At 45.2% G+C, this 121,810-nt stretch overlaps 1 protein-coding gene and 1 long non-coding RNA gene across 11 annotated transcripts; one reads left to right on the top strand and one right to left on the bottom strand.

Annotated features, from left to right (window-relative positions):
- Window positions 1–26,175: 26,175 nt before the first annotated feature.
- CERS4 (ceramide synthase 4) lies at window positions 26,176–92,280 on the bottom strand. 8 transcript variants are annotated; one of them, XM_077121529.1, is made up of 13 exons: window positions 92,149–92,280; window positions 80,216–80,302; window positions 73,508–73,719; window positions 36,354–36,527; window positions 34,078–34,195; window positions 32,310–32,428; window positions 32,129–32,186; window positions 31,839–31,889; window positions 31,423–31,515; window positions 31,147–31,275; window positions 30,859–30,962; window positions 28,937–29,093; window positions 26,176–28,833 (listed from the first exon to the last, which is right to left on the bottom strand). In XM_077121529.1, the coding sequence occupies exons 4-13, from the start codon at window positions 36,524–36,526 to the stop codon at window positions 28,657–28,659; spliced, it is 1,179 nt and encodes a 392-aa protein (XP_076977644.1). In that variant the 5' UTR covers window position 36,527; window positions 73,508–73,719; window positions 80,216–80,302; window positions 92,149–92,280; the 3' UTR covers window positions 26,176–28,656. The 8 variants fall into 8 exon arrangements, with proteins under 8 accessions (XP_076977644.1, XP_076977646.1, XP_076977643.1 ...); XM_077121531.1 differs by lacking the exon at window positions 80,216–80,302; XM_077121528.1 differs by lacking the exons at window positions 73,508–73,719; window positions 80,216–80,302; window positions 92,149–92,280 and adding exons at window positions 36,705–36,917; window positions 69,673–69,802.
- On the top strand, window positions 70,249–76,016 carry LOC143650583 (uncharacterized). Of its 3 annotated transcripts, none has more exons than XR_013159608.1 (5): window positions 70,249–70,846; window positions 71,797–71,961; window positions 73,685–73,741; window positions 73,833–73,975; window positions 75,742–76,016. It is a non-coding gene; the product is annotated as an uncharacterized LOC143650583 (long non-coding RNA). The 3 variants fall into 3 exon arrangements; XR_013159607.1 differs by having other exon boundaries at window positions 70,251–70,893; XR_013159606.1 differs by lacking the exon at window positions 70,249–70,846 and having other exon boundaries at window positions 70,907–71,961.
- Window positions 92,281–121,810: the final 29,530 nt, after the last annotated feature.

Genomic DNA, 121,810 nt, shown 5'->3' with positions numbered 1-121,810 from the left:
GATGCTGAAATTATCAGTTCTCCCTTTAAGGCCTTCAACTGATTGGAAGAGACATCTCTCATTGCTGAAGGTACTCTCCTTTGTTGATTATAGATGCAGTTAGCCATAGATGCAATAATCTGATTAATAATTGAAATCCCCAAAGTACCCTCACAGTAACTATCTGGTCAGTGCTTGCTTGACCAAACAACTGGACACCATAACCTTTGCCAAGCTGCCACTTGAAATTAACCATCATATTAGTGAAAAACCGTTGAACATGGCATGCAACTAGGTGAATGAACCTTGAGGGCAGTATGTTGAGTGAAATGTCAGAAACAAAAGGACGAATATTATAATGCCTCCCTCATATGGATTAACTATAATGTACAAACTTGGAGAATTGACGTCGAGAACTTGGGTTATCAGGTTGGGGCCTACTGTAAAGGGTCCTAGATTATAAGCTCCTACAGCAGTCACATCTATTCTGGAGTTGTAACTTATTTCTGAATTCTGCGATACTGAGCTATTTATGTGCAACCTGGTCATTCCCTGAAACTTCAAGTATTTATGTGACACCTGAGATTCAACGTTAGAGCTCTGAAGCTATGAAAGTCAGCATTACCCCATACAGGAACTGTTTAAAAAGTTGAAAAAGTGATCAGACTTTTACTAGAGATATGAATGAAGCTGATCTGGATAGGACTAAGGTAAATCAGAATGTGGGGTAAAGGATGATATGGTCCATATTTTGAAACTTCAACTTCTGTGTGAGACCAAAGGAAGAGATGTTTATTTGGTACAAAATTTATATTTGGAACTATCCAAATGATGCAGTTGATAGCATCCATGGCAGGTTACATCTGCAATCGGTGAAGGGGAGAGTCTCCCACAACTAGTGATGTTTAATCTAATCAGCTAAAGGCTTTAAAAGAGAAGTCAGAAGAGAGAATGTCTCTCTCTCTGCTTCAGCCAGCCAGCCTCTCCTGGGGGATTCATTGAAGACCTTCATCAGAGCTGTCAGCCTGTGGCCTACTCCACAGAATTTCAACTCATGCATCCCCACAACTGTGTGAGACACTGTGCTGTTTTGAAAGGATGTATGGCCCCTAGAAAAGCCATGTTTTAATCAAAATCCCATTTCATAATGGCAGAATAATTCTTATTCAATACTGTATGTTTGAAACTGTCATTAGATCATCTCCCTGGAGATGTGATTCAATCAAGAGTGGTTGTTAAGCTGGATTAAGTGATGACATGTCCCCACCCATTTGGGTGGGTCTTGATTAGTTTCTGGAGTCCTATAAAGGAGGAAACATTTTGGAGAATGGGAGATTCAGAGAGAGTAGAGCAGAACAACATAGCCACGTGAAGCAGAGTCCACCAGCCAGCGACCTTTGGAGATGAAGAAAGAAAATGCCTCCTGGGGAGCTTCATGAAACAGGAAACCAGGAGAAGAAGTTAGCAGATGATGCCGTGTTCGCCACATGCCCTTCCAGATGAGAGAGGAACCCTGACTGTGTTCACCATGTGCATTTCCAGATGAGAGAGAAACTCTGACTGTCCTCGCCATGTGCCCTTCCACTTGAGAGAGAAACCCTGAACTTCATGGGCCTTCTTGAACCAAGAACCATTTCCTGGATGCCTTAGATTAGACATTTCTATAGACTTGTTTTAATTGGGAGATTTTCTTGGCCTTGGAGCTGTAAACTAGCATGTGATTAAATTCCCCTTTTTAAAAGCCATTCCATTTCTTGTATATTGCATTCCAGCAGCTATCAAACTAGAACAGACACTTTTATAAAATCTCATATTTACAGATATTCCTATTGGTTCTGTTTCCCTAGAGAACCTTGACTACTATAGCAGTGATAGTAGCAAAACATTGTCCATGCAATTTGCATCCGTGAATTATATATTTTTTTAGGTAAAAAAATAAAGCACACTTACAATATTATCTTATTTAATCCATACAATAAAGCTTTAATGTTAAGAAATTTATATTTGGGTGGCACATTATCTAATTTAACTTGTATAGTCAATTTACTTGAACATCATAGTTATATGAAATCTTGAATAAGGAGTAAGATCTTGTTGGTTTGTACAGGTTAGTGTGATGCCTTGATATATCCCAGCGTAATTTGGGCAGAGAGTAAAAAAGTATTTGCAAAGTCCCCTTGGGGAACTGGGGAGAAAGGAGCAGATATTAAACTTTTCCATCTGGGCAAATACTTGATATCCTTGCAAGCAGTAGGGACAACCAATTCAGTAGGCTGAGCCCTTGATCTGGTTTCTGGTTTGCTTAGCATCTCATGGGAAATTTATATTTGGGTGGTGCATTATATAATTTAACTTGTATAGTTAATTTACTTGAACATCATCTTGGGGTTTACCCCTATTAAACTTATTCTGGAGAAGAAGAAGCTAAACCTACTTATAACCATGCCTAAGAGTCACCCCCAGAGAACCTCTTTAGTTGCTCAGATGTGGCCTCTCTCTCTCTAAGCCAACTCGGCAGATGAGCTCACTGCTCACCCCCCCCCCACGTGGGACATGACACCCAGGGGTGTAAATCTCCCTGACAAGGTGGGACAGAAATCCTGGGATTAGCTGGGACTCAGCATGAAGGGATTGAGAAGGACTGCTAGACCAAAGGGCGAAGAGAGAAATGAGACAAAGTTTCAATGGCTGAGAGTTTCAAACAGAATTGAGAAGTTATCCTGGAGGTTACTCTTATGCATTATATAGATATCCCTTTTTAGGTTATGGTGTATTGAAGTGGCTGAAGGGAAGCACCTGAAACTGTTGAGCTGTGTTCTAGTAGCCTTGATATCTTTTAAAAAAAATTTTTATTAATAAAACTAATCAACATGCAATATGAACATTTTTTTCATCACATAGTTGTATATTCATCGTCATGATAATTCCTTAGAACATTTGCATCAATTGAGAAAAAGAAATAAAAAGGAAACAGAAAAAAATTCATACATACCAAACCCCTTACCACTCCCTTTCATTGATCACTAGTATTTCAATCTACTAAATTTATTTTAACATTTGTTTCCCCTATTATTTATTTATTTTTTACCCATATGTTTTTACTCATCTATCCATAAGATAGATAAAAGGAGCATCAGACACAAGGTTTTCACAATCACAGAGTCACATTGTGAAAGCTATATCATTGTTCAATCATCATCAAGAAACCTGGCTACTGGAACACAGCACTACATTTTCAGGCAGTTCCCTCCAGCCTCTTTGTTATGCCTTAACTAAAAAAGGTGATATCTACTTAATGCGTAAGAATAACCTCCAGGATAACCTCTCGACTCTGTTTGGAATCTCTCAGCCATTGACACTTTATTTTGTCTCATTTCTCTCTTCCCTATTTCCCCAAACAGAAACCCTATACCCATTTCGCATGAACTCCACCTCCTTGGAACTCAGCCTCCTAACACATGGCTAAGGTTCTGCCCAGTGGAATATAAGAAGAATTATGTAAGACTTTGTGCTGGTTTGAAAAGTGCTACTGTATATTAGGTACTGTTCTAAGTACTCAAGATACAGCAATAAACAAAAAATGGTGGGGGATGGTGACATCATCAACATGGTGATATTAAGACAGCTCCTAAAAAACCTCCCCAGATATTTAGCAAATAAAAGGACCACCTGCTTAGAATGCCAGAGCACAGTAGAGACTGGAGAAGGACTCTGCAAATGCCAAATCAAAAAAAAAAAAAAAAAAATATATATATATATATATATATATATATATCTGGTAGGATATATATCTGCAGGTTGAAAAGAAAGAGATGCTTGGAGTAGCATGAAAAAATAATGATGAGCAGTGAGGATAGCTAAAAGGGTAAAGGCAAAACCCAATAGAACTGAGCCCTCAATATACAACTCTACTTAAAAAATTCCTATAATAGAATACAATTGAAGAAGAAAAATGCGTATTTCCTGATAATGGGTATGCAAAAGTGATAAGGTGTGACAAAAGCTATATAAAGAGGGGAAATAGAGGGATACGGGAGCAGTGAAGTTATATGCTATCGAAGCTATATTGACACATTTTCAGATCAGCAGGTGTATTAGGGTCTCTGAAGAAACAGAATCAACAGGAGATACCTGTAAATATGGAACTTAAAAAGGTGTCTCACGTAACGATGGGGATATAAGAGTCTAAAATCCGTAGGGCAGGCCACGAGCTGGCAGCTCCAGTGAAGGTCCTCAACAAACTTCCCAGGAGAGGCTGGCTGGCTGAAGTAGAAAGAGATTCTCTCTTCTGATTTGTCCTTAAAACCCTCCAGGTGATTAGATTAAGCATTACTCATTGCAGAAGAAATGCCCCTTAAATGATGGCAGATGTCATCAGTGATGTATGCAACCAACATGCTCATGATTTAAGTCCATGAGGTGTCCTCACTGCAACAGATAAGCCAGTGCTTTCTTGACCAGACAACTGGGCATCACCACCTGGCCAAGCTGTCTTTGCAGGACAACTGCAAAGAAAGGATTTTTTAACATAGAAACAGAGAGACTCCGGGAAGATGGCAGAGTGGAGAGGAGTGAGTTGACTCCTGTTCCATGGGACAAGTTAGTGGAAGGGGAGAGAATGACTGGAGCTGCAGTCCTAGGCTGTGAGTAATCAGAGGGGGTCTCCAGGGATTTGTGGGGGAGAAGACAGGCGGGGGATTGGGAAGGGGAGAGCAACTGTGTGATGATATTGTGAATTACTGATTATATATGTAGAACGGAATGAGGGAGCTCCCCAGCAGGGCGGGAGCTCCCCAGCAGGGCGGGCTGTGGCATGAAAGGAGGTGTGGATTAGAGCAAATTGACTGTCCCTTCACTCCAGCCTGCCCCAGCTGCTGTTTGGGGAGACTTTCTGGAGCAGCTCCATAGCCGACCACGCCCATGGGGAGCCTGGAGGCGGGCCTCACTGACCAATGCAAGGACCACGTGGGAGCAGTCGCCCAGGTGCCTGGTGAGCATGGTGTGGGTGACCCACTGAGTGCCAGGCGCTGCCGGTTGTCTGCTCCCCCGGCACTGGTTGTCTCTTCTCTCCTGTGTGCAGGGATCAGCTGTCCTGTGTGCGTGGGCTGGGAGCAGCCCCCCACACACACACTCCCCACCTCCCCCTCCGCCCTGCCCCGCACACCATCTTCCAGCCACAACTGCAGTCCGGGAGGTGCAGGCCTGCGGGAAGAGGTGCCTCAGGCGTGCCACCTGCTGGTGAGAGGGGTAAATACAGGCAAGCTAAGTCCCTCTCTGCCTAGGTTTTTGTGTTTTTCCTTTTTTAGTATTTTTATTGTAAAAACTTAACATACCAATATATAAACATTCTTGACATACAAACATTCCATACATGGTATACAATCAAAGGCTCACATTCACATATTGTGTATTCATCACCATGATCATTTGTTTGAACATTTGCATCACTCCTTGGTTTCATTCTTATCTCTGAATACCTGGTTTTACATATAAAACAGCCTTTCAAAATCCAGAAATAGCAATCACCACTCCGGACTAAATGTGACTACTATAAGAGCTTCCAATCTAGGCCCAGTTTTCTTATAAGTATTTTATAGATGAGATCATACAATATTTGCTCTTTTGTTTCTGGCAACTCTAAATTAACATTTTTTTCTTTTTAAAAAAATTTTTAGCTTTATTTTTTTAAATACCAAACAACACCAAACAAATGCAAACATTCCTATTTTGATCATTCCGTTCTACATATATAATCAGTAATTCACAATATCATCACACAGTTGCATATTCATTATCATGATCATTTCTTGGGACATTTGTATCTATTCAGAAAAAAGAAATAAAAAGAAAACAGAAAGAAAAATTATATGTACCATACCCCTTACCCCTCCCTTTCATTGATCACTAGTGTTTCAAACTAAATTTATTTTAACATTTGTTCCCCCTATTATTTATTTTTATTCCATATGTTCTACTCGTCTGTTGACAAGGTAGATAAAAGGAGCATCAAACACAAGGTTTTCACAATCACACAGTCACATTGTGAAAGCTAGATCATTATACAATCATCTTCAAGAAATATGGCTGCTGGAACACAGCTCTACATTTTCAGGCATTTCCCTCCAGCCTCTCCATTACATCTTGACTAACAAGGTGATATCTACTTAATGCGTAAGAATAACCTCCAGGAAAACCTCTGGACTCTGTTTGGAATCTCTCAGCCATTGACACTTTGTCTCATTTCACTCTTCCCCCTTTTTGTCCAGAAGGTTTTCTCAATCCCTCGATGCTGAGTCTCAGCTCATTCTAGGATTTCTGTCCCATGTTGCTAGGAAGGTCCACACCCCTGGGAGTCATGTTCCACGTAGACAGGGGAAGGGTGGTGAGTTTGCTTGTTGTGTTGGCTGGAGTGAGAGAGGCCACATAAAAATAATATTTTTATTGATAACTTTGACATACAAACATCCCATACGTGGTGCACAATCAATGGCTCACAGTATCATCACATTTTTGTGTATTCATCACCATGATCATTTTTTAGAACATTTGCATCACTCCAGAAAAAGAAAGAAAAAAGAAAAATGCACATATACCATACACCTTACCCTTCCCTCTCATTGACCACTAGTATTTCCATCTACCCAATTTATTTTAACCTTTGTTATTCTTTTTCCTTTTCTTCCAATATACTTTTTTCTGGCATCCGAGCTGAGGCAGGAGTTTTCAAGTCTGAGACTTTGGGTGGGGCCAACTCCAGATTCTCAGAGCAGTGCACAGCCAGCAGCGGCTGGTACATGGCTGTGTCGAGCTTGGCACTCACCTGGGGACACCCACCACCAGCACTGAAGACTTCAGAGCCCCAGCCAGCTCCGTAGGTGAAAAGCTGGAGATCCAGGTCCCGGGCAGGGCTGAGTGAACACCCACAGCTGGCACCCTTGGAGAGCCTGATGACCTGGTTCAGCAGACCTATCACCAAAGGGTCCAGACCCACAGGGAGTTCTTTGCATTGTGTGTCCAGGATGGACAAGATCCCCACAATCAGCACCCCGGGGCTGGAACCTGTATAGTTCTGAGGGTATCATAGCAGAAGACACAGGGGGTATCTTAGTTTAAAAGCTGCCAGAATGCAATATACCAGAACTGGAATGGCTTTTATAAAGGGGAATTTAATAAGTTACAAGTTTACAGTTCTAAACCTATAAAAATGTCCAAACTAAGGCATCCAGGTAAAGATACCTTCATTCATAGAAGGCTGATGGGTCAGGAAAACCTCTATCAGCTAGAAAGACATGTAGCTGGCTTCTACTGGTCCCTAGCTCCTGGGCTCCGTTGCTTTTAGCCTCTGTTCCTGTGGGAGTTTCTCACTTTGCTTCTCCGGGACTGGCTTTCATCTCTTGGCTTCCCTTGGCTCTCTGCAGGTTCTGACTTGCTTAATAGTTCATGGTGACATCTGGTGGGCTCCAAGCATCTCCAAATGTCCATGTCTCTGTTCTCCACGTGTTGGCATCTGTGTCAGCTCTGCTCTGCAGTTTTGTCACTCTGTCATTTCCGTAGGTGCTCTCTCTGACAGCTTGGAGGCGTCTGTCCTTTCTGTTATTTCTGGTTCTCTCCAAAATGTTCCCCTTTTTAAGGGATTCTGGTAAACTAATTAAGACCCATGTGGAATGGATGGAGTCACATTTCCATTTAATCAAAAGGTCATATCCACATTGGGCACGCCACATCTTCATGGAGATACCCTAATCAAAAGTTTCTTCCCTACAGTATCGAATTAGAATGAAAAGAAACAGCTGCCTCCACAAGATTGAATCAGGATTAAAACATGGCCTTTTGGGGGTACATACTGTTTTCTAACTGGCACAGGTGGCTTATGAGGCACAGAAAGCAGACAGCAGTTGCACCAAGGTGTCCATGGGGAGTTTGACCCAGGGGAGATGTCCCAGGAGACACATGGCCAAGGAGAAAGATTGGATTCATGTGGGCCCCTGAGACATTGCGCACGTGTGCAGTTGCCCTCATGGCCAGAAAGCCAGCCAGAAACACGGTGAAGAAGTTGCCTTTGATGTCTCCATTGATGACAGCTTGGGGTACAGCCCCCTGAGCAAGGTACAGGAGCACAGATATACCCCATAACACTGCCAGGCAGTGTCAGGCCAAGAGGATGCAAATCTGGAGCTGGTCCCTGACTGCTTGGACCATGGTGGACATCCTGTCCCTTTTTCTGTCTCCCATTCCTTCTATCTGCACAGGCATTATCAGCACAGCTACTATAGTTTTAAGGCTGGGAAAGTATCTGGATCAAGGCATAATTAAGGCAACACTTTCTTCCTGAAGATCAATTACCAGCAATCCTTAGATCTCCTGCTACATGGCAGGGTCTGCTGGGCTCTCCTTCTCTCCCAGGTTCCTTTGCTTTCAGCTTCTTACATCCAAGTCTTTGTTGGCAAGGCTGCCAAGTCCACTTAATTGGGACAAAATCGTCTCGTCAACAAATTGTGCTGGGAGCACTGGATCTCCATATGCAAAAGAATGAAAGAAGACCCCTATCTCATACCATATAAAAAACTCAAAATGGATAAAAAACCTAAATAGAAGAACCAGGACTATAAAATCCATAGAAGAAAATATAGGGAAGAATCTTCAGGATCTCATAATAGACAATAGTTTCTTAGACTTTACACCCAAAACACAAACAAAAAGAAAAAATAGACAAATGGGGCCTCCTCAAAATTAAAAACTTTTATGCATCAAAGGACTCTGTCAGGAAAGTGAAAGGACAATCTACTCAATGGGAGAAAATATTTGGAAATCACACATCTGACAAGGGTTTAATATCCACAATTAAAAAGGAAATCCTATGGCTCAAAAAAAAAAAAGACAAGCAACCCAATTTAAAAATGGGCAAAACACATTTCTTCAAAGAGGATATACAAATTACTAAAATGCACATGAAAAGATGCTCAACATCACTAGTTGTGCTGGTTTGAAACTGTTGTGAACCTCAGAAAAGTCAAGTTCTTTAATCCCCATTCAATATTGTTGGGTTGGAATCTTTCTGATTCTGTTTCCATGGAGATGCTACCCATCCAATTGTGGGTGGGACCTTTTGATTAGGTGGTTTCCATGGAGCTGTTTCCACCCATTCAAGGGGGTTGTTGCTTACCAGAGTCCTTCTAGAGGAAACCATTTTCGGGAAAAAGCTTCAGTGCCAACAGAGCTGACAAAGCCAACATGAGACCCAGACATTTGGAAATTCAGAAAGAAAACACCCCCAGGGAAGCTGTTTGCAACAAGAAGCCAGAGGACCAGCTGATGCCAGCCACGTGCCTTCCCAGCTGACAGACGTGTTCCAGATCCATCAGCCTTTCTTGAGTCAAGGTATCTTTTCCCAGATGCCTTAGTTTGGACATTTTTATGGCCTTCGAACTACAAACCTGCAACTTCATAAATTCCCTTTTTACAAACCATTCCATTTCTGGACAATTTCTTCTCATGGACCCACAGAGGAGGCACCCACAGCTCAGGGAGTACTTGGGTCACATCTACGACTGATGACTGTTGTCATGGCCAGGTTCATGTGTCAACTTGGCCAGGTGGTGGTACCTGTTTGTCTGGTTGGGCAAGTACTGGCCTATCTGTTGCAATGAGGACATTTCATAGAATTAAATCATGATCATGTCAGCTGCATCCACAGCTGATTCCATTTGTAATCATCCAAAGGGGAGTGTCTCCTGCAATGAATGATGCTCAATCTAATCACTGGAAGCCTTTTAAGGAGGATTCAGAAGAGACAGGCTCTCTCTCTTTTTTTTTATTTTTTCATCATCATGATCATTTCCCAGAACATTTGCATCAATTCAGAAAAAGAAATAAAAAGACAACAGAAAAATAAAACAAAAACAGAAAAAAAAATTTTACATACCATACCCCTTACCCCTCCTTTTCATTGGTCACTAGCATTTCAAACTAAGTTTATTTTAACATTTGTTCCCCCTAGTATTTATTTTTATTCCATATGTTCTACTCATTTGTTGACAAGGTAAATAAAAGGAGCATCAGACACAAGGTTTTCACAATCAAGTCACATTGTGAAAGCTATATCATTATACAATCATATTCAAGAAACATGGCTACTGGAACACAGCTCTACATTTTCAGGCAGTTCCGTCCAGCCTCCCCACTACATCTTGGATAACAAGGTGATAGCTACTTAATGCATAAGAATAACCTCCAGAATAATCTCAGGACTCTGTTTGGACTCTCTCAGCCATTGACACTTTGTCTCATTTCACTCTTCCCCCTTTTGGTCCAGAAGGTTTTCTCAATCCCTTGATGCTGAATCTCAGCTCATTCTGGGATTTCTGTCCCACACTGCCAGGAAGATCCACACCCCGGGGAGTCATGTCCCATGTAGACAGGGGGAGGGTGGTGAGTCTGCTTGCTGTGTTGGCTGGAGAGAGAGGCCCCTTCTGAGCAACAAAAGAGGTTCTCTTGGTGGTGACTCTTAGGCCTAATTTTAAGTAGGCTTGACCTATCCCCTGTGGGCTTAAGTTTCATATGAACAAACCCCAAGACTGGGGGCTCAGCCTATACCTTTGTTTTCCCACACTGCTTGTGAGAATATCAAGAATTCAACTTGGGGAAGTTGAGATTTCCCCCATTCTCACCATTCCCTGAAGGGGACTTTGCAAATACTTTTCTACTCACTGATCAAATCACTCTGGGATTCATCAGGGCATCACCTGGACAAACCAACAAAATCTCATGTCCTATACAAAGTTCCATGTACTTAAGGTGTTCAACCAACTATCTACATAAGTTATATTAGGAGATGCACTAGTCAAAGTATAAATTTGTACCAAATAAATATTTTTTGCTTTAGTCTCACACATAAGTTGAAATTTTAAAATATTGATTACCATCTATTTTCAGCACCCTGCAGTAATGACATTCCTTTGTTCTTCCTCATGCAAAAACATTTTTAAAATTTGTACATTTAGTCACTATCATTATACACTCTAGGCATTCCTAGATTACACCATCTCAATCTTTATCGTCTATCTTTGTGATTTCATTTATGCCCCAGCCCTCCTCCCTCCTCCCTGCATATCATTCTCATATGTAGCTTCATTCAGTGTTTTAACATAATTGTATTACAGTTAGGTAATATTGTGCTGTCCATTTCTGAGTTTTTATATTCAGTCCTGTTACACAATCTGTATCCCTTCAGCTCCAATTACCCAATATCTTACCCTATTTCTATCTCCTGATGGTCTCTGTTACCAAGGAAATCTTCCAAGTTTATTCACTAATGTCAGATCATATCAGTGAGACCATACAGTATTTGTCCTTTTGTTTCTGGCTAATCACACTCAGCATAATGTCCTTAAGGTTCATTCATGTTGTTACCTACTTCATAACTTTATTCTGTCTTACAGCTGCATAATATCCCATCTTATGTAAATGCCACAGTTTGTTTAGCCAACTGTCTATTGATGGACATTTTGGCTGCTTCCATCTCTTGGTAATTGTAAATAATGCTGCTATAAACATTGGTGTGTAAATGTCCATTTGTTTTTTAATCCATTGTGCCAAACTATGTCTTTTGATTGGAGAGTTTAATTCATTAACATTCATTGTTATTGCTGCATGGGTAGTGCTTTCTTCTATTATTTTGCCTTCTGGATTTTATATGTCACATTTAATTTTCCTTCTTTCTACCTTTACTCATAGTCTTCCTTTCTACACTCTTCTCCACACCTCTCTCTTCTGTCTTCATATCTGTCTCTAGTGCTCTCTTTAGTATTTCTTGCAGAGCTGGTCTCTTGGTCACAAATTCGCTCAGTGACTTTTTTTGTCTGAAAATGTTTTAATTTCTCCCTCATTTTTGAAGGACAATTTTGCTGGATATAGAATTCTTGGTTGGCAGTTTTTCTCTTTTAATGATTTAAATAGATCATCCCACTGTCTTCTTGCCTCCATGGTTTCTGCTGAGAGATCTGCGCATAGTCTCATTGGGCTTCCCTTGTATGTGATGGATTGTTTTTCTCTTGCTGCTTTCAAGATCCTCTCTTTCTCTTTGACCTCTGACATTCTGATTATTAAATGTCTTGGAGTATGTCTATTTGGATCTATTCTCTTTGGGGTACGCTGTACTTCTTGGATATGTAATTTTAAGTCTTTCATAAGAGTTGGGAAATTTTCAGTGATAATTTCCTCCATTAGTTTTTCTCCTCCTTTTCCCTTCTCTTCTCCTTCTGGGACACCCACAACACGTATATTCATGTGCTTCATATTGTCCTTCAATTCCCTGAGTCCCTGCTCATATTTTTCCATTTTTTCCCTATATTTTCTTTTTCTTGGCAGATTTCAGATGTTCCATCCTCCAGTTCACTAATCCTATGTTCTGTCTCTCGAAATCTACCATTGTAGGTTTCCATTGTTTTTTTTCATCTCTTTCTACTTTGCCTTTCATTCCCATAAGTTCTGTGGTTTGTTTTTTCAGACTTTCAATTTCTCCTTTTTGTTCATCCCTTGTCTTCTTTATATCCTCTCTCAATTCATTGAATTGGTTTTTGATGAGGTTTTCCATGTCTGTTTGTATATTCTGAATTAATTGTTTCAGCTCCTGTATGTCATTTGAATTGTTGGTTTGTTCCTTTGACTGGGCCATATCTTCAATTTTCCTTGTGTGATTTGTTATTTTTTGCTGGTGTCTAGGCATTTAATTACCTTAATTAGTTTATTCTGGAGATTGCTTGCACTTCTTTTACCTAGGGTTTTCTTGCTGGATGAATTTGTTGTTTATCTGTTCTTTGACATTCAGTTTAGCTTTATCTGGACCTTTAGTTTAGGTTTTGTTTAACAGAGGAGAATTTTTCAGTTCTTGTTTTCTTGTTTCTTACCCTGCTTGTATAATGCCTTTTCCTCCCCACCCTTAGGAGGGTCTACTTTGATATTATAGACCCCAGCTGGATTTTCCCAGACCAACTGGCCTCTTATCAGGAGGAAAGAGTCACCTGTGTCGGTTTTCCCTGAGGGTGAGACCCAGCAGGTTGAAAGACTTTCCTGTGAAGTCTCTGGACTGTTTTTCTTATCCTGCCCTGTGTGTGGCGCTTGTCTGACTGCAGGTCCCACCAGCGTAAGATGATGCAGCACCTTTGACTTTGGCGGACTCTCCCTGCTGGGGGTGTGGTGGAGACAGAGGAGAGGTTGTAGGCTGGTTTTAATGGCTTCAAATTACCAAGCCCTGGTGTCTGAATTCCTTGATGGAGGGATTCCACCTGGGTGGGGCTTCTCCCCTCCCCTGGGGAAGGCACAGACTCCAGACAAGCCCCCAAACAAGCTTGTTTCTGCCTATGCCTGGGGCAGTTGCAGTCTGAGAAGTCCTGCCACTGTATCCAAAGGCAGTCAAGCCTTTGTAGAAACACAGCCACAAAAACCTCTGTTTCTTTCTTTTTCCCCCCCTTTTTCTGTCAGCCCTGCCCCCTTGGCACCGGGGCAAAAATGAGCAACCTCCGCTTTGATCAGGTTCACCTAAGCTGGGGGCCTATTTTTAGTAGTCAGAATTTGTTAATTAATTCCACGATTGGTGTTTGGTTGTGCCCGGTCCCTGCTGCTGGTAAAGTCCTTTCCTTTCCCCTCTGGGAAGTGGCCTGTTGGGGAGGGGCCCAGCCGCCATGGCTTGGGGAACTCACGGTTCGGGGGGGGTGCTCACAGCCGGTCCAGCTGGTCCAGACTGGGGTACACTGTGTGTCCGGTCACTGACATGGCCCCAGGAGCTGTTCTGTACTGTTTCTGGTTATTTAGTAGTTGTTCTGGAAGACGAACTAAAACGTGCACGTTGTTAAGCTGCCATCTTGGCCCGGAAGTCTGTAGGTGTCCAGACAGGCCCTCCTCCTGCTTCGGCTGGTGAGCCTCTGCTGTAGAGTTCATCCAGACCCTCCATCGGAATCGTCGGCTTCACAGCGTGCTCTGCGGATTTTGGACTCTGCGTTCCCGTGGTCATGCGAGACACTTTTATAAGTTTTATATTTGCGAGTGTTCCCTATTGATTCTATTTCTCTAGAGAACCCTAACTAACACATCTGTCAACTCCATAAAAGGACAGTCCTCCATGAAAATAGTACTTTTTCTAGAGTGATAAAGAACCTCTGAGCACTGGAATTTGGTGAAAGCATCATTACTATCAACATGGTTAAGCTGAAGATTAAATAAATGTAAATAAACACAACATTGTTTATGTGGATTCATGTACAAATGGTGCTTATCTTGTTGTCAGTGTAACCCCAGAGAAAGACAGTTGTCAGCTGAGCTGCTGACAATCCAGCCACTGGAGTTTGTGCACTTATACGATGGAGCTATAGGGCGGGCCACGGTGGCTCAGCAGGCAGAATTCTTGCCTGCCATGCTGGGTTCGATTCCCAGTGTCTGCCCATGCAAAAAAAAAAAAAAAGAGAGAGACACAGTTATAGAATTTACCCAGGAAGAGTGAGTCATACTGGATACATCCCAGAGAAAGCTGCTCAGTTTGGAGAATATCAGTCATCTGCTCTCAGTGGGATATCAGGCAGGGAAAATAGTCTTAAAAACAAGAAATGCTATCCATGCATCATACATGCTAGAAAGACATATCTACCAGCATGTCATTGAAGTAGAATTCCCATACTCAAAAGAATGGCATTATATGTGGTGAAGTGCCAGAAATTGTCCTGAAAGTCCTAGAGTGACTGAACATGTATTAACTCACAAGGGAAGGAAACCCCACTTCAGCAATCTATTTGGAAGAGCCCTCAATGACCAATCATCTTTTAATCAACAAAAGCATTTTCACACTAGAAGGAGCTGTGACGCCACCCATTTCAAGTGGGTCTTGACTTGTTTACTGGAATCCTTTAAAAGATGAAATGTTTTGAGGAGGGCCCCGTTTTGGAGCCAGGAAGCAGAGAGCCCATGCCACCAGAGACCTTTGAAGCTGAAGAAGGAATATGTCCCTAGGGGAGCTTCATGAAACAAGAAGCCAAGAGGGAAAGCTAGCAGATGCCACCATGTTTGCCATGTGCCTTTCCAGTTGAGAGAGAGAAACGCTGAATGTTGTCAGCCTTCTTGAACCCAGGTATCTTACCCAGGTGCCTTAATTTGTACATTTTATAGATTAGCTTTAATTTGGACATTTCCATGGCCTTAGAACTGTAAATTTGCAACTTATTAAATTTCCCTTTTTAAAAGTAAAAACAAACAAAAACAAACCCACAAAACCATTCCATTTTTGGTATATTGCATTCTGGCAGCTTGAGCAAACCAGTAAACTAGCTATTAGGGAAATCAAAATCCAAATCACAAAGAGATGCCACTTCATGTCCACTAGAATGGCTACTATTAAACAGAGAAGTGTAAGTGTTGGAGAGAATGTGGAGAAAGCAGGAACACTCATTCATTGCTGGTGGCAATGTAAAATGGTACAACCACTGAGAAGACAGTTTGGCTGTTCCCCAGTAAGCTAAGTATAGACTTACTATATGACGTGGCAATTGTGCTTCTAAGTATATGCCCAGAAGAATTGAGAGCAGGGACTCAAACAGATATTTACCCACTGTTGTTCACAATTTCCAAGACATGGAAGCACCCACGTGTCCATCATCCAGTGAGTGGATAAACAAAATGTGGTATATACATATGATGGAATATTATTCAGCTGTAAAAAAGGAATACAGTCCTGAAACAGGCAGAAACATGCATGAACCTTGAGGCCATTATGCTGAGTGAAATAAACCAGACACAAAGGGACAAATATTGTATGATCTCACTGATATGAACTAATTTTTTTAACTTTTTAATTAATTAAAATTTTTTTTTTAAATATGATGAAAGAAACATAAACATTCTTAATATATGATCATTCCGGTCTACATATATAATCAGTAATCCACAGTGCCGTCACATAGTTGCATATTCATCACCATGATCATTTCTTAGAACATTTGCATCAATTCAGAAAAAGAAATAAAAATACAACAGAAAAAGAAATAAAAACAGAAAAAAATTATACATACCATACTCCTTACCCCTCCCTTTCATTGATCACTAGCATTTCAAACTAACTTTATTTTAACATTTGTTCCCCCTATTATTCATCTTTATTCTATATGTTCTACTCGTCTGTTGGCAAGGTAGGTAAAAGGAGCATCAGACACAAGATTTTCACAATCACAGAATCACATTGTGGAAGCTGTATCATTATACAATCATCTTCAAGAAACATGGCTACTGGAACACAGCTCTACATTTTCAGGCAGTTCCCTCCAGCCTCTTTGTTATGCCTTAACTAAAAAGGTAATATCTGGTTTTTTTGTTTTATTTATTTATTTAAATTTTATTAATTAAAAAAATTACAGGAAACTAAAACATTCCCGACACATACACTCAGCAATTCACAATATCATCACATAGTTGTATATTCATCATCATGATCATTTCCCAGAGCATTTGCATCAATTCAGAAAAAGAAATAAAAAGACAACAGAAAAATATAACAAACAGAAAAAAAAAATTTACAGGCCATACCCCTTACTGATCCCTTTCATTGATCACTAGCATTTCAAACTAAATCTATTTTAACATTTGTTCCCCTTATTATTTATTCTTATTCCATATGTTCCTCTCATCTGTTGACTAGGTAGATAAAAAGAGCATCAGACACAAGGTTTTCACAATCCCACAGTCACCTTGTGAAAGCTATATCATTATTCAATCATCCTCAAGAAACATGGCTACTGGAACACAGCTCTACATTTTCAGGCAGTTCCCTCCAGCCTCTCCATTACATCTTGGATAAAAAGGTGATATCTACTTAATGCATGAGAATAACCTCCAGGATAACCTCTCGACTCTGTTTGGAATCGCTCAGCCATTGAGACTTTGTCTCATTTCACTCTTCCCCCTTTTGGTCCAGAAGGTTTTCTCAATCCCTTGATTCTGGGTCTCAGCTCATTCTAGAGTTTTTCTCAATCCCTCGATGCTGAATCTCAGCTCATTCTGGGATTTCTGTCCTACACTGCCAGGAAGATCCACACCCCTGGTAGTCATGTCCCACGTATACAAGGGGAGAGTGGTGAGTCTGCTTGCTGTGTTGGCTGGAGAGAGAGGCCACATCTGAGCAACCAAAGAGGTTCTCTTGGTGGTGACTCTTAGGCCTAATTTTAAGTAGGCTTGACCTATCCCCTGTGGGCTTAAGTTTCATATGAACAAAGCCCAAGGCTGAGGGCTCCTGTAGCTTTGATTATCCACACTGCTTGTGAGAATATCAAGAATTCAACTTGGGGAGGTTGAATTTTCCCCCGTGATATGAACTAATTTTAATAAACAAACTTGTAGAGTTAAAATCTGGAATGTAGATTTCCAGGGCAGAGGTTAGAGTAGAGAATGGAGAGCTGATGCTTAATTTGTACAGAATTTCTATTTAGGTGGATTGTAAAGGTTTGGGAAAAGATGGTAATGACAGTAGCATACTATTGTGAGTGTAATTAACAGTGCTGAATTATATAGGTGAATACGGTTGGTTAAAAGGGGGGGAAATTTAGGTTGTATATGTTAATAGAATAAAAAGTAAAAGATAAAACAGAACCGTATAACACAGTGAACCCTATTGTAGATGACAGACTATAGTTAATACTCTAAGGATGTTCTTTCGTAAGTTAAAACCAATGCATGACACTAATACGAGGTGTAAATAATAGGGTGGGATACGGGGAAAAATACACCTAATGTAAACTATGGACGATAGTGAATAGTACTCTTTCAATAATCTCTTGTCAATTGCAACAAAGGTAACTTACTGTTAAAAAAAAGCACAAATATAAAAAAGTGCTATCATCGATACTAAGGAATGCTTCACGCCAATACGAGGTGTTGGTTGCAGGGTGGTGTATGGGAATCGTGTATTTTATGCATGGCTAGTCTGTAAATCATAACTTCTCTAATCGTAACTTTAAAAATGGTGTGGGATCTTTCTTATTAGGATTGAGAGAGTGGAGGGTGAGAGCTGGGAGACCTGGGGGTAGAGGGGGAGGAGTCACTGCACTGGACCTGGAAGGGCGTTGGTGGGCTGCACCTAGTGGCGCAGAGCTGCCAGGGAGAAGGTGCGGAATCTGTTTGAAGGGAAACCTCAGCCAGCCGCAGGACTGGCTGGCACTCCTGTGGAGGGGCGTGGCTGGGATGTAGTACAGCTAGGCGTGGGGGCGTGGCTTCGGTGGGCAGTGGCTAGGCTGGAGAGGCGTGGCCTCGGTGGGTGGTGGCCCGGTGTGGACGGGGCGTGGCTTCACAGGGTGGTGGTTAGGCATGGAGGGGCGTGGCTTCGGTGGCTGGGCGTGGCTTCAGTAGGTGGTGGCTACTGAAGCCAGTTGAGGGGAGGAGAAAGGGGAAAGCAGGTAAAAACAGAGTGAATAAAAAATCCGTACCCCCCTGTGTCACAGCTGTGATGGGAAGACAAGGCCTGGGGCTTAACCGTGGGCTTTAATGACGTGGGGGCCACTGGTGTCAGCAAGAACGGTTTTGGCGATGGGTGTGGCCAAAGGCCACCAGGAAAGGATAGAAGAACACGTGGGAGGGAGAAGGTGAGTATAGATGACGCTTTCTATGCGTTTTGCTCAAAGGGGGTGGGGGAGGGAGAGAAATAGGCGGTGGACAGAGGGGGGTGGGCGCTCAGAAATATCCTTTTTTCCCTTTAAGATGGAAAGTGCCCAGTAGCGTGGCTATAAAAAGATGGTACTTAAAAAAAACCCAACAACAACTAGAAATAAGTATCAGAAAGAATATGGAGAAATTGGTACATGCTGATGGGAAGGTAAAATGGCCCAGCCGTTCCGGAAAGTAGTTTGGCGGTTCTTCCAAAAGTTAAACATAAAATTACAAAATGACCTAGCAATTCCACTCCTAGGTGGACACCCAGAGGATTTAAAAACAAGTACTCACGAGGTGCGAGGGTAGCTCAGTGGTAGAATTCTCGCCTGCCATGCGGGAGACCCGGTTTCGATTCCCCACCCATGCACTTCCCAAAAAACACCCGGGTTCCATTCCCCGCCCATGCACCTCCCAAAAAACAAACAAGCAAGCAAAAACCAACCAAACAAAAGGTCAACATATGGTGCTGCAATAAAGGGATACTCCCATGGAAAAAGAATGAAATGTGACCCCTGCCATACAGCATACAAAAAAAAAAACTAAAAAAACAACAAAAGTACTCAAACAAAGCTTTATGTACAAATGTTAATGCAACATTACTCACAAATAACGAAAGGGGAACATAACCCAAAAATCCCCAATGGAAGAATAGATTTTAGAAATGTGGTATATAGGTACAATAGAATATTATTCAGCCCTAAAAAAGGAATGAAGTACAGACACATGCTACCAGGTGGATGAACTTCAAACACATCATGCTAGGTGAAAGAGGCCAGACCTGAAAGGTCACATATTGTTTGATTCCATTTATATGAAACATCCAGAATAGGTAAATCCACAGAGACAGAAGGCAGATTGATGGTTGCCAGGGACTGGGGGAGAGGAGAGCGACTGCTCAGTGGGTTTGGGTTTTGCTTGGGCTTAAAGCAAATTGCTTAGCCACAGCTTCAGGAGGGAATGCCAATATTGGGTGGGTGGGTGGGGGGACAGGACGTGGAACTTCATTTCTGCTGGTTTCTGTCTTCTCAGCGATGTGGTCCTTCTGCCTCAAAGATTGGTAAATAAAGGGATAACATCAGTATGTTGAGGAAATAGCGTAGCTTCTATGCTGGGTTTTTCTGTCCCTTAAAGTTTTGCACCAAAATGACAGCAGTAGGAAGTCACGGTCAGGATAACAGCATAAGCAGAAGTCACCTACAGGTGGCGCTCTCACCCTTTCCCTGAATTCCACCCACCCCAGTGAGCTCTTTGGGCTCCCGAAGACCCAGTGCTTATTTTGGCTTATTTCTCAAGTTCTTCCTTGTCTTTATTGCATTTGCAGCCTCCACTCTTTCTCAGTCCATCAAGTGACTTTCACTTTTTGTAAAAGGACCAATTCCTATATTTATTTCTTTCCACTTACTAGGAATTTAGCACGTCTAATGCTCTGGTTATAGAGTTGCAAGGAACTGTCCCAGCCCTGTTTGTGCATGAGTCTTGCCATTTTCGGGGTGTGATCTCACAGTGTCGTGGCAAAATGCAACACTTAGGTCAGAAGCAAGCCCATTGGCTGATAGAGAGAAATCATCCGCATTTTCTAAGGTTGCCTCACCTGTGTGTTTTTAGCTTGACTGTACTAGGTCATGGTGTAATTGCTAGATTTGGGTAGCAATATTTTATTTAGGATTTTTACTTCTATGGACATGCGAAATTGGCCTGAATTTCTCTGTTCTGTCCTCGCCTGATTTTTGTTTCTAGGCTATCATTCTCTCAAATGAAGTTGGGTGTTTCCACCATCAAACCACCCCACCCCCTTTTTTTCCCCCTATTCTGACAGGAATCATCTGTTACTTGAATACTGATAAAATTTATTTTAAAATCCTCTGGGATTTTTTGGGGGTGGGGGGAGTTCACTTCCCCACCCCCATCATTTCTCTCTCATTGACATTAACTGGTCTAGTCAAATTTTCTGCTTCTTTTTGGTACAATTTTTGCATTTTTTTGTTTTCCCATAAATGTATTCATTTCATGTAGATCTTAAAATTTGTTGGCGTGTAGTTGTTCTTAACCTTAAGTGATTTTCTTAGAACTCCTCGTAATTTTTGTACTTATTTCTTCTCTTTCCTATTTTATACTTTACTTGGACTTCTCTCATTTCCCCTTTTCTCATTCTGTCCAGAGGTTTTATCTTATTAGTCCTTCCAAAGAGGCAGAGTTTGTGAAAAATAACATATATACCAAAAAGCTATAAATTTCAAAGCATAACACCACAATTAGTTGTAGAACATATTTCAGAGTTTGACATGGATTACAATTTCACAATTTTAGGTTTTTACTTCTAGCTGCTCTAAAATACTGGGGACTAATGCATGACAGAGAAAACCCAAAGAGACAAGAAAATCGGTTTACTCAGATTAAAACAGAACCCAACACAGAGGGCAAAGCAACCATAAAGGAAGAATAAAACCAAACTCTGAAACTTTAGGGACACCCAAATCAACAGGGCATGCCCTCTATCACGAAGCTTACTCTTAGGAAGCTTATGCAGGTAGCGGAGAAGCTTAGCCTACCTATAGGCATGCCTAAGAGTTACTTCTGGAGGACCTTTTTGTTGCTCAGATGTGGCCTCAGTCTTTCCAAGCCCAACTCTGCAAGTGAAATCACTGCCCTCCCCCCTACATGGGACATGACATCCAGGGGTGAAGGTCTCCCTGGTGACGTGAGAGAGGACTCCCAGGGATAAATCCAGACCTGGCACTGGGGGATCAACAATTCCATCCTGACCAAAAGGGGGAAAAGAAGTGTAATTAATAAAGTATCAGTGGCAGAGAGAGTTCAAATAGATTTGAGAGACTACTCTGCAGGTTGCTCTCATGCAAGCTTCAGGTAGACCTTGCTACGTATCATAACCTGCCAAACCCCCACCAGGACCATTCCAGCCAATCCTAAAGAACACCTAGGGCAATATATAAGATTCCACAAGGGTTCCATGCACTAGAGTAACTTTCCAGAAACCTACAACCTCCAGATGGGTCCCTGGTCCAGATAAGTCCTGAAACCTAGCCCAGCCTCTCCAGAACATCAGATAGTTCCATCTCCCTACCCCATATTAGTGACAGCCCTTCCAATAGGAAAAGTTTAGAATTGCCATAGCCTAAACACCCCTAAAGTCTCTGCAGCCTCAACCTTGCTCCCCTGCCTCAGTTTCCCCTTGGATGTGCCTGGGCTGCTGTTAGTGGTCTGAGAGCTTTGATCCCCCATTCAGCAGGCTCCATGCCTGAACCCTCCACGGTTGAGCCTGCCTCTATGGGACACAAGAGGCCTCTTGTGTGCACTGTAGAGGGAAGGCATCATGGATTCCCCTAGGTGTGTGACAAAGCCTGAGCTTCTATGGGTCAAAACACAAGGCTGAACAAAGCAAAGAAAACCTAAGGAATTGTTCCAGATTAAATGAGATTAAAGAGCCATGATAACCTAATGCAATATGTGATACTGGATTGCGTTCCATATGACCCATTAGTGGGACAATTCATAAAAACTGACAAAAGCCTGTAGAGTAGACAGCAGCATTGTATTGGTGTAAACTTTCCTGATTTCAGTAACTATATTGTACTTTGGTAAGGGCATGTCCTTGCTTTTAGGAAATGCTTGCTGAGTGTTTTAGGGGTAAAGGGGCATTGTGTCTACTCTCTTAGGGGTAGAAAGTATGTGAGTATGTGGACGCATGTGTGTATAAAGAGAGTACTGGGGTGGAGGGAGTATAAAACCAATGTGGTGAGACGCTACCATCTGAGAAATGTGGATAAGGCCTTGTGGGAAGTCTTTGGACCCTGTTTACAAATGTTCTGTTTAAGTCTGAAATGCTTTCAAACTTAAAAGTAAGAACAAACAAAACCAAATAAAGTTGCATGGGCCTCTAGTATCCATGCAACTCAGAGCCTGGGGAGCTGAGATCCGGAAGTGTGGGTAGATGAGGGGGTTTAGGAGATGGTGAAGCTTTGTTAAAAGGAGAATATCCTCTGGGAAAACAGGGAAATTAAGCCCAGGTCCTATAAATGCTACTATTCCTATCCCTTTTCACTTGCAGTAGTTCTTTCACAGAGGGCTCTTGTCTGGAAATGGTATTTGCATTCTTACTCTAGCGTGGTTGTTTGGCTGGTTACGGAATCTTGGGTTCTCGGATATTTACACTGCATGCTCTGGGACAAACCTCCATTGTCCAACATCTGTTATGCTGATTAAAACTCGACTCTCCAACTGCTGTTTCCTTGTGGGAAAGCTGTCGTTCTTCTCTTTTGGGGTTTTGCTCTTAATCATTGGCGACTTGGAATTATATGGTACATCTCAGTGTGGGATTTAGTAGATTCATTCAGTTTGGTTTGCAATGGATTCTCAAACTGGGGGCTCATAATTTTCTTCAGTTCTGGAAACTTTCCAGCATTATTTATTTCAAATATTGCCTCTCCTTCAGTTTCTTAGTTCTTTTCTTCTGTTACTACTTTTAGAAAGATGTTGGTCTGTAGGGATCTATATTCCATGTGTTTTAAAGAAACAGAACAAGTGCAAGAGTAATTCTTTCATTGCGCTGCTTTGTGGGAGAAAGTCCTCAGCTGTTTTCCAACTCATTCATTTTCTTGTCATCAGTGTCCTTTCCGCCATTAAGTTCATCTATTGAAATCATTTTTTCTTTACTTTCCAAGGTTGCAACTGGTTTTTTTTCATAATGGTCAGTTCTTTTTATAACTTCCTGTTTTTGTTTCATGAATGTGATTCTCTTCTTAAGCTTTCTGAATAGATTAGATATATTAAAAATCCTCTTTTGATTGTTCTATTAACTCAGTTTCTTCACATATGAGTTCTTCTATTTGTGGATTTTCTGTCTTTCCTGCTGCTTATCTTCTTCAGTAATTTGGTGATTCTGGATGGTGTGCTCATCTTCTCATATTTCCTTGCTCCTGTGTTTTCTGAGAGCAGTGGAAGCATCTTCCATGGGCATTTGCTTTCTGCTGCAGTCTCATCTCATTTCTGTGAATTCACATCACCATTTTTAAAAAAATTTATTTATTAATTAAAAAAAATTTAACAAATCCAACACCAACATATATAATCAGTAATTCACAATATCATCACTTAGTTGCATATTCATCATTTCTTAGAACATTTGCATCAATTCAGAAAAAGAAATAAAAAATAATAGAAAAAGAAATAAAAAATAATAGAAAAAGAAATAAAATGAAAACAGAAAAAAAAAGATTATACCTACCATACTCCTTACCCCTCGATTTCATTGATCACTAGAATTTCAAACTAAATTTATTTTAGCATTTGTTCCCCCTATTATTTTTATTCCATATCTTCTACTCGTTTGTTGACAAGGTAGATAAAAGGAGCATCAGACACAAGGTTTTCACAATCACACAGTCACATTGTGAAAGCTATATCATTATACAATCATCTTCAAGAAACATGACTACTGGAACACAGCTCTACATTTTCAGGCAGTTCCCTCCAGCCTCTCCATTACATCTTGAATAACAAGGTGATATCTACTTAATGCATAAGAATAACCTCCAGAATAACCTCTCGACTCTGTTTGGAATCTCTCAGCCATTGCCACTTTGTCTCATTTCACTCTTCCCCCTTTTGGTCCAGAAGGTTTTCTCAATCCCCTGATGCTAAGTCTCAGCTCATTCTAGGGTTTTTCTCAATCCCTTGATGCTGAGTCTCAGGTCATTCTAGGATTTCTGTCCCATGTTGCCAGGAAGGTCCACACCCCTGGGAGTCATGTCCCAAGTAGACAGGGGGAGGGTGGTAGATTGCTTGTTGTGTTGGCTGGAGACAGAGGCCACATCTGAGCAACAAAAGAGGCTCTCTTGGGGGACATCACCATTCTTTTAGGGGCATACCTCGTTTTTGTCCCTGTGAAGCTTCCCCTTTGGATGTTTTCAGATGTGATAATATATTTATTAATTCAAAAAAAAGTTTTCTGGGTAGGAGTGAGCACTGTGTCCCTGGGCCAGAGGGGCCTCTGAAGCTGGCTAGATGAATGAGGGGGTGACACAAAGTACACCCTAACACTAGGGTAATGAATAGCCAAGGCATCTGACTGGTCTGTGTCACCTTGGTAGGACTGTTACACGTGGTTCTACTCATTCTTCAGCATTTCTATGGTCTGTGAAAGGGGCGTCCCTTTGAGACCTCTGACCAAAGAAAGGCTCAGCTACTGACATACTGGGAGCATCTGAACAATATGCTCCAGTTTATCATTTCCTGCAAGTTCCTCAGCATCTCTCCTACCTCCTGGCCAGCTGTTACACCAGGTATGATGTGCTCATTTCCTCATCAACACGGTCTCAATGTTCAGTATCCTGATGCCTTTGTTTCAATGCCATCTCTTTTTCTTTGGCATCAACAAGACTAAGGGGTTGGGCTGGAGACAGTGCCCCAAACATGGGGAAGGCACTGGAACAAATAACTGTCAGGCAAGGACCCAATAGGGATTTCCTTAAATTCCTGGAGCCAAAAAGAAAAAATATATCGTACTCTCCTGGTCTTCACAGGTTGACTCTGGGTTGGGACACTCCTCCAGTGGTTGGCCAGGCCACCTAACACTCTGCCTTCCCCTTCCCCTCCTGCTTGCACAGAGCCCACAGATGCATGAGAGATGATAGCCTAGCATCCTCCAAGTTCTTTCTGAACATGGGTACTGCACTCCCCCTTATTCTCCCAATCATCATCCTCTTTCCCTGGCTTCGGGGTCCTTTCTTCTGCTTGTTCCATCCATCATCCCTTGCCCCAGATGTGCATGGAGTGTGTTTGCCTTTAAATCTTTTGACAGATGCTGCCACTCCCCATAAAAACTGCTCTGACCTGAGGAGGGTTAGGGGTTGAAACAAAAGTCAACCCTCAGGGAACCACTACATAAGCCTAAATGCACATTCACAGTAGTTTTTTAAGAGTAAAGGTCTCTATTAGCCCCGACACTGACAAGCTGCACCAGGAACACCGTGCAGCCCCACTGGGGAATAGGGGATGGTAGCCAGGTGGATGCAAATCCCACCATGCTCTCTCAATGAATTTTAGCTGCTCTTTTCTTCATTAACCTGTCCCATAGTGTAAATTTTGGATTAGACTTCCAAGTTCCCAAAATAACTGATTCCATCAGTTTTTTCCAGCCTACGCTTGTTTTTGTGGCGCATCTGATTCTTTAACTGCCCTACTCCACCGTCTTTTATGACATCAATCCTCCAGATAATCATTACTGAGCATTTCTTCTTTTCTAACATTAGCATATAAGGGTCCGCATTTCCCTCAAAGGGTAGCTTTAGCTGCACCCCACAAGTATTGCTCTGTAAAGACTTCTGGTATTCCTGTCTAAGTGTCCATTTTCTGATGTCCATCATGATCTCTTTTGAGGTTTTTTTACTTTGTTTTGAAGGGAGTGATTGGGTGGAAAGTACCAGATATATGGCACCAGAGCAGCAGTCAGTAATTCTTGTTTTACAATGCACCATTAATGATTGATCTATGCATATCACCTTTATTTCATGCAACGTTTTATTAAGTTGAAGTTCACATAAAATCAACCATTTTAAAGTGAACAATTCAGTGGCATTGAATACATTTACAATGTTTTCATCACATTCATCAAGGTTCCAAAACATTTCCATCACTCCAAAATGAAACCCTGTACCCATTAAGCAGTTATTCCCCTTTCCCCCTCCTCTCTATAACTCGTAACCACCAATCTGTGTTCTGTTTCTATGAACTTACCTCTTCTGGACTTTGTATATTAATGGAATCATACAATATGACTTTTTGCATCCTGGTCTCTTTCACTTAGCATAGGGTTTGAAATTCATCTACAGGTAGCATGTATTCGTATTCCATTCTTTTTAATGATGGAATATTTCATTGTTTTGACACATCACCATTTGTTCATTCACTCATCCATCGATGGGCTGTTGGATTGTTTCTACCTTTTGGCTATCATGAATGCTGCTGCTGTGAACATCTGTATACAAGGAGTTTTTTGGATATCAGTTTTCAGTCCTTTGGGGCATGTGCCCAGGAGTGGAATTGCTGGGTCATTTGACAATTCTAAGTTGAACTATTTGAGGAAATGCCAAACCACTTTTTTTTCCACAGCAGCAAAAGTTTTACACTCCCACCAGCCTTGTATGAGGGTTCCAATGTCTCCATATCCTTACCAACATTTACTTCCCATGTTTTTTACTACAGCCACCCTCATGGGTGTGAAGTGGCATCTCCCTAATGGGGAATGATGTTGAACATCTTTTCATTGTGTTGGCCTTTTGTATTATCTTCTTTGGGGAAATGTCTATTCAAGTCCTTTGTTCATTTTTAATTGTTTATTTCCTTTTTCTTTTTTTTGCATTTTAAGAGCATATTATCAGATGTATGGGTTTGCAAATATTTGCTCCCGCTTTATAGTTTTTTTTTGGTGCATATTGCTTTTAAATTGTATTTATTAACGTGAAGTGTATCTGTCACCACACTTTCACACTTCAAACACTTGCATGATGATGGTAATTTATATCAACATGCAGCTCACCCTCCTGCCTCACAGGTCAAAGGTTTAACATTGCTATTCTGAATTTTGTGATTATATTTTGTTATTAAAGAATTCTACTAGATAAATACGTATACCTAAACAACACATTGCATTAGAGTTGCTTTTGAACTTGATGGGATGGCCAACAATTTTACATGATGCTAAATGGTTTTCCAAAGTGGTTGGACCAACGCATAATGCACCCCGCCTCCCCACCTCCCAACCCCAAAATATACGTGAAATTCTTGTTGAAACCCTTTCTATTTTCCAATTCATTTTTTGCCAAATGAATGGGTCTAAAATGATATCTCATAGCCTGGACTTGCATTGCCATGATTGCTGATGAGACCAAATTCCTGTGTATCGGCTTCAGTGTTTTCTGTGTCTATCCATCATGTCTTTTGCTGTCCTTTTAAGGTTGCTTATTCTTTTCTTAGTGATTTGTAGAAGTGCGAGGAACCCCTTGGTGCATCTTTAGGGCTAAAGAGGGAATGCATACACATCTTTGCTAGATATTGCCCAGTTCCTACTCAAGAGGTAATGCAAAAACAGGCTTGTTTCCCAACAATCTCACCAACAGAGGGTGATGCCACTGCATCTTTTCCGGTATGGCAGGCAAGAAATAGTACAACAATGTAATTTTAATTTGCACTTTGCTTACATTGAGCGAAGTTGGCCGTTTTTTTCATTCGCTTAAGGGTCATTTGCATTTTTCCTCTATGGACCGTCGATGCATCTTGTGGCTGTGACAGCTGGAATATGGGACTCTGGTCTCAGCCTGGGGGACACCTTACTGCAGAGCTCCTGAAGAGACAGTGACCACACCCAGGCTGGCCCACAAGATGCACCCCTGCCTCCTACTCACTGTCTCCAGGCAGACCCCAGGGACCATGAGGAGGGAGCTTGCTAACCTTGAGCCTCCTTCTCAGCCTCCAGCCTCTGTGTGACCCTAGGCAAAGGACTTGACCTCTGTGAGCCTCATCCCTTCTCATCTGCTGCCTCATGGCTGCTCTGAGGGTGACTTGTCTCAGGAGCTGCCTGGCTTGCCTTCTGTGCTGCCTGTACCCTCCCAGGGGTGGGCACACGTATATTCCCTCCTCAATCCATAAAGCCTGGGGGGCTTATGGGGTGGCTCACTTGGGGCTGGAATGGAGAAGGAACTGTCACAGGGACACGTGCTCTCAGGTCGTAAGGCTCCATTCAAGTTTTATTGGGCCTCTGCAGACTGGGGCTCCCCACAGTCCCCTGGCTGCAGCCTGGAGGTGGCTCTGTCCAGTTGCCCGGAGGAAGGGAGGGTAGAGAGGAAGAGGGGGCTGGAGACAGATCATCAGCCCTCCTCGTGGGGTGGGACCCCTCCCTGTCTCCGCAGAGCTGGCCCAAGGACCACCCCGTGAATCCAAGCCACCGGGCACCGAGGGCAGCCCCTCATGGCCAGCCTCGACCAGCTACGTGGCCGGTGTGTGCCCGTTGGCCAGTCGCCCGGCTGCCCGGCTCCGTGGACCCTCGGTGGGGGCTGGCGCGGGCCCCCGAGCCACCCCATTCCTCAGCTGCAGACGCTCCTCGGCGCCTTCCTCCTCGCTCATGTCCAGTTCCTCCACGTCGCTGCGGATGTCCTTTTCCATCTGGGGTGGGGGGCAGGAAGGGGACCAGAGCTCAGGGCAGGGAGTGGGGGGTGGGGGAGGTCTGGGGCTGGGACGGGGGGTGCCAAGCCTTGCCGGGCCCTACCTGGCCCTTCTTCATGAAGTTGACGAGCATACGCAGGATCAGATAAGACCAGAACACGTGCAGTAGCTGCAGCAACATCAAGAGGGCATTGAAGAAGTAGTAGCCGAAGAAGGGGCTCCTGTTGATGAGGGACTCGTAGTACGTGGTGTAGAGGATCCTGCAGGGGGGAAGGATGGGCCGGGGTCAGCAGCAGCCTTCAACCCCAGCCCTAGGGATGGCTTAACCTGCTCAGCCTTCCCTGCTCCGGGAACCTTCTTTGGCTCCCCACTGACCCCCAGCATGACAACTCTGATCTTCAGCCAGGCCTCCAAGGTTCCCTTCTCACCTGGCCATACTGAATTACAGCCAAGCACAGGAGCACACCGAGGTGGCCTTTTCATGACCGTAACCCCAAGGAGATGCCTCACATTCCATCTGCTCTCCTGGAAAGCTCTCTGGTATGGTCTCATCTCTTCTCAGACCGACAACAGTGCTCCCCGCCCCCCAGACTCGCTCTCAGCAGGGGACCTGCCTCCTCACCCCACTGGAAACACAAACCCAGCAGGAGGGACAATTCCCATGTACACCCCACTCCTGCCCCGCCTTCCCTCCTGGTGCCCAGAACAAACTGTCCCTGGGCCCTAGCTACGGCCACCCCGCTCCTCCCGGGGACACAGCTCCTGCTTCCTCCATGGCCCCCCCTCTCCCTGCTGGCTCTTCACCCCCACCACCGCCCCTGCCGTGACTTCACACACAAGAAAGCAGACAAACAAAAAACAAGCCAAAAAGCTTTCTTGACCTACTTTGCCCCGTTGGTTACCACCTCATTTCTTTTCCTTTGAAACTCCTTAAAGCAATCTGCCATCTCCCTTTGCCATGCGCCCCCCCCCAACTGCAGGTTTGGACATATGATGCCCCCCCCCACTTCCTCCCAGAAAGGTCACTAGGGAAGTTGCCACTCTTTTCTCACTTGCTTTCAGGGACCCTGCACTGCAATCTCCCCACACTGTGGCCATTCCTTTGGTCTCCAGGACTGGCCTCCTTGTTCACACCCAGTCCTGGGAGCGGCCAGCTTGGCTCAGCCCCTGCTCCAGCCCCCTGGACTGGTAGAGGGACCTCCACCCGGTTCCAACCCTGGACCCCCACGGTAGCCCCTGAGCACCTGAGTCAGGACCCCTCCCTCCTCTGCCCTCGGCCCTCCCAGCAGCCCCTCAGGCCCTATGTACCCTGCTCCATCCCCTCCCTGCCCTCACCACCTCCGGCTGTCCCCCACGCTCCCTCTGTTCCTCCCTCTGTTCCAGCCGTGTTCCTCCAACACACCAGGCACAGCTCAGCCTCAGGGCCTTTGCACAGGCTGTTCTCCCTGCCTGGAAAGCTCTTCCCCGAGTTCAGCATGCTGCCTTCCTCATCTTCCTCAGGCCTCTCTGTGCAAACCAGAGAGGCCTCTCTGTGCTGACCAGAGAGGTCTCCGCAAACCACCCCATCTAATCCCCACCCACTGCCCCTGCCCTTCCATGCTTTATTTCCTTCCTTTGCATTCATCACTCCTGAGTTCTCACCACATTTTACTCGCTAGCCTGATGGATCACTTGCTTTACCCTCAGCTCCGTGAGGGTGGGGACTTCCTGTTTTCACTCCACTGAGTCCCTACTACCTGGCACAGGTGAGAGTCACATTCGAGAGGCAGCCTAACAATTTCTTGGGCAAGGACAGAGAAGCTGGAGCCCCCGCCCACCTCCGTGCCCCCGGCGCACTGGGTAACGAGGACGCCACACCAGTTCTCTGCCTTTCTTCTTGGCACATACCGTGCCCGACCCCAGGAACACGCTGCCGTGCTTCCTCCCGGAAACACAGACGCGACCCACGCTGCAGAGCCCGCCCCGGCTCCCCTCCCCCGGTACAACCTCCCCCCACCCCGGCACCCATGAGGAGGGCGGACTCACTGCGTGGGGAAGAGCACGAGGCGAGTGTAGAAGAAGACAAGGGAGAAGATGAGGAAGAGAACGTTGCACACCGGCGACTGCGCGTAGTTGAACATCTTACAGGCCTGGGGAGGGCATGAGAGAGAAAAGGGGGCGGGGCTTAGGCCAGGAGAGCCGGCCGAGGAGGCGGGGCCAGGCCAGGGGTGGAGCCTGACGTCAGGTGGGGGGGAGGAGGACGCCTGGGGGGCGGGGCCTCACCTCCCTGGCAGGCTATGGGCCAGGGGAGGGGAGAGGGGGACGCGGGCCCACCTCCAGCAGGTAGTCGGCTGTGTCGTGCAGCAGCAGCACCAGAGAACCAATGCGCAGCAGGTTGGCGCTGTAGGAGAAGGTGATCAGGATGATGGTCACCAGGTGGTGCACCACCTGCTCCTTGAAATCCTGTGGGAGATAGGGGCGCTGACGGCGGCCTTTTGGACCCAGCGGACACCACGCCTCCGGGCCGGAGGCGCCCCCCTCAGGGAGGGGCTGTGAGGCTGCCCTTCCCCCTCGCCCCTCCCTGTCCCGGGACTCCCCAGCTGGCCTCACCTTGCGTTTGATGTCGAAGGGCAGCCTGATGAGCAGTGAGATGTAAAAACTCAGCTCCATGAGGTACAACCAGTACAACTTCAGCTTCAGGGGCTGCAGGGTGCGGGCAAGGTCAGTGAAGCTGTGGGGAGCAGAACCTCCCACCTGCTTGCCTAAAACCAGGACACCAGCTCCCCGGTGAGTGAGGAAGGTGAGAGCTCCCCATCCCGGGTGGTAATCAAGGATAGCAGTTTTATGGCAGCCCCTGTCCCCAAGTTTCCAGACTCCCCGACCCTCTCTCCAGCTCCGGGGGGGGGGGGGGGTCAAAACAAGGGCTGGGAGAGTGAGACTTGGAGGGGAGTTGTGGATCTGATGTCCAGTTTGGCTTCTTGTGGCCGAAGGAACCCCCCAGCCTCCGAGGACCCCTTGCCACTCACCTGGTTTGGGTAACTGTCCCAGCACATTGACGGCGTCCACAGCCATGACTCCTGTGGGGAAATGACTCTGAGGCTGCCCAAAGCCCTCACCCCCCCTCACCCCACCCCTGGGGTCTGGGGTCTCCTCAGGACTCCCACAGTTGCTCTTATAGTCCCCTAGTCCTCTATATGTGCATTGCCGAGCTCTCTCTCCCCCCTGTGTGCCTCTGCACGTGCTTTCTCGCTCTGCCCCCTGGTCTGATGCACAGTGGCTGGTTTTGGGGAAGTGGGGGGTGACGAGGCACACTCACGTGATACAGGACTGCTAAACCACCGATGAAGGAGCACAGATAGAATAAAAACCTCCAGCTGCGGGTAGGGGGTAGAGTCTGTGAGGCCACAGCCAAAAGTGTAGCCAATTAACCCCCCCCCCCCCCCGATTTCTCACCCCGCCCCCCGCAGCACCTCCAGGCTTCCCCTCCCTCAGCTGACCTGGCTTCACAGAATTTCTTGGTCAGGCAGGGCCGCTCCTGGTTTCGACGGTCCCGGAACCAGCGCTGGGTCTGGCGCAGCGTGAGGCCACACTGGGCAGCCAGGAGAGCCAGCTGGGGCTGGGGAGGGAGAGGGGGGAGCAGGGGTCACGGGGGTCCGTGGAGGCTTCTGGCCCCAGCCCCAGGGCAGGTAGGACCCAGCTTGGTTCCATCCCTTACAGGCCCGGGCACGGTCCCTGGGGAAGCATTGCCCACAAAATACAGATGGAGGTAAGGCCCCCCCACCCCCGGAATAGTGGGGCCTTATCTGTACACCCAGGCCAGAACACAACCCAGACCTGCTCACAGGGCAACCAGGACAGCTGCCTGGGGACTAGGGGCTAAAACCCAACAACAAAATGACAGCTCTGTTTAAAACTGGGCCAGGGGCTTGAACAGATACTTCCCCAAAGGAAAAGAAACAAATGGCCAAAAAGCGTGTGAAACAATGCACAAGGGAAACGGCAAATCGAAACCACAGTGAGGTACCACTTCACACCCACTAGGATGGCTGCTAACAAAAAAGTGGAAAATAATAAGTGTTGGCAAGGTTGTGGAGCTTTCAGGACTCCTACACTGCCGGTGGGAATGTAAAATGGTGCAGCTGCTGTGGAAGGCAGTTTGGTGATTTCTCACAAAGTTAAACATAGAATTACCCTATGGCCCAGCAATTTTTCTCCCAGGTATACACCCTGAAGAACTGAAAACAGAGTCTCAAATGGATACTAGTACACAGATTTTCATAGCAGTGCTATTCATAACAGCCAAATGGGTGGAAATGACCCAAGAGTCCATCAACCAATGACTAGATAAATAAAATGTGGTTTGTCCTTAAAGCAAATGCTATCCACCCGTAAAAAGGAATGGAATTCTGATGCACACGGTAACACAGAAGCACCTTGAAAACACAATGGCCTGTGAAATAAGCCAGATACAAAAAGAATAGTCTGATTCCACTTATATGAAATAGCCAGAGTCAGAAAATTCATAGAGGCAGAAAGCAGATTAGAGGTTACCAAGGGCTGGGGACGGGGAGGTGGGAAGGAAGATTTAAAGTTTAATGGAGGCAAGGTTTCTGTTTGAAGTCATGGGAAAGTTGTAGTGACGGGAGGCAGTGACAGCAGCCCAACATTGTAAAAGTAATTAATGCCACTGAATCGTACACTTAAAAAATGGTTAACATGGCAAATTTTAAGTTATATATATGTTACAATAAAAAGCATCTCATAGAAGCTTTCCTGCACCAACCCCCACCCCCCAGAACAGTGGGGTCCCCCACCTACAAAGCCTCTGAGACTTTGTCCCCAGTCTGACCAACTTGTGATGGGGGTTGCTGAGAAGGGGGGCGCTCACAAGACTCTCAGCTCTTCTTCCCCCAGGGAATGTAGACCAGACTCTACCCTCTCCTTGCCCTATGGATAGGAATGCAGGGGAGGGTCACAGGGAACTCCACCCACCCACCCCGGGAAAAGTCCACTCTTCCCAAGACAAGTGAAACCTACCCCCATCCCCCCACCCTCCAGTCCCAGGGTCTTCCCTTGGAAGGAGGGTGGCTGTGCCCACTGATGGGGACTCAGGTGGACTGGAGGGTGGGGGCATCATGGGGGTGCCAGAGGGTGCCCTGGGCTTCCTGTACCCTCAGCAACTGGGCTCCCCTCCCCCTCCCTTCCCAGGCCCCAGGTACGGGGCAGTCAAGGCAGCTTAAGGGGACGGCGGTGGGGAGCTCTCACCTCCTTGGGCCTCTGACCTTGCAGGCAAAAGTGTCTCTCCAACGTGGCATTGGGCACTACCGGCCTCTTGATGCGATCGCGCACCCCCAGCCACCGGCTCAGGGGCACGCCCACGAATCTGGGTGAAGGGGAGACAGGGCTCATCAGGCTGGGTAAGTAGAGGCAGGCTTGGGGTGGGGGGCTGGGAGAGGGGCAGCACCTGCTCAGGTGGGGAAAGTGAGGCTCCGAGACACGGAGACATGGAGACACTGCTCCCCTAAGGACCAGCAGGGGTACAAGGACTGGGAACCTTGCTTCTATACAAGCAGAAGATGAGGAGCCCAGAGTCAAAAAGACCACGGACAGGGCTCCGTTACACTTCTCACTGCTACTGGTGGCTGCACCAGAACAAACTCAAGCAAGGCAGCCAGACGGACCCACCTTCGGGATCTTGGGGTACACAGGCACTTTTGCCCAATCCCAAACCAGTGATGAGGGTCCCCTCACTTCCGCTGTCACGATGGCCTGAGTTGTGGTCTGTATTCCACAGCGCTGGGGGGTCCCCAAAGGTACATTTGGGGCCTGTCCCCTCTCAGGGTCCCCCTTCCAGCAGCCCCCCATTTCGGGGTGAGTGCTTGGAGAAGTGAGATCCTGGTCAGTCCCCATGGTGTCCACAAGGGGGCACCCTGAGGCCAGGGATTGGGACCGAATTCCATGCCCTCCATCCCAGCATCACCCCTCATTAGGGGAAACTGAGGCCCAGAGCAGCCCAGCAGCCAACTCGTTCCAGACTCCATCGTGTTTTGGGGTGGGGTGGGGGAACAGATGTTTGTTGAGTGCTTACTATGCATAAAGCGAGTCCAGGTTATAGGCCAGCTCACTTCATCCTATCATCACCTTACCGTTGGCCCAATGGACACAGAGGTTCCCACTGGACACAGACATGAATGAAGTCCCGCCATGCGTGGAAGACCCGGGATTTGAACCCAGGACTCAATTCCCATTAACAAAGGCTAAAATCCCTGCCCTGCCTCCTGTACCTCTCAGGTGACCTTGGAATGTGATGGCATTGGTTAAATATGTGACCCCATACCTAGGCTCCAAGGGTGAAACTGGCACAGTCCCACCCCGCAAGGCTGGGTTGAGCTGCGCCTCCTGGAATGCCATAGGCAAAGCCTTAGGCCCAGCTCACCTCCTTGCTGTGCAACCTGGGGTACGTCATCTGCCCTCTCTGTGCCTGCTTTCACTTGTGTAAAATGGGGATGGTGATGGTACCACCTCAGGGTAGCAGTGAGGATGGGGGTAAGATTCATGAACTGCTTCCAGCAGAATGAGACAGAGCTTTCCCTGAAGGCTCCCCAGATCCTCCCGAATCCGGTCTCATACTCCCAGGCCCCTGGGGTAGGGGCCAGGACCAAGTGAGGGACCTCAAGTGGGGGATGAGGGAGGGACAGGGCAGGCTCCCTTGGAACTCAGGCCCGAAGGCATTACAGAAGGACAGTCCAGGCAGCTGGTAACTATCAAGGCTTGGGCCACAAAAGGCCAGGCAGATCTGGGGTCAGGGGTGAGAGCAAGGGAGAAGGGAGGGCTGTGGGGCTGGAAACAGGGGTAGATCCTGCGGGCAGCTGAGAGCTGTGCGGAGTCAGGCTAGGGGTCTCAGGCAGGGTTGGGGGGTGGGGGTGCCTGGAGAACACAGCAATGGTCAATGTGGCTGGGGGAAGAAGAGATCCCAGGAGGGCTCATTAGGGACACTTAGGCTGAGCATGCCCAAGGCGAGACGGGGAGACCCCATTCTGTGCAGAGTCTGAAAATGCATGGGGCTTGACAAGGAGCTGCCTGGGCACTGGGGGAAGTGGGCAGGCACCTGGGGGATGAGAGCCAGGGGGTGAAGGCAGGGCACAAAAGCAGGGACCCAGGTGTAGACACTCCTTCCTCTGGCCATGAAGGAAGAGAGAAGGAGCCTGGAGGGAGGGGAGGTGAGGGTGGGGCTGCTTGCTCTTCGGGAGGGCACAGGAGGGGGCAGTGGGCTGCTGGCATCCACAAGGTAGGTATCTGTCCTCCAGGGCCCTGTCCCTGCCTGATCAAGATGCTGCAGCCAGAGACCCATTTAGCCAGCGACCAGAGACCAGGGGAGCTTTGGGTGGTGGCAGGGGGGTGGGGGGAGAGAAGAGCCACCCCCCCGGGTGCAAAGCTGGGCCCCACCAGGGATGCATTCAAATGGCAACCCAGGGGGCAGGAAGGATGCTGGAAGTGCTGCACAGACCCACGCACAGGCGAGCAACAGTGGGGATACTCACCTTTCAAAGATGGCACGCAGGACCAGCAATGCCAGCGCCAGGGGCAAGGACACCAGCAAGTCACGAGGGTGGGCGTAGACCGCCCCATCCCGGTCCTCGAGGTCTGCCCATGAGTTGTTGGGTGGCAACCAGAACTTGTCCTGCCACAGCCATTCGTTCAGGCTGGACCACATCCTGGGTGGGGGTGGGGAATACGTGTTGGTCAACAGAGAGCCCTGGGGGTGGGGCGGGCTGCCCAGCAGGACATGGGGGCACACTGGGATCGCCTCCCCTCACCGCCCTGGACCTCCCAGCACCCAGGACCAAGTTCCCCCCAGACCGACGACCTGACCTCCCCCCATCTTCAAGCACCTCTGTAAATACGGGGGCAGTCAAGGGCTCAGCCTGCTGGCTTTTAATAGCTCCTAAAAGAAGCTGTCTCCATTCTGCATTTTACAGATGTGAAAATAGTGGCCAGGAGTCAAGGGAGTGGGCTCGAGTCTCCAAATCCCGCGAAGGTTTCCTTCCATGGAAGGTGGCCCAAAGGTAAATGCATGAAAATCTGCAGTTCCTTCCCTGGCCGCCCTTTGGAACCAACGTGGAGTCCCCGTTAGAAATAAACATCGCTGGGCTCGCCCGCATTCCCAGAGGCTGTGGTCGGGTGGGAAAGCCTGCCCTGGGACTGGGCGTGCTGCGGAAACAAAGTGGTGACTGAAGAAAGCCAGCTTGAGGTCAGTGGCAGGCCTGGCCAGCGAGGCCCCGCCTGTCCGAGGAGCTCACACAGCTTCAGCCGTCCTCAAAGCCATGGCGGTTGCACTGGTCCCTGCCAGGAATGTCTACTCATCCGTCCGTCCGTCCGTCCATCCATCCATCCAGGCAAGAGATGTTTTCTGATTGACTTGAATGTGCCAGGCCAGGGCTGAACCTCAGGGAACCAGCAAGGAATAAAGCAGACTCATCCCCGTCTCCTGGGAGCCCCCACCAGAAGAGAAAGCCAGCGCATAAATAAACAGATTCATAAGTAAATGAGATGTAAAGGGCCTGGTTAAAACCCAATAAATAGGGCGGTGCCATTTTAATTGCACTGGCCAAAGGAGAGACCATCTGAACTGAGACTTAAAGGCAAGGAGGGTCAGGAATGGGGTGGGGAAGGGGCTGGGAAAGGCTCTCAGGAGGAAAAACAAAAGCAGCGCGTGCAAAGGCCCTGAGGAAGGACTGTGTTCCAAGCATCCAGAGGAGCAGTGAGGAGAGCTGCAAGGCTGGAGCAAAGCTATCCAGGGGAATGTGGGAAGGGGTGAAAGCAGCGAGGTGACAAGGGAAGACTGTGCAGGGCCCGTGGTCTGTGGAGAAGAAATCTGGATTATTTCCCCCCAACGTGCCATCATGAAACTTTTCAAAGCTACAGAAAAGTTGCAAGAATTTCATTGCAAAAGCCTGCCTACCCACCTGGATCCTGATCGGTGTCGTTTTACTCTATTTGCTTTATCTGAATGTTCACCCACCCATCAATCAATCCATCCATCCAATCATCCCCTCACCCACCCTTTTCTCCACCTAACACCCCTCATTAGTTCCCTGGATGCGTTTCAAAGTAAGCAACAGATATCTGACATATCACCTTTAAACATTTCGGCATGTAGATCATTAGCTAGGGTTCATTATTTGTTTATAAACAAATAATGGGTTCATTATTTGGTTTTAATTCCGAGGTAAAAAATTCTGCTTCTGAGTGAAACACATAAATCTGAAATGCACATTCATTGAGTTTTTATCTTGCCCCCCACCAAACATATGGCCATTTCCCCCACAAAGTCCCTCTATGCCTCCACCTGCCCATAGGTAATTTCTGTTTTCGTTCTTTTTTTTTCATCATAGGTTTGTTTTGTCCTGAATTTCATATAAATGGAATCACACACCATGTCTTTGTGTTTGACTCCTTTCACACCACATGATGTTTCTGAGATTCATTCATGTTGCTAGGTCTAACAGTAGTCTCGTTTCTTTTTTTTATTGCTCAATTATATGGGCTGTATTAATATACCATGATAGAGTTATCCTTTGCTTATTCACTGGTATTTGGGATGCTTCCAGTTGTGGGCAATTATAAACAGGGGTGCTATGCATATTTGTACACAAGACTTGTGTGAACTTAAGTCTTCATTTCTCTTGGGGAAATCCCTCCGAGGGGAAGTTCCAGGTCACAGGGTAAGTGCAGTTTTAGTTTTATAGGTAACTGTGAAACTGTTTTATGGGGTAGCTGTAAGACTGCACACTCCCACCAATGGAATATGGGGTTGTTGCCCTTTATTTTAGATGAGATGGGGTGCTGGGGGGTGCTGAGTGCCGTGCAGAAAGCAGCCTTTTGGAAAACCAGGATGGGGCACTGTGGACCGGCCACAGGACATGGGGTGGAGAGAAGGGGACGGATTCCAAAGATATTTCAGAGGCAGAGCCCCCCAGGAGTTGCTGATGGATTATATACCTGGAGGTGAAAGGAAAGGTGGGGAAGGAGAGGTATCAAAAATGCCTTTGATAAAGAAGCTCAAGAAAACAGAGCACATGTTGTAGGATTCCATTTATATGAAGTTCAAACCAGACTAAACAATTCTATGATGCTTGCATTGGTTTCCTATTGTGAATTACCACTGACTCTGTGGCTTAAAACAACACACATGTATATTAGCTTATACTTCTGGAAGCCAGAAGCCCAAAATGGGTCTCTGACTGGGTTAAACTTGAAGTGTCGGCAAGGCTACACTCCTTTTGGAGGTTCCAGGGAAGAATCTGTTTTTGTACCTTTTTCAGCTCCTAGAGGCCACCCACATTCCCTGGCTTGTAGCCCCATCCTTGATCTTCAAAGCCAGCAGTGTTGGACAAGTCCTTCTCACACTGCGTTCTCTCTGTTTCTCTCTCTCTCTCTTTCTCCCTCTTCCACCTATATGCACCCCTGCAATGACATGGGTCCACCTGGATAATACCCAGGATAACTTTCCCATCTCGAGGTCAGCTGTTGAGCAAGTTTAATTCCATCTACAACCTTCATCTTTTGCCATCTGAAGTGTAATGGTCTGGGGGCTTTCTGGACCCCAGCAGATCATGTTCTTAAAGCTAATCCACTCCTGTGGGTGGAAAATTATTGTGGGTGGGACGTTTTGATTGGGTTGCTCAGTCGAGGCATGCCACACGTGGGTTTTAATCCTCTTACTGGAGTCCTTTGTAAGAGGATGAAATTCAGAGATACACAGAAAGACACGGAAGTTCAGAAAGAACGACACACAGAAAAAAACAGACAGAGCAGCAGAAGCTGAAAGCAAACGAGCTCAGGAGAGATGGGAGAGTCCTGCAGATGTCGCCATGTGGCAGAAGAGTTCAGGATTGCGAGTAGCTGATCTCTGGGAAGAAAGTGCCACCTGCTGATGCCCTGACTTGGACATTTTCATGGCCCCAGAACTGTAAGCTTCTAAGTTAAATCTCCACCATAAAAGCCAACTCAGTTCTGGTATATTGCATTTCGGTAGCTTTAGCAAACTAAAATATGAGGTAGCATACAAGTCCCAGGGCTTAGGACATAGACATTTTTTTGGAGAGGGGCAGTATTCTGCCTTCACGGTCCACCCCGCTGGTCCCCAAAGAGTAATGTGCACCCCACAAACAAAATGCATCCACTCCCATTGCAAGTTCCCCAAAAGCCCCAACCCATACAGCATCAACTCACGTTCAAAATCTCAGCTAAGTCTCATTGGCTCAAAAGTCCCAAATCTTGGGAATAGAAGTATGACAAATGAGGTCTTAGTGGCTGAGAGAGTTCAAATAGAGCCAGCAGGCTACTGTGGAGGTCACTCTTATGCAAGCTTCAGTTAGACATTGCTACCCATCACTGTTTGCCAAACCCCAACCAAAACCATTTCTGCCAATTCCAAAGAACACCTAGGGCGTTATGTAAGATTCTACAAAAGTTCCATGCACGAGGGTAACTTTCCAGAAACCGACAACCTCCAGACGGGTCTCTGGACCAGATGAGTCCTGAAATGGAGCTTTTCTAGAACATCAGCTAGTTCCACCCCCCTATCCCATCTTATCAACAGCCCCTTCCAACATGAAAAAGTTAGAATGGGCATAGCCCAAATATCCCTAAAGAGTGGGAGAAAGATCAAAGGTGATGGTGGAGTTATACAGAGAAGGTAGGGTTTAAAAAACGAGTATGACTGTTGAATCATTATATTGACATTTCTTCTAGTCACCAGTATATTAGAGCAGCTAGAAGTAAAAACCTAAAATTGTGGAATTGTAACCCATACCAAACTCTGAAATCTGTTCAACAACTAACTGTTGTGATGTGCTTTGAAATTGATTGCTTTTTTGTATATATGTTATTTTTCACAAAAAAGAAAAAATTTCTTCTAGCCTCCAGTGTTTTGGAGTAGTTAGAAGGAAAAATCTGAAAGAGTGGAATGGTAACCCATAACAAACTCTGTAATCTGTTCTGTAACTATTTGTTGAAGTGTGCTTTGAAAATCATTGCTTTTTCTTTTTTTTTCTTTATATATCTGTTATATTGAACAATAAAAAAAGTTGAAAAAAAAAAGTTCCAAATCTCCTTTAATGACTTAAGTCATCAAAATCAGTTACGGGTATAATCCTGGAAGTGGAGCACAAATCCTCTCCATCCGTGAGTCTGTAAACTCAAGAAACAAGTTTCTGGCCCCCAAAATACAAGGGTGTGGCAGGCATAAGATAACAGCAACAGACATTCCCATTCAAAACGTGAAAAAATGGAAGGAAAAAAAGGAGGGACTGGTCCCAAGCAAGTTCAAAATCCTGCAAGAAAAAGTCCACTCGGTTTCCAGGCCCGGAAATAATCCTCTATGATTCTCAGCTCCACTCTCTAGATCATTCTCTTCATGAAAGGGTACGTGCATTTGTAGCTGAGTAGGTTTATCACCCTGCTTCCGCCTGTAGAAATGCTAGGTTTCTGCAGCCTTCTTTCCTTTTGTGCTCTTCCCTGCCTCATGCGGTTCAAGCTGGCAGTGTTTCTGCTCATACAATATTCTCAAGAACTTGGTGGGTCTCCTGTGTATTTCACATTAGACAAGAGACTCTTCCCCAGAGCTTTCCTGGATAACCCCATCTCTATTTCTGGCTTTTGCTGAGCTGGCTGGCAGAATCAATCAAATGCTTCATCTTTTCAAAGAGCCTTCCGTGTGACTGCCTATTCTGATCTAGAGATCTTTCTGAGATACCAGGAAAAGGTTGTCCAGCTACAGTCTCAGATTTTTCAGTAGAACATTCTTTTCCTGGCAACGAATCTCTTAGTTTTAGCATCTTTTGCAATTTTTATGGACTAGGAATGCCCCCCAATCATCCTGTCCGGGTTTCTCTTTTGTTTAACAGTTTCACCCTCAATTTACCTCTTTCTTCCTCCATTTTTCTATAAACAGCAAGAAGAAACCAAGCTGCCCTTTCAAGACTTGCTTTGGAAATTTCAGCCAAATAGCCATCCTTTACGAGTTCTGCTCTCCCATAGGACACAATATCACTAAGTTTCTGCCAGTGTAACAAGGATCCTCTCTCCTCCAATTTCCAATCACAAGCTCATCTACCCTGATCCCTCACCTGCAGTGCCTTCAGCATCCGTAGTTCTTGGAACAATCTCTTTTTTTTGAACATGTTAAATGTTTTATTTAAGTGATAAGGGAGCCAGGCATTTGTTATAACAGGCTCAAAAGGGCAGCAGAGAACATTCACATTTATAGGTCAGGGATAGAAATGAATGTGGGAACAATCTCTTTATGATGATTTCGATATTCTCTAAAGTGACTCAGGTTTTCTCTCTGGGCCCCTCATTCTTTCTGAGTCCCTCACTAGCCAAGTCGTAACACCCATATTTCTACTGGCTGGCTGTTGGACGCAATTTATGTCTTTTCTCTTAGGTCCCCCCAGATCTTCCAGTCTCTGCCCACCTGCTCGTTTCCAAAATGACTTCCACATCTTTAGGCATCTGTGACGGCAGCCCTCTACTTCCAAGGACCCAAACTTGCGGGATTCATTTTCTATTGCTTTTGTGGCAAAGGATGAAAAACTCAATGGCTTAAAACAACACAAATGTATTAGCTTATCTTTACTGGAAGTTAGAGATCCAAAGTGAGCTTCATGGAGTGCAATCCCTTCTGGAGGCTCTAAAGGAGAATCCATTCCCTTGTCATTTCCAGTTTCCAGGGGTTGCCCACATTCCTTGGCTTGTGGTCCCACCTGCCATCTTCCAAGCCAGTGGTGTTGCACCAAGTCCTTCCCACACTGCCCTCTGCTTCTCTCTCCTGCTTCCCTCTTCTACCTATAAGGACTCTGGGCCCACACAGATAATATCTAGGACAGTCCCCCATGTCAAGCTCACCTGATTAGCAACTTTAACTCCCTTTTGCCATGTGAGGTCCCATATTCACAGTTTCTGGGAATTAGGACATGGATGTCTTATCTATGTTGGCTCCTCATACTCCCAACTACAATGCTAGACACAAGGAGGGTTGTACCTCTCAGGGGCAGGTAGTGACCAAAAGGAAAATGAGTTCTGCAATGTTCTGTCTCCCAATCACAGTGCTATTGTGGTTGAGAAAATTTACTGAGCTGTGCACTCTGATTTGGGCCCTATGTCCTATGCAAATTAAAACATCCACATTAAAAAAGTAAGTACACAACAAAGAGAAAAATTCTCCAAGTTCTGGTCTGAGGGCCCAGGTGAACCAGGCTGGGCGAGCTGATTTGGGGGGCAGGAGTTTGGCTTGGTGTCAGGCCAGTGGGCTCCTGTCAAAACCTGGAGGATGCAGAGGCGACTGGGGTGGGGAAGCGGGGGGTACAGAGCTGGGCAGGACTTGTCCCTATGTGGCTGGTGTTTAAATCTACAAGGATAGAAAGAATTCCCCAGGGACAGGGTGTGTGGATGAAGATGCAGCAGTCTTGAGGACTTGGGGCGGACCATTCAGTATTTAGGCATCGGTGAGGTGATGAGAAGTGGCTGGGGCCAGACAGCTGCCCAGGGTCAAAGGCACTCAAAGGTGGTCAGTGGCTGGTCTGTACCAATACCATAGTCCAAGTGGCCCAGACCAAATAGATCGATGGTGAGGGGGTGGACACAGGCAGTTTAGCATCAGAGGTCAAACTCACTAAAAAATAAACCAAAATGAACAGGCAAGGTTGGTTTGATCTCTGTCTACTTCCTGGGGCACTCCTGGCCCCAGCTGCACCCAGCCTGAAGCCCGCTCCTAGGGGACCTTTCCACCCATGCAACAGACCTCCGAGTGTAGATGGAAAGGGGGCCAGACATCCTAGGAGGGCCCCCACCCAGCCAGCTAGAGTTGGAACCGAATCCAGGAACGGAGGCTCCTGGCCCTGTGTACTTCTCCTGAAAGGAACAGAACTAAGTCAGGTCAGCAAAGTTATGAGGGCCTGCAAGCTGCAATGATCTTTGGGGACAAGGAGGAACACAAGAGCTTTCCATAATCTCAAGACTGTGATCATAACACCAGCCTCAAAGCCCACCATTCTCTGCTTGATACTCTCTGCTCCCACCACACCATGGTTTGATTTCACTCACCCCAGCCTCGGCAAATGAACCCTGCGTAGAATGCCTATTTAATATTTATTGCACCCTACTGGGTGAAGAGGATACAAAAGAGTGAAGAAAGTAGGTAAGGCCTCTGCCCTCAGGATTTGCAATCCTTCCTTGTCTACCTGGCAATCTCCTCTGCAGCCTTCAAAGCCCAGCTCTGTTGCCACCTCTTCCTGAAGGTGTTCTCTGATTGCCACTGCCTCTCCCAGCTCTGCCTCACTTGCTGTAACACTGGGAGCTGGCCAGGTAGTCATTTGGGGAGGCAGGAGGAGAAGGAAGCGTGACCAGCCTTGGACCCCAGTTCCCTCAGCTGAACTGGTTCAGCTGCCCTTTCTGGTCTCCAACTCAGAGAGAGAAGCAGAAATGCACTTTCCAAACCAGACAGCCCTCCAAGGCAGCTTCTGACTGACAAGCCCCAACAGCAGAAACTTGGCTCTGGAAGTCCTTATCTTTCTCCAACCTGTTCCTGTCCTGCTCCCTTACTTCCTTCCTTCTCCCGGATCATCATAAGAGAGAACAAAGTTTGACTCTTCTGTTTGAGATCAAGGTCTAGAACCTAGAAGAATGTCCAGAGACCTGCCTCCAATGCTCCCTGCCCCGGGAGTCTCAGTTTCTTCTGTTGGGGAGGCCAAGTGAAGAGTGGCCAAGTAGCATCGAGACTCTGCATCTACGCAAGGCCTGGCACGTAAGGGCACAGGTGTAACAGGGCATCCTCAGGCAGCCTGGCCCAAATCCTCTGCCATCCTGTGACGCTTCATTTCACATGAAATTAAAGTGACGTCCGTTTTGTTTGGTCCAACAAGCACTGGCCTGCGTGTATCCGTGAGGGTATTTTGTAGATGGAGTTATATTATTAGTCAGTTGATTGCACCTATGGCATCTAGCGTTAACAAAGGAGCTTGTCTTCAGCAATGAGGGGAGTTCTCCTCATCCGATCCACTGCAGACCTAAAAAGCAGAACTGAGGACTTCAGATGTCAGAAAGAAGAATTTCTGCTTCTTCTGCAGCAGCCATCCTCTCCTGGGGAAATGCAGCTTCACCTTCGTCAGAGCTTTGTCTAGGGTCAGAATCACCTTTTTCAAAGTTTTCAGCTGATAGCCTGTCCTTATGGAATTTGGACTTCATGTGAGCCAATTCTAATTCTGTCGGTTCTATTTCTCTAGAGAACCCTCTTCCTAAGGGTGGGGAGGGAAGGAGGCTTGGAGCTGAACTTCTCTTTCACTTTCAGTTTTCCTCTTTTGAACCCCAGCTCTTCCATTCATTTCTGTGACACTCTGCCTCCCCGGCCTCAGCTACCCCACCAGAGAAATGGGTACAGCCAGATTCTTTGCCTTACTAGGCGGCTGCACCTATCTTAGGGAGGGCCCCACAGTGGCCAGGCACTTGGTAAGCATGCCTAACTGGTGGTACAGCTGTTTTCATTCTTGCCTCACCCAGTTACCGGCTGTGTGACCTTGAGCGGGTGGTCCAGCCTCTCTGTGCTTTGATATCCTCATCTGGAAAAGGGGAATAACAACCCCTTCCACCCACATGGGGGTGGTTCTGGGGATTCACGGGTGAAGTGTTTAAAAGGACACATGGGGTGGAACAAGCACAGAGTAAAATTTAGTTTCTGCTATTAATAGAGGAGGTGGGGAGTGCAATGGGGAGCAGGCTACAAGGGAGGGGTGCTAGCTGAAGAGGTGGGTTCTTGGCAGTTCTTGGGGCCCTCAGGTTGGTTCCCAACCTCTGAGGCGCCTCTCATTGCCTGGAGGCACCCCTCAACCCCCCCGCCCCGCGCCACTCGGCCTTCCCTCTTAAAGCTACAGCAAATGTATTCAGGCTGGACCTGGCCAGGAAGAGACAGGAGTCATTTCGAGAATCACCAGGCAGGCAGTGGTTGGTCCTGCCTGTCCAGCAGGCGCCTGCATCCTGCCCACCCCCTCCCCAGGCACCCGAACTCAGCTGCTCCTTTGAAGGCTCCATGGCTCCACTCCCAGCCCAGCCCCTGTCACCTGGGAGCCAGGCTCTAATAATCCTCCTTTATGGCTAAAAATATCCTGGGGATTGGTGGGGGAAGGAGAGATTGGGGCTCTGTCCTGACTTGAGAGTGCGGGAGCAGTGTGTGTGTGGGGGATAAGCAAAGGATCCCTGACCCCCCAAAACCACAAAGGCCCCACAGTAATGCAGTGGGGCTGGACACAAAGGTTGGCTTTGTTTCAAATCTAGCTGGAAACATGGGACTTGCCGGGCTGTGCAAAAGGCTATCAATTCAGACCCCCAGATGGACCTCTGGGCTGCCCCAGGAACAGACAGATATGCACACATCCCCCCTTCCCCCACAGCCTGGCCCGCAGCCCAGGTCACCTGACTGTCTGTGGCCAGAGGCCCAGGCAGGGAACACGTGATGCGCTGAGCCCGGATTGTTTGTAGATAACCACAGCACCGCCCTGCCCTGGCCCCTCCAGATGGCCCTGGCTCACTGCAGGGCCTCTCTAAGCTGGGGTTCCTCTCTAAGCTGGGGCTTCCATGCCGGGTGCTAACAACCAAAGCAGCAGCCAGTTCAGGAGGCACTGCCATCCCACTCCCCGCCGGCACTCTAAGGAGGTGTTACTAGCCTGGGCTTCCCCTCCCAGTCCTTCTCCTTTGGACCCACTTCTGCCCCACTTCCTGCTCAATCCACTTTGGCCACAGCACTGTTTGCTGGGCTAACCCCTCTCCAAGCTCATTTCTGCCCCACGGCCTTTGCACGTGTCACTGCCCAGAGAACCACATTCCCAGCTTTGTCCCACACCACTCATTCACATCTCAGGTGTGATGTCACCTCCTCTGAGAACCCTCCCGTGACCTTCACCAAGGAAGCCACCTAATTATTCTGTCTCCTTACTCTCATCAGTTCCTCCAGGCCTCTCGTCCCCCACTTGATCTGCTGCCCCGTTTACTTCCTTGTCTGTCTCACCCCAAAACAAAAGCCACATTTGGGCAAGAATGTTGTTTTCTGGTCACTGCTGCAACCCCAGAGCCTCAGACAACCTAAGAATGAATGAATGAATGGGTGGGTAGAAGAGTCAGATGGACAGGCAAGCAGATGGGGAGACTTTGGCCCAGCTGGTCAAGCTCTCTAGAAAAAGAACCCATCTCCTTTTACAGGCAAAGGCAGCCTGATCCCCACCCATCCTTCCATAAAGTAGGTCCACAGTTTCCCCCTACTTTGGAGCTGGGCTTCCCCTCCCAGTCCTTCTCATTTGGACCCACTTCTGCCCCACTTCCTGTTCAATCCACTTTGGCCACAGCACTGTTTGCTGGGCTAACCACTCTCTGAGCTCATTCCTGCCCCAGGGCCTTTGCACGTGTCATTACCCAGAGAGCCACATTACCCAGAGAGCTCAAGACAAGCCATAACCGAGCACCCAGCCTGCAAGGGACAGCACCAGGGCTGGAAGTTTCCCAAGGTAGGAAAGGGGATATTGTGCTCCCATCAGCAGTTTGCACTGATGGTGAAGGTTTCTCCAGGAAGGATGCTCCCGCTCACCCCTCCACCCCCCACCCCCCACCCCGAGCTCTCTGGGCACCAGGAACATCAGTATGGGATTTCCTTAAGTCACACCCCCTGGCAGACTCAGGGTTTGGGTGAAATGGGCATGGGTGCCCCAGCGTCCTCAGCGTCCTGGCCACTGCTTGCCCTCCAGTCCTCCCAGGTGTACCTCTTGGCACCCAGCCCCGCGAGAATACCTGACACAAGGGCTCTGAAGGTCCCTGTATGACTGGCTGCCAGATCCTGTCCTGTGGGGGGAGCAAAGGAAAGCCCCCCCACCCCGCTCCCTTCCTTAGCTCCCGTACAAGCCCCTGCACCGTGAGGCCACAAACCCCCAGAGGCTGGGCTCCCAGGACCGTCCCCAGGCTGCCCGGCTGCCATGCCTGCCCCATGCCCTTCCCTCGGCCAGTTCCTACCTGTCCTTCTGGACCCTAATCAAATGAACTTTCCTACTTAGGAGGCATTCCCTGTCCTTCTCCCTCTTGACAGTGGATCCCTACAAGGGCCTGCCCTGCCCCATGGGGCGTGGGGTACCGGGTTCTGATCTTTCTTCCCAAATGGCTTTAAGGTTAGATGTCCAGGGGCTTCCATGGTCACCCAGTGGGATGGGGCGGGGGATGGGGTGGGAAGTCAGGTCAGTGGGGTTTCAAGAAGCACGGAGGGAGGAGCTCAGGGCTCTGGGAGTTTCATGGAGGAAACCAGAACAGAAGTTGAGAATTACGAAATAAAAATGGAATCACTACATACATTTTTTCCCCTACTTTCTAGTATATTGTAGACTAGCCAAAAGTTAATGCCTGAAATTATGGAAACCTGCTGAACTTGTGCTAGTCCTTGTTTATACCTGCTTTTTGTAATGGTAACCACTCCACCTTTTCTTCTTTGAATCTATAAAATCCCTACACTCCTTCAGATCTCCTGCTTTGCAACAAAACCTTTCTCTCTGTGAAATGCAGGTGTCTCAGGAATTGGTTATTTGAGCACAAGAAGCACATTCAGTAACAAAATGTCCACCCCTAGCCGCAAAGGCAGGCAGGGTGGGGGTGGCAGCAGGGTGGGATTCAATTGGTATCTGTATAGGAACCCGATCAAGTGTACAGGTGGAAGTGTGAGGTCAACTGGCACAAAAGACACAGTGCATGTTTTAAGCGTGCAATTTGCTAAGTTGCAGCACATATACACATCTGTGGAATTGTCACAGCAATCAAAATAAAGCACAGATCCAGTGCATCCCCCAATTTTTCTGTGCCTCTTTGTCATCCCTCCCTCTCTTCCTCCCATTGACAACTGGAAGCACCCTTGATGTCCAACAGGTGGGGACCACAAACCCCAAGATTTGTCATCCCTCCCTCTGTCTCTCGCATTGACCACTGGAAGCAATCTTGATGTCCAACAGGTGGGGACCACAAACCTCAAGATTTGTCATCCCTCCCTCTGTCCCTCGCATTGACCACTGGAAGCAAACTTGATGTCCAACAGGTGAGGATCACAAACCCCAAGATTTGTCATCCCTCCCTCTGTCTCTCGCATTGACCACTGGAAGCAACCTTGATGTCCAACAGGTGGGGACCACAAATCTCAAGATTCTGGGTAATGAAAAATCATGTGACAGTTTAAAAGAAGGAAGAGCTGTACTTATTGACTTGGGAGGATTGTCAAGTGGGTGGAGTTAGCCACATCTGACCAGCCCTCTCCTAGATAAGAACTATAAACTCTCTATAGTAACTGAATGCAAATAATAACCACAGGAGAGTTGTACTGTCCAATATGGTAGCCACTGGCCACATGTTGGTATTTAAATTCAAATAAATTATGAAATTAAAAAAAATTCAGTTCCTCAGTTGCACCAGCCACATTTCAATACCCAATAGCCACATGTGGTTAGACGCTAGCATGTTGGATAGTGGGGATATGGGACATTTTATTTGCTGCAGAAAATTCCATGGGATGGTCTGCTCTAGAGCGTGACCAAAAACAGAAGTTGGAGAGAAGTCTACCTTTGGAAGATGAGAACAACCACTTGTTGAGTTTCCCACTTTTTATTGCTATTCATCTACAGTTTCACTGGCATGAAGAATCACGAGACAGAGTCCAAAGAAACCACAGCAACTAAATTAATGAAACAGACCATCTTAGAAAGGAGAGAGCTAGAGAGGCAGAGCTCCAAATTCCATGCAAAAATTGTAAAAATCTCTTGCAGTTTTTTCTCTGTGTACACATGGGGCGGATTCCAATAAGTCCAGCTACGGCCAAAAGAGTTAAACTGAGATTTTGCTTACCATCAGCCACAGTAGAAATAGACTTCAGAGTTTGAGTTCAGCCAGGTTAACTGCTTGATAAAAAATATGTATATTTAAAAAAAAAATCAGTGTCCTTCATATAACATTATCTAGAGTCTTTCTACATCTCTTCACAATGTCTAGGACACCATCCAAAATCACTGAAGTACTGGAACGATGCAAATGTCCTAAAAATGATCACGGTGGTGAGTACACAATTATGTGATGATACAGTGAGTCACTGATTGTATACCTTGGATGGACTGTATGGTACATGAAGGTATCTCAATAAAATATATACATATATTTAAATTAACTGACCATAAACATAAAGATTTATTACTGGACTTTCAATTCTATTCCATTGATTTATTTGTCTATCTTTATGCCAGTACCACACTTTGTTGATAAATGTCACTTTGTAGTAAGTTTTGAAATTGGGGAATGTGAATCTTCCAACTTTGTCCTTGTTTTTCATGGTTTTTTTGGGGGGGGCCACTCTAGGCCCCTTACGTGTCTACATGAATTTAAAGATCAGCTTGTCAATTTCTGGGGTTAAAATAAAGGGAGTCGGGATTTTGATAAATAATACATTGACTCTGGAGATAAGTTTTGGGACAATTGTTATATTAACTGTATGGTCTTCCAATCCATGAGCATGGGATAACTTTCCATTTATTTATATCTTTAATTTCTCTCAATAAATGTCTTGTAGTGCTCAAAAAAATCTACTTGAAGTAATTTTGAAGAAACAGGAAAACATGACAAATATTCAAGAAAATTTAATAGAGACTAACCTTGAGGTTACCCAGATGTTGGAATTAGCAGATAAGGACTTTAAAGCAGCTATTATAAATATATCTAAGAACATGAAGAAGAAATTGCTCTTAATGAATGAACAAATAAGAAATCTTAGCAGAGAAACAGAAACTGTAAAGCTGAACCAAATGGAAATTCTAAAACTGAAATATACAACATTTTATATAAAAATTCACCATGTGCGCTTGATAGAAGACTGGAGAGGTTATGAAAGAGTTAATAAAGTTGGAGATAGATTAATAGCAAATATCCAAATTGAACAGAGAGGAGGAAGAAAATAATAAAAACGTACAGAGGCAACATAAAAATGAACTCTAACATAAACTATGAACTTTAATAATAGAAATAAAATATTGGCTTATCAATGGAACAAACATATCACATTAGTACAAAATGTTCATAATACAATAAGGAAGGGAGAACTGGAATAAAATGACAAATGAACTAGACTTAACAGATATACAGAGAAGTCTGCACCCTAAAAGAGTAGGATATACATTCTTCTCAAGTGCTCGTGGATCTTTCTCAGGATACAACCCATGTTGGGTGACAAAAGAGGGCTCACTAAATTTTAAAAGACTGAACGAATCCAAAGCACTTTCTCTGACCTATATGGAAGGAAGCTGGACATTAATACCAGGCAGAGAACTGGAAAATTCACAAATATATGGAGGTGAAGCAATTAGTGGATCAAAGAAGAAATTGCATGAGAAATCAATAAATATCTTGAGATAAATGAAAACAAAAACACAACATATCAAAACTTGGATGCAGCAAAGGCAATGCTGAGAGGGAAAACTATAGTCCTAAATGCCTACATTAAAAAAGGGCTAGAATTAAAGACTTAACTGTACACCTGGAGGAACTAGAAAAAGAAGAGTAAACTAATCCCAAAGCAAACAGAAGGGAAGAAATAACAAAGATTAAGCAGAAATAAATGAAGTTGAGATAAAAAAATATATATCAACAGAGAAAACAAACAAACCCAAAAGCTGGGTCTTTGAGAAGATCAATAAAATTGACAAACCCTTGGCTAGACCGACAAAGAAAAAAAGAGAGAAGATGCAAATAAATGAAATCAGAAATGAGAATGTGGGCATCACCACTGACCCCACAGAAATAAGAAGGAAGAGAGAGGATACTATAAACGACGGTATGCCAACAAATTAGAAAACTTAGAGGAAATGGACAAATTCCTAGAAACACATGAACAACCTGCACTGACTCTAGAAAAAATAGAAGACCTCAAAAAACCAATTACAAGTAAAGAGATTAAATCAGTCATTAAAAGCCTCCCAACGACGAAAATCTCAGGACCCGATGGCTTCACAGATAACTTCTACCAATCATACATTAATACCAATCCTGCTCAAACTATTCTAAAAAGTTGAAGAGGGCACCCTAATTCATTCTATGAAGCCAACATTACCATAATACCAAAGCCAGAAAAAGATACAAGAAAAAAAAATTACAGATCAATTTCTCCAATGGACATAAATGCAAAAATCCTCAATGAAATACTTGCAAATTGAATTCAACAGAGCATTTAGAGAGTTATACACCACAATCACGTTTTATCCAATTATGCTCATTTGAAAGGATTTATGGTTCATAAATCCTTTCAAACCTAAAAAACCAATGTTTTAATCCTAAACAATTTTGTGGGAATGATGGTTTCTTCTAATCTCTATTCATACTATAGGCTGGATGGAAACTTGATTAGGTCATCTCCATAGAGATGTGACTTAATCAATTGTGGGTATTAAACTTGATTAGATAGAGACGTGTCTCCACCCATTCCAAGTGGGTCTTGTTTAGTTTACTGTAATCCTATAAAAGTAGAAGTATTTTGGAGACTTCAGAACGCTGCAGAACCACAAAGCAGAGAGTCCACCAGCTAGTGATTTTTGGAAACGAAGAAGGAAAATACCTCCCGGGAGTTTCACGAAACAAGAAGCCAGAAGAGAAAGCTAGCAGACTTCGCCATGTGCCCTTCCAGCCAAGAGAGAAACCCTGAACTTCATCGGCCTTCTTGAGCCAAGGTATCTTTCCCTAGATGCCTTGAATTGGACATTTCTATAGACTTGTTTTAACTGGGACAACTTCACAACCTTAGAACTGTAAACTAGCAACATTAATTTCCCCTTTTTAAAAGCTGTTCCGCTTCTAGTATATTGTACTCCCTCAGCTAGCAAACTAGAACAGTATGCAAGGGTGGTTCAACATAAGAAAATCAATGTAACACATTACATTCACACATCAAAGGGGAGAAAAATACATGATCATCTCAACTGACACAGAAAAGGCATTTGACAAAATCCAGCATCTTTTCTTGATTAAAATTCTTTGAAAGGCAGGAATAAAAGGAAGATTCCTCAACCTGATTAAGGGTATACTGAAGAAAACACAGCTAACATCGTACTCGATGGTGAGACTGGAAGCGTTCCCCCTAAGATCTTAAACAAGACAAGAATGCCCAGTGTTATTCAATTTGTGCTAGAAGTTGTAGCTAGAACAGTTAGGCCAGAAAAAAGAAATAAAAGGCATTCAAAGTGGAACAGAAGAAGTAAAACTTTCACTATTTGCAGATGATATGATCCTATGTAGAAAGTCCCAAAATATCTACAATTAGGCTACATGAGCTAATAAACAAGCTCAGCAAAGTGGCAGGGTATAAGATCATAATGCAAAATTCTGTAGCGTTTTATACACTAGTAATGAGCAATCGGAGGAGGAAATCAAGAAAAAAAAATCCATTTACAGTAGCAACTAAAAGAATCAAATATTTGGGAATAAATTTAACCAAGCGTGTAAAGGTCCTTCATCCAGAAAACTACAAAACATTGCCAGAAGAAATTTTAAGAAGATCTAAATAAATGGAAGGACATCCCATATCCATGGATTGGAAGACAATCGCTAAGATGTTAATTCTACCCAAATTGTTTTACAGACTCAATGCAATCCCAAATAAAATTCCAACAGCCCAGAGTCAGCTCTGGTAGTTCAGGTACAATACTGCCATTCCCAGCAGTATTTGGTCCCAGACTTCTCCATGGTTGAGTCTCAGAAAGGACAGGGTCTTCACAATGCACTGCCTTCCCTTCTCTCCCTCATTTTTGGACACCTCTTCAGCATCCTCTCCCATCATCCCAGTGAAATTGGATTGGTCTGCTCTGAGCAGAAACAGCAGCCAAATGGCAGACCCGCTGGAGAAATGGAGCTGCAAATCAGAGACACAGCATTTTCACTAACCAAACTTCTTGAAATTATATCTGCTCAAGTGCAAGAGCTTGCCTTCAAATGCACAGAAAATGCAGGTTTCTTTAAAATATGGTGGGAGCTCCGAAAGAAGACTATAATTCCTTCAGACCTGACAACTGCTCTGGTATGATTAATTAGTTGTTGAATTAATGGTTGTGTAATAATTCATTTTTCCTCATAAATATCTACACATGTACCCCACGTACAGCCTAATCCCTTTCTAGCTATTCTGGGTACTCAATATTTCTTGCTTTTCTTGATTTTTGTGAAAGCAGGACGCTGATGTTATTTTTGAAAATGGCAAGTTTTTAGTATGAAAGCTAATTGCATCAGCAGATAATATTAATAATGCCGCAGTGCTATCAGTAATAAAGTAGGTAGGCCATTATTTATTTTGTAAGATGATTCCAAGAATGGCAGAGTTTTTTGGGGTTTTTTTATTTTTTATTTTTTTTAGAATGGCAGAGTTTGAGGGGATGGTGCAGTTTAGCCTCATTTTATGGTTTGAACACATCCATAGTTAAGGTTGCTCAAGGTAAACCCAACTCCACTGGCTAAGTTCCCTAGAGTTAATGATAGCATCTTAATTACCTCTATACCTCCAGCATCTGGAATAGCCTGTTGAATAAAAACACCGCTCACTAAATGCTTGTTGAATAAAAGAGTTGGCAAGTGTGATTAAAGCTATTTCTCCCCCTATTTTTAGCATGAAGACTCATCCTATCTCTATGTAAAAAAAAAAAAGTCCTTTTTTTATGGGTATTTGAACTTTGACGAACGCTTTTGAAAAGCTACGATAAACATTTTTTGTCTTTTATGATGTTGTTTTTTATTTAAAAAAGGCTTTACTTCATTCAGTCTGGATAGAATGCCTATTTTTCCCTATTTCTATGGTTAGCTGCTTTTACAGCTAGTGTTTCCTGTACTTGATATATTTATACATTTGACTCCTGTCTGAAAAGTGCCTTGGCAGAGTTAAGTTTTGAACTATTGCATTTGGAGCTTTAGAAGTTGTTTATGTAAGAATCGTAAAGAAATTTTGTTGCATCCAGAGGTTCTAAATCATCAAATTTAAATAGTGTGTGATTGTTTTCATGTTCTTTGACCTTAGTGACATGTTTTTTATTTCTCCTTTATCTTATATATTGCTTTTTGGGTTTTTTGGCTTTTAAAAAGGGGAATTAATTATTAAGTTTCAAGTTTATAATTTTAAGGTCACGAAAATGTCCAAATTAAAAGTAAAGCTATAAAAATATCCAATCTGAGGCGTTAGGGAGAGAGAGACCCTGGTTCAAGAAGGCCGATGACAGTTGGGATTTCTCTCTGAGCTGGGGAGGGCACATGGCAAACGTCTGCTAGCTTTCTCTCCAGGCTTCTTCAATGGCTCCCTCGGGGGATTTTCTTTCTGTATCTCCGTTGGTTCTGAGTTTTTTCCAAAATGGTTCCTTCTTAAAGAGCTCCAGCAGCAACCCCACGTTGAACGTGGAGACACATCCTCATGGAACCATCTAATCAAAAGTTTACCACCCATATTGAGTAGGTCACATCTCCAGGAAAACAATCAAAAAGCTCCCACCCAGCAATACTGAATGAGGATTAAAGAACTTGGCTTTTCTGGGGTACACAACAGTTTCAAACCAGCACATTCCACCCTTTGGACCCCCCCAAAAGACATGTTCTTTCCAAAGTCAAAACACATTCATTCCATCACAATATCACAAAGCCCGAAACCATTTCAGTAACAACACAAAGTCAGACACGGTACAAAATCTCATCAAAGTCAGCTACAGGAAGGGTCTGTCCTAATGCAAAATTACCCTCTGGCTGTGGACCTGTAAAACTCAGAACAAGTTATGTGCTGCCAACATACAAAGGAGAGAAGTCATAGGAGACTTGTTTGCATGTCCATAGGGAGAAACTGGAAGAAACACAGGGGTCACCGGATCCAAACAGTTCTGAAAGCCTGCAGGGTAAACTCCATTCAGCTTCAAAGTCTGAGAGTCATTCATCTTTGGGGCTTTAGAAAGCAACAGTCCTACCCTTTCCAAGGGCCTACGCAGTGGCCCTGCTCTCTCCAAACACTGGTGGGGAGTTTGCAGCCTTAGAGGACATTGGAGAAACCACCTCTTTCTTGGCTCCCACCTCTCCAAGCATCGGGGATGCACCAAGGCTCTCTCTGCCATTTCTGGAATCATGCTCAACTCCTCCAAAACAATGGGGTGGCAGCCAGGCTCTCTCCAATCCCCAAGGAATGATTTTTTTTTTTTTTGATGGTTTGTGTCATGTGTTAACAATTATGCCAACTAATTCCCTACTATAGAACTTCTGTGTTACTTGGATATGGCATCTTAATTCTTCGAATATATGAAGATACATATAGACAATATTTAAAATTCCACAATGGAGCTATGAAAGGGGGCAAATGGATGGATAAAGCATAGTTTTGTTTAGCATATTAGGTCACAGTGCTTAACCATGCGTTTAAGTTAAAGATTACATATAGGTGTGATTCCTATACCAAAAAGATGCTTATTTTGTACCAGAAAAATATTTTTCTTCTATGTCTTGAAAACAGAAGTTGTGAAAATGTGCAAAAATAAACTCTGATTGAAAACAACAACAACAATTCCAACAGCCTACTTTGCAGAATTGGGAAAGATAATTATCAAATTTATTTGGAAAAGTAAGGGGCACCGAATAGCCAAAACTATCTTAAAAGAGAAGACTGGGTTTGGAGGATTTCTGACTTTACACTATATCACAAAGCTACAATGGTCAAAACAGCATGGGACCAGCATAAAGATAGATATACTGACCCAATGAAATTGAATTGAGAGGTCATAAATAGACTCTCACACGAGCCAAGTAATATTTGACAAGCTGCCAAGTTCACCAAACAGGGACAGAACAGTCTCTTCTACAAACGGTGCTGGGAGAACTGGATGTCCATATGCAGAAGAATGAAAGAGAACCCCTACCTCACACCCTATACAAAAATGAACTCAAAATGGATCAAAGACCCACATGTAAGCACCAGAACCCTAAAACTCCTAGAAAATATAGGGAAGCATCCTAAAGATCTTATGGCAGGCAACAGGTTATTAGACGTTATACCCAAAGCACAACAGCAAAAGACAGAAAAAAAGATAAATGGGAGCTCCTCACAATTAAAATATCTGTGCTTCAAAAGACTTTGTCAAGAAAGTGAAAAGGCAGCCTATGCAATGGGAGAAAACATTTGGAAACCGTATATCCGGGAAGTATTTAATATCTAAGATATATAAAGAAATCCTACAATTCAACAATAAAAAGACAAACAACACAATTTTTAAAATGGGCAAAAGACGTGAAGAGACATTTTTCCAAACATGAGCTACAAATGGCCAAAAGGCACATGCAGAGATGCTCAACATCACTAGATATTAGGGAAATCTAAACTAAAACTACAGTGAACTATCACCTCACACCTACTAGAATGACCACCATCAAAGAACAGGAAACTACGAGTGTTGTAGAGGATGTGGAGAAAGAGGAACACTCATTCACTGCTTGTGGGAACGTAAAATAGTGCAGACCCTGGGGAAAGCAGCCTGTCGATTCTTCAGGAGGCTGAGTACAGAATTATCATATGATCCAGCAATCCCACCACTAGGTATATACCCAGAAGAACTGAAAGCAGGGACACACGTAGACGTTTGCACACCGACGTTCACAGAGACATTGCTCACAACTGCCAAGAGATGGAAACAACCCAAGTGTCCATCAACCAAAGAATGAATAAACAAAATGTGGTCTACACATACGATGGAATATTATTCAGCACAAGAAAGAATGAAGTTCTGATACATGTGACAACATGGAGGAACCCTGAGGACATTATGTTGAGTGAAATAAGCCAGGCACAAAAGGACAGATGTTGCATAATCTCAATAACATGAACAAAGCATAAAAAAACAAACTCAAAGTTTGAATCTAGAATATAAGTTACCAGGAGATGGAGTGGGGGTAGAGAAAGGGGAGCTAGTGCTTTATTTGTGCAGAACTTTTATTTAGGTTGATTGTAAATATTTGCAAATGGCTAGTGGTGTTCATAGCACATTATTGTGAGTGCAATTAACAGCAGTGAATTATGTTGGTGAACGTGGCTGAAAGGGGAAGTTTTGGGCCATGTATGTTACTAGAAGGAAAGATAAAACTAGAGCATAAAACATGGGACTGTATAACAATTTAGTGCTAACACAATCTATAACTTAGATAGTTTCTGAAGCCTACACATTTGGTATTGAAAGGTTATATATTGTTGCTTGAGAGTTTGTACATTTAGAGCAAATTGTATTTGCATTGTCAGTATGGCAAAATGAGTGAAAATAATGCTTAATACATTATTAGATTTTTAAAATTTCTTTTCTTTTCATTCAGCTTATGCCAGGGCTAAGAAAATTCAATTAGTATTCATGGCAGTTGAAAACTTTTTTAATGACTACATTCTTTCTAATAAACTGCTGGAAACCTTAAAAGAAATTGGGAATTCAAAGTTACCAAGTAAACCCTGTGGTGGACGATGCCTATGGTGAATATTACAAACATAAGAATGTCCTTCCATGAACTATTAACAATTTCTGCCACTATGACAAGGTGTTAATAATAGGGTGGTATATGGGGAAAAATACACCGAATGCAAACTATGGACTATATCTAACAGTAATGTTTTAGGATTCTTTAAATATAAATAAATCTTTAGAGTACAGAATTAGGTCAGTGGTTGTATAGGACTGGGGAAGCACAGATGGATTGACAGGTGACTGCTAAGGGGTATGGAATTTTCTTTTTGGAGTAAGGAAAATGTTCTAAAATTGACAGCATGATGACCGGACAACCCTGCAATTAAATTAAAAGCCATTGATTGTACGCCTTGGATGGATTGAATATACATCAATAAAAGTGTTTAAGAATGTTGATAATAGGGAAAAGTGTGTGTGAGTAGGGGTATATGGGGACCGTGTCATTTCTGCATCATTTTTCTATGAACCTACAACTGCTCTAAAAAAAGAAAATGGACAGAGCCACAGTGATCTTTGGGACAACAACAAAAGATCTAAACATGCATGCAACTGGAGCCTGAGAAGGAGAGAGGAAAAAGAAGGGAGCCGGAAAAATATTTTAAGAAATTAAAAAAACAAAAACAAAAACACAAAAACACAAAAGGATTTTCTCTGTTTTCTACAGCTATGTAGAATTGCATGTATCCAAGGAAAGGAAAATATTTGCCAGCCAGCCAGCCAGTGCAAGACTATATATTGAAATGGAAACTTTTTATATAATTCAAGTCAATAATTTTATTTTTTTCTAATGTAAATCGATATTCAGGTTTTCATTATAATTGATAGCTTTATATAAATGAGAGTTGCAAAAATACAGAAACACTTCTGAAGAATGCTCTGTTGATACTGACAAATTAATGAGTTCATTCCAATCCCAATTCTAATTTACGCCATACTCCTTATAATTCAAAGTTAATATTAGTGAGTTGGCACAAGAGTTACTGAATTTACTCAACATGGAAAAGTTTTGATACTGATATACTTTTTATTTAAAATCAAATCTGTTTTTCTCAAACATGGACCAGTTTCGTCAATGCAAATACAAATATTAAGTGTAAATTTTTTTTAACTCTATTTGATTTTTGAATAACTTACATGCACGTTCAGGAAAAACTGAGCATGTGAATCTACTCGTCCAGTAACCTTAAATCCAATCACACATCAAGTACTGCTAATTCAAGTACGGCTTATAAACTGAGATATGTTGTAACTTTAAAATACACACCAAGTTTCTAACTATGAAAAAAGACTGAAATATATCTTATTCTCTTTATGCTGAATACATGTTGAAATGCTAATCTTTGGGGTTGCTTGGTTCAAATAAAATATATTGTTAAAATTTTTTAAAAAAGAAAGAAATGCATGTAAACGTGCAGATAAAGGGTGTGCAGATGCTGTCTATACTCGCCAGGGTTCTTCTATCAGGAAGTCAGGGGTTGGGGTTGTTCAACTTATTTTGTGTCTCACTTATCTTTGCAAGGAAGGTGTTTAAGGCAGATTTTGTTTTTCTTTGTCCTTGTTCATTTATTTTAAAACTTTAACACAGAAAAGTAATAAACCGCTGGTCAAACTGATGAGGGGGAAACAAAGAGAGAGAAACAGAGAGAGAGAGAAAGCAGACTTTTAAAGTAGCAAATTATATTAACAGAAGAGAAAAGAAAAGGTTTCCATGGAAAGGGAGGTTGACAGAGAAGACAGGGGTTCAGAGAGGCCATTTCTGTCTGGAGATACCCCAGCCCAAGGGGGGCATGGGGGTATCAGCCCTTGACCCCAGCTCACCCCTTAAGAAACCAATTCTCAGGCAAGTCAGCCCCTTCAGCAGTGCCACTGCCTACCTGAGGACGGAGAGATCTCTGGGTTCTGAGCTGCACCCTGATGGCATTTTCTCCTCCACCCAGCCTGGTGTAACATCTGTCCCTGCTGATCCACCAGTGGCTGGCTCCCCAAGGACAACAGGCTTGGAGACAATTTCAAGGAAAAGCCAAGTAGCCACAAAGCCATACTGTTTTCTGGGAAACAGGCCTCCCCCACCCCCCACACAAGGAAACTCCCCAGGCTGTCTGTTGGTGGTGACTTGGGTAACATCCCAGGAATGAACAGGGCCATTGTCCATCAGACACTTGCCCCAGGGCGGGCCCCATACCGTACCCCACCTCCCTGCATGAGAAATGACAGCCAAGCTCTGTGGAAGATGCCATTATCATCCCCATTTCACAGATGCACAAACTGAGTCTCAGGACCACAGCCAGGATGGAATTTGAATCCAGGTCTAGAGTGCTGGGACTCCATCAGGGATTCTTGGAAAGCAGGACCTGCTTGTTTTGGTTTTTTTTGGGGGGTGGGGGGTGGGGGTGTATCTGAAACAGCCGCTGTCACAGGAGAGGGACAGACTGATGGCCTGGGTCTCTGCCGGAGGGTTCCCAGGAGGGACCTCTTGAAGATCTGGGGCCAGCCCAAAGTCTATTAAGCTTAATTTGGTTTTGCAAAGCCTTATCTGCAAAGTCGGAGGGGCTTGCAGACCCCCTCTACTCTTATTCTCCTCAAATTCCCACTTTCTTCCAATCCCTGTCTCCCCTTCCCAGCCCAGTCTCCTCCCGAGGCCTCCCCTATGCCCCCCACCACGGCCTCCCCATCCCTGCACTCACGACTTTGACCTTTGCCCAGGTTACTACTGGCCAATCCCAGCAACCAGTTCCCTGTCCATGAGTTCATGACCTTGCAATGGCATTTCTTCCCTCCCTTTGTCCTTCCAAAAACCGTGACTTCCCGGTCCCCCTCTACACTTTCAGTCTCCAACCCCAGCTCTGTTTTCTTTTCTGGCCTTAAAGACCAACCATGGCCCTTGACCCCAGTTCACCCCTTAAGAAGCCGGTCTGATGTCACTGGCTCTCCCCAGGGCATCTCACTCATGCAGGGTATCTGTCTCCCTCGTACTACTTTAGTAATTCCCTCCTCTGCTCACTCTCACTGCCACGGCCGCAGGTCTCTCACCTGAACCATGGCCGCCTCCGCCCTGGTCTCTCTTTCCCACCCCCACCAGCATCCACACTGTCTTTTTCAGATACAAATCTGACCCTCAGCTTTAAGTTCTGCAAGTGCTCCCAAAGATCCAGGTAACTTGTAGGTCCTGACATGGCTCTGTGCCTTTGCACATTCTGTTCCCCACACCGGTAACACCACTTCCCAACATGCCTCTGTGCCTTTGCACATTCTGTTCCCCAAACTAGTAACACCATTCCTTCTGCCTGCAGCTACTCCCAGCTCTGCTCTCCATACCCTTCGTCCTCGAAGCCCTGCTAGTTGCTCCTAGGCTGGGTTAAGGGCTCCTTTGCCTGGGGTCCCCCAGAACTTCTGGGACAACTATCTCCCCCAATAGCCTGACAATGGGGCCTGACCCCTCTCTCCATTTGCCTGGTCCCCAACTCACGACAGGTGCTCAGTGCTGCCCAGTGAATGGACAAATGAGTAAAAGGTGAACCTAAAGCTTCTGACTGCAGACACCCAATCCCCAGGGCAGGCTTTCTCACTGCCATACCCAGGCTATGCCTCACCCTGTCTAAGGGGTCACTCTTCTTTTTTCCAAATACATTTGTTTTCAAAGGAAACTCTCCTTCCATCCCTTTAAGAGAAAGCCAGCATCTGCATCACACACAGAAAGCGGCTATATAAACAATGAAAACAAAAGGACGCGGTCCTGGCTTGATGGATCCCTGCTGCTGGTGAGATTGCCTCCCAATCACCTGCCACTGAAGCCCCTGGCCTTGAAGTGACTGCGAGGGAGGAGGCAGATTCTAACAAAGGTGCAATCCCAGTGATCCGACCTGGCACAGGGGGCCACCCACAGAGGGACGTGCTGCCCCAGAGTCGACCCAGTGGCTTGTTTCTGGGAGGTGAGAAAGGTAAGAGAGAGGGGACTGGGTCAAAAAAAAAAAACCAAGAAGGCAGAGATCAAATGCTCCAAGGGTGGGGCGGTGCATTGGGGCAGGCAGGTGAGATCTGGGAACCACCAGTTGGGCAGGTATTTGGGGGTACAGGGGCTGGGGGAGCCCAGTGGATCAATGGAAGCTCTAGGTATGGAATTCTGAGAAGCTGCCATCCAAGAGATGGGGGTGGGGGCACTGGGGAGAGGGCAATGCCTCAGTACCCCAAAATGCTATCTCATACCCCGTGACTCGGTATCCATATGGAAAACGGGTCCATGTCCTGTCTAGGACCCAGAGAGCCCAGGGAGCCAGCAGGGGGCCAGCACCACGCATGCCAGAAGCATGCGACAGCAGCACACAGTGGACTTCAGAGTCTGCAGACCTCGGGGTGGCACAGTTGGGGCACCCGTCAGGACGCTGAGGCTGCCCGCGGGCTGCCTCGCAGTCACTTCAAGGCCAGGGGCTTCAGTGGCAGGTGATTGGGAGGCAATCTCACCAGCAGCAGGGATCCATCAAGCCAGGACCGCGTCCTTTTGTTTTCATTGTTTATATAGCCGCTTTCTGTGCGTGATGCAGATGCTGGCTTTCTCTTAAAGAGATGGAAGGAGAGTTTCCTTTGAAACCAAATGTATTTGGAAAAAAGAAGAGTATAACTTGAGGTGAAGCACTCCCTCTGACCTGACAGATAAAGGACAGCCCTTCTGCTTAGAGGCGCGGAGATGGGAGGCAGGTGGGCACAGAGGAGGGGAATGGAGGGAGGCAGGGAAGCAGAGGGCAGTTGCATTTCTCAGCCTGCCCCCTGCCTCCCTGGCTGCTACCCATGCCTCATGAAGCAGCCCAGGAATTCACTCCTGGTAGGAATCTGTCTCCACCCTGCTCTAGAGCCTCTGACCTGCAGGAAAACTCCTCGCCTGCATTTGTAGCCTGTGTCCTGGACCTGCCCTGCAGCCGCCCTGACTCTGTGGTTCTCAGTTCCCCGGTGGTTTCCAGCCAGGGGTGCCCGAGTGGATTCTCAAGGTCTGTCTAAATCTCAGAGGTGCAGGCCCTTGCCCCAGTTTTTCCCACCGCCTGAGTCACTGTTCCCCATTTTTCCACCACCTGAATCCCTGACCTGGCTGACTCCTGCTGACTTTTTACCTTTCAGGTTGGGCCAGGGATTCAGAACCTCTGGCTTCTCCCTTCTGTGCAGATTATCCTGCTAGGTCAATACTCAGAAACAGGCCTCACCAGGGGCATTCCCGCAGGAAGGCAGGCTTGGTGAGGGCAGTCCCCATGCCAACTCACACACTTTGGTCACCTCCTCCGACCACACCAAGTCGAAGGAACCCCCCCACCAGCACATTTCTGGAAAGTTCTAGAAATCTGTGGGATGGTCCTGAGTGTCCTGCCTCAGAGGCCGGGTTCCCGGGAGACTCAAATGCAAACGTTTATAGAATCCTCATTCTATAAACATTTATTGAGTGCCTACTGGGTGCCTGGTGCAGGGCTGCACACTGGAGCCCCAAAAGGAAACACACCAGACAAGGACAGGGTGGGTAGATGGGTGGGAGATGGCAGATATATATATATTTTTTTTTTGGTAATTGATGCATTTCATTATGTCAGGTGGTCTTCATTTCCGAGGAGAGAAAATTCGGCAGAAAGAAGGAATCAGGAGTGGGGATGGGGGGTTAGGAGGTTTGCAATTTTGAAGAAGGAGGTCAGAGAAGGCCTCCCAGAGAAGATGATGCTTCCAGGAGTCCTGAAGGAGGTGAGGGAGACGGCCAGCTGGAAAGCTGGGGGAAAAGCATTTCAGGCAGCTGGAACAGCAAGTGCAAAGGCCCTGGGGCAGGACGAGGCCTGGTGGATTTGAGGCCCAGAGCGGAGAGAGGGGAAGCAGTGAGGGCAGTGGGGTGACAGGCGAGGCAGGTAACCGGACCTTTCAGATGGAAAAATAAATCCAGAGGTAGACACGTCCAGTTGCTTCCAGTGCCTGAGTGCCTGAATCCCCTCGATGAGGTCTCTGAGGACAGCAGGGTTTGGGACGTGCTTGGGTCAGCGGTGGGGCAGGGAGACCCATGCCCATGTAGGACGTGAGGGGCGAGGGGAGCAGGGTGTCCTTTCTCCTCTCTGTGAGAACGGCATGCCAGCAAATGGCAGCCAGCCAACCCCCTGGAGCTCTATTACCATTCTGAGAACATCTTAGCTCCACCACCCTGCTCTGGGGCCCTCTTAGGCCTGTTGAGTCACTGACCCTCTTCCTCCCAGGCTTCAGTCTCCACTGCCTCCACACACCCTTAGTACCTTCTCCCTGGCTACTGCCCTTCACTTTCTCTTGGGGGGAATCTGGGCCCCTCCACGGCCAGTCTTGGGCCAGCTGAACCCCATCAGAGTGGGCGTGTGCCTCTCCATCTGCCCCCATCCCCACTTACCCCTTGGCTCACTCTGCTCCAGCCACCCCAGCCTCCTCACTGTTTCTCTAACCTGCCAAGCTTGTGGCAGCCTCAGGGCCTTTGCACTTGCTGGTCCCTCTGCACAGAACACTCTTCCCCCAAGATGACCACCTGGCTTCTCTATCTCGTCCTTCAGGTTCTGACTTCTCCAGAACATTAGCTCTATGAGTGCAGGTCAGGGGAGGCTACATTTGATTCACTGCCATGTCCCCAGTTCCCCAGGTGCTACATAAGTGGGTGCTGAAAGGGGAGGAGGAACTGGGCATAGGCCAGAGAGGGTCCCCAGGGTGTATGTGGCTGGCAGGGGATCAATGCTTCCTCAGACACATGGGCAGAGGGTCCTGGTCCAAAATATGGTGGCAGAACTCGGTAGGTGAACTCACTGTCCTCCCTCCTACGTGGGACATGACTCCCAGGGGTATAAATCTCCCTGGCAATGTGGGACAGGACTACTGGGATAAGCTGGGATCTGGCATCAAGGGATGGAGAAAGCTTTTTTGACCAAAAGGGGGAAGAGAGAAATGAGACAAAATAAAGTTTCAGTGGCTGAGAGAGCTCAAAAAGAATCGAGAGTTGATCCTAGAGGTTATTTTTACACATTCTATAGATATCCCTTTTTCTGTGTGGCATGGGCAGGCTCCGGGAATCGAATCCAGGTCTCCAGCATGGTAGGCGAGAATTTTCCCACTGAGCCACTGTTGCTAACCCTAGACATTCCTTTTTAGTTTATAGTAATATTGGAGTGGCTGGAGGGAAGTACCTGAAACTGTTGAGCTGTGTTCGAATAGCCCGGATTCTTGAAGACAATTGTAAAAAGATACAACGTTTACAATGTGACTGTGTGAATGTGCAAATCTAGTGTCTGATGCTCCTTTAATCCAGCATATGGACAGATGAGTAAAAAAACTATGGGTAAAATAAATAAATAAATAATAGGGGGGACAAAGGGCAAAATAAATTCAGTAGATGGAAATATTATTGGTCCATGAGAGGGAGGGGTAAAGGGTATGGGATGTATGAGTTTTTTTCTTTTTATTTCTTTTCCTGGAGTAACACAAATGTTCTAAAAAACTATCATGGATCATGGTGACAAATGCACAACTATGTGATGCTATTGTGAGCCTCTGATTGAATGTTCTGTATGGAATGTCTGTGTGTGAAGATTTCTCAATAAAAATATTAAAATATATATACATATGGTAGCAGAAATCCAGGAGGTGAAAAGAGAGGACAGAACTGAGTTCCTGACAGTTCAGTCAAATTAACAAAGATATAGACTCCAGATCGAGGGAGGAGAAAGGCCTCCTTTATGTAATCCTGGTCAAAGCAAAGCTGGACCTTAGTGTCCTACTCAAGGGTGGCAAAGAAGAGCCTGTTCTGAATAGCTTGGGGGGAGTCAGCCACATACGGAAGGGAGAAACCTGTCACTGAATTATCCAAGCAGGGGACTCAGAGACACACTGCCCCCTTCCTCCTTTCTGAAGCCTTCTTTTCCTTGGCTTCTGATTTGATTTCCTTTTGCTTTCTCTCTATTCTAATTCCCCAGCATGGGCTTATTTCTTCCAAGATTACCCCACCCCACACCTCAACCAGCATCTCAGTTTCCAGACTGCTGACTAGTTCTTGAACTTGCTCTCCAGTGTTCATGGGGGAACTTAGAAGGAAACTTGGGAGCTTCCTCTCTCTCACTCCCACACCTGCCAATCTATTCCAGGACCTGCCCACTTCTCATCAGTTCCCTTCTTCACCCTGGTCATTGTCCCTTGCCTGGACCACCTGGATCAGTGCAGTGGCCTCTGTCCTGGTCTCCCAGCCCCCAGCGTCATTCCCCATCTCAGGATAACTCCCACACAGACCCCTCAAGGCCTGCATGCTGGCTCTTCCTGTTCCCCAACCAACTGCCACCTCCTCCAGGAGGGCCTCCTTGATGCTCCCTGGGTACCAACACCTTGACATTCTAACAGCCTCTGTTTACTATTTGTGGGTGCTGGTCACCAGCTGTGTACCTGCATGCTCATTTCTTTTGCCTCTGGGTTACAAGTGAAGAAACTGAGTGAAGTCACTGGTCCGAGGCCACTGAGTTCAAACTGGCAGGACAGGGTTGGCAGCAGCTCCAGAGCCCCACAGGCCGGAAGGGAGACAGACAGCGGTACCCAGATAAAATGAGAGCATGCCTCCTGCCCCCACGCCTGCCTTCCTGTGGGCAGCCGGCAAGTGGGTGGAAGGTTGGGGAGGAGGGGAGACCTGGCCGGCTCCTTGCTGCTGACGACACAGTCACCCCAGGGGTTCCTGCATAGTGAGTGCTCACTCTGGGCCTGCACTAGGCCAACCAAACACATTACATGCCTGACTCACCTAATCCTCAGCCAGCCCTCGTGGGGCAGGAGGCAGGAGGCGTGATGCATGGCTCCTCTTTCTCAGAGCAGGAAACAGACCCACCAGCCTGCTTCCTGCAGCCCCAAACTCCTGCCTGGCACTGGAGCCCTCCAGCACCCCCACCCTACCTGTCAGCTCTCACCAGTATGCTAAGTCCTTTCCCCTGTGGCTTCTTTTGATCTGAAAATATTACAGATGGGCAAACTGAGCTCAGAAAGCTCCCCTGGGGACACAGGGCTTATTTCATCTGCCTCTTCCCTCTCACCTCTACCCCCAAGGCACTTCCTCCAGCTGCTTCCCAGCCCCTCCACTGGGCTCAGCAAGGAAGGTGAAGAAGGCCCTGCTGCCCTCCCCCAGGACTGACTCCTCCCTGCATCCCACCAGCCAGGTTTAATCATGGCAGCAGCTCCTGGAAGGGGAAGGAATTGAGGCTGGGGAGGCTGACAGCTTTAAAGACAACCCAAATTCCTACTACAGATAGCCCTGGACAATGGGTCTGGGGTCATCCCAGCAGCTCCAGATTGGCCCCTTTGCATGGGCTCGACTGGGGTTTCCAGAAGCCTCCCCCATCACATGACCTCTCACAGGTTTCACCAGACCAGGACCCTCCCCACCTCGGCCCCAGAGCTGTGTCCCCCAGACCCACTCCCCTCTCAATCGTCCCCTCCCTCCCAGCAGTAAAAGGTCCCTCCCTTCTCCCAGCTAGAAATTTCCTGGATGTGCTTTCTTCACACCCCATTTCTGAGCGCCTGGGATTCCAGATCAAACGCTTCTGCCCAAGTGAACCCCCTGTTAGCCCACTTCCCAGCACCCCATTTCCGGACGAGTCCAGGCCACCAAGCTTCCATGTCTGGGACTCCTGCCCTCAAGCCTGGCAATCCCTTCACCCCCACAGCGGCTGGGGGACCTTCTTAGGATGCGATTGGCACATGTCAATCTGTCTTGGAGGCCGTGGTCTCCACGGCCTGGGGAGGGCAATACACACACACACACACACACACACACACACACACACACGCACGCACGCACGCCACCCGTCACCTACTGCGGCCCCTGCCAACCTCCCTCCCTAGCTCGCCACGCTCCCGCCACGCTGGCCTCTTTTCGGCTACGAAAACGCCAGGCTGGGCCGGGCCTCAGAATCCTGCAGTCCTCTGGGCCTAGAAAGCCCGGGCTGGCCGGCCAACGCCCCCTCGCCCCCCGCGCAGCCCCCGGCCGCGCCCCCCAGCCGGCTCGGCCCCGGCCCCGCCTGCCCTCGTGCGTTCTTCCAGCACTCGGCGCGCGCCGGGTCTCCTGCGTCCACGCGGCCAGGGCTGCGGGCTCCGAGGCCAGAGGCTCGGCGGCGTCCCCGGTCCCGGCCAGCGCTCGACTCAGAGACGCCGGGAAGGGGCCGCCACTCCCGCCGCGCGGCCCCGGCCCCTACATCCGGATTCTCCCGCGTCACCCGGCCGGCCTCGCCCCCGTCCTCTGGGGCCCTGGGCACCCCGGGCGCGGCCGGGCAGCCCCGAGAGGCAGTCCCGGGAGGCAGTGAGTCCCGGGAGGAGGTCGGCGCGGGCGGCGTCCGGGGACCCCCCCGGTCTCGGGCCGGGGCCGCGGAGGCCGCGTCGGAATGCGGCGGCCAGGGTGGCGCGGGCGGCTTACCTGGGGGCGCAGCGGGGGGCCGGCGGCGGGGCCAGACGAGCCGCAGACACGCGCCGCTCGCGCGAGGTGCCGGGACTCTGCTCCCTGCCCCGCCGAGGTCCGCTGTCCGGGAGGAGGCGGGCGGAGGGAGGGGGCGGGGCGGGGCCCGGGGGCGGGGCGGGGCGGGGCCCGGCGGGCGAGGGGTGGTCGCGGCGCTGCGTCCCCCCCCCCCCCGCCCGCCCCTCATCTCCACCCGCCCCCCTTCTCCACCCAGCCGCCTCCCTGCCCAGGCCGCGCCCCCGCGCGGCTCCGAGCGCGCCGGGCGGAGCTGCGGCCGCGGCTCCCCAGCCTGCGCCCTGACTCTCGCCTTTGAACAGGCACCGCCCGGTCCGCGCGCGCTCAGTTGCGCATCCCCGACGCCCCCCCACCCACTCACCCGCTCAGGCCCTGGCCTGACCCACCCCCAGACGCCCCCGCCGGAGGCCCCCAGCTGGAGGGGCCAGGAGGGTTCCGGGAGGGCGCGGGGCCGAGGCGCGCGCAGGGACTAGGGGCGGGGGCGCGAGGTCAGGAGGGAGGGAGAGAGGGAGGGAGAGCGGGAGGGAGAGCGGGAGGGAGAGAGGGAGGGAAGCCAGGCCTAGGGGTCCGGTGGCAAAGCTGGGGAGACCAGAGTGAGAGATAGGTAACTACCGGGCCACGTGGGTGCCCAAGCAGCTCGGGCTTCGAGCCGGGTGGCCGAGGGCGGCAGGGGAGGGGACCGGCGCCCCTCCACCCTCCCCACTGCCCGGTACGACCGCAAGGGGCCCGGGATAAGCTGCGCGAAGGGGCGGGGGACTCTCCCCACCCAGCCTGCAAAGCTCCCGGCTCACACCTGGGGGAGGGGGGAGAAGGAAAGGGACTTCCAGAGCTGCTCACCAGCCTCTGTCCTCGCGGCGAGGGGCTTCACCTTTGAACAATAAATAGGAAAGGAAAGCTCTCCCTGACTCAGCGCAGCCGACCCAGGGCGCAGCGCGGGAAGTCCCGGCCTCCCTGGCGTGGGGCCCTGGGCAAATTGCTTAAACGCGCCGAGATTTGATTTCCTTCTGGAGGAAGGAGGGGGGCAACTCTGACGGCTGTGGAAGAACCTGCCCCTCACGAGGCCAGCTTCCTGGCCTTTGCACTTGCTTTTTTCTCCTCTGCTAGATTATCCTTCTCCCTTTCAAATCCGGGTCTCAAGTCTCAGTTTAGATGTTCCCCGCCCCCTTTGCTTCTCCCTGCAGCTCCCCACCCCCCACCCCCGCCACCGAATCCACCCAACTTTATTTTCTCCCCATCCCTCCCAGCTCGTTTGCACATCTGAAAAGGAGGATTACAAAGCTACTTATCTCAGTTGTTGAGACTGGAGAGGTGTTGCCATCGCACCTTCCACGTTGGGGGTACTCCGAAAGTGGCAGCTATTTTTTTTTTCGTGTTTTTTTGTTTTTGTATGCTGTATGGGGGGGGGTCACATTTCATTCTTTTTTCCTTGTGGCTGTCCCGTTATTGCAGCACCATTTGTTGATTTTTTTTTTTTTTTTGAGAGTTGCATAGGTGGGGAATCGAACCCGGGTGTTCGGCGTGGCAGGCGAGAATTCTACCACTGCGCTACCCTTGCACTGTCTGGCAGCCGTTTTTGTTAATAGTAATGGCAGGGATAAGTCAGGCCCCAGGGAGACGCAGCATGTTCCTGGAAGAGCAGGAGGATGAGGAGAGGGGGGAGAGGAAGGGAGGGCTCAAAAGAGAACCCTGATGGGTCAGGGTCAAGAGACGTTTCAGGTGAAAAGAACCATGTAAGCCAACTTGGGGAGCCTGGAGGATGCAGCCTGGCAGGAAAGGGACCTTCTGCAGTGGGATGCATCTCTGCTGCCCCAAACCTTCCTTCTCCTCTCCGGTTCCCACAACCCTGAGCATAGAACCCAGGCCTGACTCCAGAGGTGAGAATGGGTGGCTGTGCAGGGCAGGCTTCCAGGAGGAGTTGACGTCTGAGCCTGGAAAATGGGTGGGGCCAGCCGCAAGGATCCTTGAGGATCTTGCGGGAAGGTACAAAGGTCCTTGAGGCTCCTGCGGGAAGGTACTGCTGGATTTAAAATTAGAGTGCCATGTGGAGAAGAGCTGGAGGTAGAGGGGCTGCAGGGAGGCTGGGGCAGGGGTCACCCTGGTGGACCATTAGGCGGGTCAGGTGAGCGCCGTCAGGGCCTGGCCTGCAGGTGGCAGGTGGAAGTGGAGGGAGGAATTGAAGAAGGACAGAAGCCAGTGGCCCGGCTGGTGGTGGGGATAGAGGAGTTTCTAAGCTGATGAGTCCAGTGTGGGGTATATGGAAAGTGGTGGTGTTGGGGAACCCCTAGGGAGGCTGAAAGCTCCTCCCCACCCCCCCAGGTCTTCTCCCTCTCCTATGCTTGAGTGGGGAGGGGGAGGGGCAGGGAGGTGGGATTGAGGTGACTCATAGGTCCCAATCCAGATAGAGGCAGCTGGGTTCAGACTTTGGACCCCTCTCTATCCCTGCTGCTCCCGTCTAGCCAATCAGTCGGCCCAGCCACGCTGGCTTTTTTCCTGGAGGCTGGAATGTGCACAATGGACTTTGTAGAACGGACTCTTCAACCCTACTCACATCCCAATCTCCAAACCCTATCAGTATGTGACTTTACATGGCAAAGGGGGCTTTGCAGATATAATTAAGCTGGGAAGCTTTTCTTTCTTTTTTTTTTTTTCTTTTCTCTTTCTTCTTTTTCCCAATTTATTTATTTATTTTTAAATAAAACCGTACGAGCATTCTTAATGTGCAAACATTCCACACATGTTTTGTCGAATCAACAGCTCACAGTGTCATCACAGAGCTGAATATTCATCTCACCGTGATCATTTTTTAGAACATTTTAAGCTGGGAATCTTGACATGGGGAAATTATCCTGGATTATCCATATAGACCCCAGATAATCCTTAATGACAGGCAGAACAGGGAGGCTAGAGTTAGAGAACAGGACAGGATGATGGAAGCAGAGAGAAATTGGAACATGCTCCTAGGCTGCAGGCATTGAACATGGAAGAAGATGCCACAAACCAAAGAATGCAGGAAGTCTCTAAAAGCTGAAAAAGTCAAGGGAACCAATTCATCCCTGGAGCCTCCAAAAGGGATGCAAGTCCCATGAACACCTCGAGACTCATTTTGGACTTCTGACCTCCAAAACTGTAAGCTAGTACTTTGTGTTCTTTTAAGATGCCTTTTTGTGGGGGTGAGGGGTGGGAAGGCGTAAAATGTGTTTGGTTTCTCTTCTAACACGAGCATTTGCCCGGAACCCATTCTTTGGCACCTTTTTTTTTTTTTTAACTTAGTATTTCTTGGAGCTCTTCAATAACCAGTACATTAAAAGGTTTCTCCTTTTTTCCACCTGGAACGTCTGTTTTTCTTTTTTTTTTTTTGGTATCAGCTTTGTGGAGTTCACCTATTTAAACTGTTGAGGTGATGGTTTTTAGTGTGTTTGGAGAACTGTGCAACCATCACCTCCTCTGTCTTTTTCACAGCTGCAGGGCATTCCACAGTTGAACCAGTCATTTTTCTGGCCAGCCCTTATAGATGGACAAGGACGCTGCTTTTAATTCAGGCAGTGTTGTAATGAATAACCTGAAGCAAATGTTATGTCAGGCTCCTAGAATAGATCTGTTTGATAAATTCTTAGAAGTAGAATTGTGAGTCAAAAGGGCAGGGTTAAAAAAAAAAAAAAAAGCAAGGGTAGATGTGAAGTTGATAGCTATTTCACCAAAGGGTTCCCCACAGAACTCACCTATCCACAGCATGGTGTAATCAAAACCTGCTAATCTGAGCAGTGACAAACTGTCGTTCTAATTTGCATTTGTATTATTTTGAGTAAAGCTGAGTACCTTCTCTCTGTTTAAAAGGTGGATCTCTAGTCTTTTCCGGGAAACTTTTTTTAAGCCATCAGAATTTTTTCCTTATTTATTTAAAGATGCTTTTATTTTTATTGTGATAAAATATACACAGAGTTTCTTTTTAACATGAAGGAAATTACTTCTTATTCTATGATGTGAGTTGTCGTTTTCCCCCTAGTTTGTTTTATTTTTACTTTGCTTGTAGTGTTTTCTCCCCATGCATCTATTTGGATTTTTCTGAAGTTGAATCTGTTCACCTTTTTCTTTTATGGCTTTTATGTTGAATTTGTTTTTCTTAAAAAGGCCTTTCCTACTCTCAGATTATTAATTTTAAAAGGTCCCCATGGTGTGTTTCTCTACTACTTTTTTTTAAAATTTATTTTGAAAGAATTTCAAATTTTTAGGACAGTTACAAAAATAATACAACCCCCATATAAAGAACTCCTACATACCCCCCACCCAGATACCCAGCTCCAACAACTTTTAATGCTTTACCACGTTTGTCCTTTCCTTCTCTCTCTCTCTCCTTCCTTTCTTTCCTTCCTTCCATTCTTTCCTCCCTTCTTCTGTCTAGCCTTCTAGCCTTCTATCCCTCTATCTTTCTTTCCATCTATTTTCTAAATTTTGGGGAATATGTTGTATATATCTTGCTCCTTGAACACTTAATACTTACGTGTATGTTTCCTTAGAACACAGATATTCAGTTATGTAACCATTTTCAATGCAGTTGTCAAGTTCAAGAAACTTTAACATTGATATAGAGCTAAATTCCGAATATTTATGTTCCCAACAGTGACCTTTTGCGCCTTCTCTCCTCTATTATTAACTCAGTGGAGTCACGTATTACCTTTAGTTGTTATAGCCTCTTTAATCTCTTCCTTTCGCTTGTGACCCAATACTCATGATTTTGTTTTCCTCATTTAAACTTTGATCCATCAAGAGTTGATATTGAGGGACAGTGTGAAGTAGGCAACACCTTTTGTTTCGTTTTGTCCCAACGTCCAGTGGGTTATCTTTCTTTTAGAGTTGCAGATCTGAGAGCTGGCCAGACATCAGAACCTGCAAAGAGGGAGGCTTTGAGGTATGAGGGAAGCCAAAGGGGTCTCACTATGAAACTACTAGCTTTTCTACTAAGTTAGGAAAATTCATCTCCACCCAAACCTCTCTTCCAGAGCATTCTGCAGCTCAGCTGTAGCTACTGAAACAAGACACTGCGGCCAGTCGCTCCCTGTTGCAAACCTACCCCGAGATGATATGAACACAATGCCAAGGCGATTGCAGAATGAAATGACAAATCTTGCAACTTTGTAGGCAGGTGAGTCATTCATTGACAGACGGACCTTGGTGGCCAGTTCAGGAAATAATTAAACAGAGAGAAAACAGCTAAGGGGTGAAGCAGGGAAGGCCAGGAGAACATCAAGAGGGACAGAAAGACTTCTGGGAAAACTGATAACCAAACCCTAGAAAAGTTGCTTTTTTTTGTCCCCCACTCCCCAAATGGCTGTCTCCAGGATCACCTGGAAAATTAATGCAAACTATTGCGTGCAGATTTGTGAGAAAAGCAATGCCCCTTCCCCACCAAAAAAAAAACCAACCCTAATGAATTATTTCTTTTTCTATTTCAGCTATAGCCCCATCTGGTTAACTATCCAATAGAATTGCATTCATTGTCGTAATTCAGACTTTGTTTTCAAAAGTGACAATTCCTTCCAGTTAAACCTTTTGTCCCCACTCTGAGGTTCTGGTGCCTGTTTAAAATGGAGGGGCCTTTTCTCCAGGACCCGTGAGCTGCAGCTAATGAGGAGTGTGTTTGCTGGGACCCTTGTAAGTGGGACAGGACAATCTGAAACCGTGGGAAAGCTGGGGCAGCCTGTCCAAGGAGGGAATGTCCCTCAGCCGCGAGGGCGGTGGGTGGGGACATGGAAGAAGGGGCTCTAACAAAACAAAAGACCTCTGTGTCCAGAGTCGCTGCCTGTGGGAGAACTGTCCTCTCTGGCCTGGAGGGGCTGGATAAGGGGTTCGAATTTCCTGGAGCCTCAGGAAGCCACAGACAAGTTTTTATAGGGGAGACCATCACGTTTGGGTCAGTCCAGGGCTACGGGGTGAGTGGTGGAGAGGACGCAGTGGAAAGGATATCCTGGCTTCTGAAATTAGAGTGTCAGAGGTACCTAGGACTGGCCCAGTGTGACACCCAGCCTCCAGCTGAGCAACCAGGTGGAGGGCACAGGATGGCAGCAGTTTTGGAGGGAGGGAAGGTGCTAGGGTTGGATATGGGACATCCTGATGTCCGGGAAGCCATGAGAGGCTCATTCCAGAAGCTCAGTGTGTCTGTCGGGGTGGGGCATGGGTGAAAAGGAGGGTTGGAGGCCGGGTGGGTGGGTGAGTGCCTCTGTGGGTGGGTGGGAGAAGGAGGTACAGGAAGAGGCTGAGTCTAGCTGCCATGGGGGGCCCTGGTTGCAGGGAGAGTTGGGGGTTTGTCTCATCTTCCTGAAGGCCCACCTGTGCCAGGTGCATAGGCCACCCCCAGCGGCCCAGGTAGAACAGCGCAAGCCGAATGGGTGGCTTTTGCTGGTCAGACAGAACTGCCAACAATAGCTGTTGGATCAGTTCAGACCATGCAGTTGCCATCCCTGCCAGCCTGGGGCAGGAGCTGAGTGGGGGCAACCAGAGAGGAGGAAGAGGGAGGGGGGAAGTGGTGGTGGCGCGGATGGGGACAACATTGAGCGCTTACCTAAGGTGGGGCTTGTCCTTAGCATTTTAAAATAACACACAAACAAAAAATAACAACGGCAGCAAATTGCCACAGGGCACTTCTAGGTCAGACATGATTTTAAATGCACACGTCTCATCCAGCAACAGCCCTACAAGGTGGGTGCTGTGATCTGTATCTTGCAGGTGAAAAAAACACAGAGGCACAGAGAGGTTAGGACACTGGCCCAAGGACCCATAACCGGTGAAAGTGGCCGAGCTGGGAGTGGAGGGAACTCTGACCTTGTGTTTCCCTAGAAGTTTCCAGGCCCTTGCAGGACTCTGCACTGTTGGCTTTCCCAGGAGCATCTTTTCCTTTGTTCCTGCTTTCAGATGCAGAACTGGAGTTGCATGGAGCTGGAATGAGTCAGTGGTGGGGCCAGAGCCCAGGTATCTGTGCAAAGCTAGAGGCTCTACAGAAGAGAACTGGCAAAGGCCTTCAAGGGCCTGAGAAGAGCCTACTTGGCACGTGTCCAGGCGAGGACAAGCGCCGGAGGCTGCGCTGTGGGCTCAGCTCCCAGGGGGCTCTGCGAGTGCTGGGGGTGGGAGGGAGCTGGGGGTGGAACTTTAACAACACCTCTCCACCCCCCAGCACTCCCAGCCCCGATCCCCACCCACCCCTGCCTGACAGGACTTCTCCTTTTGCAGCTGCTCAGGCTTTAGGGTCCTCTCTCCGGAAATGGGCGGGAGGAGGAAGCCCATTGCGGGCACCTGTGGGGAGGATTTGGGGGTTGTGGGGCAAGACAGACAGCTTCCAGGCTCGGGGTCTAAGGGTCTTTGGTCCCCTGCCTTGGTCTTCCACCCCTCCCTGGGAAGTCTCGGGGGAGATGCCTGGGGCTTCTCAGCCCTTTCCACCTCTGGGGGTCTCCAGGGGAATGGGCTCTGCACTGAGTGTCTGAGCTTTTGCATATTACCCAGCCCTGTCTTTCTCATTTTAGCAAGCAGTGTGTGTATGAATGCGTGAAGGGGAAGTGCCAGATAGAGAAAAATCAACACAACCTCAACCCCCCCAGCCCCCAGGGCAGGGCAGGGACAAGGAGCTGAGGCCTGGGGGGCTTTCCTTAAAGACTTGAATCTAATCTCAGGATCCACAGGGAGATATGGAAGACTTTAGAGCAGAGAGGACGTCCCCCCGCCTGCTGTTTAAAGGATGGACTGGGGAGAGGGAAGGGGCAGAGACAGCCACCCAGTCCAGAGTTGACCTGTGTAGGGCAGAGGGGATGCATTTGATATTTTTAGAACTTTTTCTGCAAGCTCGACACACATACAGAAAAAGGAACAAATCGCAGATGTATGGCTCAAAGAATTTTCACAGCACATACATCCTCATGTGGCCAGAAGGCAGGTGAGGCTCAGAACATCTCCAGGTGTCCTGCAATCCATTCCTGTCCCTGCTCCACCAAGGATAGCTGTTCCTCTGACTTCTTTAATGGCATCGATTGGCTTTGCGTGTTACCTGAACTCTATAGGAAGTAGACAGTTATTTTCTCTTTCTCTCTGCTCTCTTTTACACCGTCTTATACGTGTGAGATTCATCACTGTTGTAGGACGGAGTCATTGATCGTTCTCACTGCTGTACAGCAGGGTTTCTTGGCTACTGCCAACATTTAGAAATCGAATACTTCTGCCTATGGGCAGCTGTCCCAAGCATTGTAGGAAGTTTAGCAGCATCTTTGGCTTCTAGCCACAAGAAAATGGTAGCATAGCTACTCAAGTTACAAAAATGTCTCCAGACATTATCAACTATCTCTTAACATTGTTAAATATCCCCTTAAGAGTAAAACATCTCTAGACGACCAAAATATCTGTTGACATTGTCCAATAGCCCCTGTGCCCGTGTGAACAGGCTTCAAGGTGGGAACTTCAATAAGGTTTTCATGAGTTGCCCAGGAGATGCTGGCAGGTGAAGTAGAAATAAAAATTCTTGTTTCTGGCTGCTCAAATCATCAGTTCTCCCTTTAAAGCTTTCAACTGATTGGATAAGACCTCTCTCATTGTTGAAGGCACTCTCCTTTGTTGATTGTCAGATGCAACCAGCCATACATGCATGCAGCTGATTAATGATTTAAACCTATGAAATATCTTCACAGTAACAATGAGGCCAGTGCTTGGTGGAGTAAAATGACTAGACACCATAATCTGGCCAAGCTGACACATGGACATGTATCCATCTATGTATCTATCAATTTTTCTAAACATTTGAGAGTTGGTTGTATGTATCATGCTCCTTGAACATGAACACATAATTTAAATTTTTTTAAATGCACGAAAGGAAAGTCCTTTGGCTGACCCCCTAGTGTACTAGCCTAGCTCAGAAGACCCCTGATGTCTCTCCTGGTCTGAACCAAGGAATCTTGTCTTGCATGGATCAGCTACAAGCTATGGACACTATTCCAGAGAAATGCCCAGAAGCCTTACCTTCTGCACATAACTTCACAGGTCAGTAGCCCTCCGGCAGATCCCTTTCCTGTTAGGCCCCAGGACAAACGGCTGCCCCAGGACCACCTCCCATTTGGTCTTGCTGACCCCTCTGGCAGCTCCAGCCCAACCATCAAGTCACTCTCCACTCTGATCACCTGTCTCTACTGGGCCTGCAGTGATGGAACCTTTGGTCACCATGGGGAAACACACTTGATAGATACAAGTACCCAGAAAAAATCACTGTACTCCCTGCAGAGCTAACTACTTCCACGACTTTCTACTTTCAGGCCCAGAGATGTATCATCGTCTACATACAATGCTTTTGTGTGTTTTAACTTTATATACATAGTATCACACTGTGTTACTATTCCACAACTTGTTTCTCCTTTTCACTTACCAGTATGCTTTTGAGATACGCGCATGTTGAGATACACTCATGCTGAGATGTAGAATGCTACTCATTCCTTTTTTTTAGAGAAGTTGTATGTTTGCACAAAAATCATGCATAAAATGCAGAGTTCCTGTATACCACCTGTGCTGATGTGAATCTATGGTGTACCCCAGAAAAGCCGTGTCCTTTAATCCTCATTCATTATTGCTGGGTGGAATATCTTGATTAGATTAGCTCCATGGAGATGTGACTCACCCAATTGTGGGTATTAACTTTTGAATAGAGGGAGATGTGACTCCATCCATTCCAAGTGGGTCTTGGTTAGTTTACTCCAATCCTTTAAAAGAGGAAACATTTAGGAGAGAGTCCCTTTTTAGAGCCACGAGAACCACCAGGAGAGCCCACGCAGAGACCTTTGGAGATGAAGAAGGAAAACGCCCCAGGGAGGAGCTTCATGAAACCAGAAGTCTGGAGAGGAAGCTAGCAGACGTTGCAGTGTTCACTATGTGCCTTTCCAGTAGAGAGAGAAACCCTGAACTTCACTGGCCTTTCTTGAGTGAAGGTAACCTCTTGCTGGTGCCTTAATTTGGACATTTTTATAGACTTGTTTTAATTGGGACATTTTCATGGCCTTAAAACTGTAAACCAGCACTTATTAAATTCCCCTTCTAAAAAACCCATTCCATTTCTGGTATATTTCATTCCAGCAGCTAGTAAACTAGAATGCCACCTTTTTATTAGTACCTTGCCTTAGTGTGGTATGTTTGTTGCAAGTGACGAAAGCACATTTTAATAATTATAGTGTGAACTACAGTCCATGGTTTACCTTAGGGTTCATGATTTGTGTTTTATGGCCCCAGGAATTATTAAAAAAAATTTATTCTAGTAACATACACACGACCTAAATTTAACCATATTCAAATGTATAATACAGTGCTGCTGAATATATTACAAATGTTGGGCTATCCTAGCCTCACCACCACGCAGCACCCACCTTCATTCTCTGCATTTGGACATTCAGTTTTCCCAGTAGGATCTGTTGAAGTGCATACGTATCTTTATAGTTGTCTCCTTCTTGAATTGCCACCTCTATCGGTATATAAATCATATAACACAATATTAATTATAATTACCCATATGGTTACTTTACTGGAGGTCTTTATTTCTTTACGCCACTTTGATCAACTGTCTAGCGTCCTTTCCTTTCTGTCTGAAGAGCTCCCTTCAGCATTGCCTCTAGGGCAGCTCTAGAGGTGATGAACTTTTTCTTTGTTTATCTGGGAATGTCATAATTGCTCCCTCATTTGCAAAAGAAAACCTCACCAGATATAAAATTCTTGGTTGACAATTGTTTTCTCTCATTGCCTTCTTGCCTCCATGGTTTTTCATGAGAAATTGGCAGTCAATCTTATTGGGACTCTCTTGTAAATAAGATGTTGCTTTTCTCTTGCAGTTTTCAGAACTCACTACTCATCCTTTGTAGTATGTGGTTTGACCTCTGGGTGTATTTTTCATCAAGTTTATCCTGTTGGGTGTTCGATGGGCTTCCTGGATGTGCATATTTATGTCTTCTGCCAAGTTTGGGGAATTTTCTGTCATTTATCTGAATACTCCTTTTGTTCCTTTCTCTACTAATCCCTCTGGGATTCCTGGGATGGTATTCTTGGTCGTGACTGTATCAGTTTGCTAAGTGCTGCTGGAATGCAGCGTTCCAGAAACTGCAATTGCCAGGGTGCAATTGAACAAGCACCCAAATGTCTATGACTAAATTTTGTTTGTCTTTTTGCTAGCCAACCATCTGAAGAAACCGAATGATTTGTAAAGCTCGACAATCGTATATTCCCCTATTTTCATAAGATAAGTTCTGTTTTGCCTGGAACCTGTCAGAACCCTGCTACAGTGGAACACTGACCCTTATCATATGTTGAAATGCCACTTTCAGTGACATTCCCAGCTGCCTTCGCTTCCATTGTCCTGTTAGTGGATTGTACACACCTGTTAGAGCGAGTCCCAACCCCCGGCGTGCTGGAGTCCTGTAGAGTCGGTGATTAGGAGTGAAGCAGATCTGTGCATGCTTTTTCTCTGCAAAAAAAAAGAAGAAGAAGAAGAAAGGCCGATGTATCTGGAAAACCTCATGTCATTGGGAAGGCAGGTGGCTGGTGTTTGCAGGTCCTTTGGCTTCTGGTTTGCAACAGCTTCCCCCAACGGCGGGGGTTGGGGGGAGGTTCTTTCTGCATTTCCAAACATCTGGATCTCCCGTTGGCTCTGAGCTTTTTTCAAAATGTTTCCCCTTTTAAAGGAGTCTGGTAAACTAAACAAAGCCTACCTTGAATGGGTGGAGTCACATCTCCATCAAATCAAAAGATCACACCCACAATTGTGCGCGTCACACCTCCACAGACTCCATCCAATCAAAGTTTCCATTCTAAACAGTAAATGTGCCCCCTACAAGATTGGATCAGGAAAGAAAACACGGATTTTCTGGGGTACACAACAATTGCAAACCAGCCCAGGGTCCCACGGGTCTCAGACTCCTTTCGCTTTTTCTAATTCTTTTTATCTTTCTGGTTCTCAGCCTGACTCATTTTTATTTCAAGTTTAATTGATTCTTTCTTCTGTCAGCTCCAACCTGCTCGAAACTCTCCTGGGAATTTTTCATTTCAGTTACCTTGGTCTTCAACTCCAGTAGTTCTGTTTGGCTCCTTTTTAAAATGTCAAATTCTTTATTGAGATTCTCTTTTTGTTTTTCCTTTGTTTTCCTGATATCCTTTATTCATCTTCTGTACTGTCCTTCCTTTCCTTGAGCAGACTGAAGATCAGTTTTTTAAAGCCTTTATCTGGTAGGTCCACAGTTTGTTCTTCTGTGCCAATGTTTCCTGAATTTTTATCCTCTCCTTTTGGATGGGACATCATTTCCTGTTTTTTTTGCTTGTCTTGTAATCTTTTATTGCATACTATACTTTTCTTTCTTTCTTTCTTTCTTTCTTTTTTTTTTTGGCATGCCGTGTGGTGGGGGTCATATTTCACTCTTTTTCCATGGGAACATCCCATTATTGCAGCACCATGTGTTGATTTTTTTTTTTAATGCATGCGCTGGAAATCGAACCCAGGTCTCCCACACACCAGGCGAGAATTCTACCACTGAACTACCTGTGTACCTCCCATGCTATACACTTCAATATTTTTAAATGCTAAGTCTAGGATTTAGCCCCTGATCTGTCTCGTTTCTTGAGTTGTATTCAGCTGGTGACATGACAGGAGTTTACAAAACCAACCAAAACACCAATGAGAAAACGCCTTTCACCGTCTTTGCAAATTGGCTTTGCTTTGGCTGCTGCTCTCCTTGGGAGATTAGGAAAGTCAGCTTGAGGCAAATGCAAAGTGCTGGCTCTGGGTCTTTGCCCTGTCCTGGGCTTGTACTAACTAGTTGCTTTGTCATTCCCCTATTGACAGGAGTTTTAATGTACTGCTTTTTTGAATATATGTTATTTTTCACAAAAAAGTTGATTGTGATGATAAAGAAAAAAAATATATATATATATATATTCCTTCTAGCGTCCAGTGTTCTGCAGTAACTAAAAGGAAAAATCTGAGATGATGGAATCGTAGCCCATGACAAACTCTGGGATCTGTTCTGTAACTACTTGAAGAGTGCTTTGAAAATAATTGCTTTTTTCTTTCTTTGATTTATATATATATATATATATATATATATATATATATATATATATAAAACAATAAAAAAAGGTTTAAAAAAAAAAAGTGGTGACCTGCCATTGGATCACACACCCCTAGATCCTGGGGACAAGGGTCTGGTACGCACAGCTGCCTGCCATGACTCTGGGGGCTGAGGAATGGGAGCAGCTGCAGGGAAAATGGAACTCACTAATATTTATTGCAATTTATGAACCTCTTTCTCCTGCTCTTCCCTGGAAGCTGCACAGTGCCCTTCTAGACTGTGGGGTTTCAAAATAGTTGCTTCAGGCAGTTTCTGCCTATTTAATAGCTGTTCTGGTGGAAGGACTGATTTCTGGAATTTCCTGCTCCACCGTCTTCCCACAATCACTTCCAGTCATTCCTTTTTCATGGCTGTATATGGTTCCACCCCAAGAGGCCCATCCCATTTTAATTCATCCTCTGATGGACGTTTTGGTGATTTCTAACTTTTCTCTCTCACTCACATTACTGCAATAAAGTCCTTATATCTGGTTTCTTGGCACCTCTCAAAAAGTTATTTCCTTTCAAATCCCACTCCCCATTTTTCCTGCCCCCCTCTACAAAACCATCCAGCCCCTTCATGGCTGTTCATTGACCACTCCCCTTTGTCCTTCACCTTTTCCTCCCATGCCAGTTTGAAAGTATTGTGCACCCCAGAAAAGCCATGTTTTAAGCCTGATCCAATCTTGTGGGGGGCAGCCCTTCCTCTTATTCCGGATCCAATATTATAGTGTGGAACTTTTGATTAGGTTGTCTCCACGGAGATGCGGTGTGCCCGATTTGGGGTGTGGCCTTTTGATTAGGTGGTTCCGGGTGGGTCTTGATTGGTTTACCCGAACGCTTTAAAAGAGGAAACATTTTGGAGAGCGTCAGAAATGATAGAGGCCTCAAAGCCAACAGAAACTTCACAGTATAGCTGGCACAGATGTGGATATATGTGGAGAACAGAGACATGGATGTTTGGAGATGCTTGAGCCCAGCACACATTGCCAGGAGATGTTAAACAAGCCAGAACCTGGAGAGAGCCAAGGGAAGCCAAGAGGTGAAAACCAGCCCTGGAGGAGTAAACTGAGGAACCCCCACAGGACCAGAGGCTGAAAGCAATGGAGCCCAGGAGCAAGGGACCAGCAGATGCAGCCACGTGACTACCCCACTGACGGGTGTTCCTGACCCATCAGCCTTTCTTGTTAGTGCCTTAATTTAAACAATTTCACTTCCTTAGAATGGTAAACTTGTCATTTATTAAATTCCCCTTTTTAAAAGCCGTTTCAGTTCTGGTATATTGCATTCCAGCAGCTTATAAACTAGCATACCTTCTCATCACTCTGACCTCCCCATCGCCCATCCCCACCCCAAGCCCACTTCAAATCTCAATTCTTCAGCCATATCCTCTTTCTGATGGTTAAGATCATGTGTCAACTTGGCTAGATTTCAGTGTCCAGTTATTTATATCACTAGACTGATTGTATCTACAGCTGATTGCATCTGCAATCAACAAAGGAGCGTGCCTTCAGCAATGTGGGGAATTTTTTTATCCAAACAATTGGAAGTTTTAGAGCAAGAACTGACAATTTCAGAAATCAGAAAGAAGGATTTCTGCCTTGACCAACCAGCTTCACCTAGGGGAATTCAACGTCACTTTCATTGGAGTTTCGAGCTTGCAGGCTGCCCTACAGAATTCAGGTGGGAAATGAGAGCAGCCCAGCATTTGGCCTCAGTTTCCTTAGCAAAAGGGAAAACAGCCTGCCCTATCTTCCTGGAGGACTGTTCCCTTTTCCCTCACCTCCCCTTACCCTTAAACCCTACAGTTCGTCTGCTATCTCCACCACTCCATGGGATCCAGGTATGACCTCCCAGCAACCAAATTTAGCACACTCTGCTGTCCCCACTTCCTTTGACTTCTCAGCAGCTGCTGGCCCTACTGGCATCTCCTTTCCTCTTGGCACTAAGCCCTCGTACTTTGCAGTTTGCCTCCTTCCTCTCTGCTCCTCTGCCTCTGCCTTACAAGCCTTCCAGAAACTTCTCCCCATACCTGCTTCAAAGGCATCTCACCTACTCCATGGTGTCAGCTCCTGTCTGCATGACAGAAACTCCCACTTCTCTCTCTCTCTTCCTCCTTCACCCCTGACCCAAGAATCTGGCTGCAACCTGATATCCCCCTGACTGCCTACATCCACCAGCACCTCTCCTACCAGTGGCTCCTCCCAAGATCCCATCTCAGAGTTGGTCCAAATGCTGGCCAGAGATTACTGTATCATTTTCAACTCCTTCCTCTCCTTTACCTTCAACAAGTCCCCTAGATCTGTTGACCTTACCTCCTGAATGTCCCCCCAAACTTCCCCTTCCAAGATATTTGCCATATAAATATCTTGACAAAAGATTCACGTCTGGAATATATAAAGAGCACCTATAAATCAATAATAAAAAAAAAAAATGCAGAAACTCCAAAGAAAAAAGAATGGGCCTTTCATAAAGAGCTATATCCAGATGGTCAATAATGAAAAGATCTTTGACATCATTAGTCATCAGGGATATGTGAATTAAAGCCAAAATGCCATCACACTCCACACCTACCAGAATGGCTCAAGTGAAAAAGAAAGTAACAAGTGTTGTCAAGGGTATAGGACGTCTGTAACTCACATCTACACTGTTGGTCAGAGTGTAATATGGGACAACCACTTTGGAAAACTGTTTGGCAGTATACATAAAGCCGAATAAACACCTGCGTGAAGACTCAGTAAATCTACTATGAAGATATAAAACCCAGAGACCTACGTAGTATGTTCACCAAAACCTTTAAGAATGTTCCTTTTTTCTTTTTCATCACATAGTTGTATATTCATCATCATGATCATTTCTAGAACATTTGTATCAATTTAGAAAAAGAAATAAAAAGAAAACAGAAAAAAAGAATGCTCATATTGTATGTTGATTGGTTTTATTAATAAAAATTAAAAAAAAAAAGGAACGTTCCTAACATCCCTATTCATAATAGCCCAAAACTGGAAACAACCCAAATGCCCAAGAAACGAATGAGTAAATGAATTATGGGGAATTCATGCCACAGAAAATACTAGATAGCAGTGATTCTCAACTAGGGCCGATTTTTCCCCTAAAGGGCTGTTTTAGTTTCTAAGCTGCCAGGATGCGATATACCAGAAACGGAATGGCTTTTTAAAACGGGAATTTATTAAGTTGCAAGTTTACAGTTCTAAGGTCATGGAAATGTCCAAATTAGAGCAAATTTATAAAAATGTCCAATCTAAGGCATCCGCGGAAAGATACCTTGGTTCAAGAAGGACGATGAAGTTCAGGGTTTCTCTCTCAAGTGAGAAGGCACATGGCGAACATAGTTAGGGCTTCTTTCTCAGCTGGAAGGACACATGGCAAACACGGTGTCATCTGGTAGCTTTCTCTCCTGGCTTCCAGTTTCATGAAGCTCCCTGGGAGGTGTTTTCCTTCTTCATCTCCACAGTTCATTGGCTTGTGGACTCTCTGCTTTGTGATGCTGCAGCATTCTCTGCTCTCTCCGAAATCTCCCATTCTTCAAAATGTTTCCTCTTTTATAGGACTTCAGAAACTTATCAAGACCCATCCCGATGAGTGGAGACACGCCTCTACCTAATCCAGTTTAACAACCACTCTTGATTAAATCACATCTCCAGGAAGGTGATCTAATTACAGTATCAAAAATACGGAATAGGGATTAGAAGAAATGGCTGCCTTTACAAAATGGGATTAGGATTAAAACATGGCTTTTCTAGGGTCCATACATCATTTCAAACCAGCACACACAATTATATACGTATATATTCATACATATGTTAGCTCCACTTTTCTGGAGAACAGTGACTAGTACAATGAATGCATAGCCAGATAGGATGGATGGATTGGCAGATGGATAGATAGTTGAATGGATACTGTGCCACTTTGAATCTGTGGTGGACCCCAGAAAAGCCATGACTTTTAATCCTCATTCAGTATTGCTGGGTGGGAACTTTTTGTTTGTTCCCATGGAGATGTGACCCACCCAGTTGTGCGTAGTAATTTTTCATTAGATGATTTCCATGGAGGTGTGTCTCCACCCATTGCAGGTGGGGGTTGCTTACTGGAATCCTTTAAAAGAGGAAACATTTTGGAGAGAGTCCCTTTTTTAGGGCCACAGCAGAGCCGAGCAGAGCCACGAGACTGAGAGAGCCATAGAGTCCACCAGCCAGCGACTTTTGAAGCTGAAGGAGGAGAACGTCCCTGGAGGAGCTTCAGAAAACAAGAAGCCGGGAGAGAAAGCTGGCACACGTCGCCAAGTTCGCCATGCGCCTTTCCAGTTGGGAGAGAAATGCTGAACCCATTGGCCTTTCTTGAGTGGAGGTAACCTCTTCTTGGGGCCTTAAATTGGACATTTTTATAGCCTTGCTTTAATTGGGACATTTCCATGGCCTTAGAACTATAAACTAGCAACTTATCAAATTCCCTTTTTAAAAAGCCATTCTGTTTCTGGTACATTGCGTTCTGGCAGCCATCAAACTAGAACAGATAGGTAGGTAAGTAAAGACATGGATGATGGATGGATGAATGGATGGGTGGATGGACAGATAGAAAGAAAGAACAGTACAGCAAATGTGGCAAAATTAAAAAATTGATAGATCTGGGTGTTTGTAAGGGTGGTGAGGTATGATGGAGGTCTCTATATGGATTTTGTATTATTTTTGCAACTGTCCTGTAAGTCTGAATAAAAAGTTTAAGGAAAATCATTAAAAATTTTTTTTTAACTTTTTTTTTCTTTTGGCACAGAGTTCTGTGAATTTTAACACATGATTAGATTCGTGTACCCTCACCTACAATCAGGATCTCTAACAGTTCTGTCACCCCAAAACCTCCTCAGTCTGTCCCTTTACTATCTCAGCCCCCTTCCCTGCCTCTCCCCATGACAAATAGCAGTCTGATCTCTGTCGCTACACTTTTGTCTTTTCAAGAATGTCATATGAATGGATTTACACAGTTTGTAGCCTTGTGAGACTGGCTTCTTGCCCTCAGTGTAAAGGTAACCAGATTTTTCTTTTTTCTTTAATTTTTTTTCCCATGGACAGGCACCGGGAATCGAACCCAGGTCTCCGGCATGGCAGGCGAGAACGCTACCTGCTGAGCCACTGTGGCCCACCCGGTAACCAGATTTTTAACCACAAAAAAATCTAGAAAAGAATTGGGTTCTGTTTGTATCTTGCCTATTTGACTTTGTAACATGATATGGGAAAAATTCCATATTGTAAAAAAAAAAAACAAAAAAAAAACCCTACAGACATTTTTAATGACAGCAGAATGAATCTTATCATGTTATGTGGCTACAGTTTACTTAATTCTGGCACCTTAAGTTTGGTGCCCAGGGACTGTTAAAATAATGCTATCATGAGTATTGTTAGGTACAAATATTTGCCTGCTTCTCATATTTCTTCCAAGTAGATTCTCAGAAGTGGAAATACCAGTTCGAAAGAACAAACATTTTATGAGTCTTGGTACACGCTGCCTTATGCTCTCCAGAAGGCTGCAATTTATGCTCATAGTAGCAGGCCGAAACAAGAATTATGTAATTTTTTAAAAGCCGCTGTTAAAACAGACAAAAAGTGGGATGCAAGGGTAGTTCAGCGGTAGAACTCTTGCCTGCCATGCGGGAGACCTGCGTTTGATTCCTAGTCCATGCACTTCCCCCCAAAATAGAGAAACAAATAAAATTCAACAAATGGTGCTGCAATAATGGGATACTCACATGGAAAAACAATGACATGTGACCCCACCATACTGCATACAAAAAAAAAAAAAAAGATGGAAAGATGGCTCATTTTAAATTAGCATCTTTGATCACTCGCGAGGTTGAATTTTTTTCATAGATGTACAGCGCCATCGGTTTGCTTGTTTCACCAGGACATCTATGGCTTCTGCACTCAGGGTCTTTTCCATCCTTTGGTTAGAGTATTAATATAAGTTGATTCCTATATGCTCTTTCAGTTTTAAAGAGGGACAGACCTGTATATCCTTTTACTATTTCTTCTACTACCCTTCAGTGAGAAAGAGCTTTGAAATCTCCAAGACTTGAAATCCATTCCTTTCTATTCCTTCTAGCCTTGAGGGGTGCGTGGTTTAATTTTTAGATATTTAACTCTTCAAGCCACCTTGAATTTGGTATTGATTGCGGCATAACCAGTTACCCCAAACTTGGAGGTTTAAAACATACATCAATGTTTACAACCTTTCCAGGGCTCTGCGGATCAGGAATTCAGAAGCAGTTTGGCTGGGCAATTCTGGCTCTGAGGTCAGAGGTCCACTGGGGCTGCAGAGTTTGCTTCTGAAGTGGTCACCCAGAGTTGGCAAGTCGATGTAGGCTGTTGGTGGGAAGTCTCGGTTCCTCACCAAATGGGGCTCTCTTATGTCCTGGCGGCTGGACAGACCACACAAATAACATGGCAGCTGACTTCACCAAAACAGGCAACCCAAGGGGCTTGGGCTTGTCAAACTATAGCCTCTTGGCCAATTCTGATTTAAAAATCATTATGTTATTATGGTAACATAAACATACCAGGCAACTTGCCATTTTAACCATTGTTTAAGCATTCAATTCAGTGGCATGAGTTACATCCACAACCAAAACTCTTTCATCACCGAAAACCCGTTAAGCAATAACTTCCCATTTCCCCACCCTCCCAGCCCTGATAATCTGGAATTTACTTTCTGTCACTGAATGTGCTCCCTGTTTTTGTAAATACTTTTATCAGAATGCAACCACACCCATTTGTTTATATGTATCATCTATCACTGCTTTCACGCTACAAATGGCAGAGTTGAGTATTTGCAACAGAGGCTGTATTGCCTGCCAAGCCTGAAATATTTACTACCTAGACCTTTACAGGAAAATTTCACTGCAAAAGATGCCTTGCAAAAGACCCGGATGGAAGCTGCAATATCTTTTATGACCTAGCCTTGGAAGTCACATGCTGTCATTTCTACTGTTTTCTGTGAGTCACATAGAACCACCACCACCACCCCTGATTTAACGTGGGAAGAAACTTCGCGAGGGCATAAATAAATACCAGGAGGTGGGAACCTTCCTAAAGGCTTCCCACCACACAGCTGTAATTTGCAGATATTTTTGCAGAGAGTCTTGGCTGTCCACCCAAATTTGTTTTCTCCTCTTCATTACTAAAGAGCATTGATTTTGCCTGAGGCAGCAATGTGCTTAGTTTATAGCACACATGTCTCCCAGATTTCCCTCTGGCTAGAAGTGGCCATGTGGCCCGTACTGGCCAGTGAGAGCAAGTGTTCATTTATAGTCGAGTTTCTGAAAAGTTGTTGCTTACTTGAGTAGAAAGGAAAAACTCTGCCAGGCCTTTTTTTTTTTTTCTTCTTTCCGTTTTGCACATCATTCTTCTCTTTTCTTCCTGCCCGAAATGTTGCTGTGATGCCTGGAACTGTGGCAACCATTTTGCAACTCTGAGGACTAAAGCTGTATGTTAAGGATAGTGGTGCAAAAAGATGGAAGGAGCCTAGGTACCAGCAGATACCATAGAGTCACTGTGCCCTCACTGGGCTCCTTCCTTTATGACCTCATGTCATATGAGGAATAATAAAGCCCCTACCTGTTTCAGTCACCATTAGTTTATTTGGGGGGTGGATCATACACTTGCCACATGCAATCCCAAAGTAATTCAGATGTGGTATGACTTAAGGATCTATTTTTCCCCCATACAATTAACTCCCTGTCTTATCTTCATTTATTGAAAAATTTTGATCTGTGATGCCAGCTTCATTATGCAAAAAATTACATACTTACCCACAGGACTTTTTCGTCCATTGATTCTATCTCAACTTCTGCTGCTGGGACCACACCGTTTGAATTATTCTAGTTCAATAATATATCTCATATCCATTAAGTCTCCTTACTCCTCTTAGTTTTTTCCCATCATCTTCACCTTTTTATTCTCCTTTGTGAAGTTTCTAGTTGGTTTGTCAGTACACGCCCACCCCCACCCCAAACACACAGATACTTACTGCTCACAGTATCTCAAATCCGGGCTTGGGATTCAAGGAAAGCTTTTTACATTGTTTGGTATAGATCAGAAGCCTTCCAGGAGACAGCAGCCTGGCCGAATCACTCTCTTTTTTCATTTTTATTTTCTGAGCTATTTATAGGGTCCTCACAGGGCCATGCATCGGTATCATTTCATCCACGCAGCCCTCTGTAGAAGTGAACACTATTATTTCCCCCATTTCAGAGATGAGGAAATTGAGGCACCCCATTCCAGCCTGTGGGATGCAGCCCAGTTCTGCAGTGACAAGACAGGTGCCCACTTCAGAGCTGGGCACCCTTGGGCAAGTTTCCTGCTCTGTAAATGCAGAACCAAGCCTGGCTTCATGTGTACTCTGTGCTCAGAAGAGCCCCACGCTTGCTTTAACCCTCTGCTGCTGCCACTGGGGACTCTTAATTAAATTATCTTTGAACTTGTGTTTTGTAAGTGAAAGCTGATGCGCACGATGGAGCAGCAATGTAGGCAGGGGACATAGCCGTGTGTCCGCCGTCCTTTGCCACCAACTGGTACCCTGTGATTGCCCCACGAACGCTGCATTCTGGTGGAGCCGCAATGCATGGGAATCCAGCCAGATCTAAACCCTGTGCAAGGGACAGACTCAAAGCGAGTGCCAATGATGCCTACCGGAGAGAAAGCAGAGGCACCAACAGCGCCTAGAGACTATGCTTTCCATTCAAACCAGAGTTTACTAAACTGTGCAAGAAAACAGTGGCATTCGAAGAAACAGGAACAGCTTGTCGTTCTTATCATACCCTTTCTTAGTCATGTCGCTTCCCTGAATTAGCCGTCATTACCGCTCATGCTGAAAATGATGGCAAGATAGGAGAAATGGGAGTGTAATTTCCTTTCCGTCCTTCTGTACCCTGAAGTACAGGAAGCTGAAACAGCATTGGTTGTATGTGTGCCTATCCAAAAAGTGAAACACAAAAGCAGTCATTAGTTTTGGGCAGCGTTTCCACTGTTCTGGTGAGAACGAACCAGCTAATTTCCAGGATTTCCCCTGTGAGATCAAGATTCTCCTACCTGGATTTAAAACTGGCTTTGCACAGTATAAAGTGAACAGTAGGGTTTGTGCTCATGATTTAGCATTTGAGTGTACTTAGAGTGACATTAAATGGCAAATAGAAAACACTGAGGCAAGTTGAGAGAGAGAGACTGTGGAAGAAAGGAAAATGCTTTGTAACTGAGTACCTTGAATGGAACCCTTGTCCTGCTTTTTTTGGGGGGGGGGGGGCGGTATGTTGTATGGGTGTGTGTGTGTGTATGTCACATTTCATTCTTTTCCCATGTGAATATCCCCTTATTGCAGCACCATTTGCTGTTTTTTTGTTTGTTTTTTATTTGGGGAAGTGCATGGGCTGGGAATTGAACCCGGGTCTCCTGCATGGCAGGCGAGAACTCCACTCCTGAATCACCCTCGCACCCCCTTTTCCTGCTTTTTGAACGAGAGGCCCCATGTTTTCACTTTGCATTGGACCCTGTAAATTACCCGTGGAGAGGTTATAAATGCACATAAAGCACTTGCCCCAAGCCTGGCCCAGAGCAGGGCTTCAGAAAGGTTAATCGCTGCTGCCACCGCCATCATCTTCTCACTTCCCACCCCAGCCTCCCTCTCTCTCTCTCCCCTGCTCAGAGGGGTGCAGTCAGGGCCAACTGGGTCCCCGGTCCTCACCCTTGTCAGCTCTGCTCCCCTTCGCTCACCCCAAAGCTCACCGTGCTGCCTTAGTTCCTCTTCTACTAAAGGTTCTACTACTAAAGGAACTAAAGTTTCCTCTACTAAAGGTTCTTCTACTAAAAAGTTCCTCTTCTACTTTAGTTTCTCTTCTACTAAAGTCCCACATGCAAAAACGCACCTCCAATCTCCTATCCCAGCAACTCTCCACCCCCTTCCTCCCTTAGCAGCCAGTCTTGAAGCGATTTTCTTTTAAATTCAGCCGACATCCTTGTGCTCATTTCCTAGGAAGCCTCCCGTTGAGACTCTGACCCATGACCCGCCTCAGTCAACCTCACCCAGGATCCCTGGGGTCCCCCCAAGTCTCCGGGCACTCTCCGGCCGGCAGCAGCTGGCATCACTGACCATCTGTTATTGTTGGAATTCCTCTTTTTCCTTGGGACTCCACTGGCCGCTTTCCTTACCTCTGTGTCTTTCCCCATCTCAGTTCCTTGCTTGCTGCCTGCCCTGCTTTAAAGGACAGGGGGGCTCTGGCCCCTGGCCCCAGCTGATCTGAACGATCATGCCATGTCCAGGGTTTTGTTCTCACCCCTCCAAAAGCTCCGCCTGCTCTCCGCTTGCCATGCCCATCCACCCATTCTTTTTTTTTTTTTTTTAATTGTTCAGCATATATACAAAGCAAAGAAAGAAAAAAGCAATAGTTTTATTTTTTTTTTTGCAATGAGCAGGCACTGGGAATGGAGCCTGGGTCTCCGGCATGGCAGGCAAGAACTCTGCCACTGAGCCACCGTGGCCCACCCAAAAAGTAATAGTTTTCAAAGCTTTCTTCAACAAGTAGTTACAGGACAGATCCCAGAGTTTGTCATGGGCTACCATGCCATCCTCTCAGATTTTTCCTTCTAGTGATCCAGAACATTGGAAGCTAGAAGGAACATATATATACATATATATATATATATATATATATATTGTCGTCACAATTGACTTTCTTTTCTTTTGTGTGTGTGTGAAAGTAACATATATACAAAAAAGCAATCATTTCAAAGCACATCACAATGATTAATTGTAGAACATATTTCAGAGTTTGGTATGGGTTACTGTTCCACAATTTTAGGTTTTTAATTCTAGCTGCTCTAAGATATTGGAGACTAAAAGAAATATCAATGTAAGGATTCAGCACTCATACTCGTTTGTTAAACCCTACCTTCTCTGTATATATCCACTATCACCTTTGACCTTTCTCCCACTCTTTAGGGGTATTGGGGTTATGCCCATTCTAACTTTTTCAGGTTGGAAGGGACTGTCAATAATATGGGATAGGGGGATGGAGCTAGCTGATGTTCTGGAGAGGCTGGACCCTGTGGGTTTCAGGACTTATCTGGCCCAGGGACCCATCAGCAGGTTGTAGGTTTCTGGAAAGTTACCCTAGTGCATGGAACCCTTGTGGAATCTTATATATTGCCCTAAGTGTTCTTTAGGATTGGCTGGAATAGTCTTGGTTGGGGGTTGGCGAGTTATGATAGGTAGCAATGTCTAGCTAAAGCTTGTGTAAGAGCAACCTCCAGAGTAGCCTCTCAATTCTATTTGGACTCTCTCAGCCACTGAAGCTTTAGTAGTTACACTTCTTTTCCCCCTTTGGGTCAGGCCATCCATTCATTCTTTCAACAAATGTTTGTGAGCCCTTGGCCAGTTTGGAGACCATTGCAGAGGCCAGGACAAACATGGAGCTCACCGGTTGCTTTCATTTCGTGGTTGTTAAAACAAACACCCTGCGATGGGCTGGCTTAAACAATGGGTATTTATTGGCTCATGGTTTTGAGGTGAGAATGCCAAAATTAAGGCATCAGCAGGTTGCCCGAAGACTGTGGCCTTGTGGGGCTGGTCGCCGGTGATCCTTGATCCTTGGCTTTTCCATCCCACGACCATGCACGTGGTAGCATCTTCTCTCTTCTAGGTCCTTGGACTCCCAGCTTCTGACCGCTCCCCATGCTTCTTTCTGTGCCCAGTTTCCTTTGCTTATGATATCTTCAGCCATCTTGGCTGGAGGCCCAAACTGAGTAAAGCTTGGGCAAACCTTAACTAATAACATCTTCAAAGGTCCTCTCTGCCCTGGGGTCACACCCGCAGAGCCATGACTTGGAAACTGGACATGCCTTTTGTGGGGGAACGTGCTTCAGTCCCCGACAATGACAAATGCAGTTTGTTCCGTGGACATAAGGAGCTCATTCCGTATTCGAAGATCAATGCAATGCACTGTATTGACAGGCCCTCCTAACCCTGTCTGACTCACAGCAAGCTCGGAGCTGTTGCGTTCGTGTCCCGAATGCTTTCCTCCATCCTCTTTATCTCTAATCGTAGGTGGGAGGTCATCACCTTGTTGAAGGAATAGATCAGCCTGGATATCATGATACACCTTCCCAGCGTTGACTGGCCTGTGGGTGGCACGTGCCAATCATAAAGTACATATTTCGGCTTGCAGGATATCAGATAGCACTACATTAGCGCCACGGTGTATGAAGATAAGTTAATGGGACCGTTCTGTTTTACAGCTTATATTTAAATTTTAATTATTTTTATTTTTTTTTTTTTTACATTTAAAAACATATTTTAGCAGACATCAGTCACGTGCCTTCCCCTGTGACAGAAGTGTCCTAGATTCCAGCGGTCTTTCTTCAGAGATTATCCTCCTGCTGATGCCTTAATTTGGATATTTTCATGGCCTTAGAACTGTACGTTTGTAAGCTAATAAATTCCCATTGTAAAAGCCTATAAAATATAATAAAATAATATATATTTTATTATTAAGGTATAGCACCTGGACAAAACCCGGATCTCGTGTTTTGTTTCTCTTTTCGAATCCAAACAGGTGTTTTCATACTTCCCAAATGTGGGGTATGCACCCAGAAGAAAGGTGACTCAAAGCTCCTTATTTATGGACTCAAGACTACTCCGAGTCAAGTCCAGTGATGCTTTCGTGGCATCCGATGAAAAGTAGGCACCTGTCAAGTGCATGGTGGGGACGTCCCTCTAATCTAAGACCTTGCACTTTTTAGCAGCAAGCAACTGTTCGTTAGGTTCAGGGAGCGCAGTTTCGAGGTCTTGATGCCCAGAAACTGAGCCCAGCGTGCACTGCACGTGGCTCCCGGGGCGTCTGTGGCCAAGGTCACAAAGAGAAGGACGCTTGGCTTCCACACCGGCTTGTCAAACTCCCGGTAAAAATCAGAACCAAGCGTGGTCACAGCAGCCGGACACCCCTGCGCGCAGTGGAATCATTTTGGACCTTTTGATCAATGTGAGGATACCTGACATCTTCATCATAATGAGTTGTCCAGTATATAAACAAGGTAAAACTCCCCATTTTTGTAAGTCTCCCTTTTCTTTCATCGCCGTTTTAAAGTTTATAAGTTTACATATATTATTTAGATTGTATAATTTATCACTGTTTGAGAGTGTATAGTTTTGGAGTTTATAATATACACAGGACATTTTTTTTTTCTTAAACTTGTACAAATTTTTTTCAATGTTTGGTGCTACAGTCATTACTTTTTTTTTTTCCCCCACATGGGCAGGCACCGGGAATCAAACTCAGGTCTTGGGCATGGCAGGCGAGCCACCGTTGCCTGCCTTACTGTTATTACTTTAAAAAAAAGTTAGCTTTTAATAAACATAAAAAATTAGTGAATTTTTAATACTTAGAATTTAAGAACTTTGCTATCCAAATGTGTAGATTTTTTCCTTGTTGCCTTAATTTTAAATTGGTTTATGAAACACTGCACACAAACACAGGCTTTACAATGAGTGTATGGATCCATTTTTGGTGGTTCAAAGTGTATTGTTTGTTTTCTTTAATAAAAAATATGCAAAAAAATATTGCATGTTCCAGCTGTTCATTGCTATATACAGAAGTACAATTAATTTTTTTAACATCAGCCCTATATCCTGAGACCTTGCTAAACTCACTTATTAATGCCAGGAACTTGTATTAGTCAGTGTTACTCAGAGAAAAACAGGCTTGACATGATGCGTGTGTGTAAATACTATGAGATTTTTTACCAGAATTGGTTCATGTGACTGTGGGGATTGGCAAATCCAAATTTCATAAGATAGGACTCAAGCTGGGGGCTCTGATGAAGGTTTCAGTGAATCCTCTAGGAGAACTGGCTGCAGAAGTTGGACTGGAAATTCTTCTTTCTGACAGCTGAAATCATCAGTGCTCCCTTTAAGACCTTCAGCTGATTAGATGAGACCTCTCTTATTGCTGAAGGCAATCTCATTTGATGACTGTAGATGCAGTCGGTGGTAGATGCAATCAATTGATCATTTAAGTCTGTGGAATATCCCCATGGTAACTGGTGCTTGCTTGACCAAACAAACTGGCCACCTATCCTAGCCAAACTGACACCAGAACTTAACCATCACATCCCTTGGAATCCACACTCATGATATCTAGTTCTAGGTTTGAAATGGCTTTGTGCCCCCCACTCCTGGCTCACCCTGCCCCCACCCCACAACACCGATGGATCCCATCACCCACCCCTGCTTAGGGTGGCCAGAAGAGAGCTCACACTTCTTACTCCAGAGAAGCGAGATCCTCCCCAACTATTCTGCACTGGCCTTTGAGATGCGTCCCTCTTTCCAGCCTCTCTGGAATCGGGAACGTCTGTACATCAGACACTGGCCATTTCCTCTTCCTAGAACACTGAATGTTCACCTTCTCCCTCACCTCTTCCCCTGTCTGCCCGAAGGCCACCTCTCCCTATTGTCCTCCTTGGTATCAGATTGACCAAGAGCAAAGTTTGTGAGGGCGTAGCATGGGTGGGTGGGGTGTGGGGACCCACCCCTGGGCAGAGCCTTTGAAGAGGGTAATTAGGTGTCGCTAGGAACCGTGTAAAGTGTGCGCACCCTGGGACTTGGCGTTCCCATATCTGGAAATGTATCTTGCAGATAAACTTGTCCACGGATGAAAATTCATGGGTGAAGGGATCCTGTGCTGACTCTTTCGTGGTAGCAAAACCGAAATGTCCATCAATCGGGCAACAGTTAAATGAAAACAGGGGTCCATCGATGATAGGAAATCCTGCATGAGAAGGCGTGGATTGAGATGGAATGATAAAAACAGCTTCTGTGCCTGGCGTGAGTGCCACAATCTGGGCTAAAGAGCTTCATAGGGTTTTCTGCTTTTTCTTTTATGCATTGAAACACTGATGGCATGGGACCCCATTTTACAATGAGAAAGGATGCTGAGGCTGCCCCAGGGGTTAAATAATCCTTTGGGAGACCCCAAGGAAGAAGTCTGCTCGTTGGATCCAGGCAATCCACAGCTAATCTCCAGCTCTGCTACCACCCTTGGAGAATTTGGGAAAATATCCAAAACTGATTGCGAATTTCAAAAGTGAGCTCCATTGAGTAAAACATTAACGCCAGGGGAAACTGAGCAAAGGGAATCTGGGGACATTCTGGGCTGTTTTTTTGCAACATCTCTGTAAATCTAAAATTATTCCAAAGTGAAACGTTTGTTAAAAAGATAAAAGCAAGGTCCTGGAGTCTAGATCTCTCTCTCTCTCACACACACACACACACATGCACGCATGCACGCATGCTCTAAAGTGTGAATTTCTACAAAAATGGGCAACAGTGGTTTTTTAGAGAGAGGATAAGGGAGGCTGGTGCTGAGGGCTCAGAGGTCAGAGGGAAATTTTTTTTTTTAGTTAGAGCAGTTGAAGGTTTGCAGAAAAATCACAGCACCCCTGGCCAACAAACAGCTTTCCCCATTATTAACATGTTGCAGTATTGTGGTAATTTTGCTACAGTTGATGAAACAATGTAATTATACAGTTCACTAGAGTATAGTTTATATGAGGGTTCACTCTTTGTGTTGTACAGTTCTATATATTTTTTTACTATTATTTTAATGGTCAGAGGGAAATTCACTCTTCCTTTTAACACTTTGTGGTATTAAATTTTTTTAGGTACATGTTCTGGTTTGCTAGCTGCCGGAATGCAACACACCAGAGACGGATTGGCTTTTAATAAAAGGGGATTTATTTTGTTGGTTCTTCAGAGGAAAGGCAGCTAACTTTCCACTGAGGCTCTTTTCTTACGTGGAAGGCACAGGATGGTCTCTGCTGGTCTTCTTTCCAGGCCCCTGGGTTCCAACAACTTTCCCCGGGGTGACTTCTCCAAAGGCCTGGGCTGAACTGCAAGTGCTGAGATGAGGAATGCTGAGCTGCTTAGCAGTGCTACCTTGCAATCTCTCATTTAAGCACCAGCCAATTAAGTCAAACGTCACTCATTACAGCAGACACGCCTCCTAGCCGACTGCAGATGTAATTAGCAACAGATGAGGTTCACCTACCATTGGCTCATGTCCACAGCAACAGAACTAGGTGCTTTCACCTGGCCAAGTTGACAACTGAATCTAACTACCACAATTTTTTTAGGTATATGTACTACTTTTTTTGTTTGTTTTTTTTGCCATGGGCAAGCTCTAGGAATTAAACCAGGGTCTCCAGCATGGCGGGGGAGAATTCTGTTACTGAGCCACCATTTACCAACCCACATGCTACTTTTAAGCAAATTTCTTACCTTCTCCAGGAAGTCCAACTTGTGGCAGCTCCCTGGAGCAGGCATCCATTCTGGGCCCTCCCTCCTGCCCTGTCTTTCTTGCTTTACCTGACCAGACCCTGTGTCCCCTTTTCCTGCCTGTGTCCCCTTCTGGACCACCTACCCTGCGAGGGTGCTGCCCAAGAGGCAGGTTGATTGTCAGGCTTGACGCTGCTTCTACCTGCCCCTGCCAGGTACCTTGCCAGAGCCCCATGCAACCTGGACTGGTCAGCCAGGGGAAGGGGCTTTCCCCATGCATCTTTCTTTTTATTGTAAACAACAAACATGCAACATTCTTCACATACATTCTATACATGGTGTACAATCAATGGCTCACAATGTCATTACATAATCGCATATTCATCACCATGATCATTTTTTGAACATTTGCATCTCTCCAGCAAAAGAAAGAAAAAAGAAAAAACTCATACCTGCCATAGCCCTTACCCCTCCCTCTCACTGACCACTAATATTTCCATCTACTCAATTTATTTTAACCTTTGTCCTCCCTATCATTTGTTTATTTTTTATCCATATTTTTAACTCATTTGCCCATACTGTAGGTAAAATGAGCATCAGACACAAGGTTTCCAGAATCACACAGTCACATCGCGAAAGCTATGTAATTAAACAATTGTCTTCAAGAAACAAGGCCCCTGGAACACAGCTCTCCAGTTTCAGGTATTTCCCTCCAGCCTCTCCAATACACCATAAACTAAAAAGGGATATCTATATGATGCATAAGAATAACCTCCAGGATAACCTCTTGACTCTGTTTGAAATCTCTCAGCCACGGACACTTTATTTTGTCTCATTTCTCATTTCCCCCTTGTTCTAGTTTGCTAGCTGCTAGAATGCAATATACCAGAAAAGGAATGGTTTTTAACAAGGGGAGTTTAATGAGTTGCTAGTTTACAGATCTAAGGCCGAGAAAATGTCCCAATTAAAACAAGTCTATAGAAATGTCCAATCAAAGGCATCCGGGGAAAGATACCTTGGTTCAAGAAGGCCAATGAAGTTCAGGGTTTCTCTCTCAAGTGAGACGGCACATGGTGAACACCGTCAGGGCTTCTCTCTCGGCTGGAAGGGCGCATGGCAAATACGGCATCATCTGCTAGCTTTCTCTCCTGGCTTCCTATTTCGTGAAGCTCCCCGGGAGGTGTTTTCCTTCTTCATCTCCAAAGGTCGCTGGCTGGTGGACTCTCCGCTTCATGGTGCTGCAGCATTCTCTGCTCTCTCTGAGTCTCTCATTCTCCTTTTATAGGACTTCAGAAACTAATCAAGACCCACTCAAATGGGTGGAGACATGTCATCCCCTAATCCAGTTTAACAACCATTCTTAACTAAATCACATCAACCAGGGAGATGATCTCATTACAGTTTCAAATATACAGTATTGAATAAAGATTATTCTACCTTTTAGAAATGGGATTTATATCAAAACATGGCTTTTCTTAGGGGGCATACTTCCTTTCAAACCAGCACACCCCTTTTTGGTCAAGAAAATTTTCTCCCCCCAAGTGTCTTACAAAGACAGTACCCAAAACAGCCACCCACCTGCTGCATCTGGCTTCCCTGCAGCTCTGCCTCAATGCCTGGCACCCAGATCAAATCTGTGCCCTGTCGCCCTGAACATTGGGACCTTTTGTGACCTCCTTAAGAGAAAGCTAACCAGCTCAGAGAAGGGAAGTGACTGTTCCGGGTCACACAGCAAGCAGGGTAGAGAGTGGGGGGAGGCAGAACCTGGCAGAAACAGACTCAAGGGTTGGGGGGCAGTGCACAGGGAGAGGGAGGCCCAGAGAGGGACCCCAGAGGTGGCTCCTGATTCGCCTGGGCTGGAGGGGAGCAAAGGTTGGGAGAGGTTCCAGGAGGGGGAAGAAAGAACAGAGAGCCAAGCTGAAGGGGACCTGGGCAGTGGGCACAGTTTGGGGGCTCCTCCTTCCAGTCTGAGCTCTTTGCTCCTTTTCTGCATTCCATTTGCCCTTGCTCCCTCACGTTAATGCCTCTAAACCCACCGTGAGAAGCACCTGGAACTGCTGGGCTGAGTTCCAGTAGCCTTGATTCGTGAAGACGATTGTACGACCAAACAGCTTTTACAGCGTGACCTAGAGCGATTGTGAAAACCTTGGGTCTGACGCTCCTTTTATCCAGGGTATGGGCAGATGAGCAAAAAACATAAGCATGATAAATAAATAAATAATAGTCGACGCTAAGGGGTTACAAAAATTGGGTAGATTGCAATACAGTAGTGGTGATGAGAGGGAGGGGTAAGGGGTATGGGATGCATGAGCTTTTTTTCTCTCCTGTCTTTATTTCTTTTTCTGCAGTGATGTAAATGTTCTAAAAATGATCGTGGGGATGAATATACAACTATGTGATGATATTGTGAGCCGTTGACTGTATACCTTGCCCACTGCCCAGGTCCCCTTCAGCTCAGCTCTCAGTTCTTTCTTCCCCCTCCTGGAACCTCTCCCAACCTCTGCTCCCCTCCAGCCCAGGCGAATCAGGAGCCACCTCTGGGGTCCCTCTCTGGGCCTCCCTCTCCCTGTGCACTGCCCCCCAACCTTTGAGTCTGTTTCTGCCAGGTTCTGCCTCCCCCCACTCTCTACCCTGCTTGTTGTATGACCCGGAACAGTCACTTCCCTTCTCTGAGCTGGTTAGCTTTCTCTTAAGGAGGTCACAAAAGTTCCCAGTGTTCAGGGCGACAGGGCACAGGGTGTGTGAAGATATTGCAATAAAAATATACATATTTTTAAAAAGAACAACAGCAACAGGACGTTGTGACGCCTTTCCTATCCTCCCAACGCTAAGGATATTTGCCTGCCTCGTCCTTCTCTTTTGGAGCCTTCTCCTGGACTGTTCTCACAGATGGCTTGGCCTTTGCATGGGCATTCCATTGAATTAGGTCCCCAGCACAGTGACTTGGCTTCCAGTGGCCTGGGGTCACTAGCAGGATCCCTTATCTTGCCCCTTTGGGGGACAGTGACTGGAAGGTCACAGGCAATATGTATCAAAAAGCCTTTAAAATGGCATTACTCTCTCTCTAAGCCAACTTGGCTGGTGAACTCGCTGCCCTTCCCACTATGTGGGACATGACTCCCAGAGGTGTGCATCTCCCTGGCATCGTAGGACAGGACTCCCAGGATGAGCCAGGACCTGGCATCACGGGATTGAGAAAGTCTTCTTGATCAGAAGGGAAGGGAGAAATGAGACAAAATAAAGTGTCAGTGGCTGAGAGTTTCAAACAGCATCCAAAGGTTATCCAGGAGGTTATTCTTATGCATTCTGTAGATATCCTTTTTTAGCTTATGGTGTATTGGAGAGGCTGGAGGGAAGTACCTGAAACTGCTGAGCTGTGTTCTAGTAGCCTTGATTCTTGAAGACGATCGTATCACTATATGACTTTTACAATGTGAAGTGTGATTGTGAAAACCTTGTGTCTGGTACTCCTTTTATCCAGGGTATGGACAGAGAGTAAAAAAATAAGGATTAAAAAATAAATAAATAGGAGGGGGATAAGGGGTAAAATAAATTGGGTAGATGGAAACACTAGTGATCAAATAGAGGGAGGGGTGAGGGGTAACAGATGCATGAGTTTTTCCTTTTCTGGAGTGATGCAAATATCCTAAAATGATCATGGTGATGAATACACAATTATATGATGAAACTGTGAGCGGTTATGCACCATATATGGACCGTACGTGTGTGAAGATTGGTCAATAAAAAATATTTTTTAAAAGAATGGCCTTAGATCAAGAAATTCTACTAGAATTCAATCCTAGGGCAGTTTGAAGCTGTATGTACCCCAGAAATACATGTTCTTAAATCAATCCGTTCATGTGGGGGTCAACCCATTGTAAGTAGGACCTTTTGAGGAGGCTTCTTCAGTTAAGGTGTGACCTAGCCCAATCAACGTGGGTCTTAATCCTGTTGCCGGAGTCCTATAAAAAAGAATGAAATTCAGACACAGAGAGAGAGAGAGCGCCACAGGAAGCGAGAAGCTGAAACAGAACAAGGAAGAGACCTGGAGATGCCACCATATGCCTTACCACGTGACAGAGGAACCAAGGAATACCAGCACCCAGCCCCAAATATCACAGTCTCGGGGAGAAAGCACCACTCATTGACACTTGATTTGGATGTCTGAGTTGAAACATCTTGATTTGGACATTTTTTTCAGCCTCAGAACCATGAATGAATAAATTTCCATTGTTTAAGCTGAGCCATTTCATGGTATTTGCTTGAGCAGCCTAGGATACTAAAACAAATCCTAACGAAATAATGAAGGATGTAAGCAAAGTTTTAGCCACAAAGATAATTCTCTATCTCATCTATATCTAAATCCATATCATCTCTCTCTATATATATCGATATATCTCTGTACTATCTATATTTTAACCATATCATCTCTATATATCCGATACTGAGAAATCAGAAGCAACCTAAATACCCAATGATAGCCTATTGATTAAATAAAGAATGCTACAGTCATAGGGTGGAATACTATGTGGTCATTTAAAATGAAAAGATGGGCCAGGTCTACACTTATTGACATGGAAAAATGTCCACCACAACCAAACAAAAACAGGTGGTTAGAGAGAACCAGTGAGAGAAGGCAAGTTGGTGAGGAGTGGAAAATATGGGGGGAATATTTTTAAGGACTGTGGAGGATAAATCTGGAGATTCAAATAGAGAAGGTCCCAGAAGGAGCTAGAATAGTCAAGCTCCAAGTGGCTGAATTAATCTGATTTGTTCAGTGCCACTGGTATCTAGAACAGTTTGTGGGTATAGTAGATGCTCAGTAATCAGCTGTGATTAATAAGGATTACTGGGAAGAAATAATATTTGAAGAATTAATGAGTAGGAATTTCATAATGGGATGGAAGATGATTCTCTGGAGAAATTAGGTCCCTGCTGGGAGATACCAGGCATGGAAAGGAAGGAAAAGGTGCCACGTTGAAAATAAGGGTGATCAAGCGAAACTTCCATATCAGAGAGTGAGGTGGTAAGCCCCTTTCTTGCTGGGCTGGGAGAAAGACCTGCCAAGGGTAAGCCCCTTCCTAAGCACGAGATGGGGAAGTCTTCTCTGGAGAAACCGAATGGCTCCAGAGAAAAAACCCATAGGGACTGACCTTTTGGGGAGCCCCTGGGAGTGAGACCCCTCAATGCTGAGATCTCTCCCCCTCCAACGTACACTTTTCAACTCCTGTACCTCATCCTCAAATATGAGACTTAGGGAAACCTCCAAAACGAAAGGCAGAGATCAGGACGAACTGGAAACAAAACAACTCAGAGCCAAGCAAAATAAGGCAAGGAGAAGGAAATAAAATTAAAATTAGAAGAAAAAAAAATGCAACCCAGACCCATAATTATCTTCTGAGAAACAGCAGAAGGTATTGATTGTGTCAATGAAACAACAGAGTGTGTGGGTTTTTTCTCTTTTAAAGAGGAACCATCAAGTTCATCACGTCTTTATTTGGCTTGGAGGGTATTTGTCGGAATCTGGGTCCATCTCTGGGGGAGTGGGGAGAGAAACTGAGGCATGCACAGCAAGGAGTCCCGAGTAACTGCTGAAAGAAGTAGACCTGGCGTGCGTGGGAAGATGTAGACAGCCCTTACAAAAGGTCTCCCAACAAACCAGGGGTGGAAACCAACCAGGTGTCCATCAACGGATGAATGGGCGATGAAATGTGCTCCATCCATCCAGGGAAATACCAGCTATAAAAAAAGAACAATGTATCAATATAGGTGATGAACCTTCAAAACACGCTAAGTGAAAGAAACCAAGCACCCAAGGCTGTATATTGTATGAGTCCATATATATGAAATATCCAGAATATATAAATCCATATAAACAGGAGGTGGGTTAGTATGCCGGGGCGGGAAAGGCATGGGGAAATGCCATTAATGGGCACGGGGTTTCCTTTTGGGGGTGGTGAGATATTCTGGAATAAGATAGCAGTGATAGTTGCGCAATCTTGTAAATGTAGTAAAAAACACTGAGTTGAACACTTTAAAATGGTGACTCTTCCAGTATGTGAGTTATATCTCAATTAAAAAAATTAGAAATTCAGTTTCTGGTTCAAAACACTGAAAAAGAAAATACCAGGAGGTATCTTTTTAAAAAGATGTTTTATTGACACATCTTCACACACGGTCCCTCCATGGTGTACAATCAGTGGCTCACAATATCATCAGATAGTTGTGTATTCATCACCATGGTTATTTTTAGAACATTTACATCATTCCAGAAAAAGAAAGAAAAAAGAAAAACTCATATATCCCATACCCCTCCCTCTCATTGACTGCTAGTATTGCAATCTACCCAATTTATTTTAGCCCTTATCCCTCTTATTCCTTTTTGATCCATATGTATTTTTTTTTACTCATCCGTCCACACCCTGGATAAAAGAAAAGTCAGACACGAGGCTTTCACAATCACAGGGTCACATTGTAAAAGCTGTGTAGTTCTACAGTCATCTCCAAGAATCAAGGCTACTGGAACACAGCTCAGCAGTTTCAGGTACTTCCCTCCAGACTCTCCAACACACCATAAACTAAAAAGGGGGTATCTACATAACACATAAGAATAACCTCCAGGATAATCTCTGGGCTGTTTGAAATCTCTTAGCCATTGAGATTTTACCTTGTCCCAAGAGGTATTTTGAATGACTAAAGCCACAGGAGCAGAAAACAGTGTGTCTGTTTGCAGAAGGTGAAACAAAGAAAAAAGCACCTGTGAAACTTCAGAAAGCTTGCCTGTGTGGGGGGCGGATAAAGGGAGCAAGCAAGTAAAACAAACCACCTCTGGGCCCTCATTCACCTCCCCTCCACAGGCGGTCGATGACAAAGGACCTGCAACTGGGAAGTGAAAAATCTCTGCCCTAGATCACATTGATACGAAAGAGGAAGCCAAGAAGGAACTTGTAAAAATTTGGAAAAGTGTGAAAAGGAGACTATTTCGTACCCAAATCCTGGAGACACAGAGAAAGCTGTACTTGGAGAAATGTTTTGATGCTTAAATTATCCCCTTATGAGAGAAAGCAAAAATAAAGAAACTAAACATGCATCTTAAATTAGACCGAGAACCCAAACAAATACAGGAAGATGGAATTTATAAAGATAAAAACGGAAATGAAATGAAACAGAGAAGTGAGAGAGGGCCAGGGCCGGGGGGGCGGGGGGGGGGGGGGGTTGCGGAGAGGGAATAGTAAACAGGGTAAGTAAAAGAGAGAATTTTATTTTATTTTATTTTTTTAAGTACAAAAAACCCTCAAATGCAAACATTCCTATTTTGATCATTCTGTTCTGCATATATAATCTAATTCACAATATCATTACATAGTTGCATATTCATCATCATGATCATTTCTTGGAACGTTTGCATCTATTCAGAAAAAGAAATAAAATGAAAACAGAAAAAAAAATTTTACATACCATACCCCTTACCCCTCCCTTTCATTCATCACTAGCATTTCAAACTAAATTTATTTTAACAATTTGTTCCCCCTGTTATTTATTTTTATCCCATATGGTCTACTCATCTGTTGACAAGGTAGATAAGAGGAGCATCAGAACAAGGTTTTCACAGTCACACAGTCACATTGTGAAAGCTATATCATTATTCAATCATCTTCAAGAAACATGGTTACTGGAACGCAGCTCTACATTTTCAGGTAGTTCCCTCCAGCATCTCCATTACATCTTGAATAACAAGGTGATATCTACTTGATGCATAAGAATAACCTCCAGGGTAGCCTCTCGACTCTGTTTGGAATCTCTAAGCCATTGACACTTTGTCTCATTTCTCCCTTCCCCCTTTTGGTCCAGAAGGTTTTCTCAATCCCTTGATGCTGAGTCTCAGCTCATTCTAGGATTTCTGTCCCACGTTTCCAGGAAGGTCCTCACTCCTGGGAGTCATGTCCCACGTAGACAGGGGGAGGGTGGTGAGACTGCTCGTTGTGTTGGCTGGAGAGAGAGGCCACATCTGAGCAACAAGAGAGGCTCTCTTGGGGGTGACTCTTAGGCTTAATTTTAAGTAGACTTGACCTATCCCCTGTGGGGTTAAGTTTCATATGAACAAACCCCAAGACTGGGGGCTCAGCCTATAGCTTTGGTTGTCCGTACTGCTGGTGAGAACATCAAGAATTCAACCTGGGGAAGTGGAATCTTCCCGAGTAAAAGAGAGAATTAAAAAAAGATAAAACACGTGGTGGGAACAGACCTAGTGCGACCTGCCACCTTCCGCTGGAACCCACGACTGCATCCTCTGTTTGGAATCAGGTGCACAAGCCTGGTGGGATAAAGCCCCCTCCCTAACAGGCAAGGGGACAGCTGGGAGACTCCGCCCTGTTGTCCCAGGCATATGTAGACATTCACTGGAGACAGTGAACTCTGGTGGGCATGCTTTATAACATGCAGCTCAGACCCCCATATCTGTCCACGGTAGGGAGGGAGCTGGATTCCCCAAACCGAGGCACCCAAACCCGAGAGAGGGGTGGTATGCATAGAACATCTCCCCGCACTAGCCACTGGCCAATAGCCACTAGTGAAGCTGATCTCGTTGTGTCTCTTCTCCATTGGAGGCAGCTGACACCTCGTAGATGTCTCCCGGGGTCAGACAGTCCCGCATTGTCAGCAGGAGTGCCAGGAAAAGCGTGCCATGGCATGACAGAGGTGTAAGGGACGATGGGTTCTGTCGTCCCCACATGGTGCCTGCTTCCTGGGGGTGGGGGGAGGGGCAAGGAAGATGAGCTGACCGGGGACAAGTGTGAAGTTAGCAAGTCTCCCTGTTAACAGGGATAAACTGGGGCAGTGGAGAAAGGCAGAGATGAGCGACGTGGGTTCCGGGTAGAGGAGGGAAGCACACCTGGCTCCTGGCCACCTATGTGCCACCTCCCCAGCCCCCACCGGCTGACCCCAGGGTGTCTCAAGGGACATATATGACTCTGGGAGAGAGTCTGGACCCCTGTGCATGGAGCTCCACCTACTTCAGGCTGTTTGCAGGCTCCAGGTTAGACCTGTTTTCACTCGATGCTGGCATGGCTGAAAACCAAAGAGTTGGAAATGCGGGCTTTCTCCAAGAGCAAAAGGTGGACATTAAAAGGTGAATATGGGCACTTTTAGTCTCCAGTATCTTAGAGCAGCTAGAAGGAAACACCTAAAGTGGTGGAACTGTAACCCTTACCAAACTCTGAAATCTGTTCTACCACGAATGGTAGTGCTGTGCTTTGAAATAGATTGCTTTTTTGGGTACATATGTTCTTTTTCACAAAAAATTTAAAAATATCCAATGGCGATGATGAAAAAAAAGTATTTATTCGTTCTAGCCTCCTATATGCTGGAGCAGCTAGAAGGAAAAATCTGAGAGGATGGTATGGTAGCCCATGACAAACTCTGGGATCTGACCTGTAACTACTTGTTGAAGAGTGCTTTGAAAATTATTGCTTTCTTTCTTTGCGTTGTATATATGTTATATTATACAGTAAGAAAGTTGAAAAAAATATTAAAAAGGTGAACATGGGCAGAAGCCAGGGGAGGGTCCTGCGGCCTGGCTGGTGTGTCATTCCATGAGAAGACGTTGCAGGCTCAGATATCATGGCCAAATGGGAAAGTTATCCACTGGCCCTCAGATGCAACACATTTTTTGCCCGCATTGGACTGGACAACTGATGGGCTAGAGAGAGAGACAAGCTCATGCTGCTTTAAGTCTCGACTGCTGGGAACCCAGCCAGACAAAGGAGGGGACAGTGACCACTCACCAGGCAATGTGGCATTGCTGATGACAGCCAGGGGTAGATGGAGAAGAGTGGATGGGATGCCCATGGAAAAACTCTGCCAGTGCACTTGGGCTGGAGGGGCTTTCCTCTAACTACGAGGCCTTGGTATGAGTCATAAAGGAAGAAGAGGAAGAGGGTTCACAGTATGGGAAAGATTTAGAATCCCTCTAAATCCCCGGACACAGCTAGGGGAAGAGGAAGCAACAATGCATGAAGTCTCCCTATTGCCCTGAGTGGGATGGTGAGGAAGAGAATTCTAACCGTGAGCCCCACGTCTCACACTGGGAGAATGAGCCCTCTCACCTGTACCCTGATATGACTCCCTTTAAGAGGAAGGAAGGTTTAGGCCTTCATCAGGATGGAAAGCATGATGCTCCAATTTGGATGGCAGGGGAAAAGGGAGTTGGGGCGGGGGTGGGGGGACACAGACCTTCACGGAGCTCTTAGGTGGAGGTGCCCAAGTGACAGTAATCCCAGGTCCTGTAGGGGTTTGGGCAAACCAGTGGTATTGGGGTGCTTTGGGGCAGACACGCTGACCCATGGCAGGCAAGTGGGGCATTGAGCCATTTCCATCACCTGTGATAGTAGGTCCCATTGCACAGCTGTAACCAAGACATTAAGCTTAAACAAATAATGAGGATGAGTGAATCACGACATGGATGGCTTTTTCTTACTTTCTAGTATATCATAGAATAGCCCAAAGGAAATAATCTGAAATTATAGTAACCCACTGAATTGAAAGTTATAAAACCTCTTTTTTCTTTTAGTCATTTTTGTAAAATTTAACCAAATTTATTTGGAAGGGCTGGGTGCCCCAAATAGTTAAACATTTCTTGAGAAAGCAAAAGTGAAGCGGGAGGTCTCACACTGCCTGATTTTAAAGCATATTACAAAGTTACAGTAGTCAAAACAGCATGGTACAGGCATAAAGAGTGATATACTGACCAAGGGAATTGAATTGAGTGTTCAGAAATAGACCTTCTCATCTATGGACAATTGCTCTTTGATAAGGCAGTCAAACCAAACCAACTGGGGCAGAACAATAAATGGTATTTGGAGACCTGGATATCCATATGCAAAAGAATGAATGAGGATCCATTTCTCACATCCAATTCAAAAATTAATTGTATAATTAATTATACAAATGCATCAAAGACCTAAACATTAGAGCTAATACCATAAAACTTTAAGAAGAATATGTAGGAAAATATCTTATAAAACTTGTGATAGGAAGGAATTTCCTAGACCTTACAACCAAAGTATGAGCAATGAAAAAAAGAATAGATAAATGGGATCTCCTCAAAATTAAACACTTTTGTGCATCAAAGAAGTTTGTTGGGAAAGTAAAAAAGCAGTGTCATGGTTAGGGACAGGTGTCAACTTGGCCAAATTGTGGTACCTGTTCATCTGATTGGGCAAGCGCTGGCCTGTCTGTTGCAATGAGGACATTTCATAGGATTAGGTCATGATCACGTTAGCTACATCCACAGCTGATTCCATTTGTAATCAGCCAAAGGGGAGTGTCTTCTGCAATTAGTGATGCTAAATGCAATCATGGGAAGCCTTTTAAGGAGGACTCAGAGGAGACAGGTTGCATTCCTGCTTTGGCTGGTGAGTCTCTCCTGTGGAGTTCATCCAGGCCATCCATTGGAGTCATCAGCTTCGCAGCCTGCCCTGTGGATTTTGGACTCTGCGTTCCTATGGTCACGTGAGACACTTTCATAAATTTTATATTTGCGAGTGTTCCCTGTTGATTCTGTTTCTCTAGAGAACCCTAACTAATACATTTTGGTACCAGGAGTGGTTCTTAAGGAACAGAATCTTAAAAATGGGTTTTTATGAATGGTTTTCTACTCTGACTGGGCTCAGAGACACTAAGGACTCTGATTCCCGTAATCAGAATGACACTCCCAATCCATGGACTGAGTTGGCAAAGGAGATAGTCAAAATATCATCATTCGATTCTCCTAATGCTTCACTTGTACGAAGCCAGACTCTGGGGGATAATGTTTTTGACACCTTTACAGAGTTTTGTAGAAATAAGAGTTATAGAGATGTTGGTTGGTTGTTGTTAGATACACTGTCTATATTAAAGGGTGGAAGGGATGGGCTTAAGGCTTCACACAAGAAGCTTAAGTGCCGTCTGAAAGATGGAGAGGTTTCTATGAGTATCCTGAAGGAAAATTTTATTTCCTGTAGCCGTAGACTTGAGATCTCTGAAAATCAGACTCAGAATCTTATTGTTAGAGTAGCAACTTCACAACGTAAACTGAAATCTCAGTCTTGCATGGTGTCTGCCGTTAAAGTGAGGGCATTGATTGGAAAGGAGTGGGACCCTGAAAAATGGGATGGTGACATATGGATTGATAATGATGTTGGGGGTGAGGTTGAAACCCTAGACCATACTGAGCCTTCTTTAGATAACCCTGTAATAGTCTGCCCTGAGGACATAGACGCCCCACCTCCAGCCTGCCTTGAGGAATTGGCCACCCAACCTCCTCCTGAAGGGATTAGCCCTAGAGTTATTAATCTTGTTTCACCAGATGAAACTGCAAATGAAAGCCCTGAAGCAAATGGCTTGGAAGATATTTCTAATTATTTTCATGACCCACCCCCACCACCCCTCATTTCTTCTAAACCTATAACTAGACTAAAGTCCCAACAGGCCCCTAAAGGTGAGGTACAAAGTATCACACATGAGGAGGTACGTTATACTCCAAAAGAACTGTGTGAGTTTTCCAATTTATATAGACAGAAATCAGGGGAATATGTGTGGCAATGGATTTTAAGAGTGTGGGATAATGGTGGGAGGAATATAAGGCTGGATCAGGCTGAATTTATTGATATGGGCCCACTAAGCAGAGATTCTGCATTCAATGTTATAGCTAGAGCAGTTAGGAAAGGTGTTAACAGCTTGTTTGGGTGGTTGGTTGAAACATGGATCAAAAGGTGGCCAACATTACCTGAGGTTGAAATGCCAGAACTGCCCTGGTATAATGTAGATGAGGGGATCCAGAGGCTTAGAGAGATTGGGATGTTAGAGTGGATTTATCATGCAAAGCCTGCTCTTACACCCCAGGAATGTCCAGAAGATGCACCTTTTACCAGAACAGTGAGAAATAAGTTTGTGAGACTAGCATCATCATCCCTCAAGAGCTCTGTGGTTGCACTTCTCTGTAGGTCAGATATTACTGTAGGAACTGCTGTCACTGAGCTGGAATCCTTAAACACAATGGGGATGACAGGATCCCGAGTTGGCAGAAGCCAGGTGGCAGGACTTAATCACCAAAGACAGGGTAGACGCGGTTATTATAATAGACAACAAACTCAAAGGAGACATCAAAATTATATGACATGCAGAGATTTGTGGCATTGGCTAGTAAATCATGGGGTGCCTAGAAATACAATAGAAGGGCAGTCTACTAAATTCTTGTTGGAGCTGTATAAACAAAAGAGTTCTAGGTCAAGGGAACAGAAGTCTAACCTGAATTACAAAAGCACAGAGTCATGGCCCCTTAATCAATTTCCAGACTTGAAACAGTTTACAGACGCTGAGCCCCTTGAATGAAGGGGAGACCAGGTCCCTATGGGGAAGAAACCTGTTACATTGCCACAGATTTATACTGTTGACCTTCCTCTAAGTCTTCCCCAAGGAGACCGACGGCCTTTTAACAGGGTAACTGTGCATTGGGGAAAAGGAAATGATCAGATATTTCGGGGATTATTAGACACTGGTTCAGAAGTGACATTAATTCCAGGGGACCCAAAACGTCACTCTGGACCATCAGTCAGAGTGGGGGCTTATGGAGGCCAGGTGATCAATGGAGTTTTAGCTCAGGTCCGTCTCACAGTGGGTCCAGTGGGCCCCCGGACCCATCCTGTAGTTATTTCCCCAGTTCCGGAATGTATAATTGGCATAGACATACTGAGCAACTGGCAGAATCCCCACGTTGATTCTCTAACTCGTGCAGTGAGGGCTATTATGGTGGGAAAGGCCAAGTGGAAGCCACTAGAACTGCCCCTACCAAGCAAAATAGTAAATCAAAAGCAATACCGTATTCCTGGAGGGATTGCAGAGATTACTGCCACTCTTAAAGACTTGAAGGATGCAGGGGTGGTGATTCCCACCACATCCCCATTCAACTCTCCTATTTGGCCTGTGCAGAAAACAGATGGGTCTTGGAGAATGACAGTGGATTATCGTAAACTCAACCAGGTGGTAACTCCAATTGCAGCTGCTGTTCCAGATGTAGTATCATTGCTTGAGCAAATCAATACATCCCCTGGTACCTGGTATGCAGCTATTGATCTGGCAAATGCTTTTTTCTCAATAGCTATTAGTAAGGACCACCAGAAATAGTTTGCTTTCAGCTGGCAAGGTCAGCAATATACTTTCACTGTCCTACCTCAGGGGTATATCAACTCTCCAGCCCTATGTCATAATCTTGTTCGCAGAGACCTTGATCGTTTCTGCCTCCCACAAGACATCACACTGGTCCATTATATTGATGATATCATGTTGATTGGACCTAGTGAGCAAGAAGTAGCAACTACTCTAGATTTACTGGTAAGGCATTTGCGTGTCAGAGGATGGGAGATAAATCCAACAAAAATACAGGGGCCTTCCATCTCAGTGAAATTTCTAGGTGTCCAGTGGTGTGGGGCATGTCGAGATATCCCTTCTAAGGTGAAGGATAAGTTGCTGCATCTGGCCCCTCCCACAACCAAAAAAGAGGCACAACACTTAGTTGGTCTTTTTGGATTTTGGCGACAACATATTCCTCATTTGGGTGTGCTACTCCGGCCCATTTATCGAGTGACCAGAAAAGCTGCTAATTTTGAGTGGGGACCTGAACAAGAGGAGGTTCTGCGACAGGTCCAGGCTGCTGTGCAAGCTGCTCTGCCACTTGGGCCATATGATCCAGCAGATCCAATGGTGCTGGAAGTGTCAGTGGCAAATAGAGATGCTGTCTGGAGCCTTTGGCAGGCCCCAGTAGGAGAATCACAACGCAGACCCTTAGGATTTTGGAGCAAAGCCTTACCATCTGCTGCAGATAACTACTCTCCTTTTGAGAAACAGCTTTTGGCCTGCTACTGGGCCTTAGTAGAGACTGAACGCTTAACCATGGGCCACCAAGTTACCATGAGACCTGAGTTGCCTATCATGAGTTGGGTGTTGTCTGACCCACCAAGCCATAAAGTTGGGCGTGCACAGCAGCACTCTATTGTAAAGTGGAAATGGTATATACGAGATAGAGCCAGAGCAGGTCCTGAAGGCACAAGTAAGTTACATGAAGAAGTGGCACAGATGCCCATGGTTTCCACTCCTGCTGCCACATTACCTTCTCTTTCCCAGACCAGAGCTATGGCCTCTTGGGGAGTTCCTTACAGTGAATTGACTGAGGAAGAGAAAACTCGGGCCTGGTTTACAGATGGTTCAGCACGATATGCAGGTACCACCCGAAAGTGGACAGCTGCAGCATTACAACCCCTTTCTGGGGTGTCCTTGAAGGACAGTGGTGAGGAGAAATCCTCCCAGTGGGCAGAACTTCGAGCAGTGCACCTGGTTGTTCATTTTGCTTGGAAGGAAAACTGGCCAGAGGTGCGTTTGTATACTGACTCATGGGCTGTTGCTAATGGTTTGGCTGGATGGTCAGGGACTTGGAAAGACCATAATTGGAAAATTGGTGACAAAGAGGTCTGGGGAAGAAGTATGTGAATAGATCTTTCTGAGTGGGCTAAAAACATGAAGATATTTGTGTCCCATGTGAATGCACACCAGAGGGTGACTTCAGCAGAGGAAGATTTTAATAATCAAGTGGATAAGATGACCCGTTCTGTGGATACCAGTCAGCCTGTTTCCCCAGCAACTCCTGTTATTGCCCAATGGGCTCATGAACAAAGTGGTCATGGTGGTAGGGATGGAGGTTATGCATGGGCTCAGCAACATGGACTTCCACTCACCAAGGCTGACCTGGCTACAGCCACTGCTGAGTGCCCAATCTGCCAACAGCAGAGACCCACACTCAGCCCCCGATATGGCACCATTCCCCGAGGTGACCAGCCAGCTACATGGGGGCAGGTTGATTACATTGGACCACTCCCTTCATGGAAGGGGCAGCGATTTGTTCTAACTGGAATAGACACATACTCTGTATATGGGTTTGCTTTCCCTGCACGCAATGCTTCTGCCAAAACTACTATCCATGGGCTTACAGAATGCCTTATCCATCGTCATGGTATTCCACATAGCATTGCTTCGGATCAAGGAACACACTTCACAGCAAATGAAGTGCGGGAATGGGCACATGCTCATGGAATTCTCTGGTCTTACCATGTTCCCCATCATCCAGAAGCAGCTGGATTGATAGAACGGTGGAATGGCCTTTTGAAAACTCAATTACGGTGCCAACTAGGTGGCAATACCTTGAAAGGCTAGGGTAATGTTCTCCAGGAAGCTGTGTATGCTCTGAATCAGCGTCCACTGTATGGTGCTGTTTCTCCCATAGCCAGGATCCATGGGTCCAGGAACCAAGGGGTGGAAATGGGTGTGGTGCCACTCACTATTACTCCTAGTGATTCACTAGGAAAATTTTTGCTTCCTGTCCCTGCTACCCTGAGTTCTGCTGGTCTACAGGTTTTAGTTCCAAAACGGAGTGTGCTTTCTCCAGGAGAAACAACAGTGATACCACTGAACTGGAAGTTAAGATTGCCACCTGGCCACTTTGGGCTACTTATGTCTCTGGATCAACACACCAAGAAGGGGATTACATTATTGTCTGGGGTAATTGACCCTGACTATCAGAAGGAAGTAGGACTGCAACTACATAATGGAGGTAAAGAAGAGTTTTCTTGGAATATAGGAGCTCCCCTGGGGCGTCTATTAGTACTACCATGCCCTGTGACTAAAATCAATGGAAAACTGCAACAACACAATCCAGGCAGGACCACTAATGGCTCTGAGATTTCAGGAATGAAGGTTTGGGTCACCCCACCAGGCAAAGAACCACGGCCAGCTGAAGTGCTTGCTGAGGGGAAAGGGAACATGGAATGGGTAGTGGAAGAAGGTAGTGATAAATATGAACTTCGACCACGTGATCAGTTACAGAAACGAGGACTGTAATGCTGTTTTGTTTGTGTTATACTATTTAAGTTGTAAGATATCAAGTTTAAGAATGAATGTTGCCCAAGGATTTGCACCCTATTCTGGAGAGATTTAATGTGTTTCCAGTTATATGCAGAACATAAAAGAAAAAATGTGTGCTTATTTGTTTTCATTTGGAAATTAAGTATGGTCTAAGGTGATATATATATATATAGGTGCCAAGTTGACAAGGGGTGGACTGTCATGGTTAGGGACAGGTGTCAACTTGGCCAAGTTGTGGTACCTGTTCATCTGATTGGGCAAGCGCTGGCCTGTCTGTTGCAATGAGGACATTTCATAGGATTAGGTCATGATCACGTTAGCTACATCCACAGCTGATTCCATTTGTAATCAGCCAAAGGGGAGTGTCTTCTGCAATTAGTGATGCTAAATGCAATCATGGGAAGCCTTTTAAGGAGGACTCAGAGGAGACAGGTTGCATTCCTGCTTTGGCTGGTGAGCCACTCCTGTGGAGTTCATCCAGGCCATCCATTGGAGTCATCGGCTTCGCAGCCTGCCCTGTGGATTTTGGACTCTGCGTTCCTACGGTCACGTGAGACACTTTCATAAATTTTATATTTGCAAGTGTTCCCTGTTGATTCTGTTTCTCTAGAGAACCCTAACTAATACAAGCAGTCTACACAATGGGAGGTAATATTTGGAAGCCATACATCACATAAGGGCTTAGTATCCAGAAAATGTAAAGAGATTCTTCTACTCAACAACAAAAAGACAAACAACCCAGTTAAAAACTGGTCAAAAATTTTTTTTAATTTTATTTTTTTTAATACCAAAAACCACCAAACAAGTGCAGACCATACCTAATTTCTAAATGCAAAACATTAAAGCACACAATTTTTCTTTCACCTAACAGTACTCAACTTTCCTGCATGTAACTGGAAACACATTAACTCTCTCCAGAATAGGGTGCAAGTCCCTGGGTAATATTCCTTCTTAAACTTGATATCTTACAACTTAAATAGTATAACAGGAACAAAACAGCATTACAGTTCTCGTTTCTGTAACTGATCACGTGGTCGAGGTTCAGATTTATCACAACCTTCTCCCACTACCCATTCCGTGTTCCCTTTACCCTCAGCAAGCACTTCAGCTGGCCGTGGTTCTTTGCCTGGCGGGGTGTGGTCAGCCGCCTTGCCCAGGAAAAGCAATGGCCCCAAGGTGATGTCCATGTCTGTCGCTGCGGGAAGAAGATTTCTGCCTCTGAATTCCAAGAGTGGAGGCCAGCCTCCTGGCGTGATCTGGAATACCATGACCACCCTCATCACAGCATCCATAAATGTCAGCAGAGCCCTCTACTCATGACCGGCTATGGGAGTTCTTGCCAAAGGAAGGGCTTTGTTTCATCGGTCCAGGGCTTGGTCAGCAGAAGGGACCTTCAGTGGCAGGTGATGGGTTTCCTGCTTCTGGAGTTACTAGCAAAGTGGAGCACATCCACCGTGCACTGGAGAGCCTCTGGCCTGGGTGCTGGGAGATCTGAATGCAGAAGGGGCATCGGAGGTCAGGTAGGGCTTCCTTGTGGCCACACAGTGATCCACGAACCGTCGCGGTGGCCTGTGGCTGGCAGTGTGGTCTTCTCCCTGGAGGGGCCCGTGTCCCCCAGTTGGAAGATGGGGACCTCTTTTTAGGCTCCAGCCCTTTTCCATCAGGTGCAGAGATGGGCAATTTCATGAATTAGTACCCCAGAGTCCCAGAAATTTAAAAAATACCAAGCTTCTAGTGTTTTCTGAACTCCTCCTGCCTTCTCCCTCTTTGTTCTGGCTTAGACTCATTCATTGAAGCCAGGAAGATTCTGAAGGCAGTACGGTGTAGAAGTTTTTGAGAACCTGCGCTCTGAAATTCAAAGCCCAGTTCTGCAAGGACTGTGGGTGATCAAAGTTTCATGTCCTACAGGTCTTGAGGACAAACCGACATTCCTTTCCTTAATAAAGCTCGTCTTGTATACTTTACAAACCCATGCACCTTAAGTTGCCAAAAAGATTTTTGATACCATCTTCAAACATCTTACTAAACATAACCATTCTTAAAATGAAGTTGTCATTAAACATATTTTGCCATCTTAAACAATCTAAATAGACAAAACTATTTCAAGAGAAAGAAAAATAAAATAAAATGAAACCCTCTGATGTTTCCCAGACAGACTGTTGTGATTGTGAATAATGCGAACATTTCTTTTTTCATAGTGTTTCTTTTTTTTTGCATTGAACATAAGGAAGATAAAATGGCTCAGCAAAAGTAATAAAATCAGGCAGTGCAACGGTGGCTCAGTGGCAGAATTCTCTCCTGCCATGCCAGAGACATGGGTTCGATTCCTGGAGCCTGCCCATGCCAAAAAAAAAAAAAGTCATAAAATCAGTACAATCAACTAAAAAAAAAGTGATTCAAGGCCCTGCTGCTTAAGCAACCTGCCTTCAGTGTAAGTGGTAGGGCTGCCCCAGAACCCAGACTCTTCCAGTTGTCCTGGTCACATTTTTAAGCGAAATAGAATTGACCATCAGAAACAATTGAAAGGAGGCACTCTCGCCAACTCAGGAGCCAACGTATCTGTCTTAAATGGCACTGCCCTCATTTAAAACCTTTAAAACGAAAGTCAACAGGCCTTATTTTTTCTGTTTCACCTATTCCTCTCCTCAGGACCTCTTGAGACTTGGTGAAATGGGAGTGAACCAGTTAGGGCAGCTACGCGGGAAGGATTGGGTGGAAAACACTGGGGAGGGTGTGAGCTCAGCTTAGAATTGTCTCTACTGGGCCTGGAGATCAGGAATGGCAGGCACAGAAAAATGTTGTGAAATAGACAATGCTGCTCTGAGAGAATTGTCCAATTAAAATTTTTTTTTTTTGCAATAATACCATTGCAATGTTAGCTGCAAGAAACAAAGCATGATTAAAACATACATAGTTTGGGATGCGGGTCATTGAATAAACTCTAATTGTCAAATTTCAATACGTAAAGGAAATGTCCTTGAGCACAATCAGAGTTTTTCTGGATTTATGCTTGGAACAAATTAAACAATTATAGTATCTTTTCCAGGGCTTGATAGTATGCTTTTGAGGTTGTTCATAATTTTAGGATACTATGAAAACAAAGAGATTTGTTGAACCCCAAATGGGGGGAATACAACTGCAAAAACTGCAGTGACAAAGTCTAGCCCTATTCTTGTTTTTGTGATGACTTTTTTTTTTTTAATAAGCATGCTGCAAATTTAATATTCTTTTTTTTTTTTTACATGGGCAAGCACCGGGAATCGAACCTGGGTCCTCGGGCATGGCAGGCAAGCATTCTTGCCTGCTGAGCCACCGTGGCCCACCCCTGTGATGACTTTTGAACCAAACAATTTTATTCTATTTGCATATGTTCTCCCTAAATTTATACAAGTTTACTGCTAAACAAGGTAGCCTTAGGTCTATTAAACCTTTAAGATGGTGAAAAATGTCTAATGAAATTAAGTTATTTTGACAAACTTTATTTTAAGAATAATTATGTTTTTTAAGATGTTTGAAAACAGTATCAAAAATCTTTGTGGCAACTTAAAGTGTGTGGGTATGTAAAGTATACATGAGGTGCTTTATTAAGGAAAAGAGTGTTGTTTTATCATCAAGAATGTGTAGGGCATGAAACTGTTGAACTGTAACCCAATAGCTTTGATTCTGGAAGATGACAAGAACTGTGGAGATTATAAGGTGTGTCTGTGTGATTATGAAAGTCTTGTGGCGGACACTCCCTTTTTTCAGTGTATGGACAGATGAGTAAGAAAAAGAAAGACAAAAAATAAATAAACAATGGGGGTGTGCAGGGTATGGGATGTTTTGGGTGTTCTTTTTGTACTTTTATTTTTATTACCATTTTTTTGAGTAATGAAAATGTTCAAAATAGATTGTGATGAATGCACAGGGATATGTGATATTGTGAATCATGAATTATACATTTTGGATGATTATATGGCATGTGAATATAAAATATATCTCAATAAAAAGAGGAAAAAAAGAGTATGTAGGACAAAGCCTGGGTAAATAGTGAAAGTGGTGGAAAGTTTGTGGAAGTGAATTGTGTTTATCATAGTCAATGTTGACTAAAATTTGATACACTTGTTTAATGAAGTGTGATTTTGTCCTAAAGTAAAATAACTAGCCTTAATATGTAAGACAAGACCTCAATGGATATGGAAAGTCGTAGAGAGTTTGTGGAAGTGATTTTTTTTTTTTGTCAAAGTCAATGCAGACTAAAATTTGATATACTTGTTTATCATATTTTTTGAAGAGCTTTCAAATCAAACTGAATATTCCTGCAAAATTTGAGTCTCTCTGTTTAAAATATTGGTTTTCTCTCTGTTTAAAATATTGACATTTTCTCAGAATATTAGTCTGCTCTCAATGAGAAGTTATAAAAGTTTTTCTTAACCATTTGAGTATTATGCCTGAAAGACAAAGGTTCTGTGTCATATCAGAGTAATAGACCTGCTGTTTTTTATGTTGATCTTATCCTTTATTGGGTTTTCAAGACAAGTCTTGTCACTTTTAAAAGAACTAAGTCTTTTACTTGCAATCACATCAACTCCTATTGTGGTTTTGTTGTCACTTTGGTTAAATAAGGAAACAAATATTGTTTCACATTCACCCACTTTCCGGTTTAACATAATGTTCAAAACTGACAACTTCATACGTTTTGCCTTCCCCAAATCAAACCATAAAGGATTGTCTTTTTATTTCAATCTGTTGCAAAAGATTTGTTCTTTCACCTTATAAAAAGAGAAGTGCTAGAAATAGTTCATTTGATACATTATGAGTTGCATAGGAAGTACTATAAAAATTAAAACAGATTTTTCTGACCTTTTGTTAGTTGACTTGGTATGGGTTAAATGCTATTCATATAAATTTTTAAAACTGGATAAAATTCCTAGAGACTTGACAATGTTCTCAATATCCATATTATATTCTGACACTGATCTGCATGATATTAGACACCATTAATTGTGTTGTTAGTCATGGTTTTAGTTATGTTAAAAATAAGTCTCATATGTTGCAGAAACAATCAGATTTCCTTGTCAGTTACATTGCTTTATCCTAATGCTTCTCTGAAAGTTCATATTGGTCAGCTACAGATTGACGCGTCATCGTCAACAAAAAGAGACTTTCAAAGAGAAGCAATTATGTCCTACATGTTAATTAACATAACCCTAGCAAAAATATAAGGATAAAAACAGTACAAAGCTTCAGCTGTAGTCTGTAATTAATGATCTCAAAATAAGTTAATTGTCAAATGTTTTCTGTTTCTAGAAATAACCTCATTTGAAAAAAAAACACTCATAAGAGAATTAGGATCTAGATTATAAATTCTTGCAGGCTCACATCTGTTCCTAAGCTTTCATCATTATTCCTAAATTCTGAGACGCTTTGCCCTGTATGTGTAAACTAGTAGCTCCCTGGAACTTTAGGTATCTATCTCCAAGTTCAAGTTCTCCAGCTCTAAAGGTGCTAATGAAGCAGTATTGATTCTAAAGTATAACTGTGGTTAAAGAAGCTAAAGAAAGAAAAAATCAAACTTCAATCAAAGAGGTGAATGGGGCTAAATTAATTAAAAACTAAGGTGAGAAAGGATAGGTCAAGCCTACTTAAAATTAGGCCTAAGAGTCACCCCCAAGAGAACCTTTTTTGTTGCTCAGATGTGGCCTCTCTCTTCAGCCAACACAACAAGCAAACTCACCACCCTCCCCCTGTCTACATGGGACATGACTCCCAGGGGTGTGGACCTTCCTGGCAACGTGGGACAGAGATCCTGGAATGAGCTGAGACTCAGCATCAAGGGACTGAGAAAACCTTCTCCACCAAAACGGGGAAGAGAGAAATGAGACAAAATAAAGTGTTAATGGCTGAGAGATTCCAAACAGAGTCGAGAGGTTATCCTGGAGGTTATTCTTACGCATTAAATAGATATCACCCTGTTAGTCAAGATGTAACGGAGAGGCTGGAGGGAACTGCCTGAAAATGTAGAGCTGTGTTCCAGTAGCCATGTTTCTTGAAGATGATTGTATAATGAAATAACTTTCACAATGTGATTGTGTGATTGTGAAAACCTTGTGTCTGATGCTCCTTTTATCTACCTTATCAACAGATAAGTAAAACATATGGAATAAAGATGAATAATAGGGGGAACAAATGTTAAAATAAATTTAGAGTGAAATGCTGGTGATCGGTGAGGGGGAGGGATAGGGGTATGGTATGCATGAATTTTTTTTGTTTTCTTTTTATTTCTTCTTCTAAATAGATGCAAATATTCCAAGAAATGATCATGATGATGAATATGCAACTATGTGATGATATTGTGAATTACTGATTATATATGTAGAACAGAATGATCAAAAGTTACAAACGTTTGTATTTGTTTGGTATTTAAAAAAATTTTTAATTAATTAAAAAAAAAACTAAAGTGAGTCCGAATACAAGGTAAAAAGTAATATTATCTGTATTTTAAAACTTTAATTTCTGTGAAGAACCAGAAAAGAAAAATGTTGGATTTTTTTTCCTAAAGCATGCAATCTAATTTAACCTGTCTAGTCAGTTCATTTAAACAACTTAACTCAGCTT

The sequence above is a fragment of the Tamandua tetradactyla genome, chromosome 11 (assembly GCF_023851605.1).
Source record: "Tamandua tetradactyla isolate mTamTet1 chromosome 11, mTamTet1.pri, whole genome shotgun sequence".
In the NCBI taxonomy this organism is placed as follows: Eukaryota; Metazoa; Chordata; class Mammalia; order Pilosa; family Myrmecophagidae; genus Tamandua; species Tamandua tetradactyla.
The sequence above is the reverse complement of the archived record's forward strand: the minus strand, read 5'-3'. Positions and strand labels throughout refer to the sequence as shown.

What these genes read in the sequence shown, in the direction of transcription:
- CERS4 (XM_077121529.1), bottom strand. Translation starts at nt 36,526, where the DNA reads ATGTGGTCCAGCCTGAACGAATGGCTGTGGCAGGACAAGTTCTGGTTG. An exon ending in CAGCCGACTACCTGCTGGAG is followed by an intron (nt 30,963 to 31,146) that starts GTGGGCCCGCGT and finishes TGCCCTCCCCAG; the next exon opens with GCCTGTAAGATGTTCAACTA. An exon ending in ACTTCATGAAGAAGGGCCAG is followed by an intron (nt 28,834 to 28,936) that starts GTAGGGCCCGGC and finishes CCCCCACCCCAG; the next exon opens with ATGGAAAAGGACATCCGCAG.